Source organism: Nerophis lumbriciformis, linkage group LG02 (assembly GCF_033978685.3).
Source record: "Nerophis lumbriciformis linkage group LG02, RoL_Nlum_v2.1, whole genome shotgun sequence".
Taxonomy (NCBI): domain Eukaryota; kingdom Metazoa; phylum Chordata; class Actinopteri; order Syngnathiformes; family Syngnathidae; genus Nerophis; species Nerophis lumbriciformis.
The window spans coordinates 35,417,083-35,561,261 of record NC_084549.2 but is presented as its reverse complement, the minus strand read 5'-3'; the positions used below and the strand labels follow the sequence as shown (position 1 = coordinate 35,561,261).

The following is a 144,179-nucleotide window of genomic DNA, read 5'->3' as shown; positions in this document are numbered from 1 at the left end:
GAAAGAGAGCGCACTAAAGGAATGAACTACACCAGTAACATGTCTCAAGTGCATCCTGCCGATTTTGCAAGAGTGAGATACCTGCTCACATTTAGGTTGATTTCATCATGCTAATACCAAGAAATAGGCAAGCCTGACGAGACAAATTAATGAGCTAAAAATAGCCACAACATACAGTAACGTGTCGCACATCAATCAGTGCTCTTGATCATCCTGGTGAACTTATTAGATCCACTTCAACAAATAATTATGACATCAAAATACACCCTACACAATTCACTGCATTAATTATTAATAACTAATTGTATTTGCTGGAGTTAGTCAGTCAGTGGATCTGTTAGCAACATAGCTCAAAATTTACAGGCAGATTTTGATGACACTTTGAGAAAATGTCAGAATATGAATAAGTAACAAATGACTGGATCACAGTTTGAATTCAAGATTTTTTTTAAAGGGTTCCTTCCAAATGGGAGACAGGGCCTGACAAAGGTCTACGCTCTCCAAAAGCTTTTCCAGTTGAATTATGCTCACTATTTGAGTGAGTGTAATATATGATGATGATGCTTCTGCAGGTCTGGGTGAGCATGCACACCTGTTAAAGTGAAAGTTGCCCAAGGTGAGAGCATGCCTCCTGACCTCATAACGTACTTTAGGACCAGTGTCTTACAGTAGGGAACAACACCGAAGAAAAATCAATAAAGGGAGAGAGAAGTCATTAAGTGGGTAAGAAAGTATAATTTGTGGCAGCGTAGGAGCTGTCCAATATGCAAGTGAAGGGGTCCCCCTCCTCTTCCTCCCTCCTTTATCAGCATCCTCGGTGAGAATGAAATAAATAACCAATGAATGGTCCACTCTTCTTGCGCGCGCCTCATCCCATCTCATGCATGGCTGCCAGTGATGGTCTACTGGGTGTCAGCTTTTATTGGCACGACACAAAGCAAGTGCCAAGACGCCCCGCCACACACTGGGCCTGTGGATAAAAGCAAGCAAAATGAGTCAGTGGAGGACAGTGTAGTCATGTTGGGCTGGAACGAGGAAGTGCAGTGGAGAGGGGAGGGACTGAGGGCGCAGCTCCATGGGGCCGCGGCGCTGCGACCTTCTGCACATGGAGCCGGGGACAGTTGGAAGAACTTCATACTGCAAACTCAAGGAATAGCAGGTAAAGTGGCTTACGATGACTTTTTAGCTGAGCGAGAACCTTTCCGAGCTCTAAGACAGGACGAGACCTGTACATGAGGCGCAGTTCCGTCCTGTAGGTTTAGTTTAGGAGGCATGCACCTGCTGGAAAAAAAAAAGACTTTGGCGGCAGGTGCATCATCACATCTCGTTTCAGCGCGCGCTTTTCTCTGCTGTGATACCAACACAACACTTTTTAAGAAAATCCTTACTTTTTCCCATCCGACCTTAATTTCGGATCCACAGAATTACAGCACATTTCTGAGAGTTTTCCATTTTCCATGTGACATTTTTTTCTGGATTTTTTTTATTTTTTTTCTAAATTTGGAGTAAAAATATATAGGTTTTATTTTTCTTTCTTTCTTTTATTTGTGTAACCAAATTTGATAACAATTCCATACATCCTTTTTTTCTCTTCTGTTGTAACACCTGTTGCAACGGATGTATGCACGACAGCAGAGAGCTGAAAAATTAAAATTGAACATTTACTTGAACAACTTTCTAGACCGTAAGCGCCGGCTCAAACACACAAGGCAATGTGAAAATATGTCAGCAAGGCTTAAACAGGAAGCTTACCGTGACTCTATGATCCATCGATAAATAATGTGATCATTTCCTGCACCTCGACGCCTGTTTCACAATTATGTTGTGTAACCGGAAGAAACAAATGTTTACAATATGCATAATTTTTTTCAAAGAGTATATAAATACACCAATGAAATAAAAAAATAAAAACAAATTCATATATTTTTTGCTTTTTGTCCCTATAGACTGAAATAATCATAAGAAATAATGACTTGGATATTGCCACTCAACTGTTTCTTTGCATGCAGTGGCTAAAATAAGTAACAATAAAAGGAAGTTTTAATTCTGTAAATTTACTCAAGCATACAGAAGTTATTTCACAAAAAAGCAACACTTCCCAAAAAATGTTTTCAGTTTTCCGTCTATTTAAAACTTGGAATCACACCTGCATGAAAAAAAAGAAGAAGAAAAAATACTTTGTTAGTAGCAGTGTTGCCCCGCAGAAGAAACAGACGCCAGTCAGTTATTAAAATGATTGTCAGAATAGCAGACTAGTGAAGTGTGTCACATGCAAAGAGAGGAAACTACTCTTCAGTGCATCTTTGTCACCCCCCAGCAGGCCCCCAGAACACATCTGCTAATTCTAACACCTTCCATACATTAATGATATACTGATGAGAAGAATAAAATATACCCTATTCCAATAATAATTGATAGCACCTTATAGCTTCATTAGATCTGCATAATCATTTTATTATTTCATATTTATTATAATGCACACATTCACCTTAGGTTCTTTGAAAAAAAAAACATAACAGCACTATGACATAATTATTACTATACAGTTTAAATAAACTGGCATCTGAAAAGAAACCTTATTTATATATGTTTTATCATTTAGACCAAATGAAATAACTGGAGCTGGCAATGTCCTAATTGTTTAAATATTAAAATATGGTCACTGTGTGTAAGTTTTGGTGTTGTTTTTACACTCACTATACGCACTCTTCAAGTTACGGCTGCACAATTTAATATAGGAACTGCATTAAAAATGTGCTCTTATGAAAATGACACTCAGAGAGGTTATTAATTTAACAAATGTGTGGTTGTAGTTTGCACTTTGACACAGTGAAAACTTATATACTACGCCGCAAATGTACTGATAATTAATACCTTTGTGAAATGGTGTGTTAGATATTGTGCAGATGTGCCTAATAATGTGGCTGGTATGTTTATATTCCAATACTTTTAATTTACTATCATGGAAATATATGAATGCACACACACACACACACACACACACCCACACACACATTTTGGAGGTTCAACACTTCACTGGTGTGGTCCTCGGTATCTGTTAACGGTTTCGCTCTTTCTCATCTCCACCCTGCTTGTCGCTCTCTTTTGCTCTCTATGAGCACATGTCTACACCCCCACCCTTTCCTCTCACAAACAAACACAAATGCACATACACACACACACATACACGCACACACACACACACACACACACACACACACACACACACACACACACACACACACACACACACACACACACACACACACACTTACCTACACTAACGCAGGAGGACTGAGAACCCTGTTAAGCCACAAGCCTCTTCCTGCCTCTCCTCACTTGTACTCAGACTAAAACTTTTCCAGTACTCCTCCACACACACACACACACACACACACACACACACACACATGCTTGTAAGTTATTTTAAATATCTATTTAAATACAGTAGGCGCATGGAAAGTCATGAAAAAGCACGACGGTAAAGTTTGCTGAAACTAACTGCACTTCCTGACGAGACAGTGAGCGCCATACTTTCCAGAAGCTTATGCAAGTTTGGTTGAAAGTAGGATCTTACTTTTTATTTTGTCAGCGTGCCCCCACCAACACATCCGTGTTTCCCCTCACACACCATCTGCCCAGAAAAAGGGCACAAGAGATTATCTATAGTATACCCCCACCAGCCCCTGACCTCCAAAGTCCACATGCAGAAGGTGGCGGTGCAGCACGCAAACACCCTGCGCGGTTTGCAACAAATCATCTGCACCAGTGACCTTTGCCCCCCCCACCCCCAAACACAAGCTCTGGACTTGACGCCGCAAAATATTGTGTTGTTTCGACACATTACCCTTCCCACTGTTTGTTCCAAATGTGTGGAGCCATCTGTCAGTTAAACAGGAAGGCCTGCTGTAGGTTCCCCTTCTCCCTAGGGCTTGTTTCACTATTTTCGGGAGCTTCACTTCTCCCTATGTGGCTTCTTGGCCTGGCCAGCGGGCCCCACCGAGGGCTTCTTGAAGTGGCGGAGGCTGTCGGGGCCCATCTGCTGCAGGCTTGAGGGCCATCCATTATTAATGGGGCCACGAGCACTGGCGGCGACTCCTCAGATAGTCAGCCCTGGCCGGAGAATGCGCGCTTCTGGACTGTCTTCAAAAAAAAACAACCAAAAACTAACAAAGGGAACTTCTCCATCCTCCATCCTGTTTGTCTTTCTTCTTCAACTCCTTTCTTCAATCTATCCGTCGTATATCTCACTGACACCCTTGCCTCGTGCAGCCTTGGCTCCCTCCTCTCTTAGGGTTGTGACTGCGACTCGCAGGCTCAGCCATGCATGCTCAGTAAATTAGAAAGAACACGAGCGTCGATCAGCTGGGCACGGCGAGCGCCCACATCCTCACTGACCTGGGGCCAGTTAATTTTCTGCTTAATTTTGCCGCAGTCACTTTGCATTTTTTAGATGATATTAACAATAAATAACAAATGTGGTCTGAAAGCCCATTCCCAACATATACCCCGGCTATATCGGCGGACTCCATCAGCCGCCGTCCGCTCTTAGACTTGTAATGAAATTGTCTCGGTAAAGTAATGTGGGCGACAGCAGTGTGACAGGAGTGATCTCACCGAGGTGACACGGAGCACACCTTCTAGCTTTGTGTAGCACCTGCTCTTGATTAAACATACATACTTTTTACATCTCAATCTCTCCCCCATTAGAGTACTTGCACCGCATGGAGACGGAGGAGGCCCAGGAAATGGCCCCCATGCCAGGTAATTGACTGCAGCACGATTGAAATGTAGACACAAAAAAAAATTAAAACCACCACGAGGTAATTTCGGTCCTCCTGAGAGTAACGGGCGCTTGCTGATGTGTGTCACCCCAGGTCGAGACAGCCCCCCTGCCAACGATGCAGCCGAGGAGGCAGAGGAACCCATGGCCATCCCTGAGGACCTGTCAGCTGGCTCCGCCCACCAGCAGACCAACAGAGGGGACAAAGGTATGCTCCAGACTACGTCACACTAAAAAGTTCATCATAACAGAGGCCATACTCTGTTTTACTCTCCCTAAACAACCAAGCAATAAAATAACGCAAAGGTTTTATGTATTATTATTATTGTGCATTATGTTGGTGTTGTGAATATTATTATGATGATTACAATATTTAAACATTGTACTGCTTTACACAAACGCATTTACAGTTGTATCTCACTATACACTTGTATTTCAAATCGTCTCCCATTGATATAAAATGACTTTCAATTTAATCGGTGCTTGCCACGCCCAAAACCGCCCAATTTGAACATCTAACATGCCTTTAAAAAAAACAACTTTTAGATAAGAAATGTTGTATGAAAATCATTACAATAGAATGTAGTACAAACAACTAGAGTACTTTTATGAAGTAATGTAATGATAAGGTTCAGCATTTAGGGATGGCGTGGCGAAGTTGGTAGAGTGGCCGTGCCAGCAATCGGAGGGTTGCTGGTTACTGGGGTTCAATCCCCACTTTCTACCATCCTAGTCACGTCTGTTGTGTCCTTGGGCAAGACACTTCACCCTTGCTCCTGATGGCTGCTGGTTAGCGCCTTGCATGGCAGCTCCCGTCATTAGTGTGTGAATGTGTGTGTGAATGTGGAGATACTGTCAAAGCGCTTTGAGTACCTTGAAGGTAGAAAAGCGCTATACAAGTATAACCCATTTATCATTTATTCATCATTATCATTTATCATTTATCTTGGAGTGTGGACTTCTACGGTAGGTCCTTCCAGCTGCTTTGCCGTCAAACACAATCAGCAGCTCTTCCATATTTTCATGGATAAATGTTCGTTTTGGTTTTTTTTTTACATTCTCAGCTGGCTTCAAAATCATTCTGATTCAGTATGGTGCAGACTAGCATTAATACGCTTTTTGGAATGATTAATTTCTTTCATTCTAAGAATATTTTCTTCTCAGTACTGTCCTTCAAAACTCACTTTCTTCCCTATTTCCATCTTTAGCTACAAGCTCATGCTCGGGAGGAAGACATTATGTTTTTTGCCTTATCTTATAAGGTTCACTGTGCCATTTGCTGCAGACACTAGTGGCAGGGATGCTTGGAACTAATTAGTTTTGCTTGAATTTGAAACATAACAATTACCCAAGAGACAGCTCTTACCTTAAAACACTCTTAGGTTGGTGTACTCTTACATTGAGGTACCACAGTATTTGGGTTAATCTTTATTTATTATTATACAATTTATTTAGACTTAATTGAGTGCCCTTTAAAGGGGTTAAGGAGAGCTGTAATGACTCCCAAAGCAGCTGATGAATCCAAATTTTGTCTGCATCAAAAGTCCATCCATTTTTTTAACATGACTTTTTGCACATCAAGGGGAAAATGTGTGCAGCTTCTAATTCAAAGGCACACATTTAGATCATTGGCAGGAAAGGGTAAAAAAAATCCTGATCCATGGCATGTAATTAACAAGCCAAATCTTAAGGAATAGTTAATGTGGCCTTGATTTGAGTCTGCGTGTCAACATCAGGCCAGGGAATATCACGGTGAAGCTAAGGATGCGAGGGAGCTCCCATCTGTGCTTTATATTTATCCAAAGTCCCCAAACATGTCTGCTGTAGCAATAGTGCATCAAATATGTCATCATGAGGCCTTAAACACACTTGATAAATCCTATAATCAATGTACAGATATGGGTAAACGGGGTGGTTGTCACTTGTCAAAGTGGAGAAGTACGTGGGGATATTGTACCGGGGCCTCAAGCACAGGGGGCCCCTAGGCTTTTGTAAAGTTTGTAGAATTTTGTTTCTGTCATTTAAATATGTAAGTTATAAAAACAACATCATACATGTTCAGCTAAAAATAAATGGTGCCTTAAAAGTTTAATGATAAGGTTGTTTGAATGAAATGGAGAATGTCAAAGACTGCCTAAACTCCTTCTTAAAAATACCAAATGGGTCGTTCCACCTGGATGGCAAATGTTTCACTCAACCAGGACGTCATAACGACATCAAGGCTCACCTTTCACACACAGCACCATCGTTTTGGAATAAAGTTTTGCCACAATCTATTTGTGGCAGCATAAGAGAAATGTGTGTGCAAGTTTCACTTTTGCATCCTGTTGTCGATAGCTGTGGTGCGTTCAAAGACCCTCAATTACAGTTAAAAACAGAGGTGACACTAGTTCTTGAAGACATGAGGAGGCTTAAACCCTAGTAGATACATTAATAATAACATAATCATAACAAGAATGATGTATTAATATGATTCATATTACCCACAGATGACAGTCCTATGTGTATCATCTTTGTAATCATATTCAAGTGAATAATGACAGTTTGTAAGATTGCTTAAAGTTTTATTCTGGCCACTATATATTGAGTTTAACGGCACTTAAAAAAAATGAAACCAAATTATTCATCAATTAATACATTTTATTTGGAACATGTAACAACTTGACAGGCTCACTTTTTTGCTCAAGTGATCAACCAGAGTGAGAAGATTGTCTGGTCCCACCCCTGTGCCATAAGCAGCGTTCTGGGGGCTTAGGTGGCTTTGCCTAGATATGAGCTCATCAAGTTATGTTTAACCCATCTTCAAAAAGTCAAAAACGTAGATAGGTTTTATATGTGTTTTTAAAAGCTGGTTTTACCCAAATCCATGGAAAATTATTTTTTATAGTGCATGTAAAATTACCAAGATTGTGTGTATGAAGCGGCAGTGTTGGGTGGCCCTTTAGAAGATTTGTTTTTGGCCACCAAGAATGTATACCCTTGGTCACACTCTTTATAAATGTCTCTCAACTAGAGGTTGTTGTCTTTTAAATTGTGGTACGTAAATTTATAAGCTTAGGATGACAGCTCACCTGCATAGTTTTCTTTAGAGTAAGATGGCTGGACTTAAGCTGAGAGGACTTGTTTTTAATGTCAAATTGAAAATATTCAGCTCTGTAGTATTTGTCTTCTCGTCATTTACACAATAGCTTTATAACAAAACAAGTGTTACCCTTAAAAAGTGTGAAGGGAAAGCCATTGTTATTACCTTGTTGTCACATGGTTGTTAGCCTTGGTGCTAGCAAAACATTCCAGTTGGGGTTGGTTTTCACATTCTCATTAAGGTTGGTGGTCAAATACACTCATATATACAGTAGTACCTCGACTTTAATTGGTTCTGTGATGCAACTTGTGCCTTAAAAAATCTTGTACAAACAAAAATTAATTGAAAACAATTTAATTGGTGTTTGGCCCCTTTAAACAGCACACTTTTAACATGTAACTTCACTTTTAAAAAGAAAAACAAACTTTTAGATAAGAAATATTGTATCAAAAACAATATAGTAGAATGTACTACAAACACCTCCAGTAGTTTTGAGATGTGGTGCTCAAAAGATGCAATAAGTAACTAATAATATACTTCAGAAGTGGTCCAGAAGATGTTTCTGATGCGAAACAAAAGACATGAATAAACAGGTTTTTATATGTACAGAACTAAGTCTTGTATCACATAAAAATAATATTTTAAAATCAATCTATGAAATATATTCAAATCAAAATGAAAGTATTTAACACACTTATATATGTAAGTACATTTAATGTTAGTACCTTTAAGTTAAGAATTATGAATATCTGTATACACATAAAATGTTTGTTGTAGGTAACATATATTTTTTTACCGTGTACACTTTTTTAAATGAATGCATGGAGGAAAAAGCTAGTCAACATAAGCTGTTGCTTCAGCTTGTGCCTGTTTAGTCAAAAAAAGTTTTCTTTTTTTCTAATATTTCATTATGTTTTGCCTTTTTAAAAGTATATGGACACACTGTTGTGTATAAGTGCATGTACTTCACTGAAACACATGTAATAAAACCACCAAACTAAACCAAGTAATGTAATAATAACATACAGCATCTTCCTCAGAGAGTGGACTTCTACGGTATCTCTTTCTAGCTTCTTCTATGTCACACACACCAGCAGCAGCTACTCCATATTTTCATGGATAAATATTCGCCATTTAGAAATTATTTAAACTTTCTTGGCCAGATTTGAACTGCTTTTGCTTCAGTATGGTGCAGACTAGGGTTGTACGGTATACCAGTACTAACGAAGTACCGCGGTACTACTGAATTAAAAAAGCCACTATACTGCATTTGAAAAACCACACTATCAGCAGCTTTTCCATGTTTACCTGGATAAATGTCCGCCTTCTAGAAAAAATTATCTTGGCTGTCGTGATTCTCATTCTGTTTCAGTGTGGTGCAGATTTGCAGTGATAAACCCGAACAGCTTCGCGAAGTTGGTCATGTTTTTGATGATTTATTTCTTTAATTCAATGATCATACACTTCTTACCAGCACTTTCTTCCTTCATATGGTTGTAAAAACAAACGTACGTCCATTTCTTGCTATACGCTAATGGTATCGAGTAGGGCATTGGATGTTTTTGGTGGATTGTACGTGGTTGACTGTGGCATTCGCTTTGCCAGTGGGCTTGTATTTAAACCATTTAAGCTTCATTTTAATCAAGAGAATGACTTCTGCAAGATATTTTGATGATAAACAATTCCTACTACAGTCGAGCAAAAAGTGTGACAACTCACCCCGTTCTCACCTGTATCTAAAAAATGCATGCAAACTTTTTTGCAAAAGATTTGAGATGATGACTGTTTTCAGGTGCAATTGGTGCCCTTCAGTCACACCAATTGTGGGTATAATTTGGACACGCTTGCCCTCCTAGCAAGCTTGTATCCTATTGGTGTTTTTCCACTCATCCAGATAACGGCAAAGATTAGCAGCACGCAGTGTGAAATGAAAAGCGAGAGGAAACTGAAATAGGATGTGTAAGAGTTTCCTAAGAAAGAAGTTGCCGTCAGACAGTTTCAACACTCTGGGAGATAAAGAGTTCAGGAACAAGGCCAACAACCTCGAAAAAAGTGCATATCGCTGCGCACCTGCACACACACACACATGCACACACATACAAACACACGCACACATTTACATTTAGTTTGGTTGAGCACAATAAGGAAAAATAACAATAAATGTAAAATATTTGGGCCAACAGAGGTAAAATTAATGCAGGAATTGTATGTGTGTGTGTGTGTGTGTGTGTGTGTGTGTGTGTGTGTGTGTGTGTGTGTGTGTGTGTGTGTGTGTGTGTGTGTGTGTGTAGGCGCGTGCATGTGCGTGTGTGTGTTGTACTTCCCTAAACACTCAGTTTGATCCTGTGTAAGCAACTCATGCCAATGCCACTGAGATACAATTCTCAAATATGCAGCCATGATTTACTGGCCATAAAATTGGGTATAGCTGTCTTCATATTGGACCCCGAAAGGAAGCACATTGTTGCATAGCCTGCTTTCACATGTCCTTCTATTGGATGTCATTAGATTGAGCAAGTGTGCAAGCGGCAAGATGAAACATCCCCAAATTTAAGACAGAGAAACACAAAGATTGTGAAAAAAAAATTGTAGGGAAAACAATAGTTTGACAGTAGAGGGCATATGTTTGTGTATTAGTGCTGTGAGTTTTACCTTGTATAGTTTTTGTCTGTAACAGGAACCCTCTGACAGGCTCAGCGTGTGTTTCCACACAGCAACACCCGCTATCTAACTTCCCATATCTGCTATCTATCAACACCAAAATGTGCCAATTACTTCTGCCACGGGACGTTCTTCTTCTTTGTTTGCAAATTAAGGATAGCATGTATCCACTTTGGCCTACAGCCATTTTATTGCTGCGTGGTTTGTCTGTTTGACCAACACTGACACTGCAGCTTCCCAAAACAAGCAAATCAGGATATGCGACTGTGACAATCATATCATGTCAAAAACTTTGTTCCTACTCCCGGTTCACTTGTAACTTCCCCATATCCATGAGCTGTTGGGTGAGGGGGGAGCGCAGCCCAGCATTCACGGTTCCCTTCTGTCTGGTTCTGGTCACACGACAGTGCCGCTGCAGCTGTGCTGCAGTAAGAGAAGTGACAACTACAGCCAAAGGTTTCATAGCTCCAAGTTAATGTCATCTTTGAAACATGGGTTTCATTCAAAAATGGGTCATTCATTAGCTTGCTGTAACTGTTTCAAAATAAACCCATTTTTCTGTCCTTTTTCCCCAACTCTAGATCTAATAATGATTAAACTACTCGAAATGTGTATTCGCCCATTTCAGATAATTTTTTGTCATACAGAAGTACCTCAACTTACAAGCTTAATTGGTCCTGTGACGGAGCTCTTAACTCGAAACACTTGTACCACAAATCAACGTTACTATGTAACGTGCCTTTTAAAAAGAAAAACAAAGATATATAACTACTACTGCCTATAAACCATACAACATAATGTACTACTAACAATTACAGTGGTTTTATGAAGTTATGTCATAATAATGTACATTATTTACCTTTGAGAGTGGACTTCTACCTTCCAGCTGCTTTTCCGTCAAACACACCTTCAGCAGCTACTCCGCATTTTTTGGGATAAATATCTGTCATTTAGAAATTATTTCAACTTACTTGGACAGCATTAGAGTCAGTGTGGTGCAGACTAGGGTTGTACGCTATTACGGTAGCAATGGAGTGCCGCTGTATTAATTAATTAAAATAAAAAAACTGCATTTGAAAAATACCTGTACTTTTTTTTTCATGCAACTAATGCTTTACAGGTAGTTTAGATACATATTTCAAATTGTATTTATCAAATATGTAATCAGGTCAATGTGCAGGACATTTTGCTTAAGAAAACTAATATTTTACAGTTAGTTTTATCATGTATTTATATGTTTTCATTTTCTGGAGACGCAAATTGCATCGATTTCGTGCAATTTGCAGATCAGTTCTATCAAAGGCTGACTTTTTGGTCCTTTCAGTAAGTTTTTGCTGTATTTTTGGCCATTATTTTTGTGGTGGTAGTCCATTATATTTGGTTTTCCCAAGAGGGTGAATGTGAGTGTGAATGTTGTCTGTCTATCTGTGTTGGCCCTGTGATGAGGTAGCGACTTGTCCAGGGTGTACCCCGTCTTCCGCCCGAATGCAGCTGAGATAGGCTCCAGCACCCCCCGCAATCCCAAAAAGGGACAAGCGGTAGAAAATGTATGGATGGATGGTTTTTTTTATGTTGAATTTAAAAATGTCAATGTCCAATTCTTTATTGTACGATACACTAGCAGTTATTCAAAAACACCCCAAAGCCAAACATGACATATAACTTAATTTGTCAAAGGGCATAAAAACATTTTGGATTAACATTTTTTTTTTTTTACTTTTCTTGATGACATTTCTCAATCAACTTCAATCAACTTGAGTACTCAACAAAAATACCAAACATGTAATGTTTTTAATTTCTGTTTCTACCCGTTAAAGGCCTTTTGATCAAATTATGTCAATTAGTATGATTTTGCAAGTTTAAACTTGTGATTGGTCAAAATAAAAATGAAAACAGATTTTTAGGCCTAAAGTTCATAGAGAAGTTCAAGCAAAAAGAGTAAAAAAGAAATGTGAATACAAAATGTTTTCAAAAACTTAAAGACTTGTATGGCTTTATGGCTTGTTTGGCTTTGAATGTAATTAAAACATGTTTTTAACTGTGCATCAAACATCATAAGTGCAAAAACAAAGTGATTATAGAAGCGATTCTACAAAATGTGACAATAAGTATTCAATTTAAAATATGGTAAATCAGTCTGCAGCCGGCCGGATCATCTTTCACATAATAAAAGTGCAGGTAAAGTAAATCAAACTTGCACAAAAGTATTAACTGCTAATTTTTTTGAAATTATTGGTCATTGTTACAATAATAGCTAATACTAAAATAAATAATTAGCTAAAATTGCAAGGCAGTTTATATACTTGTTGTAATGTATTTGTTTTAATGACATGGACAGTGCATATACTAATAAACATTTCTGTCAATATGCCAGTGTTATGCAAGTGGATATTTTTCATCAGTAGTTAGATGATGAGCTACATTTGTTCTATTCAAAATTATGTGAGGCTTAAGCAAAAAAAAAAAAAACAGAAAAGTCAATCTGCTTCAGTTAGATGTTGTTTTACAATTCCTTTCCCTGCATGCTTCCCTTTCTGTCACTTCTCCATAATTCTTGGTATTTCAGTTGGCCTGAAACTTCCCCTTTTCCATGGATTCCAATGTTTCATGATTTCCACTTCTTCCTCTTCAGTTGTAAGTGCAGAGGGTTTGAAGTGTGGGCTGCATGTGAACATGACACGCAAACCACAGCTTGGCAACTTGCATGATGTGTCAGTTCTTTGCAGTCTTTCTAAAGTCATCTGTTGGCAAACCAGGGAGGAGGTTGTTGTCGAGCACTTCTCTTTTCTGGAAACGCCACAGGTCAGATGGAGATGATGGCTTTGATATTTTCTTATTATCAATCACACACAATATAAGTGCCGATGATGCGTAAAGGATAAATATGACAAAAGTTTGTGTGCATATTGATGGAACGCTGCCTGTCGTCCTTAGTTTCACACAACTTCCTGTGTCTCTGTTTCCTGTTTATCTCGCTGTCATTTGTTTCACCAAAGTGCGATAGTGTGAGATGATCTGCATCTTTTCATCTCAGCGCTGACAGCATGCAACTTTTCCACCTGCGAATAAACATTTTGCTGCAGGACAAATTTAGCATGCAGGAAATGCCTTACTTGACATAAATAATCATTTTAAAAGAGCAATGACTAAAATCATAGACTTAAAGTGAGAAAATAATGTATTTAATGTATTAGTTCCCTTTAATCTGTAATTAAAAAAATGTTCACGATGCAAAACTTTTGCAACTTTAGGCATATATGATTATATATATGCATATATGCATTGTAAGATATAGCTACATATACAAATATAAAACACTACCTGTATGAATGTATGTGATTAGAGATTAAATAAATAGACATATTACAAGATTCACAGAAAATGCAGAAACAAAACAAAAAATTGCCGTATTGACAAAAAATTTGGCCTGACACCTGAAACCTGAATATAAGACAAGCACTCAATTTCGAAACCCATATTGGGAAAATACTGTAATTGTTTAAGACAAAAAAGACATCACATTTTTATTATCAGTGAAATAACGACTCGTAGATTGCATTAAATAAATATATATATATATATATACATATATTTTTTCTGCTTTGTTGATCACCTTCCACCCTTTATGCACACATTTTGATAACCTAACTTTTCACAAGTGTTTTTGATTATACTTTAGGCATAGAAAACATTTAAACAATTTTTTTTAAAAAACATAACTTTTCTAAGGAGTTTAAAAGGGTAAATTAGTGGACAGAATTAATTAGAATTTTAATTGATGAAATTAATTTCCAAGGAAAAACAAAGTAAATCGGACTTTGTCAACACGCTTTTTTATCATCTTTAAAAATGTGTCAACATATTCTGATATTGTTAATAGTATTTTAGCAACATTCAGCCTTCTGTTTCTATTTTTTTTTTAAACACGAATATAATGATAGGGAACATAGTATTCACTAAATATTGCTACATTTTAATAACTTTATTTATATTCTAAAAACATAAGTTAATGAACTAGTATGACGTATTTTCAAAAACAACAATACTATACATTGCAGTCAAAATAAAACCTGATGCATTAATTCCATGTAAGTGGTCACATGATTAACTTTACATTCCTCCATCCATCCATCCATTTTCTACTGCTTGTCCCTCTCGGGATCGTGTCAACTCACAAAATCAATACTCAAAACATTTTAATAATTATAGTTGTTGCTTGATGTCCTCGTGTTTTTATATATGCAAAGGTAGGAATGGACAGATATTCCTTGCCTGTTCTGCACTCTGTCAACAATCTTGCTTTTGAGGAATTGTTTTTTTGGGTTTTTTTGCACTTACAACAGACGACCAATGAGTGGCAGTGTATGACATGACACATTAGCGTCCACTGCAGCAACTGATGCACAATTTGGTCATTATGACTCATGTTTGCAGGAGAAACAACCTTTGAATAATGTCTACTGTAGTGACCAATTTCCATGGAAGGGTCAAAAACTCCTCCTTAGTGGTCTGTGGATTTACATAACCTGTGCGCCACATCTCTCCAGGTTATTGGTGTGTGTGAGAGACGGAAGAAAACCTCTGACCAGGAGGAATTTTGTTTTCATGAGTAATCTGCCTAAATATAAGACAACTCGTCATTTTCAAAACAAAAGGGGGATACTGTTTAATACAATATATTTAAATGATAGAAAGCCAACATATTCTTTAGGGTACTTTATTGTTACACCTTGTGAAAAGGATATATAATACTCCAACAAGTTGTTATTTGGAATATGTTGATTCACAGAAAGGAATCATATGTTTAAGGCTGAATTTAAACTGCGGAGCTGAATGCCCAATCCCTATTCTCGTTCACAGTATAATTAAGTAACAATCACACAACAACAAATGTGACAAATCAAAATGAAATATACCATATTATTAAAAAACATGACATATTAGATAAGTGTATGTGTCACGTTCAAACACTGAGGACATCTATTAAACAAGACAAAAGGCAAGGAATCAAACAGAGACAGAATTCAATTTGGACTCAATATTGAGGAGAGACATGGCCACTGTACTCTCTGTACAGTCCTGCACCACGCTCTGACGAAGAAGGTTTTCGTCACCTCCTTTATTCAGATGTTCAATGTTCACGCACCAACACATGTCTCAGCAGGAATGGGGAGTATGTAAAACAGTCATTGTTTTCGGTCGCTTTGAAGACCAAGAAGTGGATTTCTCGGGCTTGGGCTCTTCCTGGATCCAGCTGGGGCAGGTGTTGGAGGACAATGGACAACCCCTCCCGTCTCCTGACCACAGGGACTTCAAGAGGGCAGCGGGTCGTAAATAGCGTTGACCTCGGTTACCAAATAGTTGGAAGAGAGTTTGTGAAATATTTCAAAGAGAGTTCGTTTAACACTTCAAAGAGAGTTCCTCTGGAAGTTGAGCAGATCCTGCCATCTGTCCGTGTTGAAATCACAGTGGCGTTTCACGAGCCTTCTTCCTCTTGTTAGGCCTCGAAAGACAGCATTCATAATACAACGTTTCTTTTGTGATAACTTACAAACAATTATTCCAACAATTCCCTCCTGTTTATCGCAAAAACGTTCCCATAATCTCCTTATCCCTAATAACTTCTTCTTGCAATTTTCAGTTAATGGTTAATTTCCTTACGACAAAGTTATGTTTACACTCAGAATTAAACATACATTTTTCCTCATATTTATAACATTTCTGGAAATAAATCAGGAACACCATCCTGGTAGGTATCCTCGTCTTCAGATTCATCTTCCTTGTCGTCCACCAGGAAGTACATCTGAACAGTTTTATCATCTGCTGGGCTAATCGCTGTGGTAATCAGACGGTTAAACAGAGAACAGACAGGGAATACAACAACATCCACACAACGTCAGTATTGCTGAACACGGCCATAGATACCAGATACCAAAGACTTGTATTTGCCAAACACGTCCAACCACCCCTCCCACATAGATGTATCCATGCCTGAATGCTCTTTCAGTTTACCGTTGAGGTACGCAGGCCTTCCATTGCTTTGGTCAGGCTACTTTCTGCATCAGTGCAGTCTGGTACGAACATGCAACACTGTTCACCAAATATTGCGCACACGCCCCCTTTTTTGCGTCATACGGTTTTGAAAAGCCATAAGGAAGGTGGCGACGTTGATCAGCGACGGCTTCAAGTCTTGGCCTGTGTAATTTCCCAATCTCTGTACGTTGTAGTGGACATAGTTTATTCTGTCAACATTCTTGTTAATCGTACACCACCAGTAGACGTATGATTGAAATTCAGCTGCAACTTGATTTACCAATTTATAGTCGTCAGATATACTTCTTTGGACACCCATCAATATAAGTTGGATCTACAACACTTTGCCAGTTTACATCATGTCTAGTTATATTCCAATGTTCAGATATCAAACTGTTAAGGCGTGTTAACAATTCTTGTACAAATATTGATACTTTTACTATGTGTATGCAGTTATCTGATGATACGTTTCCTAACTGTTGTACAAGCCTTGCATGTTATTGCAGGTATAATTAGCTTTTTCACATATTTATCAAATATTGGTTTCTGTTTTGTCTCTTTAGCTACAGGGTCAATTTTGTTTTGCTCATTACTTCAATTCAACTTTTTTTTTGACTCATCTTGAGTAATTGTCTGGGCTTATACATACAACACAATCAGTTTTTGTAGCCTTTTCCACTTGCTCCGCCATAAGGAACAAATTAATTACCAAAACAGGAACCAATTATTATCAAACTTTGACACACCATCAAATGGTATGCTTACAACTTTGTCACAGTGGAATTTGTAGTGTGCTAGTTAACATGTCCCTTTGATAACACAAATACAATTCCAAATACTTTTTTTTTCCATTATATGACCTTTTTAAATACAATCCCAAATACTTTTTCCCATTATATGACCTTTTTACTATGTGCTAAGTGTACTCAGCTTGGTCTTTCCACTATCTTTCAAATGGTGTTAGTCCTGTTGTACTTGTAATGTTAATGTACATTTTTACTAAATATTTGCATAATGCTTTTGCTACTGTCAGCACATCTGCTTTTCCTTTAGGAAATATTTCTACCTACTTTGAAAATGCATCTACTATGACCAGACAATAATGTTTTCCTTCACTCTTATTTAGTTAATTGCATAGATGTTTTATACAAAAATTTTTTATAAGAATTAAACTATAGGCAGTATAGTACTTCTGTATAAGGGTATTCATATCCCTCCTGTTGAGCCATGAGTTCAACCTTGGCTCAAAACTGCTACCCACTTATATAGATTTTTTGGTAAGACTAGTTTATTGTCTGGACATACTGTACATAGATGTCTTCTTTGATCAACGTGACTCCGTTTTTAAAATCCATTTATCTTTTTCTTTTGGAGTACTTTGTTGTTGCATGTCTTTTAGTATATATATTAGTGGTTTAATTTATTATTGTGGTACACGTCGCTTCTACTGGAGATGGTTCCCCAGTGGAGGTGTCTTGCCTAGAGCATCCACAATAACCCACTATTTACTTCTCACAACTTTAATATGGAGTGATAGCCTAATGGCGATTACTCCCACACACTCTCACATTCACACCTTTCAGTATATTGATCTACGGAAATTTCAATGTTTATTGCATGAGGACCCCGTCGCTCTCCAGGTTATTGTTTTTTACGGACAAAATTCAGTTTTTATTCTGAATAGACCATTTTAGGTCTGTTGGACTCCGTCGTCCTCAGGATAATGGTTCACGGATATTTCAAATTATTGTGGGCCCCGACACCCCCTAGTATGTTTGTTTATGGATATTACGGATTCCAGTTTTCGCGGTTCCGTTTACCTGCAGTATATTGGCCTCTTCAGTTTTTATTTTAATTCAGTTTTTATTTAAAATTGTAATACTCACGGACGTTGGACTCCGACGTCCCTCTAATTATTTGGCCTTTTTACCTGTTAGAGCCTAGGATTTATAGGGTTTGTCTATGCATCGTAACCCTCAGTCACACGCTTCTTCTTAGTCGTTTCTTTCTTCGTCAATTTAAAACGTACTCACTGCTCTCTGCGTTCCTTCCTCTTGTCCTTGGATTTCCGTCAGTCTTTCAATTCCAGCCCGAAATGAATCAAAAGCAGTTCCTCAATCAGGATTTGGATGCCATGGTCTTTCTGGTTTCACTCACTCATGCTGGAATCGTCAGACGTGTTGGAATCCGGCTCGAAGGACCAATAAGATGTCACGTTCAAACACTGAGGACATCTATTAAACAAGACAAAAGGCAAGGAATCAAACAGAGACAGAATTCAATTTGGACTCAATATTGAGGAGAGACATGGCCACTGCACTCTCTGTACAGTCCTGCACCACGCTCTGACGAAGAAGGTTTTCGTCACCTCCTTTATTCAGATGTTCAATGTTCACGCACCAACACATGTCTCAGCAGGAATGGGGAGTATGTAAAACAGTCATTGTTTTCGGTCGCTTTGAAGACCAAGAAGTGGATTTCTCGGGCTTGGGCTCTTCCTGGATCCAGCTGGGGCAGGTGTTGGAGGACAATGGATAACCCCTCCCGTCTCCTGACCACAGGGACTTCAAGAGGGCAGCGGGTCGTAAATAGCGTTGACCTCGGTTACCAAATAGTTGGAAGAGAGTTTGTGAAATATTTCAAAGAGAGTTCGTTTAACACTTCAAAGAGAGTTCATCTGGAAGTTGAGCAGATCCTGCCATCTGTCCGTGTTGAAATCACAGTGGCGTTTCACGAGCCTTCTTCCTCTTGTTAGGCCTCGAAAGACTGCATTCATAGTACAACGTTTCTTTTGTGATAACTTACAAACAATTATTCCAACAGTATGATAGTAGGGGTGTCCCAGTCTGATTGATATTGTTAGTTCCTGGAACTGAAGGTTCCTGTGGAAGTGTGTTGGTTGTGTTTCCACCCCATTTCACAGTTCTGGGTACTTTATACAAATCAGCCTGATGACATGTGAAAGAATAGTACAGTATATTTTTACACTGAAACCATGTAAAAATAAACAGACAATATTAGGTCATATGTATTTTACTCAAATGAAAGTAAACAAAAATACAAAGCAATATAATATACAAAACAATCATTTTAAAAGCCGAATTTGACATAAAAAGTCAGGCTTTCGTCAACAGTCAGAAAGCCGTCCCCTCGGTAATCGATAAATTCATGAGGGTCAGTCGATTCCTTTTGGTCTATCTGAGCTGTAAATAGCAATATATAAGTAAGAAATGACAATTTTGGCCTGATAGCATTAGCATTCGGTTCACTCAGGTTGAGCCGAATAACTCCACAAATGGCGTTGTCACTGACTACCGCGGCCCCAGTGAGCACCTGGAGTCGCCGTGTCGAAGTCCGGCTGAATACTTTCTCTGTAAATAGGTTTAAAAGAGTCCATCCACTTTTTGTAGCTTCCCGTACCAAAATGAAGTTAGCAAAAATGAATGAATAGCATCAAACTGCATTCTAGTTTAAAGACTAAGGATGAGTAAAAACACTGTGAGATAGTTCCACTAAGCAGCGTTCTTCAGTTTACAGAAGCCCGACAAAAGTCCATGCAAGTTCAAAGTGTATTTTCTTTTTTCTTTCTCTCCGTTGTCAAGTATGTTGTAGTTGAAATACACAAGAAATAAGAAATAAAGAAGTTGTCCTCGCATACTGTAAAGGCGGATGAAATAGTGTATACCCAAAGTTTTAGAAACGCCCCACTTGTGTTTAACCGATCGGCGTATGACAGCACAGCGGCCCGACACGCTAAGCATCTTGGGAAACTTCTTTAAGTCCCACCCTGCTACTAAGAAATAAAAAAATACATCCAGTTGAACTAAATCTACCCAGGTTGTTTTTGGTGGAAACACATGGGTACTTTGATAACCCGGGTAGGTGGGAAAGTTCCTGTTAAAGTTCCTGCGATGGAAAAAGGCCTAAGGTTAGTATTTTCTTGAATTTTAGTGTCATTTACCAAAGACTAACAAAGTAGGCTATACACTTGGCTACTAAGATCTAACAGCTACACAGCTGTCTGATTACAAGAAAATTTGAAAGAGCTACACAACAGCTAAGCACACAATAGCACACAAGCTAGACATACATAATAAGTGTCCTTAATTGAACACTATTGCAGTCCAAAACACCAATTTTTTCAATGTATACAAATATCAAATAATTATAGTTGCATTTCACTTATAGGTTAAAGTCACCAAGGCAGAAGCCTATTAGAAAATATCCAGTAACAAAAGTGTCCTCATCATTCAACTTACTGCTTCAAGAGCTTAACTTGATAAAATATTGTGGCCTCTGGGTGTCGCCAAAAAACAATTACCACTCCACTTCAACTTAAAAATAGCATAAGTCCATTCCAATGGTTAATAATAAATAAGTGTTTTTAACGAGTACTATTTTTTGCTTAGACTTAGACTTAGACAATCTTTATATGATCCGTATGGGAAATTGTTTGATCACAATAGCTCAGTTACGAGAAGAACGCATACAAAGAACACTAAAAAAAAAGCATCAGAAAAGAGGGAAAAATAAAACAGAATGACATTGAATAAACAATACCAACGATACAAAAGCTATAGAGTACGATTAAAAAAATCTATAGAATGGGTAGACAATAGAATGAAATAAATTAAAGATTTTCATATAGTTACAAATAGGCAAATGAATATGATTACAAATAGAAATATAATGAAAGTAAATGCAACCTAAATTTACACTGTCTACAAAGAAAGGTGCGAGGACGGCGTGGCGCAGTAGAAGAGTGGCCGTGCGCGACCCGAGGGTCCCTGGTTCAATCCCCACCTAGTACCAACCTCGTCATGTCCGTTGTGTCCTGAGCAAGACACTTCCCCCTTGCTCCTGATGGGTGGTGGTTAGCGCCTTGCATGGCAGCTCCCTCCATCAGTGTGTGAATGTGTGTGTGAATGGGTAAATGTGGAAGTAGTGTCCAAGCGCTTTGAGTACCTTGAAGGTAGAAAAGCGCTATACAAGTACAACCCATTTATCATTTATTTATAATGTTTAGCGAGTAGTAGCATCAATAAGTGCTTTGAATGAGTCATTTTACTTCATCAAGACTTAAATAAAATGATGTATAATTCGTGCTGTTATCATATCGAATCAATATTAGTATCCGAAGTGAAAAAATTGTATGCTATATATATTATATAAATGATAGTATAGCAATATACACAGGACCCAATGATAAGACAGACTACATTTCGGGAACTGTACCAGACAACTTTATGTATGATCTCATGGTCAGACCAGCAATGATTAAGTGACTAAGATGTTGGTTAACAGCTACAACTTATCTAGGCAGAAAACACAAACATTTGGCTGATAATGTTGGCTTAAGGCCAACTATTAATGGAACTTGTGCAAGAGGTAAGAACATCTAGAAGGGCAGATATGTGTGAGCTATATGTCACACACTACTTTGATTATACTGGTACTAAATTCATTGGAATGGTAGGTTGATAAGAGATTTCAGTCTAAGACAGACGAGACATGAATGAGTTTAAAAAAAATTCTACTTCAGTTACCTCAGACCAGGTAAAGGTTGAAGTTATTGTCGGCTTTATCTTATTAGTGACGTACCATTAGACTACTATCAGTCCTTTTATATATTACATCATCACAGAATCTTGCTCTTCTTCTAAATCGTGGCCCTCCCCCTCCCCCTTGCCCTCTTTTCCAGCCTGTAACATTAAAGTTGAGGCTCGCAGTGATGAGGAGAATGGGCTGGCCTGTGACATGAATGGCGTGGAGGAGGAGGAGGAGGAGGAGGAGTGCGCGGAAGACTTGCGCGTGATCGATGCCTCGGGGGCCAAGGTGAACGGCTCGCAGCCGAGTCCCGAAGCCAAGGTCTTCTCGTCGGCCGGCGGCATCCGTCTGCCCAACGGAAAACTCAAGTGCGATATCTGTGGGATAGTTTGTATTGGCCCCAATGTGTTGATGGTGCACAAGCGAAGCCACACTGGTAAGCCACTTGCAATACATCACGCCCTCCATTTGCACCCATGTTCAATGTCAGCACTATGTGTGTGTGAGGATTGATGAGGGGCAGCAAAGTGGTTTAGAACAGGGGCTCTTAACCTTTTTGACCTCAGGGCCCAACTTTTCCACTACATTGACGCCCGGTCCACTCCAATATTAACACTAAATTAGTGATCTTACTCCTGATTTTACTTGTATTCAATAATCATATCTAACCTACTTACAGTTTAACAGCATGAACCTTGTCAAATGATATGAAAGCATGTGTTGATCACAAAGATTATTATCAAGTCTTAGGTACGGCTGATCACAAAAATAAATACTAATCAAACATATTGGGACTCATAAAAACGGATGAAAATTACATTTACATACAATTATGCAGTGCTAAAATAGATACATTCTAACTAATTGAATATAAATAATAATAATGCACACAGTCGCGATCAAAAGTTTACATACACTTGTAAAGAACATAATATCATGGATGTCTTGAGTTTCCAATAATTTCTACAACTCTTTCATGAAGTTTGGTTCTTTTATGAATTTATTATGGGTCTACTGAAAATGTGACCCAATCTGCTGGGTCAAAAGTATACATACAGCAATGTTGATATTTGGTTACATGTCTCTTGGCAAGTTTCACTGCAATAAGGCACTTTTGGTAGCCATCCACAAGCTTCTGGCAAGCTCAATTTTTGTTTCATTTGACATCACATGGACAAAGATAAGACCTTCTGGAGGAAAGTTCTGTGGTCAGATGAAACAAAAATGTTAATGTTTGGCCACAATACCCAGCAATATGTTTGGAGGAGAAAAGGTGAGGCCTTTAATCCCAGGATCACCATCCCTACCGTCAAGCATGGTGGTGGTAGTATTATGCAATGGGCCTGTTTTGCTGCCAATTGAACTGGTGCTTTAAATGGGACAATGAAAAAGGAGGATTACCACCAAATTCTTCAGGACAACCTAAAATCATCAGTCCGGAGGTTGGGTCTTGGGCGCAGTTGGGTGTTCCAACAGAACAATGACCCCAAACACACATCTAAAGTGGTAAAGATATGGCTAAATCAGGCTAGAATTAAGGTTTTAGAATTACCTTCCCAAAGTCCTGACTTAAACGTGTGGACATTGCTGAAGAAACAAGTCCATGTCAGAAAACCAACACATTTAGCTGAACGGCACCAATTTTGTCAAGAGGAGTGGTCAAATATTCAACCAGAAGCTTGCCAGAAGCTTGTGGATGGCTACCAATAGTGCCTTATTGCAGTGGAACTTGCCAAGGAACATGTAACCAAATATTAACATTGCTGTATGTATACTTTTGACCCAGCAGATTTGGTCACATTTTCAGTAGACCCATAATAAATTCATAAAAGAACCAAACTTCATGAATCTTTTTTGTGATCAACAAGTATGTGCTCCAATCACTCTATCACAAAAAAATAAGAGATGTAGAAAGTATTAGAAACTCAAGACAGCCATGACATTATGTTCTTTACAAGTGTTTGCAATCTTTTGATCGCAACTGTATGTTGCGTAAATAAACTGTTAATAAAATGAACGTGCAAATGTTCAATACACATTCACCACTTTAGTTATAATTTTTGCGCTGAACAAACTTCTCTGTGACTTCAGTTCCAGATTTCTTCTGTTGTTTGAAAATGTCATTACTGCCACAAGTGGTGGAAAAGTGTGTTACAACTGAGTACCGCTGCGGCCCATACGGACCACAGCTGAGAAACAGATATTTTTTGACAGCCCTCCCGGGTGCGCTCGCGGCCCATCAATGTGCCCCCGCCCTACTAAAAAAAAACACTGATCTAGAAGATGCAGCAAAAATCTTACTTTTTGGCATAACTTGTTGCTGTCTGCGCTTCCTAATAAACAATAGTGATAGTCAATATACTTGTTGCTGCTGTTGGCTGTATATGCGTGCAGACCTTTCATGTATGAAATACACAATTAGCATGCTCATCACAAAAGTGGCAATACAACAGTAACGTATCACCTTATTGAGCAATCAAGCAGCAAACATTATATCCAAAAAAAAAAGTGCCTGTTTGAGAAACTAGGGCTCCCCATGCATCAATTAGGATCTCAATGCAGTCACAAATACCTGGCTATTAAAAGTTTTTCAAAAATGGTGAATTAGATATTCTATCATAATGAACCCAAACCAGTGGTGGGGAACATTTTTGAAAAAGGCACTTAACTGTCAAGCTGTAGAAACTAATGACACTCAAAATGGAATAAAGGAACAGTAGACTGATGTAAATGCAAAAGAAAGTACAATAACAGATATAATGAAGTGCCTCCTATTTGAATAGATAATATTCTGTGGCTTCTGAAATGCATTTTTAATGAATTTCCCCTTTTATATATTTTTGCTGCTTCACTGGTGACTCTTATTTTATTGAGAGGGAGACTTTTAAAAAAAAAAGCCATATTAAAAGGTTCTCACAGAATGCCACAACACTCGAAGAGGCTGGATATTGGTTTATTCCAGGAGCGCTGATCAGGAAGACTGGCTCTCAACACAAAGTGTTTCCTTCACTTTATTCAAATGAGGCTGAATTTGCATTGTGATGTGCTGCTCTTATTTTAGCGACGAAGAAGAGGAAAAAATGAGATTTTCAGATCAAATTGACCCAGGCAATGGTGCATTACGGAACTGGCAGGCTGAGTCTGAAAGGCTCTTGTTCGATCAGAGCAGCAGGAGTTGATGGGGCAGGGGGAGCATGGAGAGATGGAGCGTTACTGTGGAACTCCCCCCCCCCCCACTCATTTTACCCTGGAGTCTCTCCATCGTCTCACTCCTTCTGGTTCCCTCAGATGTTTGTAACACAGTGACCTCATTTTCCCACTGGAGTCCCCTGCTCTTTAATGAAATGTTGATTGAGTGCTTGTAAAAATTAATTTCATCATCCACTTTGTAGTAATTTTTTGTGTGATGTGTTTTTTTCTTCACAGGAGAACGTCCTTTCCAGTGCAGCCAGTGTGGGGCGTCTTTCACCCAGAAAGGCAACCTGCTGCGTCACATCAAGCTCCACTCCGGAGAGAAACCCTTCAAGTGTCACCTTTGCAACTATGCCTGTCGCAGGAGGGATGCACTCACCGGGCACTTACGCACACACTCTGGTGAGTACTAGCACATCCAAGAAAGAATGAGATTAGTTCAAATTAGACTTGTGCCGATCGATCGGCCACTCATCGCTATTGGACCAGCTTTTTTTTTATTGCCATTGCCGATTGAGGCCGATCAGGCTGAGACTGTATTTACTTTTAGTCCGTTGGCTGAGAAGCGGCTAGGAGGTAATTATGTATCTCCATTAGGGATGTCCGATAATGGCTTTTTGCCTATATCCGATATTCCGATATTGTCCAACTCTATAATTACCGATACCGATATCAACCGATACTGATATCAACCGATATATACAGTCGTGGAATTAACACATTATTATGCCTAATTTGGACAACCAGGTATGGTGAAGATAAGGTACGTTTAAAAAATAATAATAAAATAAAATAAAATAGATAAATTAAAAACATTTTCTTGAATAAAAAAGAAAGTAAAACAATATAAAAACAGTTACATTGGAACTAGTAATGAATGAAAATTAGTAAAAATTAACTGTTAAAGGTTAGTACTATTAGTGGACCAGCAGCCCGCACAATCATGTGTCCTTACGGACTGTATCCCTTGCAGACTGTATTGATATATATTGACATATAATGTAGGAACCAGAATATTAATAACAGAAAGAAACAACCCTTTTGTGTGAATGGATGGATGGATGGATGGAGTGTGAATGAGTGTAAATGGGGGAGGAAGGTTTTTTGTGTTGGTGCACTAATTGTAAGTGTATCTTGTGTTTTGTATGTTGATTTAATAAAAAAAAAAATTGAAAATAAATTTTTAAAAAACGATACCGATAATAAAAAAAACGATACCGATAATTTCCGATATTACATTTTAACGCATTTATCGGCCGATAATAACACCTCAACAGTGTACAAAACGGGCTATTTTCTGGCGCATTAAAAAAAAAAAAAAAAACGCATCAGCAATTAAAATATATCTTATATGGCACTGTCAAAATTAAAATTGTAACAAACATTAAACGTGAAAAAATAAAGAAATAAAGTATTTTAACTCACAATTTGTAGCAGCCATTCAACGCCGTATAAGCCAGTGGTACCCCTCGTAGTCGGTTGATTCGAGTGGAAGTGGTGGGCATTTCCTCATTTCATCGCCGGGACAGCTGAACTAGTTTCTAGTGTTGGCCGACGTCGTCTCACTAGATGTAGTTTCTCTTTAAATATCCTTCTTGAAATTGGCCTTTCACATATATATCTGCCACCTAATCAACGTTTTGTTCTCCTTCTTTGTGGGTTAAAAAAGTGAGTATTGGTGATTTCTCTGGTACTTTTTGATTGATTGAATTTTTATTAGTAGATTGCACAGTAGAGTACATATTCCGTACAATTGACCACTAAATGGTAACACCCGAATAAGTTTTTCAACGTTCATGGCTACAGGGCAACACTTCCTGCTTCAGTAAATTGAAATTGCGACTTGTGATTAGATACTCACTTTGGAGTAACAAGTGAGTATCCAATCACAGTCTCGTTAACATCAGGCTAACTAAATAGGCTACTGTCAACAACTTGTGATCTGATTGGCTATCGCAACTGTCTATCAACTGTATGTGTTCTGTTTGTTTACACTATGTTGATTCAGAAGGCTCCTGCTAAATTCATTAGCTCTGGCAACAAGCCAGCTGACTTCTGATTGGATAAAAGCTCTAATGTATAAACAAGCAACACTGGAACCTGACATGAAGAGAATATGATGAATACTTTAATATATCTATGGAAATTAAATTAAAAATAAAATTAACTTTGATTAATTTATTATCATTGGATGAATTTAATAATTAAATTAATCAACATGAACAGCGGATTAATTTAATAATTCATGAATTTAATAATTAAATTAGTCCACTAACGGTCCCGGGTTTGGCTCTGCTGATCTGCATAGCACCACCTTGGCTCAAACCAGTGAGTATCCAATCACAGGACACGTAAATGTCACGTTCAATGTGAGGCCAGCTTGAAGGCCTTACCGACACAACTCGTGATCTGATTGGCTATCGCAATTATCTATCACCTGTATGTGTCCGTTCACTTACAGTGCATAGACGCCCGCATTGTTGATTCTGAAGGCCCCGGGCAGATTTGGTACAGCATGGCAACATAAGCTTGCTGAATTCTGATTGGATAACAACTCTTACCTAAAACAACAGCACTGGAAGGAGCATAATATGACATGAAGAGAATATGAATACTAATAGATATTTAGGGAAAGTAAATTAAAAATTACTTGTATCTTTAATTATGATCATGATTTCTGGTTATGTTAGGCCAGCAGAGAAGGCCTTGCTGGCCCTGAAAGGCCCACCGCTGTATCTAAGTATTTATTTTTCATAACCAAAACCATGTTTGGAATATCCTGTTTCAGATCAGATAATATCAATGTTTAGAAGATATGCAATTGCATGTGTTACATTTTTGTCTGTCATAATTGAAAGAACAAATACATTTAGCAAGAAAGAATGACGTGCTTTATTTACACACATTATTTCTAGGCTTTCATGGGCCACTTGTGGGGGCCAGATTTGGCCCCAAGGCCAAGAGTTTGACCCCTGTGGTATAGAGAGAGGAAAATATAACAACAACTGTTGGTCTGTCAGCATTGTCATAGTCAGTACACAACATTTAAGAGGAGGGTGGCTCGTACCATGAATTAGGTTAATACGCGAGTAGTTAAGGTTCACGGGGTCTTGTTCACGAGTGAGGGAAGAATAGCATGCAAAACAAGCATACTTATTTTGTTTGGGTTCAAATAAGATAAGCTATGAAACTAAACGTCACAAAAATGACTAGCTCTCCGCCATTTTTATTTTGTAAAAGTACAGAAGCTCTCAGAAGAACAAAGATTGGAGACCGCTGCTATACACAGATTAAATATGAATTAATTATTGCATTGCGTAAGGCCCGGGATCCGTCAGGGACCCCATTGTGCGCGAACAACCAAATGTAAAATGTCAATCAATGAATGAGAGGGTGCTTCATGTGAAGTTTTACCCCAAATGTATTCCTAGCTGCTTCCTGCTCCATCACTGATAAGAATATAATGGCAAATTTCTTAATACTGTCCCTGTGGCGCACAGTGTTAGTGCTTTTCTGGTAAAGCTGTGGTATTAGGTTCAAATCCTGGTTGAGGTAAGACAGGAAGCTTTATAAGTTTATGTTTAATATTAAAATGGTTATTTTTCTGTTAAAAAAAAATTATATTGAACAGTTTATTTTAATGAATTGGTTTAATACAAAATGTGCATGACATTAAATTCAAGTTTAATTTAAAAAGTATACAAATTGTTCCACATGAATAAAAACAAATGTTTAATGCTTGCTGCTTAGGACCCCAGTTTAGCCTGGGGGCGGCCCTGCATTCAGCATATATACAGTCGTGGTCAAAAGTTTATGGCTGTCATGAGTTTCCAATAATTTCTACAACTCTTAATTTTTTGTGATATAGTGATTGGAGCACATACTTGTTTGTCACAAAAAACATTCATGAAGTTTGGTTCTTTAATGAGTTTATTATGGGTCTACTAAAAATGTGACCAAATCTGCTGAGTCAAAAGTATACATACAGCAATGTTAATATTTGGTTACAAGTCCCTTGGCAAGTTTCACTGCAATAAAGCGCTTTTGGTAGCCATCCACAAGCTTCTGGCAAGCTTCCGGTTGAATTTTTGACCACTCCTCTTGATGAAATTGATGCAGTTCAGTTAAATTTGTTGGTTTTCTGACATGGACTTGTTTCTTCAGCATTGTCCACGCATTTCAGTAAGGACTTTGGGAAGGCCATTCTAAAACCTTAATTCTAGCCTGATTTAGCCATCCCTTTACCACTTTTGACGTGTGTTTGGGGTCATTGTCTTGTTGCCCAAGACCCAACCTCCGGGCTGATGATTTTAGGTTGTCCTGAAGAATTTGGAGGTAATCCCCCTTTTTCATTGTCCCATTTACTCTCAGTAAAGCACCTGTTCCATTGGCAGCAAAACAGGCCCAGAGCATAATACTACCACCACCATGCTTGACGGTAGGTATGGTGTTCCTGTGATCAAAGGCCATTTTTGTTTCATCTGACATCACATGGACAAAGATAATACCTTCTGGAGGAAAGTTCTGTGGTCAGATGAAACAAAAAGTAAGCTGTTTGGCCACAATACCCAGCAATATGTTTGGAGGAAAAAAGGTGAGGCCAAGTATGTGCTCCAATCACTCTATCACAAACAAATAAGAGTTGTAGACATTATTGGAAACTCAAGACAGCCATGACATTATGTTCTTTACAAGTGTATGTAAACTTTTGACCACGACCGTAACTATTTTCTGTGTTGTTGTGTTGTAAGTATTTATTTTGGACATGTTTAATAAAAAGAACAACTAAAAGAGTAATGGAAAGAAAATAACAATCAAGTGATGTGTTTCAGTTTCAGTATGCTCAGTTACAATGTTTACAACACATGTTTATAGTTTCACATTCTAAGTCTGTGTTCAATGATGGAGTTTGTTTGTTGTTTCGTAGTTGGAAAACCACACAAATGTGCCTACTGTGGGCGCAGTTACAAGCAGCGCAGCTCACTGGAGGAGCACAAAGAGCGATGTCACAACTACCTCCAGTGCATGGGCCTGCAGAACAGCATCTACACAGGTTGGTGTCCATCCATGTTACTAACTGCAGCAATATGTTATTAATATTCCATATCTGATAGACACTGAACTGTGCATGTATCTTTCTCCTAGATTCAATGTATACGCCATAAAACATATGTAATTGTGAGTTTAAGCTGAGATATATATGCTTTATCTGTGCAATAGTACTATGACATGTGTCAAAATAGTGCTCCCTTAGATAAAACAAAAAAAAAAACTAACATTTTTGGGGAAAGTAAAAAAGTCCTCCTGCACAAGTGCGTCACTTGACTCCACTAAGTCCAAATACTTTGACTCTAAACCTCCTTCTCTGTCTTGCTTTCCAGTAGTAAAGGAAGAAAGCAGCCAGAATGAAGAGAGGGAAGACTTAAGCCAGACGGGATCTGACAGAGCCTTGGTGCTAGACAGGCTAGCTAATAATGTAGCTAAGCGTAAGAGCACTATGCCACAGAAGTTTGTGGGTAAGGGCTGAAATCTGCTTGCTTTGTGTCTATACAAATCATAAATATACCAACAGATGTAACAATGCTGTGTCAGGAATCTTACAATGTGTTGCTACCACTTTAAAATAAGGGCACAGTACCCTTATATTTATTCACTAGAGGGAAAATAAGAGTGAGCGATCAGCTTTTTTTCCCTTTTTTAAGCTACATGTGATAAGAACTTATTATTACCCGATCAGTTTACCAGTTCAAATTTTGGACACTTTTCTTTAAATTGCATGGTATTGCATTTGTTACATTAAGGAACTTTACATAATTCCAAAAGTCCGAGGGGTCTGAAACTCAATTTACCTGAAGGTGAGGCTGGGCCACTTCAAAATATTTACTTGCTTGAACCTCATGATTAAATTCATCGACTGCTTCAACCAACAACTATAGTGACCTGAGCTACGGTCATCTTTAAGTCATGATAAATGTGAAAAATATATATTTTAACAGTGTTGAGTTCATCAGGAAGATGATCCAAGACATTTAAGCTTAAAAGGCAAAAGGAAGCCATATTGAGCTTGACAATAGAGCTGCAACTAACGATCAATTTGATAGTCGATTAGTCAACGATTATCTTAACGATTAGTCGACTAATCGAATAATAAAGTTACACATATTTAATGGCTCTAATATTTCCACCACCTTCTAAATGCAGCCTAAGTTATTTTAGGCATGTGCTTACTAACAACAGAGATGACTAATTCATTCATAAATATTTATTTATACTATAACTGTGCTGCTCATTCAGCTGTTAACAAAAAGTTTAATAACTAATAAAATGTTGTAAAACAAAGGAAAAGCAAAGTGCTAAAAAAACAACTATTAACCTTGTTTATGTATTAAAAAGAGTGAAAATGGCAGCAATAAAAACAAATAAAACACAAAATCTAACTTCCTCAAAAAGAAAAGCATTTTGTGGCGACTTGTCCAGGCTCCAGCACCCCCCGCAACCCCAAAAGTGACAAGCGGTAGAAAATGGATGGATGGATGGATGGATGGATGGATGGATGGATGGATGGATGGATGTTTAAAAAGCTGCACACTGGTATATTGAGTATTGATTAACTCTTGGCAGTTTTAGCACTCTAATAGACTCAATGTGTACAAGTCTATATTTGATTAATTCTTAAAATGTTGGCTCTGCATTGGTGCCCGTCTGCTTTTGTGTGTGTGCGTGCGTGTGTGCGTGCGTGCGTGTGTGCGTGTGTGTGTGTTTGTTTTTGTGTTTTTACCCTTCTTGAGACATCAACAAGGAAAAGTACCTTCCATATGAGAACCGGTAGATAATGACTAATTTGCACCCCTGGTAGTGAAATCTATCAAAATGAGGGTGGTCCTGAAAAGGAGGGACTTTTCAAATTGAATCAGAATCAGAATCAGAATCAGAATAGTTTTTATTGCCATTGTTTGAGAACAGGTTCACAAACTAGGAATTTTTCTTGGTGCAATCGTGCAACATAAAACACATATAACACAGATTTGGTAATAAAAAGAGCTGTAACTGAGCTATCAGATCTTGTTATTGTTCATGTGCCTGATGGCCGAGGGGAAAAAACTGTTCAGGTGACGAGAGGTGTGGGTCTGGATGGACCGTAGTCTCCTGCCTGAGGGGTGAGGGGATAATAGTTTGTGTCCAGGGTGAGAAGAGTCAGCTGTGATCCGACCCACACGTCTCCTGGTCCTGGAGGATAACAGGTCCTGGAGGGATAGGAGCTTGCAGCCAATCACCTTCTCAGAATGTGTCTGTTTTAAAAGTGCTCCTCCTCTGGTCAACATATGAAATAACAAGTGTGTGTTAAAATCTGAAGTGCTCCCCCTCTGGCCAACATATGTAATAAGTGTGTGTAAGAAATTGAAATGCGCCCCGTTTGGCCAAAATTGATTTTTTTTTTAAACACAATTAATATGTATATAGAGACATACTGTAATAACTTGGAAGTAAATAATGAAGATTAAAAACTAATTACAAACAAAAAATAAAAAAAATTACTAAAAGCTTACATAGTATGTATATATTATTAATGTTTTAAATACAAATCTTTATATATCTAGAAAGGGTGGTCCTAAAGAGGTAGGCATTTTATCGAAGGTCTCAAGAAGGTAATAAATACAAGAATGTGTGTGTGTGTGTGTGTGTGTGTGTGTGTGTGTGTGTGTGTGTGTGTGTGTGTGTGTGTGTGTGTGTGTGTGTGTGTGTGTGTGTGTGTGTGTGTGTGTGTGTGTGTGTGTTGCACGGTTCGCGTTTGTTGTTCGTTTTTTCGGCATTGCAAATTTGAAAAGTCCTTGAATTGATGTAGACAAAGTCTAGCTGGCTGACTTTGGCTAAAGTAACAGTTAGTTATTTTTCACACAAATTCGTCTCACTATTGTCAGTTAGCTAACAAGGTAGAAGCTAACTCTCTTACCGAAGCCGTGTCTTCATCCTCCCTCCAAATGTCCGACATCATGCCTCCGCTTTAAATGCTTGCGTATCACACATGTACTGCCATTAAAACAAGCTCCGCTCTGCAAAATGAGCAAGGTACTCATGTTTTAATAAGATTAAGATGGCGATGTTTTTGCGAGTGACCCACTTTTGACCGTCAAAACATGAGTGATGACGTCACCACTATTGTGGACAAATATAATTGTCGCCGACAAATTTTATTGTCGACCATCTGGTCTAATCGTTGCAGTCCTATTTCAATCAATCAATCAATCCTTATTTATATAGCCCTAAATCACAAGTGTCTCAAAGGGCTGCACAAGCCACAACGACATCCTCGGTACAAAGCCCACATACGGGCAAGGAAAAACTCACCCCAGTGGGACGTCGATGTGAATGACTATGAGAAACCTATTTGACCATAGATTAGACTTTTACTCATACTCATATTATGATTTTTTTTTTTCATTTAAAACACTTCCTTGTGGTGCACATGCAGTCTTTTAAATCCATGTGGTAACATGTAATGGTTCTTTGGTCCAAATTTTGCGTAGATTATGTTTTACAGACCATTTTAAAACTGACCGTCTCCTTAGGATGTGTTGCTTTATGGGAGGTTTTATTTACGTGGCTCCACTTTGACTGCATCTTCTCCCCGTCAGTCATGTTGGATTTTTTCAGGTTTTCTATAACGAGTCTTCTGACAGATGTACATTTGAAATATACGCTAATTTGTATTGGAAATGGCTACAACGGAGGACACGTGCAGTCTACTTTACAGCAAGAGGATAGAAAATAAGAAGGAACTTATTGACTACAGCACAGACTACAATGGCGGACTCGCGCAAAGCTCTTATTATCATATATGAATCAGAGTCGTGGATAGCCAACCCGGTTTCAGGCGATCTCCTCAGTGATTGGTCAAAAGGCAGTCACGTGACTACAGGGCATCATGATTGCTACTAACTTTGAGCTGATGCTAAGTGTTTGCGGCGCTTCCTCGTTAGTTTTTCAACATATAAAAATGTCCTGTTGTGCAGCAATTGGATGCTTAACCCGCGAGAATTGTGGAAAGCTTTTTCATTGCTTTCCTCACAACCCGGAAATAAGACAAGTATGGGAAGTGTCTCGTTCAGGAGGAAACACACAGATGCTAAAACAAATAATAACTGAATAAATTAATGAATTTAAAGGATGGTTTGACAAAAACAGACTATTTTTTAATCGCAGTAAAACTAAATCAATGCAATTCAATAACCGTAGAAGGGAAAGTCAAACACAAACACAAATAGACGGACATTGAAAGAGTAAAATAAACCAAATTTTGGGTGTAATAATAGATGAGAAAATGAACTGGAAATTTAATTTAAAAAATATGCAACACAAAGTGGCAAAAAATTAAACAAAACATAAAGATCAGTTAGAATTAAAGCTGCAAGCGGCACATAAAATCCAAACCGGAGCAGTAATTAAAAGTCTTTGGTCAACTTTTAATCAGAAGGGTTCAATCTCTCTCCTGTGCTAGTTTGAAGCCGACACGACAAACGCGCTCAGAGGAGATAATGTTTGAAAAAAGGTGACCGGTTTTTACAAAACTTTTGTTTTGAAGGGGGAATTGCAAACTTCCTGTTGATTTTTTGCTGGGTGTTGTCAATGAATGAAATGTAGGTCTAACTGAGACCTACATAGAGGTTTTTGTTTCATGTCTCTACGACATTCGTACTGGAAGTTACGGGCAGTTTTGTCTGAGTTTTCTTCCTAGGAGCAGTTGTGTCTGTGTTTTCTTCCTAGGGGGCGCTAGAGCGCAATTTTGAGTTTTTGGGGTTGGGTTTTTTTATTAGATCGCAATTTTTGCCAGTCCTGATGTGTGTGTCCAGTTTGGTGAGTTTTGAAGCATATTAAGGGGGTCAAATTACAGCTCAAAGAGGCAAAAGTGACTGTTTTACTAAACTTTTGTTTTGAAGGGGGAATTGCCAACTTCCTGTTGATTTTTGCTGAAGATTTTTGTATGAAATCTAGGTCTAAGTCAGACCTACATAGAGGTTTTTGTTTCATGTCTCTATGACATTCCTACGGGAAGTTACAAGCAGTTTTGTCTGTGTTTATTCCTAGGGGGCGCTAGAGCGCAATTTTGAGTTTTGGGGTTTGTTTTTTTTATTAAATGGCAATTTTCGCCAGTCCTGATGTGTGTGTCAAATATGGTGAGTTTTGAAGCATGTTAAGGGGGTCAAATTACAGGTCAAAGAGGCGGCGGAATAATAATAATAAAACCTTACAATTACAGTAGGGTCCTCTGTCCCAAAGGGACATTGCGGTCCCTAATAATAATTTTGAGCGATACTTGCAGAGATTACAAATACATTGGAACTAACCACCACAGTTGACATACATCACACAAAAGTCACAATTTATTTGTGATTGTTGATCCAAAGCTAATGAACATTTTGGCAAAATTAGGCTAATAAGTAAATTTTTTTGGTTGTTGTGTATTTTTTTTACATTCATTGCGCCGTCCGGTGCGTGTTAGAGTGCCTGCTGGTCACTAAACACTGCAGGAATTTAGCAGCAGAGAGCGTCAAATACAGCTGCAAAATTATACTTTGACTAATTAAAAAGCATGTTTCTTTGTACGTTTATGAGCTAGTTTATAACTTTATATAGACGTATTATTTTGTTGTATTTAGCCAAAAAAACGCCAGCAAATGTATTCATTCGGGCACAGCCTCACGTTTCCTTGGTAGCAGTAATGGCACCTGTTGTTTAGTTGGCCATACTCTCGTTACACGCGACTCTGATATGGATAATCCCCTTAAGTCATCAATGGGGAAAAAAACGTCACAAATGGGGAAAATTCCAAACAGATCGTTTGCAGGAAGTATAAAGGAAGTCAACATTGTTTTATAAAATCTTATACACATTTTCAAGACTTTCCAAATACACAAAAACAGGTACTAATAGGTAAGAAAAGTTAGTTTTGCATAGTAGGTTCCATTTAACACACACATACTGATATTAAGGGTAATAGTTACATTAGCTACACGTTAATGATAAACATGTACTGTGTGCAAATATTTAACAAAAAGGTGCTGCAATGCATGCTGGGAACGGTTGTTCTGGCGTGATATGTATCTGTTGCTACTGCAGATACAAATACTACAGGAGCCATGTTCTAATAATGTGGATTTTGTCTGGCTATACAGCTTACTAATTTCTTATGAGATGTATTCAAATTTGATTTTCAACATCTTCAAATAAAAATCATAACCTAATAAATCCTAAATTTCATTGCTGAATAGGTTGTATGGGGTGTAAACATGTCTATTAAAAGAGGAGATACACTCACATGGCTCTAAAACCTTAAAGATTCTACTCTTGTGAAAGATTCCACCTAAATGCATGCACAGTTTGATGATTAAAGCATGTTTCCTTACATTTCGTTGTCCATGTTTACTATTCGCTCCCGCTGCCGAGATTGCTCCTAGTTTCCCATCATGCTTTGCAACACAGCATGTTGAATACAGCATGATTTGAGTTAAGATAGTTGTAAAGTAGTAGTAAAAGTAGTGGTCTTATGTGTATTTGTTGTGGTGTGACTTTTGTAGTTACACAGTGGTCAGGGTCGCCCTGTCATTTACACAGGTCGCGCATTGTTCTTCGGGCCCCGCAATGGGCAGGGGCCCCCGTTTTCCATGAATGTCAATTAGGGAATGACAGGACGCTTCGTATGAAATATTACCATATACCGAGCCGCTTCCTGCTCTCACAAGAATATATCAGCACATTTGACAAGAAATGCTCATCCTTTTTGTCGGATCGATAATCAGTCTGGTGTTGCCAACTTGGTGCTTTCTCGCTAAATCCGTTGACTTTCCAACTCTTGTTACTACCATTTATTCCTCAAAAGCGACAATTCTCGCGACTTTTCCAGATGTTTTGGAGACATGAAAGCATGAATCACTCAATGAATGTCCTCAATGAGCAACGGGTGTTGCCGTGAGCCCCTTCTCAGGGGGGTAGCCAGGTTGACAGTAGCCTCGTGCAGCAGTCCCAGCTGCCGTTAAAATAGAAAGGAGACCCACACCCCTCCGTGTTCAGACTGCAAATGAAATGTACAACACTGCCATTGTTTTCGTTTTGATTCACAGCATAATATGTCATCTGAATGGTTCTTCACTGTCACGCTAAAATAATTCACTGCGATGTCCCAATCCCATCGTTCATGTTAATGAGCCAGTCAATAGATTCGGTTTGTTCGTGAATGTCACAAACCTCCAGTCTTTTGATCAAATGTGATTCCCTAACCGTTAACAACGCTGAACGAAATTGTTTTAATTCAAAGATGTGATTAATCAAAAAAAATATTGCATTAACCATGTATATACGCAGACTAATCAAGCAATTTATTTTGAACATACATGCTCCAAATACCATTACTGTGAATGGTTACCTGAAAGGTGGCGCAGGTTGTTATAAGGTCAGCGATCATGCATAAGTGCAAAGATTAGTGAGAAGACTCGGACTGGTGTGCTCGCCTGTAAATTTAACTTCAAAATAAACCCCAATGGGACTTTGGATAAAACGTTTACCAAGTTTTGAGAAAATAAAACTTTAGGAAAAAAAATCCTGGATGACATTCTGACTTGCATTTGTGTCCAAATATTGGATTATTTTTTAAAGTTCATTTAATTTATGCAAGCGAGTGATAACCTGCGATTAATCATGATTAATAAGAGTGTTCTGATACAACTATTTCACTTCCATTACAATTTCAATATTGAAGCCTTGACTATTGGCCGATATTGATATTAATCGATACCATATCCACACAAATCATAATACATATTTTTTATTTTGTAGTGTGGAATTTTAGAAAAGGCTTGATCAAGTGAAATTATTTGGACAACATTGATAGGTATGAATAACACTAACCGTAAAATACATTTATTGAGTGATAATTTGTTTTTTTAGTGACACCTATTGGCCAAAATAGTTCATTAAGTTAATTTCATGACGCAGTAAGTTGAATGATGTGGACACGTTAGGTACTGGATACTTGTTAATATGCTTCTGCCTTGGAGATTTTGTATGTGTAAGTAATATGCAACTGAAATTATTTGATACTTGTTTATATTGACACTGCAATATTGTTAAACTAAGGACACGTATTATGTATGTCTAGCTTGTGTGCTATTGCGGGCTGAGCTCTTTTGTTGTTGCTAGCTCCTAGTAGTCTAACTTCACCTTTTGTAAATGTTTTCCCGAAAATACAAGACTATACTGACCTTGTGTGCTTATTGGAGGACATTTAGATGTTAAAAAGCTGACAGATTTGCACACGTAAACACGCTGCAGGACTGCTTTTATCAGAGTTTATGTTGGAGATTTTAGATGCAAGCCAATATCATTAGGGACGGCGTGGCGCAGTGGAAGAATGGCCGTGCCCTGGTTCAATCCCCACCTAGTACCAACCTCGTCATGTCCGTTGTGTCCTGAGCAAGACACTTCACCCTTGCTCCTGATGGGTGCTGGTTAGCGCCTTGCATGGCAGCTCCCTCCATCAGTGTGTGAATGTGTGTGTGAATGGGTAAATGTGGAAGTAGTGTCAAAGCGCTTTGAGTACCTTGAAGGTAGAAAAGCGCTATACAAGTACAACCCATTTATCCAATACATTTTTTTCTGATATCGGACCGATATCCAATCCAATATCAATATCGGACCGGGACACCTCTGATTCATCCAAATATAAAAGTGTGATTAATCTGATTTAAAAAGTCAATTCTTGGACAGCACTAGAAAAAATGGTGTGGAAAAATATAAATGTTGCCCAAAGGGCCGCAGTTTTACAACATGTCTGAAAAGGAGTAGGAAGAAACTAAGATTATTTAGAGAAGATGTCTCCAAACTTTGGACTGGTACTTTCATTTTTGGTTCACTTGCAGCTTTAGACAGATACTACTTTGATATGGGATATTTTGGAAAAAGGATAGTTATAAAGTGTTATTTTTTGTAAGTTAATTGTCATAATTAATTAATAACAAATACACATTTATAAGGTTACCTTACTGTATCCAATGTATGCTGATAAATAGAGTAGCTTGTGTAAGATTATGAACAACAAGAATGGATTCACAATACGTGCATTTTCTCATCCTCAGGTGAGAAGCGACTGGCAGACCTTTCCTACGATGGCGCAGCAGAGCAGCTGATTCAGCCCCACGTCATCGACCAGGCCATCAACAGCGCCATCAGCTACCTGGGAGCAGAGTCTCTCCGCCCATTGGTCCAGCCCTCGCCGGCTTCCTCCTCCGACGTGGGCCTGGGACCCATGTACCCGCTGCACAAGTCCGTCCCAGAGGGCCATTCTGGGTCAGGTCACGGCCTGTCAGCCAAGGACAGTGCAGCTGAGAATTTGCTTCTGCTCTCCAAGTCCAAGTCTACCTCCAGCGAGAAGGACCGCTCTCCAAGCCAAAGCGGCCAAGACTCCACCGACACGGAGAGCAACAACGGGGAACGAGCGGGCGGGGCGGCGCCCGGCCTCATCTACCTGACCAACCATATCACCTCGGGATTGCGGAACGGCCCCCTGCCATTGGTGAAGGAGGAGCAGCAGCGGCAGTATGAGGCCATCCGGGCCAGCATGGAGATGGCCTCCGAGGGCTTCAAGGTGATGACGGCAGACGGCGAGCAGGTGAGGGCGTACAGGTGTGAACATTGCCGTGTTCTTTTCCTGGACCACGTCATGTACACCATTCACATGGGCTGCCACGGCTTCAGAGACCCCTTTGAGTGCAACCTCTGTGGCCATCGCAGTCAAGACCGATACGAGTTCTCCTCTCACATAACGCGAGGCGAGCATCGCTACTGAGTACACACACACAAACACACACACACACAATATGTAAAATAAGATGGGAAAGTGTGCTTTTATACGAAACGTGCATGTTTGTTGAACATAGAAGCAATCTTACTCTCATTCAAGTATGTCTTTAAAAAAACTAATGTTCAAGTGAAGCCAAATAGGTCTCTAAATAGCATCAAATTTCAAAATATTTGTGTTGTAAATTGTGTATGTATGTACAATACAGTTATTCTTTCTTTTTAAAAAAAAGCAGGCAGCAACTTATATTTTCTTGTTTCAGACTGTATTTACACGCGTGTGTCCAATAAAATGTTGAGTAAATAAAATACAGTGACTCAAAAATGTCAGTTTAGATAACTCACACATCATTTTCACATTCCTTTTACAACCTGTGTTCTTATATTTGTACCAGCCATCCTCATATTTTTATTTATACAACACTTACCCTCCCGTCTGTTTTGTATTTATTACAGTGATTGGTGTTTGTGAGTAGAATAGTCAATAAAGGCTGCCACTCCTCCTGTTCAACTTGTACTTTATTAAATGTCTTCTAGGTCAGTACAAAGCATAAAACAGTTGTTAAACTCATTCCTGTATGCAGAAGGAGGGAGGGAGGTTTTAGGCTTGCAAAATATCAATAAACGATATTTTATATAAGTGGGAATAGTTCTGGGTTTATTTGTTTTTCCAATAACTGTTTAATGATAAAGATCAAAATAAATGTCAGCAGTTTGCTACAAAATATTGACATTATATTTCCATATGCTTAATAAGCTAGACTTCACTCTTCAAAGCTTATCAATCAATCAAAGTTTATTTATATAGCCCTTAATCACAAGTGTCTCAAAGGGTTGCACAAGACACAACAACATCCTCAGCTCAGATCCCACATCAGGGCAAGAAAAAACTCAACCCAATGACTTCAATTTTCTTCCATCCATCCATTTTCTACCGCTTATTCCCTTTGGGGTCGCGGGGGGCGCTGGAGCCTATCTCAGCTACAATCGGGCGGAAGGCGGGGTACACGGAGGGAACCCACGTAGTCACGGGGAGGACATGCAAACTCCACACAGAAAGATCCCGAGCCCGGGATTGAACCCAAGACTACTCAGGACCTTCGTATTGTGAGGCAGATGCACTAACCCCTCTGCCACCGTGAAGCCCTTCAATTTTCTTATTAAAGAAATTCATAAAGTCATCTGCCGAGTGGGTGGAGGTACTGGGAGGAGTCCCTTGTTGGGTTAGCGATGCTACTGTACTGAACAAATATTTAGGATTGTTTTTATTGAGGCGGATGAGATTGGAGTAGTAATTAGCTTTAGCTAAGGTAAGCGTGTGTTTATAAGTTATTAAACTATCACTCCATGCTTGATGGAAAACCTCAAGTTTAGTCGCACGCCATTTGCGTTCCAGCTTTCTACATGATAGTTTAAGAACTCTAGTTTATTCTTTTTTTTTTTTTTTTTTTTGTCCTGTCCAGCTTCTCAGGCAAATCATATTGTTGATGTAGATGCCCATATCGGTTGTTCAGATTTACTTTACAAAAGAGAAGTGTAGGATACTTCTCTTTTTGCCTTATTTGTATTTGACTTTATTAAATGTATTTATATTATCATTTGATGCAGCCGGGCCGGAGCAGGAGGGGAAAGAAAAAGAAAAAAAAGAAGACAGAGGGGGAAATTGTGGGGACAAGAGGGGAATTACACAGAGAGACAAAAGAAACAACAGCAAACACAACAACAACAACAACAACAACAACAACAATAGAGCAACATCAGCAGATATGACATGTACAAATATGATGGTAAAAGTAATAGCAAATAAGCAGTTAGCGAAAATAAAAAATAATACAGAAATGACAATGAACATTATTACACTACAAATGGAGCAATACAAATACCAATAGAAATATCACTATTGATAATGAACAATACCAATACTTTACATTTATTATCAACAATACAGTTGTTCAAATGCAACAATACATATACGTAATGATAACTTGAGATACGAAAGAATGCAGAAAAATGGAGGGGGAGATAGAGAAGCAACCTACATTAACCTTGTAGATTGTTATAGTAAAAATAGGTTAAGCTTTGTCAGTGTGCCATGTGTTACCCAGTTCACTCTAGGGCAACAACGTTAATATATGTTTGATGAAACGTGATTATGTGCATGAGTGTACGTATGCATATGTACTTGTATACGTACAGAATGTATATATGTGTTTGTACAGTGAATGTATATGTACAGTATGTGTATGTGTATGTTTGTATATTGAATGTGCGTGTGGATGTACGAACTTTAAGTATGTAAATATGTACCGTATTTGTGTATGTATGTGGGAGCGTAGGTACCTACGTATGTATGTATGTGAGTATATGTGAATTTGTATGTACAATATATTCGACTCCCAGTGTCCGTGGGAGCCAGAGCACAGCCCCAGCCCCCCCGAGAGCCCAACCCTCAAAAAGTAGGTGTGGTGCCCAGGGAACCAGGGACCACCGCCCCCACGCAGCCAAGCCAACCAGCGACAGGAACCCCAGAGCCCGGCCCACCGCACCGCCCACAAGGGCCAATAGCAGGCCGCAGACAGACGCACCCGGTAGAGGACAAGGCACGAGAAAAGCAGGGGACAGCCAGACCCCAAGTCAGCGAGAGACCACACCCCACATGGGCAGAAAGGCGAGACGCCCCGCCCGAGGGACCCAGAGACTCCCCGCAACCGGACGGGAAGACCGCCCCCGCCCCACCGGCAATCGGGCCCCCATGAGCCCACCCTCCACCCCCGGAGAGCGCGGCGAGGCCAACTCTAGTTTATTCTGTAAACCAGGGGGTACGCCTTTTAGGGGCCTTTTTTAGTTTTAGCGGTGCTATACTATCAATGGTGTCGCACACTAAAACACTTAACACTAAAAAGAAAGAAAAGAAAGGAGAACAAAACACACACACACACATGCAAACATAACACTATAGACATTAACAAAAACAAAATGTGGCATGTCACTGAGGATTGAGGAAAAACGCAGCCCCTCAGGCGTCCATGCTGGACAATAACTAAAATTAACGCCATCTAAACAATTGTATAAAAATATTATAAAATCTATCCATCCATCCATCCATTTTCTACCGCTTATTCCCATTGGGGTCGCGGGGGGCGCTGGAGCCTATCTCAGCTACAATCGGGCGGAAGGCGGGGTACACCCTGGACAAGTCGCCACCTCATCGCAGGGCCAACACAGATAGACAGACAACATTCACACTCACATTCACACACTAGGGCCAATTTAGTGTTGCCAATCAACTTATCCCCAGGTGCATGTCTTTGGAAGTGGGAGGAAGCCGGAGTACCCGGAGGGAACCCACGCAGTCACGGGGAGAACATGCAAACTCCACACAGAAAGATCCCGAGCCCGGGATTGAACCCAAGACTACTCAGGACCTTCGTATTGTGAGGCAGATGCACTAACCCCTCTGCCACCGTGAAGCCCAATGTTATACAATATATGTAAAAATTAAATATAAATAATACATTACTAAATTAATTAAAACATAACATTGAGAGAATAATTGTATAAATAAATGAGAAAATACCACAATAACACAAAAAAACAAAAAAAAGAGTTTACTATGATCAGTAAAAAGTCTTTAACCATTTTTTTGTAAAAAATATCATTGGTCTCTGCAGTCCTGAGGGTCTTTGGCAGACTGTTCCACAGGTGAGGGCCATAGTGGCTAAATGTAGCTTCATCGTGGGTCTTTATTCTAGTATTTGGTAAAGCTAAAAGGCCAGTGCCAGTGGACCTCAGGATCCGCGAGGGTTGATTCAATAATTTATTTAGTGACAGCTGGTTACGCGCCAAAACTGACTGCCCCGTTATGAAAAAGTATGGTAAAAGTATTCCGAGCCATTTTCTGCTCTTTCACGAATAAGAGAATAAAATAGCATAATTCCACGATTCTATGGTAAAAATCCCTGGTGGTGTAATTGTACACCTGCATCGGCCTTTAGTTGCACAGGCCAACGTTGCCCCAAAAAGGGGACTTGATTTAGCAAAATCTTCATGCAATTGTCTGGAAAGTAGTCACAGCGTTTCAATTTTTGCACATTTTGTTATGTTACAGCCTTATTCCAAAATACAATAAATACATTTTTGTTCTCAAAATTCTACAGTCAATCAAGTCCTTTTGGATGAAACGCCACAAGCTTGGCACACCTATCTTTGAGCAGTTTCGCCTAATCCTCTTTGCCCATTTCTCTTTGCAACAAAAGTATTGAGCAAAAGCTGTTAATATTAACACTTTCACATTGTCATAATGGGTTATTGTCTGTAGAATTTTGTGAACAAAAATGAATGTATTCCATTTTGGAATAAGGCTGTAACATAACAAAATGTGGGGAAAAAAGGAAGTGCTGTAAATACTTTCCGGATGCACTGTATTGTAAATAAGACACACACAAAAAAACCCACAGCAACACTCATATAACGGTGTCACACACCAGTACACCAGCATATGCATGTCCCAGTACCTGAGGAGTATACAGCCACACAGACTGGTCCTCAGAGGAGAGAGCAGTGGGGACAGAGAGGATCAGGTACTTGAGCAGACGTCAGGAACCCAGTCCGGGGCACTGAGGGCCACACCTGCCTGTGAAGGACCACTCTGCACTGGCGTTGTGAAGGGACAGCATCTTCCAGATGGTGGCTGTGTGATTTAGCAGAAACGGGAAGCAGCTGTGGCCAACACTCCCCCCACGCTTGACTGGGACCCAACAAGGGAGGGACGACATTTGCATGAGAGGACCAAGTCAGCAAGCACTCACACTTCCCTTTTAAATGAATGTTTAAAGTCAGGGGTCGGCAACCCAAAATGTTGAAAGAGCCATATCGGACCAAAAATACAAAAAAAATAATCTGTCTGGAGCCACAAAAAATGTAAAGCCTTATATACAGTAAGTGTTAAAATGAAGGCAGCACATTATGTAAGTGTCTATATTAGCTATTTTAGACTACTATCAAAATGACTATGTGTCGCAGGCTGATGCAAATCTTCGTTGACCGAAATGTTGAAATGTAATATTTATTCGACACATTTTTACAACATTGGAAAACATTACTAAAACGGAGGCTTTTCAGAGGGTGTGACAACTCCTGGAAATTACTGGCTTAGAATGGCCAAAGCTAAAGATGTGTGTGTTCAAGTTGAAGGAAACGAAACTACAAATAAAATGAGCTCAAATATACCTAAAATACGAGGCTTGATGATGCATTATGTACATACAGTTGGCATAAATAGCATGTTAGCATCGATTAGCTTGCAGTCACGCAGTGACCAGTCAATAAAATCATCAAGGCTCACCTTTGTGGATTCACGCACAGCATAAAACATTTGATGGACAAATAGAGACAAAGAAGGAGTGGCATGAAACATGTATTTCTGTGGCAGCATCAAGGAAAGTTGTACATGTAAACAAATGGCGGTGTGTTCAAAGACTTCCGAAATTAGAACAAAATGGCACGCACCAAATACTCTCATTAGTGAAGAATGTTTAATGTAAACAGTGGGATTTCTAACAATTAGGAAGGTTTGTGTCATGTTTGTTCTCCTACAGAAACCATGTCAAAACTAAAATATATTTTTTCCTTCATCTTTTTCCATTTTCATACATTTATGAAAAAGCTCCAGGGAGCAACTTAAGGGGGCTCTAAAGAGCCGCTTGTGGCTGGAAAGCCACGCTTTGCCGACACCCGCTTTAAGTAGTCTTTTAGCGCAACAATTTGTCAGAAATTAATCTTAATATACCAACCGTTGATGCTACAATGGCTTGTAATAGAGGCCTCTGTCTCATTGCCATGGCAACGCTTTAATCATCACACAAATCTAATACCTTTGCAAGGTCCTACAGTGCAAACAAGCTTCTTTGTGGGGTTTCTCAAACACACTTGTACACACACACATGCGCACACACGCATACACACGCACACACCCACACGCTCGCACACACCCACACTGTCCCATTAATGGAAAGTGACAGGAAGACAATGAATGTCGACACTGCAAATTTGTTCACCCTTTTCCAACGTGCTTCTCGACACACAATTCTGACAGGGTGACACATTTGTACACAAGTAGACTTGTCGGTATTCAGGTTGCAATCTCTATTGGTGCAGTATACAAATTTGTTTTTATAAATATATACATAGATTGGATAGATTTAGAGAGCCCTCCCATCCATCCATTTTCTACCGCTTATTCCCTTTGGGGTCGCGGGGGGCGCTGGAGCCTATCTCAGCTACAATCGGGCGGAAGGCGGTGTACACCCTGGACAAGTCGCCACCTCATCGCAGGGCCAACACAGATAGACAGACAACATTCACACTCACATCCACACACTAGGGCCAATTTAGTGTTGCCAATCAATTTATCCCCAGGTGCATGTCTTTGGAAGTGGGAGGAAGCCGGAGTACCCGGAGGGAACCCACGCAGTCACGGAGAGGACATGCAAACTCCACACAGAAAGATCCCGAGCCCGGGATTGAACCCAAGACTACTCAGGACCTTCGTATTGTGAGGCAGATGCACTAACCCCTCTGCCACCGTGAAGCCCGATTTAGAGAGCCAAGTCCAGTTAATATTTGGCTGGGTTCACCAACGTTGTCTTAAAAATGACCGTTTAAATGTATAATGTTTTGACATTTCAACAACAGCAATGAGATACAAGGAAATAATCAGTTTTAGAATTTCAACTTTAAATTAAAAATATGTTTACATGTAATTCTAACACCTAGCACCCTTGGCAACGTCACACAAAAAAGACCCTTTATTCAGTCATGGCACATCTAAAAAAAAAACGTAATTTGTGATAATAGTCATTATGATGCAATTTATAATAACTTTCTAACATTGTCCTTAACCATTAGAAGTAAAGACTTATTTATGTGTGAACTGGTCAGTAATCTATCCGTATAATAATGCAGGCATTACTGATACTATATTGTACAAGTCCCTGAATGCACCACAATATCATGTTTTTTGCCAAGTACTGTAGGTGTCCCTCTACTCCTGTGTCACAAGCAATATAAGTTGTTTTTTTGTTATGCCTGTTTACAACTCCCCTGGGTATGGCTACGTGTGTGGGTCAAAAAGGATTTTGCAGTTTGTTTGTAAAAATATAACCTTTTTGGAGTTTGTAGCGACGCCCTCGCTGCAGGCCTAAACACTGTCAGAAGCACTGACCATTAACAACTTAAATTCTAGGATTTGTTTCATGACATTTGAGGAATTTTCTCCCAGGAGTCTATTATTTTCATGTCGTACGGCAGGGGTCCCCAAACTTTTTGACTCGGGGGCCGCATTAGGTTAGGTTTGCCCGGGGTCGGGCTGTGTATATACATATATACATATATATATATATATATATATATATATATATATATATATATGATGAGGTGACTTGTCCAGGGTGTACACCGCCTTCCGCCCGATTGTAGCTGAGATAGGCTCGAGCGCCCCCCGCGACCCCAAAGGGAATAAGCGGTAGAAAATGGATGGATGGATGGATATATACATATATATATATATATATATATATATATATATATACACACACATATATATATGTATATGTATATATATATATATATATATATATATATATATATATATATATATATAAATGTGTATATATATATATATATGTATATATATTTATATATATATGTATATATATATATATATATATATATATATATATATATATATATATATATATATATATATATATATATATATATATATATATATATATATATATATATATATATATCTACATATATACCCTGACACCAATAAACAACAGAAGAAGAAAAAGTATTTTAAAATATGCACACGGACATTCGAAAAAAAAGTAAAGCGCAATTTTCTTTATGTGCGTGTGCTTGTGTGTGTGGATGTGCGTGTGTGTGTGTATGTGTGTGTGTGTGTGTGTGCATGTTTGTTTGTGTGTTTGCGTGTGTATGCATGTGTGCGTTTTTGTGCGTGTTTGTGCGTGCATGCGAGTGCGTGTGTGTTGGCAAAAGGGCTACTGCTTGTTGAAAGTTCAACTAGTTTTGTTGCTATGTTGTTTTGGAACTATTACAAGCTACAACATTGAAATGCTCTACATCAGCAGTGTCAAACGTACAGCCCAAGGGCCGGATTAGGTTTTATCCGGCCCGCGGGACAAGTTTGCTAAGTATAAAAATTAACCTGAAGTTTTTGAATGAAAGAAACAGCTGTTCTAAATGTGTCCACTGGATGTCGCAATAGCAATTCTTTGTATATTTGTAGATAATGCTACATATGTACAAAATAAACCACATGATGCTAATACATCAGTTGAGGAAAATGATCGAACTACATAAATAACATACTGTAATTTGATTTTATCTTGATAGATTGAAAATTAACACCAATGAATTGACTGATGTACATTGTCACATAATTTATTCAGAAAACATAAATGACGACAAATAAAGAGAGAATACTATTAACCGCAAGATGTTAGTGTAAAAAAAAAAAAACAACATTATGATTTGTACAATTTCAGAATGTGCTTGTTCTATTTTTAAACAAAGAAAACTTGTCCGCCTACCGCCCGAATGCAGCTGAGATAGGCTCCAGCGACCCTCCGCGACCCTGAAATGGACAAGCGGTAGAAAATGGATGGATGGGATGGAAAACTGAAGATGTCTTTATTTTTAAGTTATCGTGACGTGATTTTACCAGTCCAGCCCACTTGTGAGCAGTGTTGGGACTAACGCGTTAGTTTCGGCGGTAACTAGTAATCTAACGCGTTATTTTTTATATTCAGTAACTTAGTTACCGTTACTACATGATGCATTACTGCGTTATTTTACGTTACTTTTTATGTAGTATAAAGTGTGTTTTATCGGAGCGCTGCAGTGTCATCGTTCTGATTCTTTTTGTGTCACAAGCCGGAGAAGAGAGAAATGCGCTCTGTGTGTGTCTGGGTGTGGGTGTGAGTGTGGGGAGGGAGGAGAGGGGGGGGCCAGAAGTCGAGTTTGTTAACATGGAGATATTTTCACTACTTTTCTTTTGTCGAGCACAAAGAAAATAACATTTTAGTTAAATGTAAATTGTGCTTTTGATCAAAGATCCCATCTACTGCCCAAAACAGCAATTGAAATCTGCTGAAACAAGCTACATAAGCAGCATGCTTCGACGAAGCTAGTAAAGAGAGACAGAGACTCCAATGATACTTCACCTCCACCATTTAAGGATTAACTCTACCTCTGCTCATCATTCAGCACTGAAGGTACATACTCTGTCAATCAATGTTCCCTCTAATTTTTCATGTGTGAGCAAATGCAAAAACTCCCTGAGCATTCAGTGGAGCCCATGTGAGCAACATCACACGTGCACACTGTGGCTACACAAGCAGCACACCTGTCCCAAACCTGACTAAATAACAAGTTTAATCTCCATCCATCAATCCATTTTCTACCGCTTGTCCCTTTCGGGGTCGCTGGAGCCTATTTCAGCTGCATTCGGGCGGAAGGCGGGGTACACCCTGGACAAGTCCCCACCTCATCGCAGGGCCAACACAGATAGACAGACAACATTCTCTTATTATTATAATCAAATGACAGCAGTCATTTCCATTTTTAATATAAGTATTTAGGCCCACTTACAATGACAATAACAAAAAATATTGTTTTTCATGAACTGTGTACTTGTATTGTTTGTCTGGGTGGAGGTCCTGCTTTGGAAATAATTTGTACCCCTTTCAGACATTGCATTTAGTTCCCATTAAAACATTCACATGTTGCACAATGAGATGTAAGCAGGGGATCATGTGTACATCCCTGCAACTTCCTGTTTGTAAAAAATATATTTTTATTAGTATTTATTTAATATACTAACAGCATTTAATGATTAATATTTATAAATTAAGATTCCTAATAAATGACACTAGAATAAGCACACATTTGGTTGGTAAATCATAGAGTAACGACCTGGAATTACACTTTATGTGTGGTGTTGGAGTTGTCCGACTTTTTGTGTGGCTGTAAACGCATCACTGGCTAAGTGCCATATGTGCATGTGTTGGCGCAAGTGAGAATGAGCGAGCGGCTGCTGTTGATGTAACAAAGTTGCTTTTGGTCTGGTTTGTACTGCAGAAAATGACCACTTTTGCTAGATATCATTTTTTTTACTAATGTTTTGGTGATGTGTTTATGGCCGACAATAAAGAGTTTTGCTCAGTAAAGTGATCGATGGAATTCATGTCCTCAAAGCGTCTCGACAGACGTTACAATATTTGAACAATGATGACGAAAACTGTTTTCTCTGTCGTGTCCGTGTCGTGTCTGTGTCGTGTCCGTGTCGTGTCGAAAATTGTTATGCGCTTATTTTTTTATTTGATTTTGTGCGTGGCATAGATTTGCCGTGCGCAGAGGACGCCTGAGCAGTGCGCAATTGCACAGGCGCGCACCTTAGAGGGAACGTTGCTGTCAATTCTCTTATATACTCTTTCATTCTAGACTTCTAGAGTGTTTGATTATCACATCACTCTAAATGTATAGACTACAAAGTTCACAAACATAAAGAGGGATCCTAGTGGGCCAGGCCAATCTTTCCTTATCTCTAAACTAAAACTGGGGAAATGTGTAGAGTGTTCTGGGCTTCAGACATGATTTTGTGTCAGAATTACTTGAAGAAGAAAATGCCTGGTTAGGCTTTGTAGTGTGTGCCTTTCTTGCTTTACAGCTATGCTGTTAGTTACTTATGTATGTTATGTTGCAGCTATATAAAATAGTTTTGTCAATTTGTTCTGGCCATAAACAAATTGGCCTTTGTAACATATTTTTGTCTTTGTGTGTTGTATGTCGACCACAGAGTTCAGTGATGCAAATGCATGTCAAGTTGGTCAACAGATTGTATTATTCTCCAGTGCAATAACAGTACTGAAATGAAGGCTAAAAGGGCATTAATGGGAGCTTTAAAAAAAAAAGAAGAAAAAAAGAAGTAACTAAATAGTTACTTTTCACAGTAACGCATTACTTTTTGGTGTAAGTAACTGAGTTAGTAACTGAGTTACTTTTGAAATGAAGTAACTAGTAACTGTAACTAGTTACTGCTTTTCAGTAACTAACCCAACACTGCTTGTGAGTTGATTTTTCTCCATGTGCCCCCCGATCTAAAATGAGTTTGACACCCCTGCTCACCATGATGCTGTATTGTCAAAGTTTGGAGTTGTTTAGAAACACTGCATTGGAAGATAAAGGGTTAACTGCAGTGTTGTAAAGTAATGACATCCAAATACTTACAGTACTTATAAGTATATCTTAGCATATCTGTACTTGGTTACTTATATTTCGGACATCTTTCACTTTTACTCAAGTACATTTCTTAAATAAAAAAAGTTGAGTTGGTGACATAATGCCTGTTTGCTGTCATAGCAACGGTAAGGGCAAAGAAGAAGAAGAAGCCTGCTGAATTGACTCTACAAATGGATTCCTTGCCAGCTGCTTTGCTTGCTGGCTTCAGGGATGGCACTTCACCTGGGCTAGGGGGTGCTATAGCCCAAGCATAAATCTGTTTAGCCCCACTTGAGCAACCCTCTCCCCACCCCAGCATTTTAGGGCCCTACTATGCAAAAACAACTTTTCTTACCTATTGGTACCTGCTGTTGTGTATTTGGGATATGCATAAGTCCCAAATACTTCCTCCAAAGGAGCCATTTGGAATTCATCCATTTGAGATGTCAGCGGATTATCAATTTATACTCTTTAGCGTGATGGGCTCCAGCACCCGCCGCGACCCCGGGAGGGACAAGCGGTAGAAAATGGATGGATGGATGGATGGATTGATGGATGGATGGATTGATGGATGGTGTGAATGCCATGTTTGGAGGAAGCCAAGCACCGCTCATCACCAGGCCAACACCATCCCTACAGTGAAGCATGGTGGTGGCAGTATCATGCTATGGGGATGTTTTACAGATGGACAGAGACATCCTGAATGAAAACCAACGCTTCTCATCCAATCTGTTGGAGCTTGAGAAGTGCTGCAAAGAGGAATGGGCAAAAATGCCCAAAGATAGACATGCCAAGCTTGTGGCATTGTACAAACCCCGTTTTCATATGAGTTGGGAAATTGTGTTAGATGTAAATATAAACGGAATACAATGATTTTCAAATCATTTTCAACCCATATTCAGTTGAATATGCTACAAAGACAACATATTTGATGTTCAAACTGATAAACTTTTTTTTTTTTTGCAAATAATCATTAACTTTAGAATTTGATGCCAGCAACACGTGACAAAGAAGTTGGGAAAGGTGGCAATAAATACTGATAAAGTTGAGAAATGCTCATCAAACGCTTATTTGGAACATCCCACAGGTGAACAGGCAAATTGGGAACAGGTGGGTGCCATGATTGGGTATAAAAATAGATTCCATGAAATGCTCAGTCATTCACGAACAAGGATGGGGCGAGGGTCACCACTATGTCAACAAATGCGTGAGCAAATTGTTGAACAGTTTAAGAAAAACCTTTCTCAACCAGCTATTGCAAGGAATTTAGGGATTTCACCATTTACGGTCCGTAATATCATCAAAGGGTTCAGAGAATCTGGAGCAATCACTGCACGTAAGCAGCTAAGCCCGTGACCTTCGATCCCTCAGGCTGTACTGCATCAACAAGCAACATCAGTGTGTAAAGGATATCACCACATGGGCTCGGGAACACTTCAGAAACCCACTGTCAGTAATTACAGTTGGTCGCTACATCTGTAAGTGCAAGTTAAAACTCTCCTATGCAAGGCGAAAACCATTTATCAACAACACCCAGAAATGCCGTCGGCTTTGCTGGGCCTAAGCTCATCTAAAATGGACTGATACAAAGTAGAAAAGTATTCTGTTGTCTGACGAGTCCACATTTCAAATTGTTTTTGGAAACTGTGGACATCGTGTCCTCCGGACCAAAGAGGAAAACAACCATCCGGATTGTTATAGGCGCAAAGTTGAAAAGCCAGCATCTGTGATGGTATGGGGGTGTATTAGTGCCCAAGACATGGGTAACTTACACATCTGTGAAGGCGCCATTAATGCTGAAAGGTACATATAGGTTTTGGAACAACATATGTTGCCATCCAAGCAACGTTACCATGGATGCCCCTGCTTATTTCAGCAAGACAATGCCAAGCCACGTGTTATATCAACGTGGCTTCATAGTAAAAGAGTGCGGGTACTAGACTGGCCTGCCTGTAGTCCAGACCTGTCTCCCATTGAAAATGTGTGGTGCATTATGAAGCCTAAAATACCACAACGGAGAGCCCCGGACTGTTGAACAACTTAAGCTGTACATCAAGCAAGAATGGGAAATAATTCCACCTGAAAAGCTTCAAAAATGTGTCTCCTCAGTTCCCAAATGTTTACTGAGTGTTGTTGAAAGGAAAGGCCATGTAACACAGTGGTGAACATGCCCTTTCCCAACTACTTTGGCACATGTTGCAGCCATGAAATTCTAAGTTAATTATTATTTGCAAAAAAAAAATAAAGTTTATGAGTTTGAACATCAAATATGTTTTCTTTGTAGTGCATTCAATTGAATATGGGTTGAAAAGGATTTGCAAATCATGGTATTCCGTTTATATTTACATCTAACACAATTTCCCAACTCATATGGAAATGGGGTTTGTACTCAAAAAGACTTGAGGGTGTAATTGCTGCCAAAGGTGCATCAACAAAGAATTGAGCAAAAGCTGTGAATCTTTATGTACCGGTACATGTTTTTTTTTTGTTTTTTTTATAAAATTGCTTTAAAAAAAAAAAACTTTCACATTGTCATTATGGTGTATTATATATAGAATTTTGAGGACAAAAAATGTATTCCATTTTGTAATAAGGCTGTAACATAAAATTGAAAAGATTGTATTTGTAATGCAGTAAATTCCACTATTTAGTGTCTATGTTCCCAACCAGTCAGTAAAAAAAAAAGGTAATGATACTTGAAGTTCAAATTAAACATAAAAGAATAAATACTTATTGTAGTGGATCATTGTACTAAATGACAGTTTTAAACAATTTAAAATCCATGAATTCCAAATGTGTCTTTGGTGTGTGAATGCCGTGTATGTTAACGGATGTGACTTCTGCATGGCCACAGCAGAAATGAAGAAAACAAGCTAACACCATATGTCATTTTTTGAGTCCATACTCAGCGGATCCTGGACAGCGCCGGAGGAATTCTGTGCATCTGTCCCAGTCCAGCTGTGAGGCGTCCCAGCGATGCCTACAGGGGGCTTGTGTGACCACTTTCGCTGCTGGCTAAACCAACAAAGTTTAAATACAGTGGCCAGCCACACGAGCCTGAAATATTTATCAGCAACTTGACAAAAAGATGATAAATAAATGAGTCTTTTTTTTTTCATGGTCTTCCAGATTTGCGATCATTTCATTAATATTACATGACAATTTCATTTCATGTGTGTGCACTTCATAATCGTCCCCTCCTACTGTGGCGTGCGTGTGACCGCCGTGGTTCTCAGGATTAAACGCTTCATCAAACTGTGGTCATCATCACTTTAAGATAGCTAGCCGTTGGTGCCATTCTTGTACTTTTTGGGTTTAATAAAAAAAAAAAGTGTAATGTTGAACCAGTGACATACAGATAATATTCTGGAACACTTGCTGACGAGGATGTTGCAGTAACTGCTTTTCCTGTTTTGTCCTCACTGGTCTTTATCAATAACAGGAAGAGAGGAACGCAAGAGGACAGTTTTTAGGATACTTTGTGTTACCCAATTTCCGTGGACATGATTAACACACTTTGGAAAGTGTTACGGGTCACATTAGAGGCCAACTACTGTTGACTCAATACACTGCAGACAGACTTGCTCATCTGTTGGTCTAATACAGGGGTCTCCAAACTTTTTGACTCGGGGGCCGCCATCCATCCATCCATCCGTCCATCTTCTTCCGCTTATTCGAGGTCGGGTCGCGGGGGAAGCAGCCTAAGCAGGGAAGCCCAGACTTCCCTCTCCCCAGCCACTTCGTCCAGCTCTTCCCGGGGGATCCCGATGCGTTCCCAGGCCAGACGGGAGACATAATCTTTCCAACGTGTCCTGGGTCTTACCTGTGGCCTCCTACCGGTCGGACGTGCCCTAAACACCTCCCTAGGGAGGCGTTCGGGTGGCATCCTGACCAGATGCCTGAAACACCTCATCTGGCTCCTCTCAATGTGGAGGAGCAGCGGCTTTACTTTGAGCTCCCGCCGGGGGCCGCATTGGGTTAAAAAAATTTGACCGGGGGCCTGGCTGTATATACACACGTTAGGTTACACACCCATGTAATATACCCTATATATATGTAACAACCACAGACAATTCAATAAAACCCCCTGAAGAGCAGAGAAACCAGCGATACAGGCTTGTAGGGATGAAATAGCCTGTTTTTTTTCTGACCTACCCTGGTATTGAGCACTGTATAACGGATAAACTACAGAAACCGAGACTATATATATATATATATATATATATATACATATATATATATATATATATATATATATATATATATACATATATATATATATATATACATATATACATATATATATATATATATACATATATACAGGTAAAAGCCAGTAAATTAGAATATTTTGAAAAACTTGATTTATTTCAGTAATTGCATTCAAAAGGTGTAACTTGTACATTATATTTATTCATTGCACACAGACTGATGCATTCAAATGTTTATTTCATTTAATTTTGATGATTTGAAGTGGCAACAAATGAAAATCCAAAATTCCGTGTGTCACAAAATTAGAATATTACTTAAGGCTAATACAAAAAAGGGATTTTTAGAAATGTTGGCCAACTGAAAAGTATGAAAATGAAAAATATGAGCATGTACAATACTCAATACTTGGTTGGAGCTCCTTTTGCCTCAATTACTGCGTTAATGCGGCGTGGCATGGAGTCGATGAGTTTCTGGCACTGCTCAGGTGTTATGAGAGCCCAGGTTGCTCTGATAGTGGCCTTCAACTCTTCTGCGTTTTTGGGTCTGGCATTCTGCATCTTCCTTTTCACAATACCCCACAGATTTTCTATGGGGCTAAGGTCAGGGGAGTTGGCGGGCCAATTTAGAACAGAAATACCATGGTCCGTAAACCAGGCACGGGTAGATTTTGCGCTGTGTGCAGGCGCCAAGTCCTGTTGGAACTTGAAATCTCCATCTCCATAGAGCAGGTCAGCAGCAGGAAGCATGAAGTGCTCTAAAACTTGCTGGTAGACGGCTGCGTTGACCCTGGATCTCAGGAAACAGAGTGGACCGACACCAGCAGATGACATGGCACCCCAAACCATCACTGATGGTGGAAACTTTACACTAGACTTCAGGCAACGTGGATCCTGTGCCTCTCCTGTCTTCCTCCAGACTCTGGGACCTCGATTTCCAAAGGAAATGCAAAATTTGCATGGTTGGGTGATGGTTTGGGGTGCCATGTCATCTGCTGGTGTCGGTCCACTCTGTTTCCTGAGATCCAGGGTCAACGCAGCCGTCTACCAGCAAGTTTTAGAGCACTTCATGCTTCCTGCTGCTGACCTGCTCTATGGAGATGGAGATTTCAAGTTCCAACAGGACTTGGCGCCTGCACACAGCGCAAAATCTACCCGTGCCTGGTTTACGGACCATGGTATTTCTGTTCTAAATTGGCCCGCCAACTCCCCTGACCTTAGCCCCATAGAAAATCTGTGGGGTATTGTGAAAAGGAAGATGCAGAATGCCAGACCCAAAAACGCAGAAGAGTTGAAGGCCACTATCAGAGCAACCTGGGCTCTCATAACACCTGAGCAGTGCCAGAAACTCATCGACTCCATGCCACGCTGCATTAACGCAGTAATTGAGGCAAAAGGAGCTCCAACCAAGTATTGAGTATTGTACATGCTTATATTTTTCGTTTTCATACTTTTCAGTTGGCCAACATTTCTAAAAATCCCTTTTTTGTATTAGCCTTAAGTAATATTCTAATTTTGTGACACACGGAATTTTGGATTTTCATTTGTTGCCACTTCAAATCATCAAAATTAAATGAAATAAACATTTGAATGCATCAGTCTGTGTGCAATGAATAAATATAATGTACAAGTTACACCTTTTGAATGCAATTACTGAAATAAATCAAGTTTTTCAAAATATTCTAATTTACTGGCCTTTGCCTGTATATATTCCGAGCACGATGATGTCACGTTATCGATTGGAAAATGCATTTTCAAACAATATGATTTGCCTGAACGGCTAGGAGACACCGAGAGTAACAAGCGGTAAAAATGGATTAGAAAGGACAGATTTTTTTTTTTAATAATTAACAATTAAAAAAAAAACAGTTCCGGCCCACGGGCTGTAATTTGAGGACCCCTGGTCTAATACATTGATTTTTAAAGAAACCAGTCAGTTATGTCTCAGCTGGAAACCTTTTATTTTGTGAAAGAACACTCAAACTAAACACATTATCAGTTTTACATGCAACAGAAACTAAATGTACAGCACAAAAAAGGTGTGTCTTTCTTCATAAGGCCGTCATCGACCACATCCAAACATCTTATTCCAGTCTTCATACAGCTCCAAGTCTTTTGACGACACGCTCGGCCGCACGGTCATCAGAGCGTCTCGGAAGTCAGCGTAGAGGATCGGCCTGACCTGATCTGCCGAGATGGTGGCGATGTCATCAAACTGAATGCTGCGAATAGGCCCCAGCGCCGCCTCGCGACACAGCTGAGTCATGTCTGCACCGGAGAAACCTTCAGTGGCCGACACAATGCTTTCCATCTCCTCCGCTCTCAGCTGGTTCTTCTCCCGAGCCATGAGATTGGTGACTATTTGCTGCCGGGCGGCGCCCTCGGGAAGGGGAATGTACAACCTCTTAGCCAGGCGTCGACGGGCAGCCTCGTCTATCTCTTGAGGTCGGTTGGTGGCTCCCACCACCAGGATGCGGTCCTCGTTGGTTGTGGCGGCCCCATCTAGCTGAACCAGAAACTCGGTCTTGATCCTGCGAGATGAGTCGTGCTCCCCATCTGTACGCTGGGACAAGAGCGAGTCAATTTCGTCGATGAAAATCACAGCGGGCTGGTGACAACGGGCGATGGCAAAAAGCGCTCGCACCATTTTTTCCCCCTCACCCACCCACTTGGAAGTAAGCGACGACGCGCTGATGCTGAAGAAGGTAGCCCCTGACTGGCAGGCGATGCATTTGCCTATCAATGTCTTTCCAGTCCCCGGGGGCCCAAACAACAAGATACCCTTCGGTGGACCCCTGAGGCCTGTAAAGATGTCAGGTCGCAGCATAGGCCAAACAACTATCTCCTTTATGGTAGTCTTGGCAAACTCCAAGCCTGCTATGTCCTCCCAGACCACAGGAGGCCCATGGTCCAAAATCTCACTCATGATCAACTCCACTATCTTTGGCTCAAAGTTTTTCAGACGTTCATCCAAAATCTGAGGTTCCTCATTCGAGTTGGACCTCGCCTCGCTTTCCTCCTCTTCCTGCCGCGGCATAGGGGACACAAATTTAGAAAAAGCCCCCCGAGGCCTGTTTGCTCCCAGTGACCTTTTCATCGTCACTGACATGGCGGAGGCCGCCGCTCCTCTTTGGGGCTGATGAGAATGTTTCTTCTGTTGATCCACAATTAGCTTCTCACGGGCCGATTTGAAGTTGCTTCCAGGTCTTGGGTCACCCCCTGCTTGTGGTCCTGCATCTGTGTTGTAAAAATTCTTCCGCTTAGAGGTATTGGGGTTAGGGAAGAAGCAGGACTGATAATTGGTGTTGCTCTGAGGGCCTGAGCTGGGATGAGTAAACACAGGTTGTGCTGTGGCGTTTGGACGGGAAGATGAGTAGATAATTTCTGATGTTCCATCAGCAAATTTTGACCTATCCACAGAACCACTGGCTGTGTTATTAACCTCGACTTTACACTGAGGTGGCCCAATAAGTCTGAGGGAGGCGCCTACAGATGTTAAAGCAGACAAGGAGCTGCTGCTGCTGCTCTCTTGTCCGACAGATAAGCCGACATCTGCTGCGGCCACGAGGGAGCTTTCCCCCCCTGCCCCTGCTTGAATCATCTTCTGCACGCAGGGCAACTCCAGCACGCTCTCCATGGTGAAGGACGACTCCCATTTGTCGCTGTGGTTCTTCTGATTACGGGCCAGATGCAGCGCGTTCTCTGCATAGTTGTTGAGCCCCGTGCGGGGGTCATCCGAGTCCAGCACTGCGGCGTAGCGCTCTGAATAGGTCCTGAGCAGGCTTCCCATGGCGGCCTCTGAAAGGTGGGAACTTGCCCATGCATACTGAATGGAGAGGATGTGGGCCCGGTAGGCATCGGCCGTCTGTTCAGGTGTACAGTTGCCAGACGAAATGTCAAAGGACCTCTTCTGCCATTCGTCCAGGTGTGCGCCACTCATGCCTGGGCTGTTCCAGCCTGGTGAAAAAGTGGGGGTAAATGTCATTACAAATGCATCTACTCAGCAAAACCCTTAATTACCTGTGGCAAAAGCTCTATGACTTTACAAACACAATCTCAATATAGGCAATTTTAGACCTGGATAACAGTAGCACAATGAAGTGAATGTAGTGCCAATAATATATACACTAAGGGTGTAACGGTACATGTATTTGTAGCCAGATTTTTTTGGTTCGACACAGAACTGTATCAATTTCCTACACAATAGTCGATACACATTAAAAGTGAGGGCCAGGAAATATTTCTCGCGCCTGGTGTCTAATTGTTAAATAAATACAGCACAGTACAGCACAGCTTGAAAACCATCTCCTACGTTGTGTAGTGTAACATGTTTAGCTATTCGTTGTCCTCCAGTGATAATAGTACTTTCAATAAACATACTTTATTTGTCGCCATGGAGGCAAGGAGGCAGACTTGGAAGTGGCTTTGCACTGTGAAGTGACATTATCTGCTAGCGAAAACGATACATGGTGTTGAGGCGCTTTTGTTCACTTGTTGCTGTCAAATTGGCGGGACACAGCTAGAATGTGACATCAATATGCATTATCACATTATAAGGATAATATTAAAACTCTATGGCTGGCCAACTTTATATCACTTAACACATATTGTTTAATATGTCGCCCCTATGTGCGTCCTTCCTAAAAAGAAAATATGTAAGCCAAGGATGTCCAAAGTGCTAAACTGTGGCCATTTCTGCCTGCAACTTCTTATTAGCTGTTGGCGTTAAAAATAAATAAAAATTCCAAAATTCAGTATTAGTAAAAGGTGCAACCTGCTCACAGTTATTGCGGCCCACACACCCTGTGCAGCTAAAAGTTATATATATTATCTTTATATGCTGGCAATCTTGAATCCCACTTGACAAGAACTACAAATATCGGTGCCAACACAAAAATTACAGAACAACCAACACACATCGGGCAACACAACAATCTACTTACAATAAACATGAAGTATCTCTGACCATCTTTTATTTTAGGTTACGCAACAATGTCAAAATATAATTGTTCCGCATTTCATTTTACAGTTATACTGACTGAAGATCTACCATAGCTCGGGGTCACTATAGCTGGTGGTCAAATAAATGTAATGACGTGGTAAAAACTTGATTCTGAAATGAATACTTTGTGAGGCCCAACTATACCCAGACCTCCAACTACCCCCATTTAAATTGAGTTTGAGATGACTGCTTTAAAATGAAAGTGATATTTTTACAATAGGATGCAACTATATAAATTTTTAAAGCATATTCTACATACATCGGAGCTATTTTAAGCATTGTCTAAGGCTAAAAATGGTGGTTCGCTTGAATGCTGCAGCCACTCGATCTCTTCCTAAGCCTGGAAATTACCCCACAATACAGTGTGTATGAGAATTGGTTCGTGTATGTCTTGCGTACATCTTTTGAAGCATTTAAAGTCTTTCAATTGGCATACTGTACACAAAAGCAGTCCAAAAGAAGCAACTAAGAAATTGCTACCTAGTTGTTAAATGAGATTATACATTAAAAGATAGCTGACATTAGCTATCTAAATCTCTATCAGACACACTATTGGAAAAACATTGTTTAGCAATAGTAATGTATCAAAGTGGTCACAGCATATTTCCATTTGTCTGTTTATGTGTTTTTTGTGTGATTAGTATTTATTGGAAATATTTTTAAAAGCTTTTTATCATTATAGCTGTTGCAATATAAGCAGTTTCGTTTTAAATTGCCATCCCTTACTGTCTCAATAATGAATTGAACTGTGGCCTTTAAAAAAAAAAAAAGGCAAATACCGAACCGTGATTAAGGCCTACCGTTGCACCCCAAATATTACACGCTGTATAAATGCTTAATGCCTACACATTTTAGTTTCGAAATTCAACAATATCAATATCAATACAAAGCTTTAGCTAGCACAAAGACACAATGGATACCAAGCTACCTTTTACGGTTTGTTTACAAACGTAAATACAATAAACAAATAAGCGCCCACCGCAGAGCGACCTAATAGTTAGCGCTATTACCTCACGACTTTGTGACGAAATAGTATTTGTTTTTACACAACTTAAAGCTAATATGAAAAGTACAGTTTAAAACGTTATTGGTCTTACGTTTGCAACAGTACTCGTTTCCCGCCACCATCCACTTCCGCCACTGTACAACTTCCGGTCGAGTTCCGTGTCATTGTTTGAACATTTGCAGTACACACATCTTCACTAAAGACTAACAAAAACAACAACCATTCCGTTCGAAAATGGCGTAGCTATTAAACCAGATTCACTAAACGTTTCAACACAATGTTTTAGATCTGAGCAACTAAGTGAGAAGCAAGTAAGTTTAACAAAATATTGGAACGTGGCTCAAATCCGCACTCAACTTCTGCTAAATGTAACATCGCGTTTCTTCTCAGATATAAACATGCTTGACGTACATATTTAAAGTGTAAAAATGTGCATAGCCGAAATATAAACTCAACATTCAGCCTGGATACAACTTAACTTACCTAATAGTAGTGTTTCGGACATTAGACATACAACACTAAAAACAACTACGTAGTACGTAGTAAAATCTGCAGTGCCATCTAGTGGCCGTAAAGAGTAAACCCACCATTTCCAATGTGCCGTATTATCCTCGTTGCATTCTGGGAACTATAGTCCGCTTGATTTTAAAAAGTCCAGTCGGCACCAAACGTACATTCAGAAACATTTTAAAGGCTTTTCATATATACGTTAATTGTAGTACAAATAATATTAAGTGTACACATCACATATAAAATCACAAAAATGCATACTAATCAGAGTATAACCACAGAATAAACTACAATAACCACAACCTACGTCGGAGTTAAGCTCTCGCTCATGGAAGACAGCAGCTGAGCTTCAAGAGAATGGAAAAGCATGTCGTTGAGTAGATGGCCAATATTTTTGTTAGGAATACATAACTTGCCAGCCAGGTGTTTTTTGTAAGGAACTGCATTGTATTGGGAATTAACTTCGATAATTATCAATTTGAGCTAGACACCGGATGCAGACAGTTAAGCGGCCCATACGAGTCACTGGATCCCAGTCACACCCTGCTGGGTCGATGTCTGCTTAATAACAAGATATTTGTATACACCTTATAACGTGATGGCGACATGACTCATTTGGCAACGATTCTCTGATTCGGTGAAGCGAACATTTGGACTGGATATGACCGACTCATCATCACCATGGGAGGATCAGGGGAGATAACACCGGACACTGCGTGCTGCTCTACCAACCAGACAAGTAACTTAATAGCAACAAAGTAGTTTAAAGTCCTTTCTATTAATCTCGTTTTCCATCTACCGTGGGATAATGGCCGCTCAGATGTACACCTTTGTCACCCGGGATGACAACAGCACCGTTTATGCAGAAGTTTCCAAAATCCTCTTGTCTACTGGGCAGTGGAGGAGGCTGAAAAGAGACAACCCCAGATTTAATTTAATGCTTGGTGAAAGGAACAGACTACCCTTTGGACGTTTAGGTAGAGTATGTTTCCATTTAAATATGTTGCTTTAAATATAGAAATGTGTATGTGCTTCATTGGGTTTGCACCCACTCAGGCTGAATTTTCTGCAGTGACTGTGCAGAGATTGTTGCCCATGCGTCATGTAGACAAATAATTCCTCCCTCAACCCTCACTTCATGTGCATTTATTCCACAAAGAAGGGATTGTTTCTAAATATTTTCATTGGGACTTTACAGGTCATGAACCAGGACTGGTGCAGCTGGTGAATTACTACAGAGGAGCAGACAAGCTTTGCAGGAAGGCATCATTGGTCAAGTAGGTATTTATTCTCTCCGATTTGCTCTTTTAATAGTTGTTATTATATAGTTTTTCTCTTTAATGATGTAAAAGGGAATTGCTTTAGCTGACCTCTATACTCCCTTAAAATCACCAGGCTTATAAAGACCAGCCCAGAGCTCTCAGACTCCCCGAGCTGGATCCCAGAGTCTTACATCATTTATCCCACCAATCTCAACACTCCTGTTGCTCCTGCTACAAATGGCATCAGCCATATGAAGAGCAATCCCAAGACCGATGAGCGAGAAGTTTTCTTGGCATCCTACCATTCCAAGAAAGAAAGTGGGGAGGGGAAAGTGTGGATTGCCAAGTCGTCCGCTGGAGCTAAAGGTAGAATAGTGCTTACATGTTTTGTCTGACACTAACTAGGGTTGATATAATATTCTGCAAACCCCCGCAGCAAAAAAAAATGCTTATCCTGCATCATAAACAGTACCCAGTTGGATACATTGTGGTTTTCTACAACCATGCAACTTTCGATTCTAATGAGAAAGCAACATTGTGCTACATTGTACACTTGTATAGAGTCAGAAGTTTACTTACACTCATGATGGGCATGACTGACTGACTCAATTATTTATTACATGGGCATGCCACATAATTAAATGTGCTGCAAAAGCTAAACAAAGTAAGACTGTTAATCTTTCCTGTAAATGCATTTGTTCCTTACATGTTTACTACTAATGCAATCAATTTCAGTTTTTCTTCATTTTAATCAGTCAATTAAAATTATTATATGATGCAACAAAATATTATAAGTAAAGACCTTCCATTCCCGAGCAGGGGCCGATATTTACCATTTTTTAACTGATTGACTGATGAGCTTCCGAGCTCAGCCGATCTTTACCGCAGCTGTGTCCCAGTGTTTACATGCTAAAATTATACTCACCTTAAAGATTCCTTCAAAAGGGATGCACACTCTGGAGACACAATTACATTTCCCTATTCCTTGTTACACACCTGCAGGAGTTGCATGAATTCCAGGAGGGTGCATGTCTTGCCAGAACACCGTCTGGAATTTGAGAGCAAGCTCCAACTAACACGTTGCTTATTTAGACATTTTTGTTATTGTTTACAAAGTCAGGGAGTAAGTCCTTGGATACAGGAAGGCTTTGAGGACAAAACCCAAATGATTTAAAATCAGAGCCAATAGTAGTGTTTGCTTTTGTTTAGCTTTTGTGCACTGGCCACTTTATTTTGTACAAAAAATTGTAAACAGCATTTAATACCATAAATCATCTGATTTACAACAATACTAGCAAATTCTAAATTTGTGTCAATGTGCTTATTTTAGTTACCTACTATAAAAAATTTCAGCTCTATAATCTATTGTCAAAGTATCAAATCAGGACTCGAAATTGCATTTGTTCTGAGGCCAAAAAATCGTATCAGTATCAAGCAAAAAATGTTGATTGGAACATCCCTACTTTAAAAGTGTTTTTGTTATCGAAAAACCCAAAATGAAGTGCAAAATTGCTGTATACTTGAATGTCTGCTTGCCAAAAAATGCTAAAAAACAAACGAAAGAAGGGCAATTACTGATGTGATTATCATACATGCAAACGTGGATTCAAAGATACAACCCGCTCACATTTTAATGTTGCCCTAAAGGACAAAGAGGTTGACACCCTGATTTTATTTTAATTGGGGGTTTTTTTTACTGACTTTTAAAAACAAGAATTGGGTGCACTTGTTTGTAATCATTTCTAAATAACGACAGAGTCCAAGATCATCAGTTCAAACAATTGTATGAATTGTTGACCACAACACTATTGACTGGTTATTGATTATTCGTACAAGCCAGGTCCGTGCCAGGAAACCAATCAATTGAATTGAACTCTACCCACTCTGGGAGCAAGAGTGGTCAAATACCCAGCCAGAATTATGCCATAAGCTACAAGAAACGTCTGGTCGGGCTGAAATTTGTTATGGTACATCTCACAAAGTATTAGTGGGCCTGTGTCTTCCTATATATTTGAGTGTGTACATATATTTTTTAAATTAGAGAAAATCAAAAATACATTAAAAGTCTTGAAATCTACCAACGCTAAAAAAAATCACTGAAGGTAATCATTCTAACCTGGAAAAAAGAATGGTTCAAATAAATACCAGTAATTAAGTGCCCCAAATGAATTCCATGCGTGTATGTAAAGGTCTGCTCACTACAATATATGTTCTACTGTTGGAGGATGTGACAGATGGTCTACAACAGTGCTTCCTAACCATAGGGTCGGGGCTCGTCGTAGGGCCTCGAGCGCCTCCTAGAGGGCCACCAAGAAATATCTGTTCCTCAGCTGTGGTCCAAAATGACTTGCAATACATTCTTCTACCACTTGTGGCAGTAATGACAATTACTTAACAACCAAATGAAGTCTGGAGCTAAAGTCATGAAGAAATTTCTGAAGCGCAAAAAATATTACTAAAGTTGTGAAGCTGTACTTTCATTTGCACTTAAATTTTATTGACAGTTTAGTTAAACATATTCCTTTTTATTTAGTTTTATTTTAGCACAACATAATTGTATGTACATTTATTTTTTTGTCAGTTATTTGAGTACCTTCTTTTGCAGTATGTTTGGTTAGTACTTATTTTTCTGATCAGCCTGACCGAAGCCTAATTTTTGTTTGTTAAATAAAAGATAATCTTTGTGATTAACACATGCTTTCACATCAGTTGACAAGGTTGTAAACTGTAAGTAGCTGAGATATAATTATTGAATATGATTAAAATCAAGTGTAAGATTACTAATTCAGTGTTAATATTTAAGTGGGCCCCAAGCCACTCTGTAGTGGAAAAGTTGGGCCCCGAGGTCAAAAATGTTAAGAACCCCTGGTTTACAATAACCATATTTTCTTGAAAATAGGCGCTGGTATCGTGATATCCCACGATGCTAACCATCTGCTGGAGTACATTGACAATCAGGGACAGGTTCATGTCATTCAGAAGTACCTGGAGAAACCTCTACTTTTGGAGCCTGGACATCGCAAGTTTGACATCAGGTAAGGCTTTATTTACCGGTAATGCCTTAGAGTCACACATGTCTGGCTTATTTATATGCATATTTGAGTGAAGTGCACTGAAGGTTTATAATACGGTTTTGCCAGGAGCTGGGTACTTGTGGATCACCATTACAACGTCTATTTATACCGAGAAGGTGTTCTGCGGACGTCCTCCGAGCCATACAACACCTCAGACCTCCAGGACATGACCAGTCACCTGACAAACCACTGCATCCAGCAGGAGCACTCCCAGAACTACGGCCGCTATGAGGAAGGGAACGAGATGTTCTTTGACGAGTTCCGCCTGTACCTGCTCAACACTCACAATGTCACGCTGGAGGCCAGCATTTTACCTCAGATCAAGCAAATCATCAAGTAGGTCGTTTTCTGACCTTTTTAGGTTTAGCAGTAAAGCAATTATTTATCAAAATGTTATCCGGAATTAAAGTAATTTGGATGTTCCACATAAGTATGCATGGTTTTAAAATCGTGTTGGTGCTAAAATAGTGCCATAACAGGTACTTAAAAAATGGAAAATATACAAATATTTGTTGGGAAGAGCAATACATGTTTTCATGTTAGAGTCTCTAAAAGTGTCCAATAAGACCAGCATTTTGTAGAATAACAAAATCTACAACGCATTACCGATTCCTCCTGCTACATCTTCGTATCCTCTGGCAGACTAGGTGCGTATTAAGGGCCTCGTCTATTAAAATCCAAATAAGTGTACAATAGCGTGCGCAAATTATAAAACCGCGTGTGCTATTAGTGAGCGTGTTTCAAGTGATCTACTAAGACTGCGTGTACAATTAATAACAAGATCAAAAGTGGTGTACACTGCCATATTTAAATGAGGTTTTGCGTGTATACCAGCTGTCACCCTGGAGCCACTTATTTTCTTCCACATTTATGGCATCATATGCTCCAACATGTGGCATTTTGTCATGTTGTTGACATGCAGCATACAAGTGTACTAGGTCCCACCTTTTCTAGGCTATAGTAAAGTCAGATCGAGACAACAGAATCTGCTTTTAGCACACTGACGGTGCGCTCTGGCAGGTGCTATGGTTTTGCTAGAAAATGCATATTGCAAGAACTTTTTTCATATATGAGATATATTAATAATATACTTCTTATATATAAAAAACAAACACCAATAAAAAAAAACATGCCTGCAGACCAAATCAAGTGAATTAGTTTTAATCAGCCCTTTAAGTCATCCAGCAGCTAGAGACGATATGTATATTTTTTTCTTCTGAAAGTTCAAATATATTGACACTCACATAGACGGAATATTCTTTCTCTCAATTATCTAGCTGTGCCGATTTGCACGTACTTCCTAGATGTGTAAAATATAGACGCAGAGCAGTTACAGTCTTGATAAATCACATTGAGAGTGCTAACTAATTATATTTGCATCTCCTCCTCCCAGTGTTGTGGGGGGTGTGATAATCAGCATGTAAGACAGACACGCTACATGAATTGCGCTCGCTATTTTGCTCTTTTAAGAGATGCAATCCTTTGCACACGAGCTTTGTAGATCAGCTTTGTGTGCGCTATCAAGTTTGCACATATTTTATACACGCAAACCTTAACAAGATCAGGCCCTAAATGTGTTAAGAAGGAGTCATGATGCAAGCTACATTGACAGACAGTCCTATTATAATGAGTTTATGAGCAAAGGCAAACACATATTGCCAAATCTGTTTGTGGTGGTTGAAATGTATTCATAGCAGGCCTACACACATTAATAAATGTACAGGAAACATTGTATTAACTATGTTTTTGTCAGCACAGTTCCTAATGAATATAGGGTTTAATGATGTCGAAAGGTCGTATTTTACTTACTTGTTGCAACTTTCAGCCTTTACAGCTTTACACATGGAGTGGAAAGTGCTGGAGGCTTTTCATGATACAAATCGTTAAGTCACTGTTTGCACAGCGGGGTCAGTCAATGTTCAATTTGGAAAACGGTGTGTGGCCAATAAACTTGTCATAAAAGTCAAAGTCTTTGTTAAATGAATACGTAAAATTATCGCTTTAAACAAGATTGTTCTGTCCAGAAAACTAACAGATGTTGTTGATAGACAGAACTGAAGTCAGTAAATCAATCAAAGTTTACTTCCACCCATCCATCCATTTTCGCCACCCTTTCGGGCTGGCAGAGGGTCGCTGGAGCCTATCTCAGCTGCATTCGGGCGGTAGGCGGGGTAAACCCTGGACAAGTCGCCACCTCATCACAGGGCCAACACAGATAGACAGACAACATTCACATTCACACTCACATTAACCCACTAGGGCCAATTTAGTGTTGCCAATCAACCTATCCCCAGGTGCATGTCTTTGGCGGTGGGAGGAAGCCGGAGTATCTGGAGGGAACCCACGCAGTCACGGGGAGAACATGCAAACTCCACACAGAAAGATCCCGAGCGCAGGATCGAACCCAGTATTACTTATATAGCCCTTAATCACAAATGTCTCAAAGAGCTGAAAGAAAACTTTATTATGTTAATTATTGGGCAGCACCGGTGGAGTGTGTACAGATTTGATTTGCTAATGGCAGTACATAATATTCAATATAATTTTTCTTTTTTTTTGCTTTTGCAGGAGTTGTCTGTCATGCATTGAACCAGCCATCAGCACGAAGCATCTCTCCTACCAGAGCTTCCAGCTGTTTGGCTTTGACTTCATGGTGGACGAGAAGTTCAAAGTGTGGCTCATTGAGATCAACGGAGCCCCAGCCTGTGCACAGTCAGTAGCAACATGTTCTAGAACAGTGCAATTCAAATGGTGGGCCGGGGGCCAAATCCGGCCCGGAAATGACACCATACCAGCCCCAGAGTTCAGTAAAAAACTTGGGAGACAAACATTTTTGCAGCAAATTCCTAAAAACATTAGAGTACTCCTGTTGTAGAGAGGAACTTGGACCACAGTCAAAACATTGGCAGATCCTTGCGTTGACATTTTAACCTTGCTAGCAAAATGGTAAATGGGTTGTACTTTTATAGCGCTTTTCTACCTTTTTAAGGAACTCAAAGCACTTTGACACTATTTTCCACATTCACCCATTCACACACACACATTCACACACTGATGGCGGGAGCTGCCATGCACGGCGCTAACCAGTCCCATCAGGAGCAAGGGTGAAGTGTCTTGCTCAAGGGCACAACGGACGTGACTAGGATGGTAGAAGGTGGGGATTTAACCCGTAACCCTCAGATTGCTGGCACGGCCACTCTCCCAACTTTGCCACGCCGTCCCAAAATTAGAACTATAGGGTCCAAACTTGTGATTTACATAACTAAAGTGTCCCTCAAGGCACCCCTTTAAAGGGGAACTGCACTTTTTGGGGGGAATGTTGCCTATCGTTCACAATCATTATGACAGACAAGAACACAGGTCTTTTTTTTTAAATGATTTTAAAGAATATGTTTAAATGCTTGGAAGATGCGGCTAATGGGAGTCACCATTGTAGCGTTCAAAGCCCTCTAAAACAACTTCAAAACCCTCCCATCAACGTTTTATATACACACTGCAAGTATATATACAATATAGTCACAGACACTGGTGATTTATGTAACTAAGGTGCTGCTGGAGCTTGTTTACTTCAGATGCAGTCAATAGTCATTTGTTCAACTTCTTGAGTTATACTAGTGGTGTTCCTCAAGGTTCCATTTTAGGTCCTCTCTTTTTCATCACTTGTGCTATTCAACAGGTGGCCCACGAGTTCAGTTCAAAAAATTTGTGACGTACTCACATTTTTGCAGCAGATTCTTAAAAACACTAGAGTGCTGTTATAGAGATGATCTTTGACTAGACAATTGAATAGATTATTCCTGTTGTAGAGAATTTTACTGTCCCTGTCTTTTCACTTTGCTGTTTTTTGGTGTCTGCTTCTGTAGCTTTTAGGCCTAAACTTTAGTGTGTCCTTATGAAGAGAGCTCACATACTGTTTTCGTTTTTTAACGTTTCTCTTCCAGGAAGTTGTACCCAGAGTTGTGTCAAGGCATCGTGGACGTAGCCATCTCCAGCGTCTTCACCCTCAACAATAGTGGTGACTCCTCGTCATCGTCACCTTATTCCTCGTCGCCGTCCTCCTTGTTCAGCACTAATGCTTGTTCTTCACCCAAAATAAGAGGGCCGCTTCATGTCGGCCCTTTTACTCGACTGTAAGCATGGCAAATCATTCATGTCTTTCGGCACTGCTGGAAGAGCGACAAACGCCGTCATTTGTTACCGCAGCATTTGTATTGTACCTTGTGTTTCATGCATGTCTTTTTATGGATGCATCGACGGAATGGCAGATGTTGCATTTGGTTGTTTGGAAAATGAGGAGAAGAGTTGCTTAAAGGTGTTTGTCCCATAATAGATTGTTGGAAATGAGACTGTAGTGCCTTACATATCCACCCATTGACAAACCCTCAACAGACTTTCTTCTTCTTCAAGGAGGTCAAGTTTCAGAAATGTTGGCCTTTCACATCTCTAACGACCATGATCCAGTATTTTCTGGTTTTCGGTTCACCCCATTGATGTTTTTTGTTTTTTTATGAAAAATTAAAAGAAATCACCATCTTGATTCAACTTTATCCAGTAAATACACACAAATATATCGCTATTGTCTTCCTATAGCTGTCATAGTAGTTAACCTGGTAAATGCTGCATGTTGCTGTTGATTTCTACTACTTTCGTGCTTTGGTAGTCTCAGAATTATTTTCTAGCGCATGACGTCGGCTTCTCAAGTTTTATTTTGTTTGTGTCTTCGTAGCACATTTATTTATGTTACAACTTTGTGTTTACGCTCAAGAATGAAGGATAACCATCTAAAAAATATACATTTAGTGATGTGCTGGGCACCTTAAATCCTAAATAAATTTCATGATGATTATTAGAATTAATGCACAATTATATTATTGTGATCAGTATTGCAGCCCTGCTTTAGCTGAAAAGATGATTCAGGGGCCTATAATGTAAGCATAGAAAAGGTTTGTATGAATTACGGTAGTGGTGTAAAAAACTTTCAGTCAACAGAAAAGTATATATATTTATTGCATTTTTGGGGGGATTCTCTCATTAAGGGAAAGGTGCCTTAGAGGGGGTTTCTTTCTGTTAAAAAGCATCTGTACCATTGGTGTAAATTTGCCCCATTCATTAACAGACCTTATTTTTCTAATTATTTCCTGACATGTTAATAAGTCCTGGATGTGTTCACCCCAACCAAAGATAAAACCATGCTGTATGTTGTGTGTTAAATAGATTGTCAAATCAAGTGCAACAGTGGTTGTAAAGTGATTATGAGCTCATATGTGACGTGAAATCAAGTGTGCATTCAGGGACGTAATGTTTTGTTGTTGTAGTGTTTGTTCTTCCAAATGTTGCATGGTGGTTTCTCGTAAAAAACTTGCTGAAATAAAAAAAAAAATCTAATTACCAGATATAGAACTCATTTTTATGTAGCATCCTGTGCTGTTGTTGGTTTAAAGTTCAAACTAACACATTTCTAAAATTTGGTCTACACTTTATTGTCATGGTGCATCTTTTATATTATTGGTATGTTTATACACCATCCTTTCTACGGCATGTACTTTAAAACACCACTAGAGGGCGTCAAACATCCCGGTGACGTCACTATGGTACAAGTCAAAAGCACCAATAGTGACGAGCTCCTTCGCCGGGTGCGGTGGCGCGCGCCTGTAATCCAAGCTACTGGGAGGCTGAGGTTGGAGGATCGTTTGAGCTCAGGAGTTCTGAGCTGCAGTGGACTATGTCGATCGGGTGTCCGCACTAAGTTCGGTGCCGATATGGTGCTCCTGAGGGAGCTCGGGACTACCAGGTCGTCTAAGGAGGGGTGCACCGGCCCAGGTCGGTAACGGAGCAGGTCAAAGCCCCCGTACCGCTCAGTAGTGGGATCGCGCCTGTGAATAGACACTGTAGTGCAGCCTGTGCAATACAGCGTGACACAATCTTTTATACATATTTACATCATACAACTCATCTTCATACTATATCATCTGTTCACTTCACTAACACGTTCTCTCACTAAACACTGCTTTTGTCTGCTTTGGTACTTTCGTCACTGCCCCCTACTGGACAAAGGTGGCTAGGGGGTGCCCAATGGAAAAGTTCAATCACACTTTTCGAGCAGGTATCTATATATTTGTATCACATTTAACACACTTTTCTCATATTTAACACACTTTTCTCTCAATTACCTCATTTTCATCACTAATTAAATGTTGACTCTAAATCTTATGTCTAAGTGTTAAATCTAAATGTTAAAATCTAAATCTTAAATATAAAAGTTAAATCTAAACCTAAATGGTAAATCTAAATACACATCTTAAATATAAATGTTAAATCTAAATGTTAAAATCTAAATCTTAAATATAAAAGTTAAATCTAAACCTAAATGGTAAATCTAAATACACATCTTAAATATAAATGTTAAACCTAAATGTTAAATCAAAATCTCAATGCTAAATCTAAACCTAAATGTTAAATCTAAATGTTAGCCCTAAATGTTTAATCTAAACCTAAATCTAAATTCAAACGTGCGTGCTAAATCCATCCATCCATCCATTTTCTATCGCTTATTCCCTTTGGGGTCGCGGGGGGCGCTGGAGCCTATCTCAGCTACAATCGGGCGGAAGGCGGGGTACACCCTGGACAAGTCGCCACCTCATCGCAGGGCCAACACAGATAGACAGACAACTTTTACACTCACATCCACACACTAGGGCCAATTTAGTGTTGCCAATCAACCTATCCCCAGGTGCATGTCTTTGGAAGTGGGAGGAAGCCGGAGCTAAATGTTGAATCTAAATATAACTTAAATCTAATACTAGATGTGGACTCTAAAACTTAAATCTAAATCTTAAATCTAAATCTAAATGTGAGCGCTGTATGGTAAATCTAAATGTTAAATCCAAATCTTGAATCTAAACCTAAATGTTAAATCTAAATGTGAGCGTTAAATGTTTCATCTAAACCTAAATATTAAATCTAAATTTAAACGTGCACGCTAAATGTTGAATCTAAATATATTTAAATCTTATCCTAAATGTGGACTCTGAATCTTAAATCAAAATCAAGATCTTAAATCTAAATCTGAGCGCTAAATGGTTAATCTAAATCTAAATGTTACATCTAAATCTGGAATCTAAACCTAAATGACATCCATCCATCCATCCATCTTCTTCCGCTTATCCGAGGTCGGGTCGCGGGGGCAGCAGTTTAAGCAGGGAAGCCCAGACTTCCCTCTCCCCAGCCACTTCGTCCAGCTCCTCCCGGGGGATCCCGAGGCGTTCCCAGGCCAGCCGGGAGACATAGTCTTCCCAGCGTGTCCTGGGTCTTCCCCGTGGCCTCCTACTGGTCGGACGTGCCCGAAACACCTTCCTAGGGAGGCGTTCGGGTGGCATCCTGACCAGATGCCCGAACCACCTCATCTGGCTCCTCTCGATGTGGAGGAGCAGCGGCTTTACTTTGAGCTCCCCCCGAATGACAGAGCTTCTCACCCTATCTCTAAGGGAGAGCCCCGCCACTCGGCGGAGGAAACTCATTTCGGCCGCTTGTACCCGTGATCTTGTCCTTTCGGTCATAACCCAAAGCTCATGACCATAGGTGAGGATGGGAACGTAGATCGACCGGTAAATCGAGAGCTTTGCCTTCCGGCTCAGCTCCTTCTTCACCACAACGGATCGATACAGCGTCCGCATTACTGAAGACGCCGCACCGATCCGCCTGTCGATCTCACGATCCACTCCTCCCCCACTCGTGAACAAGACTCCGAGGTACTTGAACTCCTCCACTTGGGGCAAGATCTCCTCCCCAACCCGGAGATGGCACTCCACCCTTTTCCGGGAGAGAACCATGGACTCGGACTTGGAGGTGCTGATTCCCATCCCAGTCGCTTCACACTCGACTGCGAACCGATCCAGTGAGAGCTGAAGATCTTGGCCGGAGGAAGCCATCAGGACCACATCATCTGCAAATAGCAGTGACCTAATCCTGCAGCCACCAAACCAGATCCCCTCAACGCCCTGACTGCGCCTAGAAATTCTGTCCATAAAGGTTATGAACAGAATCGGTGACAAAGGGCAGCCTTGGCGGAGTCCAACCCTCACTGGAAACGTGTCCGACTTACTGCCGGCAATGCGGACCAAGCTCTGACACTGATTATACAGGGAGCGAACTGCCACAATAAGACAGTCCGTTACCCCATACTCTCTGAGCACTCCCCACAGGACTTCCCGGGGTACACGGTTGAATGCCTTCTCCAAGTCCACAAAGCACATGTAGACTGGTTGGGCAAACTCCCATGCACCCTCAAGGACCCTGCCGAGAGTATAGAGCTGGTCCACAGTTCCACGACCAGGACGAAAACCACACTGTTCCTCCTGAATCCGAGGTTCGACTATCCGGCGTAGCCTCCTCTCCAGTACACCTGAATAGACCTTACCGGGAAGGCTGAGGAGTGTGATCCCACGATAGTTGGAACACACCCTCCGGTTCCCCTTCTTAAAGAGAGGAACCACCACCCCGGTCTGCCAATCCAGAGGTACCACCCCCGATGTCCACGCGATGTTGCAGAGTCTTGTCAACCAAGACAGCCCCACAACATCCAGAGCCTTAAGGAACTCCGGGCGGATCTCATCCACCCCCGGGGCCTTGCCACCGAGGAGCTTTTTAACTACCTCGGCAACCTCAGCCCCAGAAATAGGAGAGCCCACCACAGATTCCCCAGGCCCTGCTTCCTCATAGGAAGACGTGCTGGTAGGATTGAGGAGGTCTTCGAAGTATTCCCTCCACCGATCCACAACATCCGCATTTGAGGTCAGCAGAGCACCATCCCCACCATACACGGTGTTGACACTGCACTGCTTCCCCTTCCTGAGGCGGCGGATGGTGGTCCAGAATTGCTTCGAAGCCGTCCGGAAGTCTTTTTCCATGGCCTCCCCGAACTCCTCCCATGTCCGAGTTTTTGCCTCCGCGACCGCTGAAGCCGCACACCGCTTGGCCTGTCGGTACCTGTCTGCTGCCTCAGGAGTCCCATGAGCCAAAAGAACCCGATAGGACTCCTTCTTCAGCCTGACGGCATCCCTCACCGCCGGCGTCCACCGACGGGTTCTAGGATTACCGCCACGACAGGCACCAACTACCTTGCGGCCACAGCTCCAATCGGCCGCCTCGACAATAGAGGTACGGAACATTGTCCACTCGGACTCAATGTCCAGCACCTCCCTCGTGACATGTTCAAAGTTCTTCCGGAGGTGGGAATTGAAACTCTCTCTGACAGGAGACTCTGCCAGGCGTTCCCAGCAAACCCTCACAATGCGTTTGGGCCTGCCAGGTCTGTCCGGCATCCTCCCCCACCATCGCAGCCAACTCACCACCAGGTGGTGATCGGTAGAAAGCTCCGCCCCTCTCTTCACCCGAGTGTCCAAAACATGAGGCCGCAAATCCGATGACACAACTACAAAGTCGATCATGGAACTGCGGCCTAGGGTGTCCTGGTGCCAAGGGCACATATGGACACCCTTATGTTTGAACATGGTGTTTGTTATCGACAATCTGTGACGAGCACAAAAGTCCAATAACAGAACACCGCTCGGGTTCAGATCCGGGCGGCCATTCTTCCCAATCACACCTCTCCAGGTTTCACTGTCGCTGCCAACATGAGCGTTGAAGTCCCCCAGTAGAACGAGGGAATCACCCGGGGGAGCACTCTCCAGTACTCCCTCGAGTGAATCCAAAAAGGGTGGGTACTCTGAGCTGCCGTTTGGCGCGTAAACGCAAACAACAGTCAGGACCCGTCCCCCCACCCGAAGGCGGAGGGAAGCTACCCTCTCGTCCACCGGGTTGAACTCCAACGTGCAGGCTTTGAGCCGAGGGGCAACAAGAATTGCCACCCCAGCCCGTCGCCTCTCACTGCCGGCAACGCCAGAGTGGAAGAGAGTCCAGCCCCTCTCAAGAGAAGTGGTTCCAGAGCCCTTGCTGTGCGTCGAAGTGAGTCCGACTATATCTAGCCGGAACTTCTCCACCTCACGCACTAGCTCAGGCTCCTTCCCCCCCAGCGAAGTGACGTTCCATGTCCCAAGAGCCAGCTTATGTAGCCGAGGATCGGACCGCCAAGTGCCCTGCCCTCGACTGCTGCCCAGCTCACACTGCACCCGACCTCTATGGCCCCTGCTATGGGTGGTGAGCCCATTGGAGGGGGGACCCACGTTGCCTCTTCGGGCTGTGCCCGGCCGGGCCCCATGGGGACAGGCCCGGCCACCAGGCGCTCGCCATCGTGCCCCATCGTGCTCCAGAGGGGGGCCCCGGTGACCCGCGTCCGGGCGAGGGAAATCTGGGTCCTTGGTTTGTGTTCTTCATCGAGGTCTTCGAGCTGCTCTTTGTCTGATCCCTCACCTAGGACCAGTTTGCCTTGGGAGACCCTACCAGGGGGCATAGAAACCCCCGGACAACATAGCTCCTAGGATCATTGGGACACGCAAACTCCTCTACCACGGTAAGGTGGCAGCTCAGAGAGGAGTAAACCTAAATGTTAAATCTTAAATGTAAATATTAAATCTAAATGTGAGCACTAAATGTTAAAGCGAAACCTAAATGTTAAAAATATATTTTTAAATCTTAAATCTAAACAAATTGTGAGCCTTAAATCTCTCGCCAAGTGTAAAGATGAATATTTCTAGAATGTCAATATTCCACCAATCCGAGGCCTCTCAGTTGCAAAGCCAAGCCCACATCTCTGCCTCTCAATGCAGGACACTCCTACACCTTTCTTACTGCAGAAGAAGGAAACATGACAGATTCTTAAGGACAAATAATGCCAATAAAGTTGCATATCTTTAAAATGTTAACTCCAGTGTGTGCATGGTGTTTGTACTGTAATAATGTTTATTGTCATTTCTGTGTTATTAATATTTACTTCACTAACTGCTTCTTTTCTATTCTTTTCATAATATATTTGTACATATCGTATTTTCTGGTACTGTTCTGTTGTTGTTGTTGTGGTTGTTTCTCTGTCTTATCCCCCTCTTGTACCCGCAATTTCGCCCTCTGTCTTCCTTTTTTTCTCTTTCTGTCCCCTCCTGCTCCGGCCCCGCTGCACCAAATAATAATATAAATCCATTTAATAAAGTCAAATACAAATAGGGCAACAAGAGAAGTATCCCACACTTCTCTTTTGTAAAGTACATGTGTACAGCAGATATGGGCAACAATGTGATTTGCCTGAGTAGCTGGACAGGACAAAAATATAAAAATCTTTATATAAGCAAGACTATACAAACGGGACCCATTACCTTCCTGCTTGGCACTCAGTATCAAGGGTTGGAATTGGGGGTTAGATCACCAAAAATGATTCCCGGGCGCAGCCACCGCTGCTGCCCACTGCTCCCCTCACCTCCCAGGGGATGATCAAAGGTGATGGGTCAAATGCAGAGAATAATTTCGCCACACCTGGTGTGTGTGTGACAATCATTGCTACTTTAACTTTAACTTATTTGTAAAGTTACAAAGAAACTAAAGTTAGTATTATTTGCAGATGACACAACAACATTTTGTTCAAGAGAGAACACACATAAGCTAAAAGAAATAATAACAGAATTAATTATTGAATTAAAAAGATAGTTTGACAGTCAAACTAAAATAATGATATTTGGCTGCAGTAGAAAATAAAATCAAACACAAATATACATAGACAGAGTAGACATTGAGAGAGTAAAATAAATCAAATGTTTGGGTGTAATAATAGAAGATGAAATAAACTGGACACAAAAATATACAACATGAATATCATGGCTTGTCACACCACGCCGTGCTTTATTTTGACTTTCTTGGTAATTTTCTGTGAGTAGTTTTAGTTCTTGTCATGCGCTCCTATTGTGTTTTTTTCACTTCTTGTTTTTCCCTTTCCTTTTTGGTTTAACATTTAGATTTAACATTTACATTTAAGATGTATATTTAGCTTTATCATTTGGGTTTGGATTTAACTTTTATATTTAAGATTTATATTTAACACTTAGACATAATATTTGTGATGAAAATGAGATAATTGAGAGAAAAGTGTGTTAAATGTGATACAAATATATAGATACCTGCGCGAAAAGTGTGATTGAACTTTTCCATTGGGCACCCCCTAGCCACCTTTGTCCAGTAGGGGGCAGTGACGAAAGTACCAAAGCAGACAAAAGCAGTGTTTAGTGAGAGAACGTGTTAGTGAAGTGAACAGATGATATAGTATGAAGATGAGTTGTATGATGTAAATATGTATAAAAGATTGTGTCACGCTGTATTGCACAGGCTGCACTACAGTGTCTATTCACAGGCGCGATCCCACTACTGAGCGGTACGGGGGCTTTGACCTGCTCCGTTACCGACCTGGGCCGGTGCACCCCTCCTTAGACGACCTGGTAGTCCCGAGCTCCCTCAGGAGCACCATATCGGCACCGAACTTAGTGCGGACACCCGATCGACATAGTCCACTGCAGCTCAGAACTCCTGAGCTCAAACGATCCTCCAACCTCAGCCTCCCAGTAGCTTGGATTACAGGCGCGCGCCACCGCACCCGGCGAAGGAGCTTGTCACTATTGGTGCTTTTGACTTGTACCATAGTGACGTCACCGGGATGTTTGACGCCCTCTAGTGGTGTTTTAAAGTACATGCCGTAGATTAAAGGATGGTGTATAAACATACAAAAGATGCACCATGACAATAAAGCGTAGATCAAATTTCCATCCATTTTCTACCGCTTGTCCCTTTTGGGGTCGCGGGGGGTGCTGGAGCCTATCTCAGCTGCATTCGGGCGGAAGGCGGGTACTACACCCTGGACGAGTCGCCAACAGCACAGCTAGATGCTACATGAAAATTAGGTCTATATCTGGTAATTAGATTTGTATTTTTATTTCAGCAAGAGCTGAAAACTGTTGAATTGTTCTTTTTTAATTATTTAAATACAAGACAAATGTTTTAGTGGGAATTAATCAATCATGATAAATGATTGAGGGAAACAAATAAGTAACAATTGAAGCACTTCATTTCCACACACTACTGCATATTTATGTAGCATCCTGTACTGTTATTGGTTTAAAGTTTAAACTGACATATTTCTCAAATTTGATCTTTGGTTTACGCTTTATTGTCATGGTGCATCTTTTTTATTATTGGTAGTCACTGAATGTTTAGAAACCATCCTTTCATCTACGGCATGTACTTTAAATCACCACTAGAGGGCGTCAAACATCCCGGTGACGTCACTATGGTACAAGCCAAAAACACCAATAGTGACATGCCCCTTCGCCGGGTGCGGTGGCGCGCGCCTGTAATCCAAGCTACTGGGAGGCTGAGGTTGGAGGATCGTTTGAGCTCAGGAGTTCTGAGCTGCAGTGGACTATGTCGATCGGGTGTCCGCACTAAGTTCGGTGCCGATATGGTGCTCCTGGGGGAGCTCGGGACTACCAGGTCGTCTAAGGAGGGGTGCACCGGCCCAGGTCGGTAACGGAGCAGGTCAAAGCCCCCGTACCGCTCAGTAGTGGGATCGCGCCTGTGAATAGACACTGTAGTGCAGCCTGTGCAATACAGCGTGACACAATCTTTTCATTTTATAAAAACATATTTAAATCACAAAACACTTTGGCACTTATATTTACATCCCAATAACTAATTCATATATTTACTTCCCTTCACTAAACACTGCTTTTGTCTGCCTCCTCCTGGAGGAGAGGAGCAACTTCCAAAATATCATTAGACACTTTAAAGCTCGGCTCCCATTGGTCGAAACGTTTTAGAGCTGCGCTCCCATTGGTGAGCGTAAGTCAACCAAAAAAACTTTGGTGAGGTCACTTAAGTCCAGCAACTGTGCGTGTGTCACTGTCACTTATACTTTGTTGCTACTGAACCTGACTGTAAAGACAACCATGGCGGCTCGACTTCTCCTCCGAACTTGTTCAGCGACTTTGCAGTTGAGGGGTCGGACGGTGTTACAGCGCTCTATGTCCACCATGAAAGGTAACATGTCCGAGTTGTGTCTGCAAAAGACAAAGCTAACATAGTGTTGAGGACATTCTTATCTGATATGTCTGCCACCAACTTCCCTCTAAATGTTTCTATTTTGCATCCCGATAACTTCAAGTTATGAAGGTCATTTGGACTAGCCTTGCGTTTGGGCCCCTGATAAGAGCATGCTCTGTCGGCAGGCGTGTTTTGGTATGGTGCCAGTGTCCTGGTAGAGGTGGCATTGGAAAACAAAGTCACACTACACTGTCATTACAAAATAAATATGAATAAAATGCATTCCTGTACAAATCCCAGGAATACCAACCGTTGAGGAACAAGCAACTGGACTGGAACGCCGTGTCTTGCAAGCCCTCAAGCAGGGGAAAGTCTGTCATTTATTTGAAAATATTGTTAAAGCTCCCCTGGTATATACTAATAGATGGTCTAATGTACATTGAAAGGATCCATACAGTATCCTGAAGCCTAAGGAATATGCTGTGAAGCCTAAGGAATATGCTGGCACCAAGGAAGACCCTCACATTGTGCCTTGTGTTGGAGAGAAGAGGCTGGTGGGCTGTATTTGTAAGTGATGCATTGTGAAATAACTTATTTTGAATCATGTGAAGACTAACAAAATCCTGTGCAGGTGAGGAAGATAACACTGCCGTTGTTTGGTTCTGGCTTAATGATGGAGATGCCCAGCGCTGTCCGTCTTGTGGGTCCCACTACAAGCTGGTCCATCAAGAGTTGCCCCATTGAAATGATCTCCAAAAAATTGTCTTTGAAGCTGGCAATATTTAACAGCCACAAATAAACTAAAATACTGCAGTTATACTGTCTCTGCTGGTGGCTAGCACTTTTATTTTTTGACCATTTTAAGATTCACACCCACTCAGGATCCAAAGCGCAACGCTATCAAAGATGAAGTAAAAAGTCACAGATCATGCAGTTAGATCCTGCAATATTGCAATGTGATTCACTCTGCCAACGCTGATGCCCCAGATGGGACTTTGCTGAAAAGTCAGATGTGTTCATTTAAACCTGCTCTATTGAGAGGCCAGGTTATTCAAAATATATTGTTTTGACAATGTTTCCATGGATAAGACGCTGAGTGGTATATAGTCAGACAGGTAGTGCCATACTGAAATATGTGACTGTGTGCAAATTTTAAACATAACAGCTGTTTGCTTTCTCGTAGTTGCAATATCCAAACATGACTGAAAGCATATTGTTGCAATATCAAATGTAAGTCCACTTGTACTAAGGCATCAATTGCTTTAAGAGCCTTTTAAAAGCTTAAAAATAACACAAAGGTTTATGTTGCAAAGTCTTAATGACATCTCGTGTCTTGGGAGCACTTTCCAACCAGTACTCCGTTTAGTCTGCGAAGAAAGATGTTTGGGGGAGTGGAGGCCCGTCATCGGTCTGGACATGGCCGTCCAGACTTTTCCCTGTGACTCACGCCAGATTGAAGCCTTGATAGTGATCTATAGCTTGAAGAAGCTTCTCCCGGAGTGCCTCCGCACTGGTGTATTTGGGCAGGTCCAGCAGGTTGAAACACGTGTGGGCGACAGGCAAGTAATGTTCTCCCCCACCAGTTGGCTGGATCACCAGTTTCAGGCTTTTCATGCCCAAAATGGGAATGCGATCGCTCCCTGTCAGGAACACTGAGGAGACAAATGACATCAATTCCATGCCTCCTCAGGTGGGTTATACATTTGATTGCAGAGACCAACACTTACAGAGGAACTGTTTCTTGTTCTCCAAAGGAAGGTTGTGGAACACTTCCCAGAATATCCTGATGGTGGGATGGTCTGCCCAGTACTCACCCTTATATTCAGTGCTCTGGGGATAGGTGGGGACACATGATAGTTATGTTTTTACAATGTAATTTTATTTGAAATGTAATTATATATATATTTAAATATATTCCAAACCTTTTCCAGCTCAGTCCAGTCGTAGTTAGTGTTGCCAATCACCATGGCTTGCAGTTCGTTGGGCTGGAACAGCTCCAGAACTTTTCCTCCACACACCTTGTGGAAGCCAGCATAAAAGCACTCAAAGAGTGGGGCCACTGAGGTGTTGAATATGTAGTCTACATACGCGTTGACAAAGTCCTGCCTGGACAGAAAAATATCAACATTATAAGTTTGCATGACTTTATGCTGTACAGTGGCGGAAGTAAGTATTTGATCCCAAGCCTTACAAACATATGAACAGTCCAGGTTTTTTTATTGGCGTTTATTGTAAGACAGAATGTAAAACATATTAACTGAAAGGTTATGAATTATTTGTATTTTATTGAAGGCGATGGTTATTTGAACCCAATGCAAAATGTGGCTTAATGAAACCCTTGTAGGCAAGAGGATGTTTCTTGCAGGTGGTCACCAGAGTTGCACACATTACAAGAAGGATTTTAACACCTTTTTGAGGACTTTGAGAGCACTATCTGAGGCCTCACTCCCTTACGCCTTAGCAGTTTGTACTGGCCACCAAATTGAGAGCTTGTGCTTTTAGCGCAATGCCTAGCGCTCTCGCACTCTCATTCGGATCCAGACTCGAGCCATGGCATGACCAGGCTGGTTGCACTTACTTTTCTCTGAATCATCTTTACCACACAAAGTCAAACTTTCATGGAGCTCCAGCGCAAGACAACTTAGTGTTATCTTTTATTTCTGAATTATTGCTTCTCACCAAGCATCTCTTCTATGAGTCTTGTTTGTGAGGTCCTATGATAGCTCTATGGTCTCGTTCATGTTCATGGGATAAAATACTAATTTTCCCCACTGTATGTGTAAAAAAAGCGGCAACTCAATATTTAGAAAAAAAATGTACTTATTGTTTAGAGTAATTTTTCTGCGTAGATGTCCCCCAAAATCAGAGCAAATTACCTGTTTGATTTTTTAACATTTATGTTGTCACCATTAGGTACAAGTTCCAAGACCTCTGTGGCACCATAGTTTTCCTCTGTGATCTGAAAAGAGAGGAAATGGGTTTTTTTAGGGAGTTGATATGAAACATAGCCTTAACACCACTTCCCTCAGAACTTGTGTGTGAATGAATAATGCATGCTGCCATAATTGCACAGCATATCATAGCAATCTCGAGTGGCTATGCTACTGTGAACTGTACAGGATGACATCAAAGAACATTCAGTGCACACTGACCAGCGGTATGTTCAAAATGCAGGCCAAAGTAACCCAATTCCGATTGTTTTGCCCCATGTGACAGTGTATGTAGTCATAAATTAGATGGCAAGGCGACCATAGCCATGTCAAATTTGATCTGAACTCTATTTCACTGAAATGCGACAGTCGTTATTTATTATTTTAATTCACATCCACACACATCTCCAGAGAATGCAACCATTCTTTCACAACATGCCCACATGTCATCTTCTGTCCCGTCTTTTGGCTAACTTGCACATACATTAGCGGCTTTGACTGTACAACCACATTCAAGATGGTCCCTACATATTGACTTTAGTGACGGACATATCTACTTAGTAAACATAATGGACTGTGCATGTGTGGTGTCAAAACAAAGCGTCTTCTGTGCATGTGAGGACCATAGTACATACACATTAGAAAGTCATACTGCAAAACAACCATACAAATAGGCTGATGTGAGTAAAAAAATCTGATTTGAGCGTAAATGTTGCTGTTCACAAATAGTTGCATCAGCAGTGGTGTAATGTGCGTAAGCCAGTTTCACCGCAAACATTGGTATTTATAGAAAACTTTTGATGCAAAAAAGGTTGCACACTCTTTCATTCTTGCATAGTTGTTCAAACACAGATATCAGCAACGCCCAATGGCAACACCACAAAATAAAGCTTAGTACTCACATGAAAAAACACAGATGAACAACAAAATGCAGATCACCACATATAATTTTGGATCCATCACATATATAGAGCCTAAATATCTAAATATATATTTAAGTATATTGTTGGTGTTCAGTTATAATGTGGTTCAAATTTAGTATTGCATATCTTGCTACATTTGAATGGCAAAACAGCCACACAAATCACCGTGGTTACTATTTCTAGCCCTTGTGCAATTCCTTTTATTGTCATTCAAATTTGAACTTTGCAGTACAGATAAGAACAGCATTTTGTTGCATTAGCTCATGGTAGTGCAGGATAAAAGAGCAATAAGGTGCAGATATAAATAATTAGGCACACATACAATGTGATTTTCACTATCATTATTGGCACAATCCAATTGTTTTGAGTGTATTTATTCAACTTTTTATGTAGCATATATGATGTTTCAATAGTGATAATAATATTAATATAGATCACATTTCATTTCAGTAATAGATGCATATGAACTCCAGAGTCATAAACCTCCAAATTCTAAATTTTTTAGAAGAAAATAGAACCTTATCAAAATTCATAACAGGATTTTATCTAATAAAATATGCTCTTGCAATCCACATTTTTTGGTCTTTCAACAAAAAAAACAACAACACTGTAATTGTGTTTGGGCACACAAAGTAAAAGACGCATATCCCAACATGTTTATGCAAATAAGCGATGTCATTTAGTTTTTATTTGATGTGGAAACATTGAAAATTGGGGCTTCTTCCCTCCAAACATATTATTTTTACAGTGCTCGACCTCAACAAAAATAACTTCTATTTTACAATCTGCAAATGTTGCCTTCTTTGGAGTCTCCATCTTGCCCTTATTTGTAAAACAGCGCACACTCCCTAAATGTCACCATATTCTTGTGCTATTTAGCATTACTCTTTTACACATTGTGGGATGACACTGGGTGGAAATCTTGTGCGCGCAATTCACTGCACGTGAGATTTATAAAGAGAAGAAGACTGCGTCCAAATGTGTGCCGCATGGTTTTATAGATCTAAATATTTTCTAGCATAGAGTAGGCCTGTGTAGATTCTGAGGTTTGCGAGTATGTAATGTTTTGGAATGTGAGATGTGAATGTCGCAAAATTGCTTTAGCATCAATGCTTGAAACAGTCAAACATTTCTTAAAGCCTTCTTTCCTTGGACGTTTCACAACATAAATCATACTTACTGTGAAGTTCAGGCAGAAGGTTTCCTCAAGGTCATCTTCTGGATAGTCCAGTAACAGTTGGAGACTCCTAATTAAACACAAATAGGTTATTTTGACAGTCTTGTATTTATATGTATTTCTTCAATTGTAAATGTGTTTAACGGAGAGATCAGGTGATGTCCTTCATCCTAACCTTCCCACATCTGGCATGAGCTCTTTCAGGTCATCTAAGGTGGGTTTCCTTTTCAGGAGCTTCTTGTAAAGTGCAACGGGGAAGTTGAGCTCCACAATAGTGAGGTTGTAGATGGCAAGACCACAGATAACTCCGATGAGGTTGAACAAGTCTGTGTCCTCAAAGGTCTGGAAGGAACATTACATGACTGTCAGTTTAGTGATTGTTAATTATAAGTGACTATTAACTGCATTCAACCAAATCAGTGCTATTTCCTTGCTGTAACTTTCTTAAATGTTTGTGTAAGTTTTGTAAGCCAAAGATAACTTATTTGAGTAACAGGACTGAAAGAACCCCTGTGTGAGTCATCGAACACTTGTGTAAACTTACTTTTGGCCTTCCAGTGAAGGGAAGAGAATCTGAACCTACTCAGTGGCCTAGTGGGTAGAGCAGGGGTGCTCATTACGTCGATCGCGAGCTACCGGTCGATCGTGGAGGGTGTGTCAGTCGATCACCAGCCAGGCATTAAAAAAATAGTCCTAAAAATGAGCGATCATAAATCTTCACTATGACGTCACTTTCGTCACTTGATTGACAGTCACGGCACCCGAGGGTCTTCTGAGATGACGCTGGCTGCTGCCAGCTCATTAAAATTACCGACTGGAAGGCGAGAAACACTTTATTTCAACAGACTCTGGCGCCGTACCTGTAGTCAAAACTCCAAAGACCGACTGCACAGTTGCGCTAACAAAATAAGAGTCTCAGAAAGCTGGCGTGCACAAGCTAGCAAGCTACGGAGTTTGCCGACAATGTATTTCTTGTAAAGTGTATACAAAGGAGTACGGAAACTGGACAAATAAGATGCCAAAAACCAACCACTTTAATGTGGTATTGGACAGAAAGGAGGACTTTTTTTCTCCTCCATTCGAAAATGCGGACGTTATCAGCACCACTGTCTGATTCCTATCAATGCAAAAGTCATCACAATCAGGTAATACACCAACTTATATTCTTGTCTTCATGAAAGAAAGGAATCTATATGTGTTAAACATGCTTTTATTATCTTTAAACACCTTTAACTTGTTAACAATATTAACTATATGTGTTAAACATGCTTACATTATCTTTAAACACCTTTGACTTATTAACAATATTAACTATATGTGTTAAACATGCTTGTATTATCTTTAAACACCTTTAACTTGTTAACAATATTAACTATATGTGTTAAACATGCTTGTATTATCTTTAAACATCTTTAATTTGTTAACAATATTAACTATATGTGTTAAACATGCTTGTATTATCTTTAAACACCTTTAACTTGTTAACAATATTAACTATATGTATTAAACATACTTGTATTATCATTAAACACCTTTAATGTATTAACAATATTAACTATATGTGTTAAACATGCTTGTATTATCATTAAACACCTTTAATTTATTAACAATATTAACTATATGTGTTAAACATGCTTGCATTATCATTAAACACCTTTAACTTGTTAACAAATACATATATTTCATAAATAAGTAAATATAAATTATACATATATGAAAGAGGTAGATCCCCACGACTTGATCAATTGAAAAGTAGCTCGCCTGCAGAAAAAGTGTGAGCACCCCTGGGTTAGAGTGTCCGCCCTGAGATCGGTAGGTTGTGAGTTCAAACCCCGGCCGAGTCATACCAAAGACTAAAAATGGGACCCATTATGTCCTGGCACTGGAATTGGGGGCTAAATCACCAAAAATGATTCCCGGGCGCGGCCACCGCTGCTGCCCACTGCTACCCGCACCTTCCAGCGGGTGAACAAGGGGATGGGTCAAATGCATAGGACAAATTTCACCACACCTAGTGTGTGTGACAATCATTGGTACTTAAACTTAAAACTTAAACTGAATGATACAACTTCCTGTGAAACATGTGACTTATGCAATATTCCACATTTTTCAGAGAGAAAACCCAGAGCAGGGTTTCCCTTATATGTATGTGATCGTGGCGAGGCGCCACGGCTAAATTGAAGCCGCCACACCTTAAAAATTAGGATTTTTTTTTTACGTGGAAACAAATTAATGTAATATACTGTATGAATGGATATATAGTCTATATTATTCAAGCACAATTAACTAGTGATGCGCAGAAAATGTGGCCACTGAAAAACTTTGATCAATCGTATGCAAGATGCACGCTAGTGTCTGGAGCCTCGGCAGTAAGATGGGGCAGCGGCTCATCAGCGGCGGGACGCACACAGACCCGCTTTGCACTTCAGCAAGACACACTCAGCACTAGAGGCAATCCTTATCCTGAAGTTATGGATCTGATTTGACGACTTCTTTTACCCGCGCCATTGTTTTAACATGTGATGCCAGATATACAGAAGTGGCGATTGCTAAAGACTGCAGTTCAACTTTCCCAAAAATATAAAAAAGTGGTCAAATATATTATTTTGTGTTTGCATTTTATTGACTAAACTCGTTAGAATGCGTTTAACTTTTGTTTAGAATCAGCTGCTTTGGCGACAGTTGGCGCAATTGTTTTTCATTGATGTGATTGCGTCACAGTGCTGCAGCCAAACGAGACTATCATTGGATATATGCTTGACTTTGTCCCGCCCACGGACAGTAAGCGAATAAATAAGAGTGATTGAAAGGGGGCTCCGCATGATGATTGGATGACCTTTCTGGGCTGAATCCCTTTTTGATTCACAGCAAAATGAGCGATTCAGCAATCTTGAAATATGAAACACTGCCAAAGCATGTTTCAACTTTCATTCCGTTTGATACGGAGATTTTTAGAATTTTTTAAGTGAAGTTTTCTTTGTTGGTTTGTTTCTAGTGTTGGTAATAACGGCGTTAAGAGTATAACGGCGTTAGAGTATAACGGCGTTAGAGTATAACGGCGTTACAAACGGCATTATGTTTTTTGAGTAACGAGTAATCTAATTAATTACTGTTCCCATTGAAGCAACGCTGTTGCCGTTACTGAGAATGTGCCGTTACAACAGTTTGGTTGAATGAAGCGCGAAGTGTCAGGTTTTGGCCACACATCAGCTGTTTGCAGAGAGCAAGGGTGGGGGATGATAAAATTATCTGAGAAATCCGCTGAAAAAAAGACTACACACTAGTGTCATCTTCCCTCATCGCTGTCTCTCCACTGTCAGTGTTAGTTAAGCTCTTAATCAGATACTTTTCCTTCCTTGTTTAGGAAGTTGAAATCCTCTCCAGCAGTGTCAAAACAAAAATATGTGGATTTGTTCCACGCCGTAATATGTGAACAGTAAAGAGGGCACCTTTTATTTTTGACACCATCAGCATGCAAGTCATCGTGACATCTACAGACTGAAAGTAATGTGTATTTGCTGCTTCTACCGGATTCATGAACAAATTATGATGAGAGCATGCATCGTAACTTACATATCTGCCTAGCCAGAGGCGTAGCATAAAACAATGTTTTTACATTTCTCTTTGTAAATAAGTGGAGAATACATAAACTATTAAGGCATGATGCAGCTGACCAGATGATGAACTAGTTTGAGAAGAATGTTTCTGTATTATTTATAAAACTACTGTACTTTTCAGTTTTGCAAATATTGACTATTGTGTGTGAAGTCTTACTTAAGGTTAAATTCAATTTAAGAATTAGGCCATCTCGTTAAGATAAATGTTGTGATTGTTGATCAAATGTGGATGAAGGATACTTAATTTCATTAATTTTACTTGTATTTTTTTATTGCACTACTCAAAGGCCAAAGGCTCTTTTGTGTCTTTTTTACCTACGTTTACATTCAATATTCAATGTTGTTACTTACGGAATATTCTTTTAATATTTTTTTTCTCCAATGCATATCATATGGCACACTGCAAGTTATTGAGTTCAGATAAATGCCAAATATTCTAAAATACTGTATACAGTGTTTTTATTCTTCAATCAGTTAATATAAACATATTTGACATTAAACATGTTATGCAACGTAACGGCGTATAAAATAACAAAATGAAAAGTAACTAGTTACTCTTACAGAGAGGTAACTGAGTTACCTACTTAATTACGTTTTGTGAGAAGTAATTTGTAACTATAACTAATTTTTTTTTTTAAGATAAGACGACCAACACTGGTAAAATCTTGCATGTTTGTATCTTTTATCTGTTATTGGAGACTGTGCTCATGTTGAAAGAGAAGCTAAAAAATAGCTTCCCCTACTTGAAAGACCAGCAGCTGCCATTGGTATACAGCCTGTGTATATTGTAGTTATAAATATAGAGCAAAACAATTTTACAAAAATGTTCATACTAATTACTAATAACACAGACTTATTTTCAAATGTATATCAATTATTTTTAGCAATTAAAAATATATGCATCAACAATTATGCAAATTATGTGAAGATGTCACATTGACCACGTCCCTCCCTAGCCACACCCCCACTGCCACATATACATTTCAAGCTGAGGGAAACCCTGCAGAGATATAACTTAAGTTAGATTTTCTTGTGTTTTATAAAGAAAATAAACTTTAGGAATAGTTGGGATAAGGACGAACACAAATATGTAAAAAAAATATAACTTTTTCTAATTGGATTTCAGTTATTATACAGCATGGTAAAGTCTAATGTTAGGGACAGGCAAAAAATGCTAGATTTCCAGTGTTCAAAGTAGTTCAAATTATGTTTTAAATTCTATTTTATTTAAAGGGGCTGTTTACAACCTTTACATGGATGCCTTGAGGTCGCTAACTTTTCAAAGTGTTGTAAGCCTTATACCCCGACCTTTAGCATGTAATGAGATAAACTATAGTCCATGAATGAAAAAAGACAAACAATATTTTAAGTCTTTAAAGCTTATAGTAGAAACAACAACAAGACTGCACATTTTTGGTTGCTTCTCTGGGACTGCTTTTGTGTATTGGAAAGCCGAATGTATACAGGTATATGTGTTTCATTAAACCACTAATGGTAACAAAAGCTAGCCGGTGGTGTTCTTTTAATATTTTTTGGTTTAAAAAAATGTACTTTGAGCAAGTTGCAACAAGCCCTTTTAAATGTGCAATCAGATAAATGTGCAGCACACTATAATGACTGAAAAAAAAATACTGTTTACCGTACCTTATTGGCATTTATAAATTGTATTTCCTGGGAACGCAAATTGACACTGATTTGATGAAATTACCCACTCATATAATTTTAAATGTACGTAATGATATCATTACTGTTATGAGCCGTAAGGGACACATTGTCCACAATGTTGGAAGTTACCTGGTGAAAACATTATTTGTGCATGCTTGTATGACATCAAAAGTGTCGACTATTACAGTAAAACATCCAAAATGTACCTTGCGTGAGAACCAAATGAGCCTGGACTCCTCATGGTAACGAAACATGCCGTACTTTGGGTCCAACAGCTCTTTCATGATCAGAAGAAAGAATTCCTTTCTCACACCTCCTGCATCGACCGCCTCTTCACCGACAAAGATAACCTGCACAGGATTTTAACTAAATGTTTAATAAAACATTTCAGGTTAATCTTTTGTGGAATAATATACTTAAAAAAACCTTTAGTGGCTTTTTGTAGTCAACATTCTTGGATTTCCTGAGAACTTCCATAGTGTCTCCAACGATGTTTTCCCTCCGGACAATGAGTATGAGGCAAGGGTTTACAGATTCCACGGCAGGCAGGAACATAGAACTCAAGTTTTGCATTTGAGCCTGATCCACTGCCATCTATCCATACAGAGAACACTTATCAGCTTTATTTTTTGCAACAACAGAACTATTCTAATGTTTGGAAATTTAAAAAATAGTCGTACCTGCATTTGTAAGACAGCATCAGTCTGTAGCAGAGTTGTCTTTGCCGATGCATCGAATACAAAAGGGTACCTGCACAAAGTTACTACACCGTCATGACCCTGAGGACAGAGAGGAACCAATCAATGAGACAAATTACTCACAGAATACAGACAATGTTCTCCTGACTTCAGATTTTTTTAAAAAGTCAAAGGCTTAAATACTCACTCCTTGATGCATTTGTCCCTGAATCCAAGTGATGTAGTCATTTCTGATGTCTATCAAGTCATCTAACTCATGAATGTAGAATTTATCGTACTGTATAATGTGTCCAGCTCGCTCGTTCACCTGAGGTGATCAGAAAGATGACATGGTTTACTACTCCTGAGGAATATGAACTATTACACGGACCTTCACAGATTTCTCACCATGTGCAGGATTTCCACCAATCGGAGTGATGTGTCCAGGAAACAGGTGAAAATTCGCTGCTCTATGGATGGAATCCCCACTTTGTGCATCTGAAGCAGATACACCACCACCTCTTTGTACAGTTCTACTAGCCGCTGGAAGACTGGGGCTTCTAATGTGGACCACCATTTTCCTGAGGCAAATAAAATACGGTTTCCACCAAGCAGTGCAGTTGGACCAGTTGATACTTGCCACTTCTTTGATTTTTCGCTACCAAAGCATGGCTATCATTTGTAACAAACACAGGGCAGAATGAAAGAAACTACAACACAGTATCAGGCTCATGAGCTGTCACAACATTTACTGTATATAGCTAATGCAGCTATCACCATCCAGCCTAAGGGTGGCGTGCCTCAGATAGCAAAGCGGTCGTCCAGAAACATAAGGGTTCCTGGTACAAATCCAGCTTCCACCCAGGGGCGCCGAAAAGGCGGGGTAAAGGAGACGGATTCTAGGGGCCCATGATGGAGGGGGGCCCAGAGAGGCCCCTAATGATGATGAAATTATAATACAGAAAAAATAATGACACTGTGTTGGGGGCCCTGTAAAGATTATTTTCATGGGGCCCAAAATCCCTAGCGGCGCCCCTGCTTCCACCCACACTTGTATGGGAGACTACAGATGTAAACTGACAACTATGCAATAATCTCACTCATTTACAGTCTGTACAGCAGGAAGAAAAGAAGGGAAGGAACTTTATTGTCATTGCACAAGTAAAATGAAATGTCATTGTTCATTATTGTGCACTGTCCTACATCCATTTTCTACCGCTTGTCCCTTTCGGGGTCACGGGGGGTGCTGGAGCCTATCCCAGCTGAATAAATATATTTTCAAAAAACACCCGCCTCAGTGGACCCATAAACAACCAGGCCTAGGCCGATAGACAATAAATCAATTCATCGAACGATGAATGAAAATGACCTCAATAACTTTGATGAATTGGCATTCCCGTGTGTTTATTTTCCTCATCGGTCGCTTCCAATTAGGATGCAAGAGGGTTCACTCTGTGCAGCGTTTATTCAATAGTATAATTAACTAACACAGTAAATCCTCTTGTCAGCCATCCACAATCTTTGTCTCGATGGGAGGAGGCGGGACCTCTAGCTTACTCACAGGATGCACCGACAGACCCTTGCGAGTTGCTACTCGCTAGTAAGAAACACCACAAAGTAACAAAATTATAAGGAAAAATTGTGATGGCAAAGCCAAATGTTCCAGTGTGGAAATATTTCGATTTTAAAATTTTCAAGACTTATATTGAAGTTATTTTTTTCTATCAGAGATTGAGATCCCATTTTATTTTTGTTTACTTATTTGTGGAACAATAAATTGTCCTGTAAACTATCGGCCCAGTCCTATAAGCAATATTAGCGTTATACTCTAAAATGTACTATGGCCAGCTGAACTGAACAGAACTCCTTGGTAGAAACATGGCTAAAATGTTGGTAGCTCTTTCTCTTACCCAGCACCTTTAGAGGCGCTTCCTTCAGGCTGAGGAGTGATTTGGCAAACGGGACAGAAATAGTCACATAATTGTTTGGATCACTGAAGAGAGGGCATTCTGGAAGAGTGAGGTAGAGTCTCAGTGCTTCAACGTCTGGAGGGGAGTTACTCAGTCTGGGAATTAGGTTCTTCTCCATACTTGCAGCAATCTGACAATGATGAAGAAAGTCAAGAAGCCTGCTAGGCCCGTGACCACCAATTACCAACAATTATGTCTCGATAACTGACCTGTTGGGCGATCTCTGGGTGTTCTTGTGTTATCAGTCTGAGAAACAGTAGACGGGCCATGTTCATATCTGTACCTGAACATTTGCTGTTGGTACAGTAGTGATCTGGATGACTGAGGACAGGAAAAGCACAATTAAGATGTGACCTAATACAGGCTGTTTTGAAAAGGTTGCTTTCTATGTAAGTATTATTGTAGCAAAATTATTTGCAAACGTGTATCTCAATCTGTACGTGTGCACTAATTTGTCAGCTACGCGTATGTTTGTTTTCAATCTGCGTACATGTGTTTTAATTTGTCTGCCTGTCCCTACTCAGAAAGAACCCTCGATAGGCTGTCTTACACGTGAAATTTTGCGACACTTCTGCCTTGTAAGATTTGAGCGCGCACATCCAGATTTGTGAGCGTGTATTACTATTTGTGCGTGCGCATATAGAAGTGCATGCCTGTAATACAGGTGGGTCTTGGCATCTCTTTCACACACCTCAGTTGTATGTTGTTTCTAAATTGGTTTAAATTGCATGGGGTCTTCAGTGGTTAGTTAAATGTAGGCACACCTCAGATACGTACACACAGATTGTATTACACGCACGCACTTTTGAATGCACGCGCACAACTTGTATTACACGCTCACGAATCTGGATGTTCTTGCTCAAATCGTACACGGCAGAAGTGTCACAAAAATCATGTGTAAAAAAGACAGTCAATAGAGGGTTCCTGCTCCTCACAGTTCATAGATACGCAAGCGTATATTGTATTACAGGCATGCACTTCTGAATGCACGTGCACAAATTGTATCACACACTCACAAATCTGGATGTGCGCGCTCAAATCTTACACGGCAGAAGGGTCTCAAAAGTCATGTGTATGTAGACAGCCTATCGAGGGTTCTTTCTGATTAGGGACAAAGACAACTTAAAACACGTACGCAGATCTAAAACACAAGTACGCAGATCTGAATACTGATATACAGACACACAAATTAGTACACACAAGCGAATTGGATTACACGTGCACAGATTGAGATACACGTTTGCAAATAATTTTGCTGCAATAATACTTCCATAACTTTCACAGATGCATTAATTTGTGCTTCTGTTTTATACCGAATATACAGGCTGAATGATCAAGATCTCTATTAGTGATCGATTAATTCAAAAAGTGTTACAGCCAGGTGGTTATAGGTCTGAATCCCACAACTGACCTTTTGGTGTAAAGCTTCTGTGTAGCAGGCTTGTGAAAAATTCCAAATTGAATTGAGAATGTTCCCCAAATTACAATTCCATTCATTCATCCATCCATTTTCTACCACTTGTCCCTCTCAGGGTTTGCGGGGGTCCTGGAGCCTATCCCAGCTGCATTCGGGCAGAAGGCGAGGTACACCCAGGACAAGTCGCCACCTCATCGCAAGGCCAACACAGATAGACAGACAACCATTCACACTCACATTCACACACTAGGGCCAATTTAGTGTTGTCAATCAACCTCTACCCATTCAATGAATTTGAATTAAGGTTGCAAACAGAAAAGAGAATTGCAATTCAAATTCGAATTGAAGGAAGTAAATGTGCAATTCTATGACAGTTCATTAAATTCCGAATTATAATTTTGGTGTATTTAAAAGTTGCACTTTACAGTATATTATAAACACAATGACTGTTTTACATATTACAAATATTATGAACTTCATGTACACATCAACCAGTCAAACCCCACTTCTCCCCTGAAGTTAAAGCGGAACTGCACTTTTTTTGTTTAATTTTGCTTATCGTTCACAATCATTATGAACGAAATGACAGATGGATTTTTTTAATGCATTCTAAATATCAAATAAACGTGAATAAAAGTCCGCTTACAGCACAGCCAATGGGTGGTCCTCTGTTCTGCCCATAAAATCAAATAATAACCATTCAAAAAGCGCCAACAATACTCCGTTTACATTTTGTGACTTGAACATTAACCAAGTATTAGTGATATAGTTATTATAAGCGCTATCGCAGACAAATTTATTTTATTTGTAGCGGCGACGTGATCACTACCGTGTGCTATGTTTACATCATCGAGTGGTTTGCTGCTTCCTGGCTTCCCTGCTCTTTGGAAGTTTATTGTAGATTTTAAATCATGCCTCTCACCTGGAAAGTAAATGGACGACGATGTAATCCGACAAGTTGGTACATTTTGACAGTCATTTCGGACCCTAAACCAACCACCCTAGCTGCCACCCCGTTTCTTCACGAGGATTATGATACATTCTTCATAAAAATTGGAATATATGTACCTCCCAACAGTCGGCATTCTAATGACAACAGACCTTATACAGAAAGTAAAGTTTTATTATGCTTGTTGGCTCTCATGAAGTCTGCAGTGAGTAATAATCAGTGATTATACAAGAAAAATACAAGGAAAAAAAACAACTAAAGTTTTTTAAATTAATGTGCCGCATATGCTTAAAATGATCAAAATACGTAAATATAAAATTTTTTAATAAAGGTGCCTGTTACTACATTACATATATACACTTACATCATATATATAAAACCCTAAAGGACGTGTTTGGATGTTTTTTAAGGTTTTATAGGCAGAATTGAGCGGCTTACATAGGCTCCCTTGTAAGCAAACTTTTGATCGCATTTGTTTAATATTTAGAATGCATTAAAAAAAACATCAGTCATGTCTCTCATAATGATTGTGAACGATAGGCAAAATTAAAAAAAAAAAAGTTCAGTTCCCCTCTAACTGAGAAAGGCTTAAACTCACCTGTGACCCTGAACAGGCTAAACGGTAGAAAATAAATGTTGACGACAGTAATAATAAAAGAATGGAACGCACACCACAAAGCTGCATCCCTCTATTACCTGTGTAGGAAATTTGCTCCCTTCAAAACCAAATTACCTCGTAGACAAAAAGGATCCATTGAGGCAGCTTGCTGATGAAAACACCAAGTCAATCTCACTGAGGGAAAAACAGGAAGGGAGCAATCAGTGTGACTTCTAACCACCAAGTTTCTGAAGAAATGACTGCACTGTGTTGACACAAGGACTTTACTTGATGATTTCTTGCGGGAGTCTTCCTGGTGAGTAGTCCAGCCATCTTTGTATCGTTTCCTCATTAAGGGTACAAACTCTTCGCTGGGGTTCTGGTATTGCCACATTATCAATGTTTTGCGGGTCCTACAAAAACAAAACATTAACAAAAAAATGTAATTTCTAGTCCTGAAAAAAAAATCCACAGTCAAAATACTAAGTTATTACTGAATAAAAACTTACATTGGCAGTACAGTAGTGAGCAAAGCTTTGGTCTCCTCCAGCATAAATCCTCTTCACACAAACATTCTGATCCATACCTACAAAAGGAAACTATTAGGGGTGTAACAGTACATGTATTATTTCTTTTATTTTTCTCTACACAGTGTTTGGTTCTATACACCATTAGTAAGTGACAGGAAGTGTATTTTCCGTCATGCGTTTATTCGTCAATCGAATATTAGCGTCTGCTAAAAACAGTGCATTAGCTGCATGAGCTGATATCCAGTCGCACGGGGCATTCACACAGTATTGGGTTGTGTGCATTAAAGCGGCCATTGAAAAACGAGGCGTGGAAGTGTGCAGAGCACGTCCACAAGCGTGTAGTCCAGCTTGCTTTGACTAGCAGAGTCATGGCCAGCAATAGTGCTCACTAAACAGAGAACGCAGGCACTTGTCTGTAATTTCTGGCCTGCGGTTATAGTTATGGTATTAGTTTATTTGCATAGAGTTGCATACAGTTAACATGTGGTACCTCACATATTGTAGAAATAAATGTGAAAATAATTTTTTTAAACTGCAGGAATGGAAAATAAAGCAAAAAGATTATAAGAACAAGTTGAAATGTTGATAATAACAACATAAGATTTGACTTTAAATGCATACAGTTTATACATAAAACTGTTTGGGCCTAATTAAAAGGCAAGATAAAAGCAGTGAGCTGACATTGTTCAGCTACATGCTGCACTTGCAACTTTTTACTAAAAAAACAAATAGTTAAAACTGTTAAAACTATTACTGCTGCACATGCGTGAATTGTGTCACAATTGTTTTTGTATAAATTATCCTATACACTATCGTATTAACTTTGTATTTAAGCATTTTATTTATGACAAAATTACCTGCCAGCAGTTTGCAGTGTTTTAAATTGTATTAAAAAAAACAACAACAATTAGAGCTGTTTACACAAAAGCTAAGCAGATTTATGTTTTGTATTTTTATACCCTTGCTGTACCGAAAATTAAATGAACGTCCCCTTAAAGGGGAACTGCACTATTTTGTGGTGTGCAATACGGATGTTAGTGTTTTTTGTTGTATTTGATCTTATATTTATACATATTAATGAGGTATATGTAGTATCTATTTATTTATTTTTGTTTTACATTACGCTTTATTTCTGTTACTGTATGTAAAAACCTGCAATGCAACAACGCAATTTCCCCATTGTGGGATAAATAAGTCTATCCTATCCTATTCCGCCCATAAGGCATTCTATAAAAACTCTTAAAAACTGCCATCAATACACTATTTACATCTAATGACCTGAACATTAGCCAAGTATTTGCAATATTGTTATTAAATGTATGAACGCAGACAATCTATTATTAGCGGCACCGTGATCACAGAGAGATAACTAGCTTATGCTGCTATATTGACGCCAACCGATGAGCTGGTGCATCGCATCAGAGTTGGTGAAACTTAATTCTAGATTATAAAATCATGCCTCTCACCTGGATAGTAGAAGGATGTAGCCATTATCAGAATCAGAATCAGAAATACTTTATTAATCCCCGAGGGGAAATTAAAATAACCAGGAAGTTGGTAAACGTGGACATTCAACTTATACCCAGTGATGGCAAGAAATACATGAAAAGACGCACTTGCAGCACTTTTTTTTAAGTGGCCAGTGAAGATAATGATTAATTCTTCATCTAAACAAGAAGATATAAACATACCATCAGTCCGCATCCCAGTGAGAGCAGACATTGTACAGTAAGTGATTGTTTTATTATGTTCCAAGGTTGTATATTTTGTTCAGCACTTAGCAATACTGCTGCATGATGATTAGCGAACAGTGTGATGCGTCTGTAAAATACCCCCCCGCCGTATGCTTACAATAAGCAAAATAAGTAAATATTACAAGTTATTATGAATGTGCTTGTTAGTTTATAAAAAATATTCTTACAGCGTGTATATAAAACGATGGAGGTTTTACGGATGTTTTTAGAGCGCTTTATAGGCGGAATAGCTTGACTCCAATGTTAGGGGACTTTTGCTAGCGTTTATTTACAAGTCAGAATGCATAACAAATAAAAACATGTGTTTTTGTCTTACATAAGGATTTTGAAAGACAAAATTGCAATAAATAGTGCAGTTCCCCTTTAACACAGAGGTAATTAATGAACCACGAGAAGGCCGTCCTGCGTACATATGTAGCATTTACTGTACAAAAAAAAGAGTTAGTGTGATGTAATGAAAGTGGAGTTAGCTTTTCAAAAAGTAGCATGACCATCACAAGCATGCTTTTTTGTTATAACATTGCTAATAATTCTGATAACATTTGTCAATTTAAGGCTAGAAACAGTTAATTACAGTTGTACCCTTTCAGACAAAATTATGTGTACAACTTCACAAACAGAAAGTTACTATTTCCTGAGGAGACAGTTCTGCACCAAAGACTCACTTGTATCATCAGGAGCACTGGAGGGTATCCATGGACCCTTGACAGGGCCTGGGCTTTTTCTGTTGCAGGTAGACCGTGTACCAAGTTGTCCATTACCTCCAAGACCAAATGAGTCCATCTTTTCACACGAGGGTGTGAAAGCCAGCGTGTGCTGCCTTTAATTGTAAAATGATCTAGGTTTTATTTAATGTGTATTAAAAATAAGTATCATATTTCAAACAGAAGTCTTACCTTCCACATACAATCTGTGTGACTACATTTCCCATGAGCTCAAACACTTTCCTTGGATTGATTTCATGGTTTGTAGAGTTATGTCCCAGCTGGCCATATCCTCCAGCTCCAAATGTAAAAACGCCGCCTTCCTGTAATATTAGGAATTATGCACAGGTCAGTAATATCTTGGTTACAGAGCAGGGACAGATCTAATAGAACATACAGAGATTACTCAGATGACAAAACTTATCTTTAAAATACGAACCATAAAAAGGAGTTTATCAAAGAATAATCTCAGTGATTCAAAATTGTCATATCAAAACATTTTCTATTTTGGGATACGAAATTTCAAATCCTGGAGGTTTCCAGGTTAGATTTTGAACAGCAGCAAAGTAATTGCATCAAATCTCCTGTCAGATAATGTTTATTGAATTATTGGAGACTCTAAAGTTGTCTAAAAACACTGATAGTCGCTGTGTATCAGACTCAATCAACAAAAACATGTATATAAAGAGGTTTAACACCACTTGTTTTTTTATGTTCTAAATTTATAAGACAAGAACAGTATTAATTTTCATACTTTGTCTTAGAATAATATACTTTATTGTTGTGCTATGAATTATTAAACTCTTAACATTATGAGTCAATTCCCTTCAGATGTTTTCTTGCTACCATTTCAACAATTTAGAAAATTGTCTCATCTGTAAAAGCAATCATATACCCAAACTGTACTAACAATTACACTTGTGGTCAAAATTATTAGCCCCCATGATAATTGATTGTTTGTAAAAGTATCTTGCAAATACTGTTAGAGAACATTTTTCCCCCACACAGCTTTTCCAAACATACTGCTTTTATTTTGGTGCTTCCATTATTTTAGTTTGTGCACACAAACAAAAATTATTTAACCAAAAATGACCAGAGTCCAAATTATTAGCCGCCCCGATGCAAATAGGCAATTATGTGTACTTTTTGCTGCATAACACACTGCAATATTTTGTTATAGTTTTGCACAAGTCTCACAAACATCTTTTGTTATAGTTTTGCACAAATCTCACAAACATCTCCTGAGCAATCGCAGCCCATTCTTCTTTGACAAACCTCTCAAGCTCCTCTATAATTAACAGTCTTCTGCCATGGACCTTGGTCTTCAATTCACTCCGAAGATTCTTGATTGGATTCTAGTCGTGGCTTTGTGCAGGCCATTCAAAAAAACCTTCATTTTGGCTTTCTGGAGGTATTTATTCACCATTAGTGCCATATGTTTTGGGTCGTTATGTTGGAAGACAAAGCGGCAAACCATACCCAGTTTTGCTGCGGACTGATTGAGGCTTTCCTCCAAGATATTCAAATATCCTTCTTTCTTCAGGACACCTTCCATCTTGACAAGATTTCCAGTTCCAAATGCATTGAAGCATCCCTACAGCATAATACTCCCACCGCCATGTTTAACTGTGGGGACCGTTTTCTTTGGGTTTTGTGCCTCTCCCTTATTTCTACGAACATAAACTGTATCTTGTTGGCCAAAGAGCTCTACTTTTGTTTTATCCGACCAATAGACATGCTTCCAGTATGCATAGTCTTTTTCTAGGTTGTCCTTTGCACACTTCAGTCTGGCTCAAAGTTGTCTTTTTTGCAGAAGTGGACTTTTTCTTTGTCTGCAGCCTCACAGTCTAGTTCTGGGTCTTTAGACACATTTCTCACTAGCTGTCTTTTCAAGTCTTTGAAATATCTTGTTTCCTACTTCTGCCAGGCTTGTTTGGTACCATGTGGCTGTTTTGGAATTTCTTGATACTTCTCACTCCAGTTCTTGGCACTTGGAACGCTGTGATAACTTTGTGTATTCATCTCCTGCTTTGAGTGCATCAATGATTATTTTTCTTAAGTCTAAACTGATTTATTTTGTTTTTGGCATGATGCTTTCTGAGTCCTGAATCATCCAGTGTGAACTGAATCTTCTCCACTGTTCTACATGTTCCTCTTACATGTAGAGCAGTAAGTGTTCACGGGTGACTTCAAATAGGTTTGATTAATCAAAGCACATGGCTTGCGGCCTCTCAAACTGGTGAGAGTTTTTAAGGGGGATAATAATTTTGACTCTAGTAATTGTTTTTTTTTTTGTGAAAGAACTTTCTTCCTGTGTGCAAATAAAAATATTGGAAGCATCCAAAATGAAAGTAGGATGCTTGGAAAAGATGTGTTAAAAATGCATTTCTCTCTTTAACAGAACTTGGGAAATACTTAATGAAAGATGAATTTTTTATGGGGGGCTGATAATTCTGTCCTCAAGTGTAATTCAATACTGCTGCAGTGTATTTGCTTAATGAAAAGAATAGGTAAGTATATAACTTAACTTGGTCAGAGCGGCTGTGTGATCTTCTCCACAGGAGATAAAAATTACTCTCTGCGATCTCAGTGACTTTAATAGGGATGGAAAATATCTGTCTGGGAAATAAAAAGAAAAAAAAACTTTTCAAATTATCCTTAGAATGAATTTGCTGAGAAAAATATCTGAATATTTATTAACCTTCTCACCATTGCTGTCATTGAGACCCAGCTGACCAAACTTGTTCCGTCCCCAACCAAACACGGCTCCTGAGAGAGTAAGGGCGAAGCTGTGAGCACCACCTGCTGATATCTGAGCAAAAGGAACGCCCTGCAGAGACTGAATGATTTGGGGGGTGGAAACGCTTTGCCCGTTTGCTCCCAGCCCAAGTTGTCCGTATCGATTTTGACCCCAGGTGAAAACTTGGCCCACTGCAGAAAAAAAACATGACCCATTAAGAATATAATTTCAATAAATACTGTCTATACATGGTATAAATCCTCCTCACCTTTTGAAAGTGCAAGTGAGTGCCAGTATCCACAGGTGACTTGAACAATTTGAACATCACTCAAACTCTTGATGTTTCTGCCATTTTCAGAGAGAGGAACAACAGGAGCGCTTATAATGTAGCCCTTTTTTCGGTAGATAAAGTATCATACACGCAGGTTTTACCTAGGTACACGAACACATTCCTCAAAGTTATTTAAGCCCAGCTGCCCATCTGAGCCCAGGCCCCACGAGAAGACCTGTCCGCTGTCGTTTAAGGCAAGTGTATGTGACTCTCCACAATACACTGCTGTTATGATCTGAGCATCAAGAGCCACAACCTGCTCTATTTAGAGGACATTAAAAAATTGTATTTGGGATGCACGTTTTTGTCATCCTATTTTAAAATCACCAACCTGGTTTCTTCCTGGACTTCTCATGACCCAGCTGACCCAGATCATTGCAGCCACAAGTGTAGACCGTGCCATCACTCAGTAGGAAAACAGTGTGCTTGCGTCCACAGCCCACATCGACGACTTGCTTCCCATGGAAAAAGTCACATTTCCTTGGTTCAACCACTATCTCCTCATCGATGCCACCCAAACCCAACTGTCCATAGGAAGCATTGCCCCAACACAGCATTGTCGTCCTTCTGTGTGGCTGAATAAGCCAGAGGGGTCCTATGCGAAATATAAGACAATCATACAGCATTCAGGTGAAACTCGATATAAAAAAAACTAGGATACACAAAAAGTAATTCTACTATGGTTAACTAGCAAGCAAAGCCAAATAACGTTATGGAGAGCAATAACGTTACGACAATATAAAAACTAGATTCATGAGCTTGATTAGCGGGATGCGTGTTTCTGCATTTAGGCGGATAAAAACATGTACATACTCAAGGTAACCAGGTAACACGTAGACAGATTAGCAAAGAAACATTCAGAAGAATTACGCTTGTAAAGCAACACAACTCATCACAGCTAAAATAACACTTCCGGTTCCATGTATCCATCCATTTTCTACCGCTTATTCCCTTTGGGGTCGCGGGGGGCGCTGGAGCCTATCTCAGCTACAATTGGGCGGAAGGCGGGGTACACCCTGGACAAGTCGCCACCTCATCGCAGGGCCAACACAGATAGACAGACAACATTCACACTCACATTCACACACTAGGGCCAATTTAGTGTTGCCAATCAACCTATCCTCTGGTGCATGTTTTTGGAGGTGGGAGGAAGCCGGAGTACACGTAGGGAACCCACGCAGTCACGGGGAGAACATGCAAACTCCACACAGAAACTCCACTTCCGGTTTATGTTCCAAATTAAAGTGACCAGTCAGTGCTATTTGCAGCGATCTGACCAAATAACCATCTCGCTAGGCACTAAAGTAACCTGTTTGTGATAGTCCTTTTTTGTGAATGAATCCAAAAATAAACCAAGGCTAACGCCATGCTAGCAACGTAAAACTAGCATGCTTCAGAAGCGAAAGCAAGGTTCAGTGCAGTTACCTTGACATATTTGGCACGAAGGCGTTAGTTAGCCTTATAAGAAATGTTCTAAACAGTTTTTGGCGTAGCGAAGGTAACGACAACAGTAAGTGGAACAAAACACACCGTGTAGTTTATTTAGTTGGGACATCACCTCGCTTAATTAGCACACCAAAACGTGATAAGGTTCCTTGTAGCACGCGCGCATACTTTCTAAAGACACAGAAAATACATCAAAAACGTTTCGTTTTTTAACGAAGCGCTAAAAGCAGCTCAAGGCAAATCTTACAAATTGAGACGGATCCGATGACGGTTTTGTTCAGACCACGTCGCCAGTCACGGTCAAAATAAGCCCATGAAGATTCTCACAGAGCTTCACTACACTACACATATTCTAAATATGTCAACAACTGCTGTTTGGCCTCACGCTACATGTTTCCTTCAAGCTGGATGTGTTTTTCCGTTGCCGGTTACACCTTTGGAAATAAAAGTCGTCATATACCGGTAAGCCACGACCAAACACTTACAGTGGACTCAAGTAGTTCCTCATTAACATACCGTTGAATATAATAATACCTACATTACTGTATCTTATGTTGAATGAGTGTTTTTTATAATGTTCGTAAACGCATGTGTACTTTTAATTTGAAAGTAACGCGTGTTAGTGCCACCACCAACGTGCTCTTTACCTCAAGATAGTGAGGAACAGTCGAGAAGCATCCACACAACTCTCGTAGCCTGGGTGAGCGGTCTGCGCATGCGCGGGATACCGCACACGTACACGCCCACAAGGACACTGTATTTGTGCATGATAGCTACTATTAGCTAGTGAAATGACATTTAAATTATTTATTGTCTATGTTTGGTATCACAAAGTTGTCTGTGCTCATACGGTTCTGAGTATACGTTTTGGCATATAAACCAAAGTACATATTGGAATTGTTGAAGTTTGAAATAATTGCGTAAAAAGACACTAAAATAAGTGAGAATTACAAAACGTCCTTTCGCCTCAAGTTCAGCAATTTTACACCAGAGAAGACTATGTAGGGCAGTGGTTCGCCAACGTTTTTAACTAAGTATCACCTCAGAAAACACTGAAGGCTCTCCAGGTACCACTATAATGACCAACATTAAAATAAAGTAGTGTAAAAAAAAAAAAAATATATATATATATATATATATATATATATATATATATAGTAGCGTACTAGGCCTAAGTATTTAATAAAAACAAGGCAGACATTTTATTTAACAAGTATATGTATTATTTTTGCCTCAGTGTTTGTAGATATAGCGCTGCTGGACAAAATTTCCCCATTGTGGGATCAAACAGTCTACTCTATCTTATTCTAACATTACGCACAGTATGAACAATAACATTGTGTTTACGTCTTTAATTAAGTGATTATTTGGTTTACCACTAGATAGAGCCAGCGTACGTACCACAGTTTGAGAATCACTGATGTAGGGGATGAGTTTTTAAATATCTATATTACAATTTGGGACACAGTGGCCTTCGATGGCGAGATATAAGAAGTGAGACAATAAGCCCCTTGTCGTAATTGCTTGTATTCCGTCACAAGACTTCTTCCTGGAAGTGAAAAAAAGCGATGGTGAACCAAGCTAAGATTGCTGTTGTGCAGCGAGCAGTGAGCAAACTATCTGAGTACACAAGGGGCCTAGGTCTTCCTGCAAAAAGCAGTCGCATCCACGTAAACAATCTGCTACGACTAGCACACGACAGCTGACATCCGTGACTGCATATCCATTTAACAAACTAACAACTACTGAATAATCACCATATTTGTTTTTTGTCCTGTTGTCATATGTACTCGGATACATTTGTGTACAAAATAAACAAAAGGGGAGATATAGAGTTACCTTTCCTGACAAAGTATCATTGACCCGGACTTTCTGGTTTCTGTTTGTTAAAAATAAAACACAAACATTAACAAGGTAACATGTCAATGTAAATGTGGGGAGGCGGGGCCGGCAGACCAACAGCGAGGCGTGCCCCGCCGGGGCCGACTCTGAGATGGCGGCGAGGAGGCGTGGCCGGCAGTCCAACAGCAAGGCAGGACACACCGGAGCCCACTCCAAGATGGCGGCGAGGAGGTGTGGACGACGTGTGAGCAGCGAGGCGGGGCGCGCCGGGTTCGATGCCGCAAACGAGATCAGGTGCGTGGATCGCGCACCTGGAGGCAATTGAGTAATCCCCGCTCAGGATGTAAAAGCGCGACAGCCGAGAACGACGGGGCAGAAGGCGTTGGAGAGCCAGCAGTGGATGCAGAACGGAAGCGACCGAGAGCGAGACGCAGAAGACGCAGCCGGCTGAAAAGCGACCGGGAGAACGAGCAGTGGAAGAGGAGGGAGCTGGAAAGCGATCCGACCTGAGACTGAGGTTTTATTGAAAAATAAAATAAAGTCAACCATGCTCGAAGCAATGTCCTTCCTTGATGGTCCAGAGTACCCGCACGACGGCACGAGTCCGTTACAGTAAAATACTCATTGAGTAAAGTGCATTAAAAATATATCAAACCCACCTTTAACGAAGTGGTCACATACAGCAAATGTGTTCATTCATCAACTCTGCTCCTTTTGACTGTAGTGCGTGCCACTTTTATCGTCGCCTTTCGTAAAATATTGCACTCCTCCATCCATCCATCCATCCATTTTCTACCGCTTATTCCCTTCGGGGTCGCGGGGGGCGCTGAAACCTATCTCAGCTACAATCGGGCGGAAGTCGGGGTACACCCTGGACAAGTCGCCACCTCATCGCAGGGCCTACACAGATAGACAGACAACATTCACACTCACATTCACACACTAGGGCCAATTTAGTGTTGCCAATCAACCTATCCCCAGGTGCATGTCTTTGGAGGTGGGAGGAAGCCGGAGTACACGGAGGGAACCCACGCAGTCACGGGGAGAACATGCAAACTCCACACAGAAAGATCCCGAGGCCGGGATTGAACTCACGACTACTCAGGACCTTCGTATTGTGAGGCAGACGTTCTTAAATTGCCTCTCGAGGAACTCTAAATAAACGTTTATCCTTTTCGTGATTTGAACCATTCACACAGCCGAAGACAACGCAAGCATAGGGCATTTTTCTTCAAAAAAGGCTATATGGCAAACAGACGCTGACTAGACCACCATGCATATTTAATGAGCCGTGACGTAAGCACTCAAGCATATTAAGGCACCTCTCTGTAAAAGGTACACGTAACAACAATGATTTTGTATTTCGTATAAACAACCTCTGTATACACCTAAAAATGTGTATATACACACATAGTGTAACAGTTATTTTATGCAGTGCATTTAAAAATTAAATTAGTATAACTGCAAATACATTTAGTGTGTGTGTGATTTATTGTACCTTACATGCAGCTATATATGAATATGCTGTATGTATACCGCACGTGTACATTTGCTTACACTTTTAAATGTCACTTTTTAAAAGTTTGTTTATTGCAGTCACGTGTGCTAATCAGTTTAAAATCACACTTAGTTTTGTGAACAAAACCAAAACCACACACTACGAAGGAAGCACTAGTGTAGAGAAAAGTACTGCCTTTTATGGTGTATTTATTAAAACACCTGCTCACAGCAATCATGAAGCATGTGGCACATAAAATTAATAATATTGTGTCTAGTAATGTATGCAGTAACGATTAAATAAGGTATGGCCTACCCATTTCTATATCCCAGGGGTTCTCAAACTTCGGTACGTGTACCACTAGTAGTACGCGGGCTACATCTAGTAGTACGCCAAAGAATATCTTGATTAAAGTGCAATGTTTTATGTTATATTTTCAAACACAGAGTCACTGTTCAAACTGTGTAATGTTACAGTGGTCAAAAATATTAAATATTCTTGTTAAATAAAACCGCTGCCTTGTTTTTAATGAATACTTGGGCCTACTTATTATATGTTTCATACTATTTTTTAGATGGTGTTAATTTGAGTTATTCTCCAGTGTGGACGCCTCTAAGATGGCGTTTTTCCTCAATTCCTTAGTGCCATGCCATGTTTTGTTTTTGTTATTGTCAACAGTGCTGTGTGTGTCTGTGTGTTCTTCTCTTCTTTTTTTGTGTACAGCACTTTGGGTGTGCCACTTGCCTGTGTATGAAAAGGGCTATACAAATAACATTTGATTTGATACTACGCTACTGTAATTAAATGTCGGTCATTATGGTGTTACTTGCAGAGCCAAGTGTTTTCTGAGGTGGTACTTGGTAAAAAAAAAAAGTTTGTGAACCACTGCCTATCCTATTTCCTCCGGTAAACAGGTAAATGCACAATGCTCAAATACTTTAATGAAAGCAATGACACGTGACCAGCATCTCCCTCAACCCGAGCCGACACACCCAGTCACATACTCTCTAAACCCAAATTATGTCTTCTGTAAGAAAAGTAGTTAAAAGGTGCGTTATTTTTTACCCATAACAAATTGAAAACAATATACACACTGCATACTCAAAAAGTAAGTAAGTACATTTTATTTATATAGCACTTCTTTAGAAAAGAGCTCGCAAAGTGTTTTCCATGGTTAAAATACAAACAGTACAATCAAAATAAGCATATATATGATGCAACAATGGATTCCCATATATTATTAGAATGATGGCACATATTTTATAATGAACTGGATAAAGATGCAGATTTATTGTACTATGGTATCATTTCCAAAGTCAATTATAATGGCAGGACCCTCTCCTATTTGAACGAGGAAATAGTCTGTTGACAAAGCCAACACAAGGAGATGCAAATCAAGAGAGTTCCATTGCATCAAACTGAGGCGTGTGGCGAAATATCAGAAACACCCATGGGATAGGTTGCAGATGCACCCTGATGCAATATTGTTTTATTTCCTTCAATAAAACAATTCAAATTTAACATACAATCTTCAGCTTTGAATGAAAAGGACCTGAATTAGATCTACTGTACATAACTTGTGTCCCCCCTCAGATACTATATCCTTAAAGAATAGTTATTTAAACACTCATTAAAACATTTTTTATGTTAACTATTGTGGATGTTTGTATATTTTATCTCATGTTCTCCTAAATCTCTCTCAACTACTAAAAAAAATATTATATTTGTCGTGAAATTTGTTCAGCCTGGTTACAAATAATTTTTTAAAATGTTTTTTGAAACATGTGGCAGCAAAGATATATATATTTGCCATTATAGACTATAGTCTATAATGGCAAATATATATTTTTGGCAGCATTTTCATATAGGGGAATTTGTACGCAAAAACTAATAAAAATGATAATTTTCACATAATTCAAAAGGCTCAATAACCAGTTATTTCTAATTATTATTAGAGCACTGTCAAATTTAAATCTCCATAATCCGTTGTAACGTTTTTGTTTTTTTTGCAAAGACCATATTTTTTTCTTTCTTCCAAACAAACAGGAAGTTTGTTTGGATTGATTGATTGAAACTTTTATTAGTAGATTGCACAGTATAGTACATATTCCGTACAATTGACCACTAAATGGTAACACCCGAATACGTTTTCCAACTTGTTTAAGTCTGGGTCCAAGTAAATCAATTCATGGTAAGTAAATCAATTCATGGTAAGAAATTATTATTGAGTGCCGAGATATGGCAAAAGGGCAAATACTAAAAAAACTGCTTCTTACTACTCCTTCTTGAGCGTGTTGATTTGTGCAAGGGTGATCATGTGATGTTTCTCAATGTAACCTGTTGCACATGTTTGAAACAAATAACCCGAAAGCATTGTAAGAAATTAAGTATCTACAGTAATTACTTGAAGTAAATACACAATGAGAAAGAAGACGAAAGACAAACATGTTATTTGTAAAATGTTACCAATGTCTCAGAGGTGATGAATATTTAAAGATCAGGATGGCTACATATTAAATGATCCCAGGCAAAATGTTTACATTAATTAAAAAAGAAAAGGATATTTGTCATTTTCTGGTATAAGTTAATTTGATGAATGTGAACGTCAATGGGAACGTCAATGCACACTACACATCGACATTTGCATTCATGAAACCCTGAAATTATAGTTTGGTTCTTCTGCCTCTTCATTGATGGCAACAATTAAGGCAAACAAAAGTGTCCTGAAAACAAGTAACACCCATTTGACGTAGGCAACTGCGTAAAATCCCTTTGGTCACATGTAGTCGCAGGCTTTGAAAATGCAGTTTATCTTGTTGGGCAGGTTCTCTCTTGTTTGGTACATGCGTTATAGTCTGAAAAGCAAGGCACTCTTCTGTTGTTACTTGACAATTCAGCACACAGCCAAGGGAAACAGAGATGTTGCATTTTATCGGGGTAAGTACGAATACTTTTTGTACATTTATTAATAAACATAATAATCTAAGCAATAGTCAATATGGGTTTTGTCCCAATTACTCAACTGCAACAGCAATAATTAATCTGGCAGAAGAAATTTCAACTGCACCAGATAAAAAAACAATTCTTAGTAAGTATTTTTGTAGACCTTCGAAAAGTGTTCGATACACTTCAATCATGAAATATTATTGGACAAATTGAATATATATGGAATAAGAGGAGTGGCTCATGAATGGGTCAAAAGTTACCTGAAGGACAGAAAACAGTTTGTGGAAGTTAACAATTGGAAGTCGGCCTTACATATCAGTTGTGGAGTACCACAAGGATCGGTCGTTGGACCAATGGTTTCCAAACTGTTTAAGTGTATTTTATTTGCGGACGACACAACCCTATTTTATTCAGGACAAAACTTAAAGGATGTGTTAGAAGTGGTTGAAAACACATTTATTTAAAACTAAAATATGGTTTGATGTAAACAGATAATCATTGAATACTAGCAAAACGAAATGTATGATTTTTTTGCAGAAGTAGGAAAAATGTGGATGCTCATTAAATGTCGAAGGAGTTGAGATTCAAAGAACAAATGAGATCATGTTTTTGGGTGTTAAGATTGATGAACATTTGTCATGGAAATCACATATTAATGATACAAAGGCTAAAGTATCTAAAACTTTATGTATTTTACACAAAGTGAATGATTTTCTAAATAAAAAAGCACAGTATATTCTGTATAATTCACTGATTGTTCCATATCTAACATACTGTATTGAAGTGCGGAGTAGTGCCTGTAAAACATATGCAAATCTAATCTTCCTTCTGCAGAAAAGAGTTGTAAGAATCATTACTGGAAATGCATACAGGGAACCCACAAACCCAATATTCAAATAGTTAAACGTATTGAAATTTCATGAATTGGTAGAGTACAATATCCTAGAAATCATGTACAAAGCACATACACACAAATTATTCCAAACAACATTCAAAACAGATTTGTTAAAAGAGAAAGTAATTATAATTTAAAAAGAACTGATATCTTTAATACATCGAGATTTAGAAAAGGGATAAAGGACATAAGTATTTCAATTAAAGGTATTAGTTTATGGAACAATCTTGACAGTGAAATAAAACAATCTAAATCTCCTACTTTATTAAAAAAAATAAAAAATCATGATGATGAAAATATATGTCTTGGAGTAAATTATTGTTTCCATGCTTAGTTATTTTCTTGTATGTTATGAATATATATATATATATATATATATATATATACATATATATATATATATATATATATATATATATATATATATATATATATATATATATATATATATATATATATATATATATATATATACATACTACCGTTCAAGAGTTTGGGGTCACATTGAAATGTCCTTATTTTTGAAGGAAAAGCACTGTACTTTTCAATGAAGATAACTTTAAACTAGTCTTAACTTTAAAGAAATACACTCTATACATTGCTAATGTGGTAAATGACTATTCTAGCTGCAAATGTCTGGTTTTTGGTGCAATATCTACATATGTGTATAGAGGCCCATTTCCAGCAAATATCACTCCAGTGTTCTAATGGTACAATGTGTTTGCTCATTGGCTCAGAAGGCTAATTGATGATTAGAAAACCCTTGTGCAATCATGTTCACACATCTGAAAACAGTTTAGCTCTTTACAGAAGCTACAAAACTGACCTTCCTTTGAGCAGATTGAGTTTCTGGAGCATCACATTTGTGGGGTCAATTAAACGCTCAAAATGGCCAGAAAAAGAGAACTTTCATCTGAAACTCGACAGTCTATTCTTGTTCATAGAAATGAAGGCTATTCCATGCGAGAAATTGTTAAGAAATTGAAGATTTCCTACAACGGTGTGTACTACTCCCTTCAGAAGACAGCACAAACAGGCTCTAACCAGAGTAGAAAAAGAAGTGGGAGGCCGCGTTGCACAACTGAGCAAGAAGATAAGTGCATTAGAGTCTCAGACGCCTCACAGGTCCCCAACTGGCATCTTCATTAAATAGTACCCGCAAAACACCAGTGTCAACATCTACAGTTGCGAGATTCTGGGCTTCATGGCAAGAAAAAGCCATATCTGAGACTGGCCAATAAAAGAAAAAGATTAAGATGGGCAAAAGAACACAGACATTGGACAGAGGAAGACTGGAAAAAAGTGTTGTGGACGGATGAATCCAAGTTTGAGGTGTTTGGATCACAAAGAAGAATGTTTGTCAGACGCAGAACAACTGAAAAGATGCTGGAAGAATGCCTGACGCCATCTGTTAAGCATGGTGGAGGTAATGTGATGGTCTGGGATTGTTTTGGTGCTGGTAAGGTGGGAGATTTGTACAGGGTAAAAGGGATTCTGAATAAGGAAGGCTATCACTCCATTTTGCAACGCCATGCATACCCAGTGGACAGCGCTTGATTGGAGCCAATTTCATCCTACAACAGGACAATGACCCAAAACACACCTCCAAATTGTGCAAGAACTATTTAGAGAAGAAGCAGGCAGCTGGTATTCTATCGGTAATGGAGTGGCCAGGGCAGTCACCAGATCTGAACCCCATTGAGCTGTTGTGGGAGCAGCTTGACCGTATGGTACGCAAGAAGTGCCCATCCAACCAATCTAACTTGTGGGAGCTGCTTCTCGAAGCGTGGGGTGCAATTTCTCCAGATTACCTCAACAAATTAACAGCTAGAATGCCAAAGGTCTGCAATGCTGTAATTGCTGCAAATGGAGGATTCTTTGACAAAAGCAAAGTTTGATGTAAAAAAAAATCTTATTTCAAATACAAATCATTATTTCTAACCTCACAACATATGGTGGTGAATAAGTGTGACTTTTCATGGAAAACACAAAATTGTTTGGGTGACCCCAAACTTTTGAACGGTAGTATATATATATATATATATATATATATATATATATATATATATATATATATATATATATATATATATATATACTGTGTATATATATATATATATATATATATATAGAGCTAGTCATCTGAATTGAACAACAACTGTTGTAACTGTATGGATAAGGGGCAGATATTATACGTTTTACTTCTTTCTGCTCTTTTTCGTTCATTGTTTATTTTAAATGTTATGTTAATTGATTTTTGTTTTACCTTAAACTAATGAAATAGAACAAAACAAACAATTAATTATTGTATTTTTTTCCACACATACAGACTGTTGTTGGCCTTCTCATCATCATCATGTGTTTCTCCAAAGGACTTCTTAAAGAGGCAAGTAAACCTTATTAATAGAATATTAGGTTTATTATGTCTTCTCATGTTCAGAAGGGTTTTAGGTGTTATAAATGACGTTTTTACCTTGACATGTTTTGACTGACATCTGCGGTCTTCCTTAAAAGTGAGGAAACTTCAATCGAAACATGTCAAGGTAAAAAAACAAAAAAAACATATCATCTATACCAAAAATGTGTCTGAATATGAGAAGCTGTATAAATAAACCTTAATTGTGTTCAAATTTGACTAAATAGTGTTTTGTAAATGGTGGAATTCAGTTTGGCTGACACCATAATCGTACTGCAAGAGAATGAAACCAAAGCTGGAGCCATTTGAGGAGGTTTTTAATCTGAATGTTTATCTTTTAACAGGGAAAAAGACCTCAAAATTCACAGCTTCCTGAATCCTACGGCAACAACAACAAGAAGGTCAGCACTAATCATCACGCTCATGATAAATGCTATAAGTGCCTGTATCACAACAAAGAGAGAATGAAGAATTGCTTTTTTATGCTTCAACAGAAGGACCTGAGTGAGGGAGATCTGCATTTATTGGCCAAGATCCTTTCCATCGGACTGGTTGATGCAGATCCAGACTACCTCCACCATCTAAAAGGCTACAGGGACTTGAGAGGTGTATGACCTGGACATGAACAAAAGGATTATTGTTTGGGGAGCTATCGACTGAATTGTGAAGACACCAGACTATTCATGGTGCGAACCTCCAAAAATGCTCATCCACAACTTTTCATGCATTGAGGTTGAGCATGCAAAACACATTGCATCAGTGATCATTTGTGAAATGCATTATGACTGTTATGATGCCACAATTGAAATGCACCACAGCATGGATAAAAAAAGATGTATAGGAAAGTAAAGAGCCAACACAGGATGTCGCTGTCACTTGATTTAATAGCATTTTAGAGCAGCACACGTCATTGTATAATTATGCATTGATGGCATTTGTATATCTGTGAAAATGTATTAATTTTGTCCTGAAGGGAGTTTATCAAACTAGTTTTTTTTATAATGGACACATTTTTTATTTGCAAAGAGCTACCACCAAACCCCTTAAACTGTACTAAATTGGCTTATGTTTTTTTTTTTTCTCAAACGAATAGTAATCGAGAGGTTTGTCCCGATGGCTTTTGTCTGTTAGTGCGGATTAAGGGGTACCTTCCACATACAGCTGTTGAGTTTGTGTCCAAGAAGGTAGAGCAAGGTCACAGCTGACATGTTAAAGCAGAAGAAGCCAACCAGACCGACACTACTGAAGTGTCCAAGTAAAGGATACACCCAAATCCCGACTGAGAAGTACACCCAGAGAATCCTGCGGAATATGTTGACAATAAAAGACATATCCATCCATCCATTTTCTACCGCTTGTCCCTTTAGGGGTCGCGGGGGGTGCTGGAGCCTATCTCAGCTGCATTCGGTCGGAAAGGCGGGGTACACCCTGGACAAGTCGCCACCTCATCACAGGGCCAACACAGATAGACAAACATTCACACTCACATATATCACTACATATTCTAGATTATTTTACAGTATCTCATTTTAAATGTGAGTTATGCCAAAACAAACAGGCTTTATTGATGCAGATTGTATGTAACACACAGAGCCTTAAAATACCACTGTCACAAGTCTTAAAATAGTTTAAACAAAGTTGGATGTGTCATAGATGTTGGACCCAAGGAACAGAAGTGTCTTGTGTGTAATAAAGCTGTGACAATCACAAAACAGTAATTTCTTATCATTTCACTTGCCACTTACCAGAATAGATAAAGTAAGCCCACTACTCCCAGAGTAAGTAGGGCATGTGTTGTTTGTGGGTAGACATGTGGCTCCATCAGAAGTTCTCCAAGTAAAATAGGTAGGACCAATGTATGCTGAGGGAACAGTGAATTCTTTTTTGGGTATTTGCAATTGGGAGAGATGTGTTTAAAAAAAATCATATCCAGACCATTGCATGGTTTATCCAAGGTGGGAAGAAGGCGTCGATTGTTGCCGGGTAGACTAACTCTCTGTCAAAGGCAAAGATGGTCCAGAAAAGCAGAACAACAAACTAAACCACAGATGTAAAGTAAAGCATATTGATTTGTTGTGTATTAAAGATATATGTTAAATGTGCGTCTCACCATGCCAACAGGGAAGGCAAAAACAGCAAAAATAACATCTTTACATCTGTTTAGTGGGGTCTGGCTGTCTTTCCCCCAATTGAGATCATTCACTGCAGCCAGTCCAAAGAAAAACATTTGGAGTAACTGAAAAAATAGCAAACAAAACTACATTTTTTCAGTGTCATAATAGCCTAGCTCCCTTTTTATGCACGTATCATACTTACTACATTCAAAAAAGTGAGGTACTTCCAAGGTCCCCCGTACACAAAGATGCCAGGTGGTAACTGCTCTCCATCCTTAGCAGCGAGGCTCTTCACAACAAATGCATACCAGCTAAATGTTGCAATGTGATATACTCTCCTCAGGGTTAAAGTCATTTTATTTGATATCGATACGCAAAATCTTTAAAACAATTTAAGACTACGGCGGATAACAACTGCTGCCAGTAAAGGATGTCTAAAGATTAGAGTGACTGTGCAACAGCTCAATGCACACACACAAGAGGCCCACTGTTCATTATTAAGTACAGGAGTGTGTATTTCATAAGCAGTACTCTGTAGCATGTGACTTGATGGTCTTTTCACTCTCAGTGAGCGTAATCGCTTTCTGAGTTTTGTAAGAAATAATTTAATGTTAAGGTGAAGTAAAATGTTTGGTTATAATTTGAGAAAGTTCAACAAATTACAATTAAAAAAAACATGCGGAAAGCCCAACTTGAACATATCCTGTGTTTTTTATTATTCAACATGTTTGTGTTTGTTTACGAAGCAAGGCAATTTGTTTGTTTCAATGTATTATGGCTAATGTCCCACATTTTTACTTATGAGGTTAACAAACATCCTGGTCATACTACTTGTTAGTCCACATCAGAACGAATTAAACATTCTTGATAAACAAGATCAAAAGTTAAAACAAATGTTCAGTGCAATGTCAGGAAATGTGCAAACAAATGACAAAGATTAAAAAATGACATTTTAAGGGATTTTATTTTCATCAAGTAGTTCTAGAGGACAAGTTATCTTCTAAATCTTTCTTAAAAACAATGTTTGATATTGTTAGTTTGCTTCATTTAACATTTCTTTAAAATGCATATTTTCAGAAGAATACAGAGGCACTTTTCTAAGGACACAAAAGTTAATTTTCTCTAAATTAGAAAGAACACTCAGCCATTTGCTCCTACACAGTTAGGTTTAAGGATCTTAAAGAAAATTGTCAAAAATAAAATATGATTTGCACTTGTCCTTTGCCACTTCCTGCTTCAAAGTTTGTAGCTTCACTCTATCACAGGGTTTTCCCTTTTTTATTAAGAATATTCTATGTATTTTGGGCTTAAATTAAGCATATTGAAGCATAAAAATAGCCAAATGAACTGAAAATATCAATACTACTACATAGTATTGACCACTTGATGAGACCATGGCTCCTTAAGTCACCACAGTGGGTATTATTTAATATGACTAATTCTAGTAAATTGGCTAAACAAGTGCAAAGGTGAATATGTGGCTGTTATTTCATGTCTAGAGGTGTCTCATGTTAAAAAACATAGACATTAATTTACCACACTCAGGCCTGGAACCAATTAAAAGCATAGATGAGGGACGACTGTACTTCTTTTTGTTGTGGCAGGGATATGACGCAAAATGTGTACTAACAAAACCACATTGCGGTAAAAGCACTAAAAACCATACAAAAACAGCTGAAATAAGGTGCTATGTGACAATTCCATAGCACTAAACAGATAAAATATTTTTTGTGTAACTTGGTGATGTTTGGATCTTATCACTCAACACTTTCATCTAATTAATATATTAGTAAATTAATAAACAAAATCAAATACATACTTTAAAGTCTATGGTGTGGTGTTGACCAATATACACCATGACTTAGTTGTTTTTATCAGGTACAGTCATTATCTTTACCACTTATGATTCTGAATTGCAAAAAGATTTGTTTCAGATTTTTTTCTTCTCCATCATCACCTGCCTGTGCCTATTCAGGGCAAAGAAACATGCTTTCACAGAACACCAAGGTCACTGCTGAAATATATGATGGAAGCCTTAAGGTGGAACTTTATTATGCTTCCAAAGTGTCACCAATGTGGTAACATTTTGTTGTAAGCTTTGAGGTATTTACAAGAAGTGAGAACTGGTGTTCAAATAAGACCCACTAGATGGCAGAAGATACTTTACAACAAGTTCAGTTTCTGCATTTTACACCAGTGCAAGCTGCACTTTGTACAAGTAAAAAAATACTTTAATTTGTCAAAAGACATTTAGCTAATTAGCAATGAGAAACACTACATTAATACAGTTTTAATACCATCTTGTTATAAAACCAGGATCTTGTGATCATTGATCTTTCGGAATCAAACCCCAATTAGCTGTCATTGTCTGTTATTTTTCAGAGCATACAATCTTCACACTATGGTAATTTGATCAATCATTACATTTGACTTACACCTAATGACCTAATAGAGACTTAAATAAATGTCTTAAATGAGTTATCAGTTGTAACAATTGCACTTTACCCAACTGTGTCTGTAAAAACATGTTATCCCATGCAAACATACATATGTGCATTTACACAGTTGACTGTCAGTCTATGTACTTCACACTGATAAAACACAACAGTGATTCAAAATAGAAATCCTACCCTAATTTGTTTAACTGATCATGTACATGTCTTAGTCAGTGTCCCAGATTTTTACTGTATTTCAGTCTCAAGTCTTTTCTCTCATCTTTCTCGGTTTCCCATTTAAGGAGCCATCTGTGTGGAAGAGAGAGAGATAACTTTTGTAATTACAGAAAGTAAATAAGACAAACATCTCAATGTCTGAAAAATACAGTAGGAATACTTTTACCCACCTCAAAGCGACTATAAACTTTTCTTTCCTTCCTCAAGCTTTGGAGTTTCTCCAGCAACTTCTCACGCTCATGAGATGACTGGCTACTGCTTAGTGAGCTGATCTCCCTTTCTTTGTCTCTTTTTGCATTTTTGTCAGCTTCATCTTCTTTCTCGTCATCAGTGACAGGCAGCTCCTTAGTAGACTCATTCCTGCTTTGGCTATTTACTGAAATTTGCTCGAGCAGCAGCTTTGTATCGTCTCTGAGGTTGCTGCTTGAGAGCACGTTGGCAGTTGACGAGTGGTATCGAGACTGGCTGGACTTTGGCTGCTTGGACGCTACACCTTCATCTGCTGTATTCTCCAAACATTTAGTCTGGCCTGTCAATTCATTTATTCTTTCACTGCAGCCAGAATCTAGTGCAGCACTCTTCTTAATAGTATTTGTAGTCTTACCATCCACAGTCATATTCTCACAAGGCACAGACAATTTTGACTCTTGGCAGACATTAATCTGACTGCACACATTACTGTCTGCATAGGGTGCAGCTAAATTTGACTTGCACGGTTCAGAACTATCAGAGTTTGGCTTTTTGCTGGACAGAACTGAGGTAGACTGCATTGGAGATTTGTTGACATTAGTTGAAGTTCCATTACTTAAAGGGTTAACCTTAGAGGAACCATGCGGTGCTGGCATGAAACCTTCAGATTTTTCAGTTTGGGAGGACGGAACTGATGTAACTGACTCAGACAAAGACAAACATAAACCTGTTACAGCTGCAGTAGATGATTCTGTTGGGTTAGGCTCAGAAGGGGTATTTGCATGTCCTGGTGGTTCTTGAGACAAGTCTGTTAGGGTGGGTGTAAAAATGTTGGTATCTTTTTGGTCAGATTTGGAATGACTTTGGGAAACTAGTAGACTGGGTTCAAGTGATGGAGCGCTAATGCTATGAGTTAGGATGTCATCTTTGATGTCTTTTATTGATGATGGAACAACAATGGATGACACCCCAGCCTCCTCTGCCACTGGATTTTGTTCAGAGACATTATCTAATTCAGAAACGCTTTGTGTCAGGTGATGAGGTGAATGAGACCTTGGTCTGTCAGTGTTTGTCTTTGTGGTAGGTTGCAATGAGGAGGGGTTTGGCTTTGAATCAGAAGCATAGTTTTTCTCAGAAACATCAGATTGCTCATGAGCTAAGTCATCTACAGAATGAATTGAAACTGACAGTAACTTTGAAACATTACTGATCTGGTCTGAGTTATTAGGACTGGATGGGGAGTGTTTAGAGTTAGGGCCTTGTGCATCTGGTTGTGTTACTATGCTAGATTCTGATGACAGCAGAGGAGATGTCACACTGGTTTCCAACTGTGATGAGTTTTGATTTTGGATGTTAGAATTAAGCCTTGTAGATGCAGAAGATGATGATGATTTCCCAAAACTGGGAGCAGATATAGTTAACTCATTAGAGGTAGACTTGAGAACTTGTGTTACATCAGTACTATGCTTAAGCGATGGAAGATTAGCATGTTTGACTTTTGTTACAATGGCTTGTTGACCAGAGCTAAACTCACTTAAGGCAGGTTTTTGAAGCTCTGGGTCTTCTGAATCACACTCAAGGACTTGTGTTTCTGCAGAAACAGATAGAGATGCTGCTGTATGGCTGTTCCTAATTTCAACCTTTGAATCAGTTGAAATGCTCGGTTGTTCAGTCTCTGAGCTATGGGTGATAACTAATGAATTACTGACCTGGCTCTTGTGCTTGCTAGTCTCATCACTGCCATCAACAGGTGTTTCTGTGGATTTGATTTTACTTAAACCTTTTGTACTGACATCCCCCGGTAATGAGATTTGGGCTTGAGGCTTTTGGGCAGAGGCATCACCTTTCATTCCATCATTTTGAACAGTGTCCTCTTTTTCAGCAGTAACACTATTAAGATCAATTGGTGTTTTCATCTGAGCCTTTTGAGTGCAATGTTCAGCTTCTTCCGCCTTAGCAGCTTTGCGTTTAGCTGCCAGCTCTTTAAAAAACATCAGTCTTTTATCAGGATCACTCATATCTACAGACGATGGATTGGTAACAAAAGTCTGGTGTGGTTGATCAGTTTCGGAAGGCTTCAATCTGGATGTTGAAGGAGAGAGTTTTCCTTGTTCAATGTCTGGCAGTTTCAATTGCTCTTGTACCTCAAGGTTTTCTCTAGAACGCTTTGAATCTTCATTTGAGGAGTTTTTATCCTCTGGTTTATTGCTTCCTTGTTTGGAGGCTTCTGGTACAGAACTATCAAAAGTAGCGGACTTTAAGTAACGACTCCATCCAAAGGATTCTCTTGCGCCTGATCTTCTTTGTCCTAAGGCCTGAGAAGTAAAGGGTAGTTTTGTCTGCTCCGTCTCACTTTTGTCACTTTCATCATCTTGTTGCCCTGCCGTATGCTGCTCTAAAGAGCTAAATATCAAAGAAGATCTTAACCTCGAGCTCCTTGGAGCGGCTGCATTGTATTTTCTTCTAAATGATTCATCCTTTCGAACTGCAGTGTTTGGTTCTTTTTGTTCTGCCTCCTCTGGTTTTTCCCCCTCAGTTGTTGATGATGATTCTGAGGGTGTTGGTGTTGTTTTGGTTTCAGTTGACACAGTTTCTTCACTTTTCACACTCTCTTCCTGCAATTTCTTTGACTGCTCTAGATCTAGTGCAAAAGCTTTGGCATAACTTGGCAACTGACTGGCTCTTGGTATGGCGGGAATCTTAAACTCTCTGACGTTTGGAATTTTAGGAATTGCTAAATCTATGTGTGGTTGTGTTTGCTGTACAGGGTTGAAGGGCTCCTCAAAAGGATCTGGCGCCTGAGGTGGTATCATTGGCAGGCCTTCATCTGGGTTATCGAATGCACTGAGGTAAGAGTTAATTCTCCAATTCCTTAACCCTCGTTTTACCATGGGGTCTTTGCGGTCTGTATTGGGCTCCTGGAAAAACTGCTTGTCATCCATTGTATTTAAAGGGGTGGAAGATGCAGAGCCCCTCAACCTTTGATGTGGGGATGAACTCAACGGTAAATCTGCAGGAGGTTGTAATTTCTCTGAGGCCTGCTCGAAGTCCACATTCCTGGTAGATGATAAATAGTTAAGCACATGGTCAAAGTTATCAAATGGCTCCATCTCTTGTGGTAAGCCTGGTTCAGAAAGCTGGTCTGTTGAATGATATTGTTGGCCACAGAATTTCTCAGGGCCGCTATAATTGGCTTCTGGACCTGGCCCCACATTTTGCAGCTGAGCCCTGTTAAACAGCCTGCCCCTGGCCTCAAAGTCTGTTTTGGGTTGCGCAAGGAATGGGTACCTGCCATGAACACCTTCAACATAACTGTGACGTTTCAAGACAGGGCTTCCCATCATGGGAAACTTGGAGTGTCCTTGATTAAACTGCAGCTCCATTCCTGACTGCTGAGCTGGAAATCGACTGTACACTTCAACAGGGCCATGTGAAGTCCTATTGGGCTGCATTCGCCAATCTGTTTCGATTTGTTCATCATATGGGGGTTTAGCCCAGTCTTCTGCATGAGTCCCAATGTCAATTGGTAAAAATTTTCTGGGCTCTCTGTATGTGAGTGGAGTTATTTTACTTGGGTATGGTCTCTTTTGCAAGAGACCAACATCTTCCATTGGAGCAGCAACGTCAGTCAACAGTGGTTGTGACTGAGCAAAAAGGATTCGAAACTCTTCATCAAAAGTTGACACAAGCTGTCCAAGGAAAAGGTGTGCCATACAACGGTGTAGCTTCTCAAAAGACCACATGAAGCTGGATAAGGACAATGAACAGTTAGTAACTCACTATGACTGTTGCCGCACTAAGTGAGGCGTCAACATGTTAAACACAAAATTCTTTTTTTTAATGTTTGTGGCAGCAATGAATGTCACCTGTAATTCCCACTGAGTACAGCCCTGCAGTCTGTCAGCAAGAAGCGATCCATCATTTGACCTTTGAAGGATTTCCCTGAGCGGCAGTGATATGTGATGCCAGACACAGTTCTTACTCGAATAAACTGCAAGAAAAGCATTTAATTAGAAAGAGTTCAAGTGATCAACATTAATGCGAGGAAGCAGTATTGTATTACTTGTAGTGACTTTAAAGTAGAGCTTGAAAAAATTACTTATTTTTTAAGTTTACCTGTACGTTACTAGACCGGACTGAAAACACATGATCGTACAAAATGTGTAGTTAAATTTAAGTGAAAAAGTGACATGAAAGAAAACCAAGATTGCAGCAGAGAGGTTTAATTATCAGTCATGATGTTGCAGTGAAAATATGATGTACTTATACCGTAGGGAAGTAATGATCAACGGTATTATCGATAACAACGATAAAAATTCTGACAGTTATTATTACTGTTTCAAATTAAAACCTTTGAAAAACTGTGATTGATAAATGATAAAACTAGATTAAACTCACGGACTGACTGGTGCCAGCTTGCTAGCTTAAATGCTAACATGAAAACAAGTGGCATTAACGTTTTTCCCCATTAAGAAACAACATACCCCAATCTAAACTTACATAAATAACATTGCTGTCTGAGCAACTAAGCTATTCAATTATGTACGTTGAAGCTGAAAAAGTCTGCTGCCGCTAAAAAGCTAAGTACTATCTTTCTATCTGTGTGCTTCTAAGTGTTTTACAGCTTTCTTTATTCCTTCTCAAAAATATTTAGTAGTCTTATCAAACTTAGAAAGCACCCACTCTGTCTCATCGCCTCTCTCAGCTAGCTAGCTGCTAAGCTAACAAAGCTAAGCTAGCCGCGGTCCAAAGCAACTCGCTCCCTGCTCCCTGATAGGTTGGCCCTACTAGAGGACCGTGTTCGCCAGTTAGAACAGAGTAATTTCGTAACTTTAGACGCCGCAGTCACGTTTGCTAGCATTAGCTGCAGCGAGCTGACTAGCTCAGCTAGTAGCACTTGTCTCTGGCCCCCTGCTTGCGAGAGGAAATGGTGAGAGGTACAGCAGATTAGTCTCACTTAACAAGTGGCTAGTTTTTATAGAGAACAGGGACTAACGTTTATTGATAATTGGCCTTCTTTCTGGGGCAAGCTGGGCCTGCCTTCAGCCAAACCTGGAAGGTGCCATCACTCCTTCTAGAAATATAGACTACTATTTGAGGCAATTACAGTGTTTGTTAGCGGGTGAGGAGTCAGTTAAACTAGAAATAACCAGCGCTACACACATAGCATTTCTCGTAGAATAATACATAACTCACATAATATTTTTCTGTAGCGACTGTGCCAGAAGTTAACATGCATTCTACTGATGTGGAAAATTATGACACGCTAAATCTATCGCAGCACCAATAAAATTATTTCAAGATCTCCATCATATCAATTCCTCGATGTGATTGAAATTATTTAAGACGCACTACACAAAATAAATGTAACGTTATTAATATGAGTACTACGGATACCAATAACAAAAATGCCTCAATACAGCCCATTATATGGGCTTTTTAAACATCAGATCATTGTCTCCCAAAACGTTATTAGTTAATGAGGTCATTAGAGACAACATTCTTAACGTCATTGGTCTCAGCGAAACTTGGCTAAAACCAGATGAATTATTCCCGCTTTACGAGGCACCTTCTCCTCACTATACGAGTGCACATATTGCCTGTCCCCTTAAAAGGGGTGGAGGGGTCGCACTAATATCCAATGAAAACCTTAATCTTACCCCTAAATTAAGTAATAAATATAAATCATTTGAGGTGCTTTCAATGAGGTCTGTCACACCGCTACTTCTCTATCTGGCTGTTATCTATCGCCCCCCTTGTCCCTATTCGAACTTTACCAGTGAATTTTCAGAGTTGGTCGCTGATCGAGTGACGCACGCAGATAATATAATTATACATCAAAACACGTGCACGCGTGATAGTACACGCAAACCTGATCTACTAAGTATGTGCGTCTCTTAAGTGAGTAAAATAAGCAGCGCAATCCATTTAGCGTGTCTGAATTTATGCTGATCATCAAAACGCCCACAATACTGGGAGATGTAAATGTAAATGTAATCAATCAGCACACGCAATGTGATCTATCAAGGCTTACTTTATACTGCTCTGTGGGAACTATTTTGCATCATTATTTAATACGTCTGAAAAGTACATGCAAACTGGTACAGTTACTCGCATGGCTGTGATAAAGGAGGCAATCGCACAGCAAAGACAGACTATGGACAGAGAACCTTTTGTCCCATGTGTGTGTGTCAACTGGACTGTCATAAATTTGAAAAATATTAGACATATCGTCTATTCAGCAGTATCATTTTAACATTTTATAGCTGCTGGATGACTTAAGGGGCTGACTAAAGCATTGATGCGTTTTGGAGTCTGCTGTTTTTTTTTTTTTAATTACGTTTATTTTTTTCATTTAGGAAATATATTATTATAATATATTTCCTATATGAAAAAATCTTTCATTATGCGTTTTCTTGCATTTGGATAATTCCAGACACATGAATGCGCTGTGGTGTCCTGCGCCTCCCTGCAGAGACTACCATCAGTGTGCTAAAAGTAGTTTCTGTTGTCTGGATTGCGATTCTATATTGCAGAAAAGGTGGTACAGATTATAGATGCTGTTAGTTCAACAACATCGCACACAGGTTGGAGAGCACAATAACATGAATGTGGAGCGTTTCCATGGCCACAGCCAGGAGTACATGTAAAAACCCAATTTAAATGAGGCGGTCTGCACCTCTTAGTAGTTCACGTGCAACAAGCCCACTAATAGTGAACACAATTTTATAGTTTACACCTCCTGTTTAGCCTGTGGTATTTGGATCTCAGTAGATCAGTCCCAAACTGTATTATACTCATTTGTCTATTAGCGATAGGCGATATGGCCTAAAAACTATACTGCAATATATATTGCAGCCTCTTGTAAGAACAATGAATATTACAATATATAATTTGGCATATAAATCATAATAGAACAATTCAAAAACAGGTTACAAAGGCTCCTAATTAGACTGCTGACATTGTATTATTTTCTTAAAACCATTATCAATCTACTTCCTTATTTTTTGTTCATAGCTGGTTAATCTCTGTAGTAACATGGTTCAAACTACACTTCCGTTAAAGTGTACTAACCACGTACCTTCTGTTATCTCATCTCTGGCGATTAGGGGTGTAACGATTCGTCCTAACAACTATTTGATTCTATTTGATATTTGTGGTTGCTGATATGATTTAGGAACAAACACTTTTTTTTTTTTTACAAACGATACAATCCAAAATGATTCAGTGAGTAGAAATCGATTCAATAACTTTTAAGTAAAAAAAAAAAAAATTATAATAATCAACCAGTGTGACTGTGAAATAAATACTGGATACACTGCAGGTGATGTTAACTATATTTCTGTTGTTTTTTGTAAGGGAATTATGTATAACCTTTTCTGCTCTATTTTCAATATTCAAGCAATTTTTAATTAAAGTTCATCCCTGTTGATGGTGTTGGCCCCTCCCTTACATATTTCCGAAGCCTCCTCGATCTACATTATCTCTTGTATTTATTTATTTCTGATTAAATTACTTCTCCCTGGCTGTTAGTTGTTGTCGTTTCATGTTGTGTTCCAGAAGTTGGTGCGTCGCTGTCACTTTTGTTTGGTGGGTCACGTCTTTTTGTTGCTTAAAGTTAACTTGTGGCTTTATATTATTGGGTTGTGTCGTTTGTATTTGTTGTGGCTTTTGCAATCATGTTATAGCTGAAAGTTTTTGTGTTGTAGTTAATGATATTGTCTTCTGGCGTTTTCATTTATCATGACATTTCTCAACCACTGTAGCTATCCGCCATTTTATCACAGACAGACAAAAAAAGACTGAACGTTTAACTTCCTTATTTTTAAAAGTGTTAAACTTCATATAAAGTCTGCCTTTCTTAAATCCAATGTTTTCCTTTATTCTGTTTTCCTTTATTCTAGTATGGATAAAATTGATTGATTTAGTTTTAAAACGTTCCTGGATCGATACCTATCTTTCAGAAGGCAAACTTGCAGAGCACATATCGATATCCTTGAAATTTAGGAATATAAATCAATCTATCGATGTATCGTTCAATCATTACACCCCTACTGGCGATACTACAAATTTGGCAACCGAGCCAACACCAAGCAGTTTTAGAGGCAGTATTGGTCATACCAATACTGATACGATACTTAGAATTTTCAAAATTGTTTAATTATTTAATTTTTGATCACAATTACAATCAGACCGACCACTTCCATTCAGTACTTTGTACACAAAGGGTGTCAAACTCATATTTATTGAGTGGCACATCATAATTATAATTACACTCAGAGCGTAGCTTGGAACAATGAAAATTTATGAATATAAAAGTATATTAGCCTTGTTACACAATTTGCATTGTCAATTGTGTTTGATTATCATGTTTTACTAATAGATTAATGGATAACTTAAAATCGTAAGTCAAAGTAAAAGTATTAATTATTGATAACCAAGAACATGCTTGGAATATCTAATTGCATGATTGGATAATATTAAGATTAAAAATATATGCAATTGCATGCTTTTCATCCTTTCAACCATTCCTAAAATATTATACTAATTAACCTCCAACAAATAACAGGTGTTAGAAACGTTCTGGTCACAAATGCTCCTTTTGTGCCATTTTTTTTTTTACAACTGAACGTGGGTGATACCAGTCTAAAGATTGATTTTGGGCTGGTATTGTGTGGTATTGCCACACAATACCACAATGCTAACGAGGCTAAATTCCACTTTAACGACTGTTGTTGGCTTTGACATAAGGCTTGCTCTTTAGCATCTCAACAGTTATTTTTTTTACTACAATTGACCTTGTGTTGGGAGTATACACAAATAGTTGGGGGTTTGGCACGAGCTGCTAGACTAGATCTGATCAATCTAAGTCAAAGACTAGAACTGACCAATCTAAATCTATGAGCATTAACTGAAACGCCTTCTAAGACAAACTGAAGAGTCCAGTTGCGATTAATTAAATGCCCCGACAATTGTCTATATCATGCAACCTTAGTATCTACTGTGTCTATGGATAAACAGCATGCAAGATACTACTTAATTTAGTACACTTGCAATATTTAGTGGCAACATCTACAGCTGTATTGGAAATGTTGATCTGATAGAAAAATAACTAGTTAGTCTCTGAAAAGGGAAACAATGAAAGTACAATCTACATTTACATACATCATACCAACATTAATCAATATTTCATAACTACATCAATATAGCCAGCTTACTCACCTCATACATCTATTCCAGTTATTTTTGGTGTTTTTTGCTTTGCTATTGTAATGGCAGTTTTCCAACCACAATTATACTCAGTATTTTCTCACAAGCAAGAGAGGCAATTAGAAAATGGTGAAGCTGGCTATTAAACGTTGCTTAAGTGGATCTGATTTTTTGTAAAGAAAATTAAGTTTTAAACTAGATATTTTTCTTCTATCTTAGATAACATCAATTGCTACAAAGAAGTAAATTATTGTTTCTCTTTAAATTAAGCAACTGTAATCCAAAAGGGGATCGTTTAGCAATTTTAAAAGTAAGTGAAATTAATATTGGCATTTGTTTTAACAGTCTGGACCTTTGTAATAACAGTAAGGATAAGGACTGATTAAACTTTAACTACAGTGCTGAAGAGAGTTGTGATGACGAAATATTTGCAACACCTGCTACAACAGCATGGCTCAAGACTCGCATTTCAAAAAATATGAAGGACTCACTTGAATACTCTGTAGATCAACTCTGCAGTTGGACACCATGTTCATGAAGTGATCTGCATTCTGCTCGTCTAAAAGAATATAGACGGCCACGTTCCTCATAGCAGCATTTAAAATGTCAGCAAACAAGTCAACATCAGTAAATATGTCCATCACTATAGCAATCATCTGTGGAGACAGAACCCACATATGGCAAGTGTTAAAACACTGAAACTCATGTATGCTGCCCGCAGAAAAGAACGAAGACTGACCTGCTGAGCATTCTTGATAAGTCGCCGGGCCTGCTCTTTAATACTCGGCATGTCAGGCTCAGGAGGATTAACCAAAGTGGTGACCTCCGTAGGTCCACCAAAAAGATGTAGCTGAGGCCAGCCAAGGTCCAGGCCAGGAGCGTCCAAGTCCGAGTGGATTGGCCAATATGTGTCAGAGGAGGTTTCGCTTCCAGCCTCTACAAAAGTTTGCTCTTGGTAGTTGCTCTGTTGAGGAACATGGACCCAATTTTGTATGTATTGAATCTCGGGTGTGGACAGGAAGTCCACCACATCTGCTCTTTGGAGAAACTCATAATATCCCTCAAGCTCTTCCTCAACCAGTGCATCGATTGCCAAACGGTACTCTTCTCGATAGTGAGGAGGAAGGTAATTGGGATGCATGGGGTTATCCCCGGCAGAAGAGCATTGAGAGCGACGTGCCATTTTACTGGTTGAGGAGAAGATGGTAAGGGGAAAAAAGAACAATCACTTAAAATTCTCAGCAACATTTTTTTAACATCATGACACATTTTGACAACTATTCATGTCTTGGATTCAAAAAATATTTATGCAGCTTGTCTTTCTTTGTACGCAGGTACAACTGTACACTTAACAAATGTCGCATTAGACGGTAAAATACTCTAACATATAATTACAATTCAAATGATTTATTGACTGATTAACAATCTGTTGGAGCACTATATTCGGTGTGGCGAAGTTGGTAGAGTGGCCGTGCCAGCAATCGGAGGGTTGCTGGTTACTGGGGTTCAATCCCCACCTTCTACCATCCTAGTCACGTCCGTTGTGTCCTTGGGCAAGACACTTCACCCCTTGCTCCTGATGGCTGCTGGTTAGCGCCTTGCATGGAAGCTCCCGCCATCAGTGTGTGAATGTGTGTGTGAATGGGTAAATGTGGAAATACTGTCAAAGCGCTTTGAGTACCTTGAAGGTAGAAAAGCGCTATACAAGTATAACCCATTTTTCATTTAGTTAGCCATTGAGCAGCAGTGGACAGTGTTCATGTTAGACATCACTTTGTGAATGTAGAACATGTAATCACATTAATAGCAGATAGTATGGTAGGGAATATATTACTGCCTATTTGTTGAAATCTTTATTGTATAATTCTACCTTTAAAAATAGCAATATGGCACTTAATCCAACACTGTCACTCAACAGCATACTTGTATTTCCAAACAAGAGAGTTCATTTGCCCTACATTTTTACAAATACAAGTTAAAAGCAGTTGTAAAACAAAGTAAGAAACAATTTGTAAAATGAACACTCCTCTAGCAATGTAATGTATATGAAAAATTAATATTATACACTACCTGGTCAAGTAAACACCTGGGTTCAACTAAGCATATAGTCAGGTCTAGTTTCAGCAAAATTATGTGTCCAAAGAATGAGGTCAGCTGACAACCTGAATATACCGAATAATTGATTTTTTTGTTGCCTGATGGCACGGGCAAGATGGCAATTCCAAGATTTAACTGTGAATGTTGTCTATCTGTGTTGGCCCTGCGATGGGGTGGCAACTTGTCCAGGGTGTACTCCACCTTCAGCTCGATTGCAGCTGGGATAGGCTCTAGTATCCCCTGCGACCCCGAGAGGGACAAGCGGTAGAAAATGGATGGATGGAAATTGCAAAGGAGTGGTTTAAAGATCATCAGACATCATTTTCACAGATGGATTAGCCACCTCAGAGTCCAGACCTTAAGCGGTAGAAATGGATGGATGGAGTCCAGACCTGAACTCCACTAAGAATCTTTAGGACATGCTGGAGAAGACTATAAAAAACAACTCAACAATACAAGATATTGGCGAAAAATTTCACCAACTCTGGAAACAAATACTGTTGTTACAAGCTTAGTAAGAGTGTGACAAAATATGTCTATGACAAACTATCGCAATAGTATATGCTTACGATAGATGTTCAATGCGCAGTACTTACTAGATGTTACTTGCACAAATCTTTAAGCACTTGTTGCAGGTGTCTCAGTATGCCTTCATTTAGCACCAAAATGAGGCACTGATAGGTACTGAAGTCGCAGTAGTCGTCATGGGGAGCGGTCGCATCTTTTTTCGCTCCCATGGTAGCATACAGGCAAAGGCTCGTTTGATTCCACACTTTCTCCTTTTTCTATTGTGGATCACGGATTTGGATTTTAAACCACCTCGGATACTTTACCCACTTGAAAATGAGAGTCGTGAACGCGAAATGGACAATCACAGTGATTTTTATCTCATCGACAATACATCGGCGAAGCACTTTAGCTTCGGAGCTAACGTGATAGCCTCGTGCTTGACTGCAGATTGAAACAGAAGAAACATGCCCCTGACTGGAAGGATAGACCGAAGATCAACAATACTACTATTACTTCTACTCTCAGGAGACACTGAAGTTAACCCTGGACCTGTATCCACACGGTTAATGTTGTCCCGGCTGGCGAAGCCTAGCAATGCTACTGCTAACAACGCCATTGAAGCTAACTTAGCTACGGGACCTCCTATCTGCTCATCGCAACCCGAGCTCACCTGTGCTCCAGCGATCGGCGGCTCGACAGAGGACTTCACCCCGTTCATCGACACGGTCGGTGTTTCGGCGGCAGCGGTGGAGGACGACCCAGACATCGATGAAGACAGCGGCCCGGCGGCGAACAACACGGCGGCGAACAACACGGCGGCGAACAGCACGGCGGCGAACAGCACAGCGGCGAACAGCGCGGCGGCGGTCAATGAGGTGACTGTCGACATCAACACCCCGGCGTAGCGGGGGTCCACACGGCCTCTCCCCGGTCCCTGACGGTCGAGGACGCGGCGTCTGGACCCGCGGCCTACACAGGATTTAGGGGCTCCTTCATCCTACCCTGGTCTTTGTTTTCAACCGGACCAAAGCCCGCGAAAATGAAATCAACAACCTGGCCCCCCCCTCTCCAACTCCGCCCTTCACCAAAGCCCGCAAAAAAAAAATCCACCCCCTCCACCCCCCACCCCCCACCCCCCTCTCCAACTCCAACTGTAATAACAACCAACAACTTTTCTGGACAGTACCACTACACAGCGGACTCTGATGCTCTTTTTGGTTCCAGTGGACTACAAATCATCCACCTTAATGTGAACAGCCTCTTTGGAATCAAACTCGACCAAATCAGAGAAATGTTCCTCAACACAAAGGTAAAAATCCTATGTTTCTCTGAAACCAAATTTGATCAAAGTGTTTCTGACTCAGAGATAGAGTTAGAAAACTTTTCGGTTATCAGAAAGGACAGGAATAAACATGGTGGGGGTGTTTGTATGTATATTCACCAGGATATAAAATACATAACTCGCACTGACCTCAACCACAGTGACCTTGAATCTGTGTGGGCGGAAATCAAATTTAAAAACGCTAAGCCGGTACTGATAGGGACTGTTTACAGACCCCCTAATCAGAGTGATTTCTATGGGGCTCTCGAGGAGTGCTTGGCTGGGGTTAGACAATGTGGAGAAAATTATAACTGGAGATCTGAACACAGATATTCAACGCAGAGATGCGCCTGTCTTCAGATCCTACATCAAGCTTTGTAATCCACACGGTCTTTCCCAGCTAATAACACTACGTACAAGGGTGTGTGATTCCACCCAATCAACCGTAGATCTCATTCTCACTTCAGACCGGCCTAAAATAAAAAAATAGTGGGGTCATGATCTGTGGTCTTAGCGACCACTATCTAACCTTCTGCACCCGCAAAATAGCTAAACCCAAAGCCAACGGCCACATAACAGCCCAATCCAGATCCCTTAAAAAATACTCCAGTGATAATTTCAACCTAAAATTAGATGAGTGGGACTGGTCCCCTGTGCTCACGAGCAACCTGGTCGATGTTGCTTGGGATCGCTTCAAAACAGCGTTCCTAAAGATGCTAAATGACATGGCTCCCGTGAGAACAGTCAGGATCAAAGCCCGCTCTGAACCATGGATGAATCCGGACCTATTAGCTACCATAAAAGACAGAGACAGAAAATACTCTGAATACCAAAAGTGTAAAACAAAAGTAGATAAACAACCCAATAATAACCTTAAATCACTCCTTTCAACACTCAAAAAGCAATGCAATAAATTAAGAAATAAGACAACCAACCTGACTAAATCCTTAAAAAAAAATTACATTAACGACAAAATAGAGGAAAACACAAATAAGCCACGTGAGCTCTGGAAAATACTCAACAACCAGCTTCCCGGTTGCAGCCAGAGACTAAAAACCAGACTCACCAACATCAACATCAAGGAGGGTGACTCCCTCATTACAGACAAAATGGAGGTAGTAAGCAGACTTAACACCTTTTTCACCAGCATAGCCGCAACTCTAGTCAACAAGCTGTCCCACCACTCTGGTCACTTTGGTGTAGAACACATTAAAGCCTTCTACAGAAAGCTAGGAGTATCCAACAACGATTTCAAATTAGAAATGGTCTCAGCTGATGAGGTGCTTAAAAAATTGAGTGCGCTCCACCCAAACAAGGCCACCGGTCTTGACAATATCCCCTCCAGATTCCTCAGGGACTCTGCCTCCACCATTGCCCCAATCATCACGCACATAATAAACCTCTCAATTTCACAAAGCCAAGTACCAAAGGATTTTAAGATAGCAAGAGTAACTCCCCTCTTTAAAAAAGGAAGCAAATTGGAACCTGGCAACTACCGACCTGTTTCTATTCTCATTTAGAAAGTAATGGAAAAAATAGTTTATGAACAGGTCGATAGTTACCTTGCCACTAATAAACTCATGTACAAATTCCAATCCGGCTTCAGAACTAACCACTCCACTGACACATGCCTTCTCTATCTGACCGACCACATCAAACATTAGATGGACGCGGGCAAATACTGCGGCATGGTCATGCTGGACCTTCAGAAGGCCTTTGACACCGTTAACCACGCTATACTGTTGGATAAGCTCAGAGCAATCGGATTTGACAAAACCTTATCGAGCTGGATGCAATCTTACTTGGAGGGGAGGGAACAGGTGGTAGAGGTGAACGGCATCGTGTTCCCCCCCTCTCAGTAAGCTGTGGAGTCCCCCAAGGCAGTATATTAGGGCCTTTGCTGTTCCTAATATACATAAACGACTCGGCCCTGCTGGTATCAGACAAGGACAAGTCACTGGTGGAGAAAATCCTCAGTGCTGAACTCTGTAGAACTTGCACCTGGCTCGCTGACAACAAGCTATCCATACACTTGGGTAAAACGGAATCCATCCTGTTTGGGTCCCACATCAACCTTAAGAAAGTCAATGACTTCACTATAAAAGTGGGTGACATTGTTATCACCATTTAAGATGACGACAAACGAGATTTCTCTATAGAATCTCCTCTCTGGTCAACAAAAGCACCATGAGGATTCTAGCGGGAACTCTCGTTCAACCCTTTTTCGATTACGCATGCACCTCCTGGTACCCAAGCACCTCCAAAACCCTCAAATCTAGACTCCAAACATCCCAGAACAAGCCAGATTACTTCTAGACCTCCACCCCAGATCACACCTCACTCCTACCCACTTTTTTAAAGTGGGCTGGCTTAGGGTGGAGGACAGAGTAAAACAACTTGCACTGAACCTAGTCTATAAAATCCGCTACACCTCCCTGATACCGAAGTACATGTCAAACTACTTCCTTAACGTAAATGACCGCCATAACCACAACACCAGGGGGAGCTCCACTAACCACATTAAACCCAGATTCCGATCTAACAAAGGTCTTAACTCATTCTCTTTCTAATGCCACATCAATGTGGAATGCACTCCCAACAGGTGTAAAAGAAAGGGCATCTCTATCCTCCTTCAAAACCGCACTAAAAGTACACCTCCAGGCAACTTCAACCCTAAACTAACACCCTCCCCGGATTGTTAATAATCAAATGTAAATAATCAAATGTAGATACTTTTCTTATGCTTTCTGATCTCTCTCTCTCTCTCTCTCTCTCTATGTCCACTATTGCTGTACCTTTTCTACCAAGTCAGACCTAAACTGTTTCAATGTACATTTCTCTGATGATACAATTGTTGATGACTGAAGTGATGATAACAACCAAACCCCCCCCACATCCCAGATTGTAAATAATGTAAATAATTCAATGTATATACTCTAATGATTATCTTGTGTGATGACTGTATTATGATGATAGTATATATCTGTATCATGAATCAATTTAAGTGGACCCCGACTTAAACAAGTTGAAAAACTAATTCGGGTGTTACCATTTAGTGGTCAATTGTATGGAATATGTACTTCACTGTGCAATCTACTAATAAAAGTCTCAATCAATCAATCAATCCCCCCGTCTCAACGCTTACGCTGGCACCAGTGCTATTATTAAGAAACCAAGTTTTAGTACCCATCCCTATGCCTTAGTGTGCCATGTCTAGTGTGGACTTACTTTGGCTTTTATAGTGTGGATGGGACAGATGGATAAGGACTTACCGGTAGCAGTATGGAAGTTGTTTCTTTTTGTTTCACTCCTATATCGTAGGTTATGAAGATACATATATGTATCGCCATATCGATATTATTGTTATTGTGAGCCATTTATCGTGAGGCACCCTGAGATTCCCAGCCCTAATTGTTAGTGTTCAGATATAACCTCCCTGCTTGGCACTCGGCATCAAGTGTTGGAATTGGGGGTTAAATCACCAAAATGATTCCCGAGCGCGGCTGCTGTTCACTGCTCCCCTCACCTCCCAGGGGGTGAACATGGGGATGGGTCAAATGTAGAGAGTAATTTCACCCCACCTAGTGTGTGTGTGACAATCATTGGTACTTTAACTTTATCCAATATTGTCGCCAATTCAGATTATCCATCTATTTTCTCCTGCTTGTCCTTTTCGGGGTCGCTGGAGCCTATCCCAGCTGCACTGGGGCAGAAGGCGGGGTAAACCCTACACAAGTCGCCACCTATTACTCAGATTTCAAACATGATTTGAACACAGAGGTTTGTATTATTTCCGTTATGTTTGTGCCTCTTTTGTTTCTTTATGCTAGCCTGCAGTACCGTAGTCCAACGCTGCTGCCCAAGAACAAATAATCAAACAAGAGAGAGAGAGACTTTTGGAACTTTCATAGCAGGTTTCTCCACCCTACTTTGCAACAATTTTAAAGGCAAATGAATGAGAGGAGATAGAATTCCAGTAAAGGACAGTTATGGGCGCGGCTCCTCCCTTTGGCCAAAAACACTAAAGTCTCCATTCGAGAGCTGACGAAAATCATTTCAGTGTCTGCTTGAAAGATAATTTAAAAAAATTAAAAAAAACGTAAAAACTCGGAAGCTAAGAACAGAGTTAATGGTGATCGCGAGGCTTCTTTTCCAGAACGTATGTGTTATCAGTTATGACTAAGTAATAGGTAACATAGCAGACTTTGTTAAAATAGCTTGGGACATATGTTACACTTCGTACACGCACGTATAACACACACTTTAAACACACTTCTGGCGGTATCATCTAAACTTACCCAGCTCTGTTAACGTAACGTTGTCCTTACGGTTCCCGTCGCTTAAAAACTACATGGGCCATTTTGCCTTCTTCGAATGGTTCTCCACCGCCGCGTCTCGAGTCGTGTCTCAATCTGAGTGGGACCTGCCGAGAGAGTTGTGACACATTGTTTCTTTTTTTCCGTAACCCAGCTTAACCAGTTTGCTGTCAGCCTTCAGGCATGTTGACGAGGATGTTTGAGTGCTAGCAGAAAGAAGAAGTCGATGAAACTCCGCCTCCACCTACTTCCTCTCTTTTCAGCTTGTCTCGTGCGTCACGAGTCAACCAGTCTGAGCGCGACCCAGCTGTTAACTTGACAAACATCAGTGGGACACTCATTGGTATGCTTATGTATTCTTCATTTAACACTACCACTTTAATATAAACTCGACTTTATTATGAAAAACACATCTTGTAGACACGAAAACTACCAAATAATTAGCAGCTGTAATTTGCTAATTCAACGTCGTGTGTAACCAGCATCCATTCATCCATTTTTCTACCGCTTGTCCCTTTCGGGATCGCGGGGGGCGCTGGAGCCTATCTCAGCTGCATTCAGGCGGACGGCGGGGTGCACCCTGGACAAGTCGCCACCTCATCACAGGGCCAACATAGAAAGACAGACAACATTCACACTCACATTCACACACTAAGGCCCTAACATCTAATTCATTAAGTACACCTGCAATGTTGAGTGGCAATTTGAGATGTCCAATAATGGCTTTTTTGCCGATATCCGATATTCCGATATTGTCCAACTCTTAATTACCGATTCCGATATCAACCGATACCGATATATACAGTCGTGGAATTAACACATTATTATGCCTAATTTTGTTGTGATGCCCCGCTGGATGCATTAAACAATGTAACTTTACCATGAATTGATTAACGTGTTGAACAACTTATTCGGGTTTTACCATTTAGCGGTCAATTGTACGGAATATGTACTGTATTGTGCAATCTACTAATACAAGTTTCAATCAATCAATCAATCAATCAATCAATCTAAAACTAAATTAAAAACTGCTGTCAAATGAACACTATATATGGTAGAGGTTTACCCGCAGAGCTTTGTACGAGTCCATCATTTTAGTCCGAAATTGTAGTCAATAAGTTCCTTCTTTTTCTCTATCCTCTTGTTGTGGGGCAGACTGGCTCGTACATGCAAATGCATTCTGCACTGTTGCCATTTCTAATATGAAGTAGCATATAGTTCTAACTCTTAACTACAACATGGCTGACGAGTAGAAGACGCAGAGAAGTGGAGGTACGTAAATAAGACCGCCCATCGGCGCATCCTGAAGAGACGGTCAGAAAATGGCTTGAAGATGGTCTGTATAACATAACCTTTGCAAAATGTTGACCAGAGAACCACCATTACATGTTATGTAAACCACAAGGAAATGTTTTAAAAGTTGAAAACAATTTTAAATTTAAGATCCCTTTAAAAAGGCGCAATACAAAAAAAAAAAAATTATGTTTTTGTCAAACACTTGGTTGCAATATTTTACAATATTATAGATTAACTGATTTGCGTGACTAATGCTAGCTTTACCAATACAAACAATTACCAATGCTTAGTTGTTGTTTTTTATCTTACAGTGTATACTGTATGTAAACATCATTTTCAATTCACAGCATTTCTCCATTGCATTTGTTTTATGGTGAGTTTTGATACATATCTAGTGAATGAATGTGAGTGTGAATGTTGTCTGTCTATCTGTGTTGGCCCTGCGATGAAGTGGCGACTTGTCCAGGGTGTACCCCGCCTTCCGCCCGTGTGCAGCTGTGATAGGCTCCAGCAGCCCCGCCACCCCGTAAGGGACAAGCGGTAGAAAATAGATGGATGGATGGTATTAAATATTGTTTAGTGCTGACTGTTATACTACTCCATATTTTGATGTGACCTGGCTATGACTTAGGGGTTTTTAACAGCGTCATTATGTGGTGTATTTATCAGAAAAATAATAGCGCCAGGCAACACAGTGGGGGTACTTGTTTTATCAAATCATCACCCTTTTGTGTGCAGCTGTGCAGGAGTGGAAAAGTTAGCTGACACAAACAAAGTCAATTCAAACCCAATATTTTCTAATGTGACTGAATAGCAGTGTTGGGACTAACGCGTTACAAAGTTACTGTAACGCCGTTAGTTTCGGCGGTAACTAGTAATCTAACGCGTTATTTTTTTATATTCAATAACTCAGTTACCGTTACTACATGATGCGTTACTGCGTTATTTTACGTTATTTTTTATGTAGTATTGGCTAGAAACTGAGGATCTGAGTGTATTTTATTCCAGCGAAGCAGAGACGTGCTTCTGATTCTTCCTCTGCGCTCTCTGTGTGTGCGTGTGACTGTGTGTCTGAGTGTGGGAAGGGGAGGGGAGGGGAGGGGAGGGGAGGGGAGGGGAGGGAGGTGCGCAATACAACCGTTGGCCAACAAAAAAGTAACCACAGAACACTATACGACTATACGGTATAGTGTTCTGTGGTTACTTTTTGGTTGGCCAAGCGGACGTGACGACAGGCTGTCCCCACTCAGATCCGCACAGACCGGGAGGGGGCGTGCCTTAAGTCCGGCTGGAAATCGGCAGAAATTTGGAGAATGGTTGTCCCAGGGAGAGGCAGTGAAATTCGGGAGGGTTGGCAAGTATGAGATATTCTCACTTCTTTTCTTTTGTCGAGCACAAAGAAAAGAACATTTTAGTTAAATGTAAGTTGTGTCTTGGATCAAAGATCCCGTCTACTGCCCAAAACAACAATTCAAATCTGCCTGGTTAGGCTCTGTGTATGTCACGTGTGCCTTCCTTAGGTGAAGCCAGCTTTACAGCTATGTTGTTGATTGATTGATTGATTGATTGAAACTTTTATTAGTAGATTGCACAGTACAGTACATATTCCGTACAATTGACCACTAAATGGTAACACCCAAATAAGTTTTTAAACTTGTTTAAGTCGGGGTCCAGATACAGATATATACTATCAAATATATACTAACATCATAATACAGTCATCACACAAGATATTCATCAGGGTATATACATTGAATTATTTACATTATTTACAATCCGGGGTGTGGGATATGGGGGGGGGGTTGGGGGGTTAGGTTTGGTTGGTATCAACACTTCAGTCATCAACAATTGCATCATCAGAGAAATGGACATTGAAACAGTGTAGGACTGACTTGGTAGGATATGTACAGCAAGTAGTGGACACAGAGAGAGAGATCAGAAAGTATAAGAAAAAGTGTCTACATTTGATTATTTACAATCCGAAGAGGTATTATGTGGAAGGGAGGGTGTTAGTTTAGGGTTGTAGTTGCCTGGAAGTGTTCTTTTAGTGCGGTTTTGAAGGGGGATAGAGATGCCCTTTCTTTTACACCTGTTGGGAGTGCATTCCATATTGAAGTGGCATAGAAAGAGAATGAGTTAAGACCTTTATTAGTTCGGAATCTGGGTTTAACGTGGTTAGTGTTAGTGTTAGTGTTATTATGCTGTTTGTTACTTATGTATGTTATGTTGCAGCTATTTAAAATAGTTTTGTCAATTTGTTCTGGCCTGAAATAAATTGGCCCTTTGAAACATATCTTTGTCTTTGTGTGTTGTATGTAGAGCACATTGCTTAGCAGAGTTCAGTGATGCAAATGTATGTCAAGTTGATCAACAGATTGTATTATTCTCCAGTGCAATAACAGTACTAAAATGAAGGCTAAAAGGGCATTAATGGGAGCTTTAAAAAAAAGAAGTAGAAGAAGTAACTAAATAGTTACTTTTCACAGTAACGCATTACTTTTTGGTGTAAGTAACTGAGTTAGTAACTGAGTTACTTTTGAAATAAAGTAACTAGTAACTGTAACTAGTTACTGTTTTTCAGTAACTAACCCAACACTGCTGAATAGTAAACCGGAAAGACTATATATATATATATATATATATATATATATATATATATATATATATATATATATAAATAAATATATATATATTTTTTTTTCATGATACTTGTATATGTTGTTTTTGCCCCCTTTGATTATGTTATGAGCAATGTCAATAGCATTATCACAAAGGAGCTAAACTTACTAATACAGCTTCTGCTGTGAAATCCAAAACATTGTTTCTGCTCTAGAAAGTGAATTTCACATAGAGAGAAAGGGGCAGTCGGTTGCCAGGGTAACTTTAGCATGCACTAGTGCACTCCTTTGCACAAAAGCAATTAATCAACAAAGCAATGTTGCATTTTCACAACGTTACAGTGCCGGTATACTCGCAGCCTGCTGTTTCATTCAAAGTAACAAGTTACAAAGCCTTTGGGGAAAAAGTGATCATGTTATGTCCTCGTATACATGTGCGCATGCAAAGCAATTGGACTTAAGAATATACTAGAAACTAAAGCATGTCACATTTACTTAGGTTAAGACTTTTTCTAGGAACACCAAAATACTTTAAGGCAGACTATTGCATATGCGCAAACTGTGTTTTTCTGGTGCACGCCATACAACTTAAAAACTATTTTAACATGAACAGACAGTGGAGTAAAATAGAGCCAATTTTGTAAATACCGTACAGTCTTTTGTTATAGTAAAGTTGCTGTATAAACAACACAGGGGATTGGCTTCAAGTGGTAGTCTTCTGGCAGCTTTGAATATTTCTTTTCTTTTCATGCTACGTAAACAGTTTACAACAATCCTTATTGCAGGAATACCACATCAGACTGGCTGTGAGGCATCTTCTCTGAGTAAACAAAAGGCAATCTTGGAATCCAAACAAAGACCTGGTCTCTATTTTAGTTTAAACCATAGAAGGAGATAAAGGAAAAAACTAAATATTATGATAGTCTCTGTAAGGTTAAGTTTGCCCCAAATTCAGACCCAAAAAAGACTTGCTTTTTGTTTAAAATATGATGTAACTTGAGTAAAGGAAGTGATGCAAGCTATCTGCTCAAATGCAGATTTGCAGACAAGCTCTCATTGTTCCCTTCAGGCACCACCCAAAGCACATGGAGGAGCTAGGTATAGCGAGAAAGATATAGTAACATGAATGTTCCAACTGTTGCGACACAACATACCACAGGACGCCATCCACCATGGCCTTCTTCTAACCCCTGTGGCTCACACACAAACATTTGGATATTCTGTCGAGTGCTTTGTGACTGACAGCTTTGCTTATGAAACATGAAATACTGAAGTAGAGTGTTTTTCACAAACATTGCTGTTAATGTTTAACTTATACAGAGCTTGACTGGCTTTCAAGGAACTCTTATTGATAAAGCTGAGTAAAGACATAGTGGCGCTTGGAAAGTAAACGAGTGACATTTACAAAAAGGTATGCAGAGATATGGTTCATAGTGAGCATAACATGCATGTATGCTACATGCGCACATGCTGTAGTGAAGATGTAAAGGGCCTTCACAAAAGACCCATTTGAAATGTGTACTGTATATACCTGTACTGTATAATAGGATGTGAATCTCACAACAACTCACGATTCAATTGCAATTCTTAGGGTGACGATTCGATTCAAACCGATTCTCCCAATGTATGATTTGGTATAAAAATTATAATAATTTTATTACATGTTGCAAAAGCTTCTTTTAGCTGCTGATATATGACTTATTTACCTACAGTGAGTAAGCACGGGGCAGCACGGTGACAGAGGTTAGTGCATGTGCCTCACAATACAAAGGTCCTGAGTAGTCCTGAGTTCAATCCCGGGCTCGGGATCTTTCTGTGTGGAGTTTGCATGTTCTCCCCGTGATTGCGTGGGTTCCCTCCGGGTACTCCGGCTTCCTCCCACCTCCAAAACCATTCACCTGGGGATAGGTTGATTGGCAACACTAAATTGGCCCTAGTGTGTGAATGTGAGTGTGAATGTTGTCTGTCTTTCTGTGTTGGCCCTGCAATGAGCTGGCGACTTGTCCAGGGTGTACACTGCCTTCCGCCCGAATGCAGCTGAGATAGGCTCCAGCAACCCCCGCGAACCCAAAAGGGACAAGTGGTAGAAAATGGATGGATGGATGGAGTAAGCACGGGCTGGTCTAATTGATGAAAATTATTAATATAATTATATATTGGATATCTGGACCATACTCACTCACTATTCTTACAGTCCAAAATATTGAAATGTAATGATATTATTTTGTATCAAACTGCACAAATAATGTATAAAGCCAAAATAAATAAACTTCCAGGAAGCATTCAAAAATTGTTCAGCACACGAGAGGGGGGTTATAATTTAAGGGGGAATTTAAATTTCAAAATGCTTACCTATAGAACGACCATTAAAAGTTTTTGTATTTCAATTTGTGGAGTGAAATTATGGAATGGTTTGAATGTGGAGTTAAAGCAATGTCCAAACATAAACCAGTTTAAAAAGAAGTATAGGTACATGGTATTCCAGAGGTACAGAGATGACGAAGGGCTTTGATATTGGGTTGTTTATGTCACGGTGGAAGAGGGGTTAGTGCATCTGCCTCACAATACGAAGGTCCTGAGTAGTCTTGGGTTCAATCCCGGGCTCGGGATCTTTCTGTGTGGAGTTTGCATGTTCTCCCCGTGACTGCGTGGGTTCCCTCCGGGTACTCCGGCTTCCTCCCACCTCCAAAGACATGCACCTGGGGATAAGTTGATTGGCAACACTAAATTGGCCCTAGTGTGTGGGTGTGAGTGTGAATGTTGTCTGTCTATCTGTGTTGGCCCTGCGATGAGGTGGCGACTTGTCCAGGGTGTACCCCGCCTTCCGCCCGATTGTAGCTGAGATCGGCTCCAGCGCCCCCCGCGACCCCAAAGGGAATAAGCGGTAGAAAATGGATGGATGGATGGATGTTACAGAAGAGTGTGGGGCTGCCCATTGAAGCAGTGGTGCTGCTGTGGTGGCATGATACCATTTCCATGATCACTAGTGGTAATGGTGTGGCTATGCATGTGTGTAGTGTGCATATGTATGTATATATCTATAATGTATGTATATACAAGTTCATTAAGTTTGTACATAGAGTGAACAGGTAGTTCTAGCTCAGAGTAATTTATGATTCAAAGAAAAGGGGTGGGATTAAATAAGTGTAAACTTCTTCTCACTCCTTTTCAAATATGTAAAAAAAAAAAGAAAGTCAAATGCTCATTTGTTTTCGTTTTTTATTCTCCGTTGTTTTCATTTTGTTATAATGACTCTTAAGGCTATAGCACTGTATTGGATCAGCATCCATCCATCCATTTTCTACCGCTTATTCCCTTTGGGGTCGCGGGGGGTGCTGGAGCCTATCTCAGCTACAATCGGGCGGAAGGCGGGGTACACCCTGGACAAGTCGCCACCTCATCGCAGGGCCAACACAGATAGACGGACAACATTCACACTCACATTCACACACTAGGGCCAATTTTAGTGTGATCAGCATATTTGAAATAAAAATATATCAATCAATCAATCAATCAATTTAGAATTACAATAAATAGGAATCGTGATACGGTTGTTTTGGCCACCTCTGATAGATACTGTACGATACTATAAATATGTCAAAATGACAAATAAACAAGCTTGAAAATGTCACAGGCTGGTGTAATGGAGGTAAAGACTAAAGAACCCGCATGCAGGAACAGGCTTGCAGGAAGAACTCTGAAAGTATGTATGTACAAAAAGAAAAAACGTTCCAACGCTAGAACACCAGGATCCAAATAAATGAAAGGCTACTTCCAAAAATATAGAGTCACAAGGAGATGGAAAGCACGAGTTAACAGACTCACCACCACAAACGATGGCAACCAGACAACCAGACAACCAGACAACCAGCAAAATAAATACACAAGACAACAAGGCACAGCTGTATGGGTTTTCTGGGCCTAACAGTACTTCATAAAGAAGCATTATTACAAAAAATACTCAAAATAAGTCAAATGCTAGCTTATTAAAAATCAACATAAGTGCTTTAGTAAATGTAATTTATTCCCATCACTATACTTATTTTTAAATAGATTATTAATAAAGAGGAAAAGACAAGAACATTTCTTTGTGTAACTTGGAGACGCCATAAAAAATCCACATGTTTGTTTTCTACAATATGTCGTGTTATATACTACAAAGGTACAAAAGTAAAAATAATTTGTCATATTTTATAACTTCTCAAAAGAGCAATACCATAGAAATGAAACTTGGATGATTGAGGAATTTGTCATCTTGGAGTACCATATTTTTCAGACGATAAGCCGCTACTTTTTCTTACTTTTTTTTTAAAAAGGTGCAGCTAA

At 39.7% G+C, this 144,179-nt stretch overlaps 7 protein-coding genes and 1 long non-coding RNA gene across 17 annotated transcripts; 3 read left to right on the top strand and 5 right to left on the bottom strand.

Moving 5' to 3' along the window:
• Nucleotides 1–429: 429 nt before the first annotated feature.
• Nucleotides 430–2,426, bottom strand: LOC133607217 (uncharacterized). The gene is made up of 2 exons (XR_009815393.1): nucleotides 1,174–2,426; nucleotides 430–970 (listed from the first exon to the last, which is right to left on the bottom strand). It is a non-coding gene; the product is annotated as an uncharacterized lncRNA (long non-coding RNA).
• On the top strand, nucleotides 997–40,611 carry ikzf1 (IKAROS family zinc finger 1 (Ikaros)). Of its 6 annotated transcripts, none has more exons than XM_061961661.2 (8): nucleotides 997–1,159; nucleotides 4,711–4,764; nucleotides 4,878–4,991; nucleotides 22,261–22,542; nucleotides 25,533–25,700; nucleotides 30,226–30,351; nucleotides 30,683–30,814; nucleotides 39,425–40,611. In XM_061961661.2, exons 1-8 carry the CDS (start codon nucleotides 1,018–1,020, stop codon nucleotides 40,132–40,134), a joined length of 1,728 nt encoding a protein of 575 aa, XP_061817645.1. In that variant the 5' UTR covers nucleotides 997–1,017; the 3' UTR covers nucleotides 40,135–40,611. The 6 variants fall into 6 exon arrangements, with proteins under 6 accessions (XP_061817645.1, XP_061817636.1, XP_061817652.1 ...); XM_061961652.1 differs by having other exon boundaries at nucleotides 30,680–30,814; XM_061961668.2 differs by lacking the exon at nucleotides 30,683–30,814.
• A 16,998-nt stretch (nucleotides 40,612–57,609) lies between these two features.
• On the bottom strand, nucleotides 57,610–62,274 carry fignl1 (fidgetin-like 1). Of its 3 annotated transcripts, none has more exons than XM_061961634.1 (2): nucleotides 62,256–62,274; nucleotides 57,610–59,617 (listed from the first exon to the last, which is right to left on the bottom strand). In XM_061961634.1, exon 2 carries the CDS (start codon nucleotides 59,598–59,600, stop codon nucleotides 57,723–57,725), a length of 1,878 nt encoding a protein of 625 aa, XP_061817618.1. In that variant the 5' UTR covers nucleotides 59,601–59,617; nucleotides 62,256–62,274; the 3' UTR covers nucleotides 57,610–57,722. The 3 variants fall into 3 exon arrangements, with proteins under 3 accessions (XP_061817618.1, XP_061817612.1, XP_061817604.1); XM_061961628.1 differs by lacking the exon at nucleotides 62,256–62,274 and adding an exon at nucleotides 62,152–62,230; XM_061961620.1 differs by lacking the exon at nucleotides 62,256–62,274 and adding an exon at nucleotides 61,760–62,114.
• ttl (tubulin tyrosine ligase) lies at nucleotides 61,828–71,039 on the top strand. Of its 2 annotated transcripts, XM_061961644.1 has the most exons (8): nucleotides 61,828–62,917; nucleotides 62,999–63,155; nucleotides 63,377–63,455; nucleotides 63,574–63,806; nucleotides 66,340–66,475; nucleotides 66,581–66,850; nucleotides 69,083–69,226; nucleotides 70,456–71,039. In XM_061961644.1, the coding sequence occupies exons 2-8, from the start codon at nucleotides 62,999–63,001 to the stop codon at nucleotides 70,646–70,648; spliced, it is 1,212 nt and encodes a 403-aa protein (XP_061817628.1). In that variant the 5' UTR covers nucleotides 61,828–62,917; the 3' UTR covers nucleotides 70,649–71,039. The 2 variants fall into 2 exon arrangements, with proteins under 2 accessions (XP_061817628.1, XP_061817627.1); XM_061961643.1 differs by having other exon boundaries at nucleotides 61,828–63,155.
• A 9,251-nt stretch (nucleotides 71,040–80,290) lies between these two features.
• LOC133607126 (cytochrome c oxidase subunit 5B, mitochondrial) lies at nucleotides 80,291–81,302 on the top strand. Its single transcript, XM_061961591.2, has 4 exons — nucleotides 80,291–80,482; nucleotides 80,786–80,856; nucleotides 80,932–81,052; nucleotides 81,117–81,302. The coding sequence occupies exons 1-4, from the start codon at nucleotides 80,392–80,394 to the stop codon at nucleotides 81,227–81,229; spliced, it is 396 nt and encodes a 131-aa protein (XP_061817575.2). The 5' UTR covers nucleotides 80,291–80,391; the 3' UTR covers nucleotides 81,230–81,302.
• herc4 (HECT and RLD domain containing E3 ubiquitin protein ligase 4) lies at nucleotides 80,721–103,062 on the bottom strand. Its single transcript, XM_061961610.2, has 23 exons — nucleotides 102,799–103,062; nucleotides 102,569–102,728; nucleotides 102,405–102,481; nucleotides 102,106–102,327; nucleotides 101,920–102,015; nucleotides 99,589–99,715; nucleotides 99,358–99,512; nucleotides 96,918–96,994; nucleotides 96,697–96,821; nucleotides 96,544–96,603; nucleotides 93,654–93,765; nucleotides 93,385–93,574; nucleotides 91,883–92,055; nucleotides 91,683–91,802; nucleotides 91,478–91,576; nucleotides 91,224–91,391; nucleotides 91,004–91,147; nucleotides 85,691–85,857; nucleotides 85,519–85,585; nucleotides 83,362–83,444; nucleotides 82,408–82,591; nucleotides 82,213–82,315; nucleotides 80,721–82,137 (listed from the first exon to the last, which is right to left on the bottom strand). The coding sequence occupies exons 1-23, from the start codon at nucleotides 103,022–103,024 to the stop codon at nucleotides 81,929–81,931; spliced, it is 3,144 nt and encodes a 1,047-aa protein (XP_061817594.1). The 5' UTR covers nucleotides 103,025–103,062; the 3' UTR covers nucleotides 80,721–81,928.
• Nucleotides 103,063–114,376: 11,314 nt separating this feature from the next.
• LOC133607118 (androgen-dependent TFPI-regulating protein) lies at nucleotides 114,377–116,435 on the bottom strand. Its single transcript, XM_061961581.1, has 5 exons — nucleotides 115,827–116,435; nucleotides 115,621–115,746; nucleotides 115,446–115,547; nucleotides 115,256–115,371; nucleotides 114,377–114,812 (listed from the first exon to the last, which is right to left on the bottom strand). Exons 1-5 carry the CDS (start codon nucleotides 115,977–115,979, stop codon nucleotides 114,638–114,640), a joined length of 672 nt encoding a protein of 223 aa, XP_061817565.1. The 5' UTR covers nucleotides 115,980–116,435; the 3' UTR covers nucleotides 114,377–114,637.
• A 134-nt stretch (nucleotides 116,436–116,569) lies between these two features.
• Nucleotides 116,570–136,173, bottom strand: fam83ha (family with sequence similarity 83 member Ha). 2 transcript variants are annotated; one of them, XM_061961555.1, is made up of 6 exons: nucleotides 135,922–136,173; nucleotides 128,435–128,882; nucleotides 128,187–128,351; nucleotides 122,352–122,476; nucleotides 118,467–122,232; nucleotides 116,570–118,368 (listed from the first exon to the last, which is right to left on the bottom strand). In XM_061961555.1, exons 2-6 carry the CDS (start codon nucleotides 128,876–128,878, stop codon nucleotides 118,357–118,359), a joined length of 4,512 nt encoding a protein of 1,503 aa, XP_061817539.1. In that variant the 5' UTR covers nucleotides 128,879–128,882; nucleotides 135,922–136,173; the 3' UTR covers nucleotides 116,570–118,356. The 2 variants fall into 2 exon arrangements, with proteins under 2 accessions (XP_061817539.1, XP_061817546.1); XM_061961562.1 differs by having other exon boundaries at nucleotides 128,435–128,659; nucleotides 135,922–136,172.
• Nucleotides 136,174–144,179: the final 8,006 nt, after the last annotated feature.

Bases quoted from the DNA above. Each gene is read 5' to 3' on its own strand.
- herc4 (XM_061961610.2), bottom strand. From the start codon at position 103,024: ATGCTGTGTTGGGGCAATGCTTCCTATGGACAGTTGGGTTTGGGTGGC. The intron at 96,995-99,357 runs GTGAGTCTTTGG...TTCCTTTTGTAG, and splicing joins CAGTGCTCCTGATGATACAA to GTATGGATCAGAATGTTTGT. The intron at 85,858-91,003 runs GTACATTTTGGA...TGTTCCTTCCAG, and splicing joins TCATTTGGTTCTCACGCAAG to ACCTTTGAGGACACAGACTT.
- ikzf1 (XM_061961652.1), top strand. From the start codon at position 1,018: ATGTTGGGCTGGAACGAGGAAGTGCAGTGGAGAGGGGAGGGACTGAGG. The intron at 22,543-25,532 runs GTAAGCCACTTG...TTTTCTTCACAG, and splicing joins GCACAAGCGAAGCCACACTG to GAGAACGTCCTTTCCAGTGC. The intron at 30,352-30,679 runs GTTGGTGTCCAT...CTTGCTTTCCAG, and splicing joins GCAGAACAGCATCTACACAG to TAGTAAAGGAAGAAAGCAGC.
- LOC133607126 (XM_061961591.2), top strand. From the start codon at position 80,392: ATGGCGGCTCGACTTCTCCTCCGAACTTGTTCAGCGACTTTGCAGTTG. The intron at 80,483-80,785 runs GTAACATGTCCG...TACAAATCCCAG, and splicing joins CTCTATGTCCACCATGAAAG to GAATACCAACCGTTGAGGAA. The intron at 80,857-80,931 runs GTCTGTCATTTA...GTACATTGAAAG, and splicing joins AAGCCCTCAAGCAGGGGAAA to GATCCATACAGTATCCTGAA.
- fam83ha (XM_061961555.1), bottom strand. From the start codon at position 128,878: ATGGCACGTCGCTCTCAATGCTCTTCTGCCGGGGATAACCCCATGCAT. The intron at 128,352-128,434 runs GTCAGTCTTCGT...CTGTCTCCACAG, and splicing joins TTATCAAGAATGCTCAGCAG to ATGATTGCTATAGTGATGGA. The intron at 122,233-122,351 runs GTGACATTCATT...GTCCTTATCCAG, and splicing joins GTACTCAGTGGGAATTACAG to CTTCATGTGGTCTTTTGAGA.
- LOC133607118 (XM_061961581.1), bottom strand. From the start codon at position 115,979: ATGACTTTAACCCTGAGGAGAGTATATCACATTGCAACATTTAGCTGG. The intron at 115,372-115,445 runs GTCTGGATATGA...CTGTTCCCTCAG, and splicing joins CTTGGATAAACCATGCAATG to CATACATTGGTCCTACCTAT. The intron at 114,813-115,255 runs GTAAGTGGCAAG...CATATTCCGCAG, and splicing joins GGCTTACTTTATCTATTCTG to GATTCTCTGGGTGTACTTCT.
- fignl1 (XM_061961620.1), bottom strand. From the start codon at position 61,790: ATGGTGGCGGGAAACGAGTACTGTTGCAAAC. The intron at 59,618-61,759 runs GTAAGACCAATA...CTTTTTCACCAG, and splicing joins AAACGAGTACTGTTGCAAAC to GCTGGAACAGCCCAGGCATG.
- ttl (XM_061961643.1), top strand. From the start codon at position 62,987: ATGGCCGCTCAGATGTACACCTTTGTCACCCGGGATGACAACAGCACC. The intron at 63,807-66,339 runs GTAGAATAGTGC...TCTTGAAAATAG, and splicing joins GTCGTCCGCTGGAGCTAAAG to GCGCTGGTATCGTGATATCC. The intron at 69,227-70,455 runs GTCAGTAGCAAC...TTTCTCTTCCAG, and splicing joins GGAGCCCCAGCCTGTGCACA to GAAGTTGTACCCAGAGTTGT.